Source organism: Sabethes cyaneus, chromosome 3 (assembly GCF_943734655.1).
Source record: "Sabethes cyaneus chromosome 3, idSabCyanKW18_F2, whole genome shotgun sequence".
Classification (NCBI taxonomy): Eukaryota; Metazoa; Arthropoda; class Insecta; order Diptera; family Culicidae; genus Sabethes; species Sabethes cyaneus.
Window position 1 is genome coordinate 194,854,758 of NC_071355.1, and position 131,436 is coordinate 194,986,193.

At 39.2% G+C, this 131,436-nt stretch overlaps 3 protein-coding genes across 3 annotated transcripts; 1 reads left to right on the top strand and 2 right to left on the bottom strand.

Moving 5' to 3' along the window:
* The first annotated feature begins 10,480 nt into the window (after positions 1-10,480).
* LOC128740553 (uncharacterized) lies at positions 10,481-98,098 on the top strand. The gene is made up of 7 exons (XM_053836101.1): positions 10,481-10,611; positions 14,307-14,497; positions 31,466-31,679; positions 56,247-57,424; positions 57,526-57,824; positions 57,931-58,029; positions 95,930-98,098. Exons 1-7 carry the CDS (start codon positions 10,481-10,483, stop codon positions 98,096-98,098), a joined length of 4,281 nt encoding a protein of 1,426 aa, XP_053692076.1.
* A 10,633-nt stretch (positions 98,099-108,731) lies between these two features.
* On the bottom strand, positions 108,732-121,022 carry LOC128741583 (uncharacterized). Its single transcript, XM_053837512.1, has 3 exons — positions 120,751-121,022; positions 114,779-115,565; positions 108,732-109,865 (listed from the first exon to the last, which is right to left on the bottom strand). Exons 1-3 carry the CDS (start codon positions 120,829-120,831, stop codon positions 109,762-109,764), a joined length of 972 nt encoding a protein of 323 aa, XP_053693487.1. The 5' UTR covers positions 120,832-121,022; the 3' UTR covers positions 108,732-109,761.
* A 7,260-nt stretch (positions 121,023-128,282) lies between these two features.
* LOC128740554 (transmembrane inner ear expressed protein) lies at positions 128,283-128,713 on the bottom strand. Its single transcript, XM_053836102.1, has 2 exons — positions 128,461-128,713; positions 128,283-128,398 (listed from the first exon to the last, which is right to left on the bottom strand). The coding sequence occupies exons 1-2, from the start codon at positions 128,711-128,713 to the stop codon at positions 128,283-128,285; spliced, it is 369 nt and encodes a 122-aa protein (XP_053692077.1).
* Positions 128,714-131,436: the final 2,723 nt, after the last annotated feature.

Genomic DNA, 131,436 nt, shown 5'->3' on the forward strand with positions numbered 1-131,436 from the left:
TATTTATTAATTTTAATTCGGATTTATGACCATAGAGCTTGCTTAAATTTAACAATCTAACAGTTAACTAAGCATTAATAATTCAAAACAAGAGTCTAAAAATAACCGTGGCCTCTACCTGTTTCTTGAAAAGCCATTAGTTAGGTCCCATCGAGACTGTAAGGCTTCCGGATGCGGCCAGTTTCACAATATGCTTAAATGCTTATCGCAGTCTAAAAAAACTGCAGTATTTGCTAAAATTAGCACATCAGCAGAAGTTGTGTATAGTATGCATGGCCACTCTACCATGGCTAATAAGATATGGCTGGTATGGAATAAATTTTGTTTTCCTCCAAAATAGAACATATCATGCCACTCGAAATAGTTCTGTGCACCTACTAACCTGTTGATTGCACGATTCTAAATATAAAACCCAACACTATCTAAGTGGTAAAATCAAATTCAATTTTATTATTAAGCCCGTCAAGATTAGATCTTTATTACCAAACAAAACAGTGGCAAAACTTATGCCCATCGATTACAACTTGCCCCAGAAAACCTGTTCACGTATTTTTAGAAATATGTGTGTTCGCGAAAACTTTTACATCTCGCCTCACCTTCAGACGTTCGCTATAGAGGTTAGGTCTGCATTGATCCGCAAAAATTCGCCCCAGACGAACGACTCGTCGATGGGTATCGGTTTTATGATTGTACAATCTCCCTATAAGTCTGTAGTCTGCGAAATAAAAATTTTTATTGTATGCTTTTTTTAGAGCTTTGATTAAAAATTCATCAGGGTTATATTTTGTGTTTCCCGTCTATTAGTTTTACTACCATTGCTAGTCCCAGGCAGAGGTCTACTTCGAGCCATATTTATGGCTTGTAGTTTTTGAAAACTCTATTATGTCTGATCTATTATCATAATCTGGAATGTCAATTCCATTTTGCCATGAATGGAATTTCGAAATGAACAAAAATATTTTTTTACTACTAGCAACTTGTTATTTCTGGAAAAAGATGTTTGAGTAAAACGTTCTATTAACTTTTTCAGGCCAAATTATGCTCAGAATTTAGTTTTTGCTTACAAATCACAATCTCAAAATTTTAAAATCTAAGTTAGACCGACCAAAGTATGTCACCTGTTTTGAGGCGATTTCTGTGGGAACTGTTCTACAGTGTTGTGTGGGAAAGACAACACCTACTCTTAGGTAGATTCTGTTGTTCTGCTAAAACAATGCTATTTGCACGTTTTTTGTTATTATCTTAGCTAATTCTGCTGCATGTTATTGAAGTGCAGCGTATTAGGAGCTAACTCTGTTCGAAGATATAATTACATCCGGGGTCACTCAAGTAACATACGTAAGACAGGTTTTAAAACTTGGCAAAATGGCAACGGTATCGTTTTTGCTGCCGGACGACTTTAGATGATGACTTCACTGGATTTTATTGTCTACATTCTTTCGGGTGAATTTATTAAAATGCAAGAATTTTTGCTGGATATTGCGCACAAACATCATTAACGGATGTACGAAGCCCAGACTAGCAATAAAAAACCCCTGCATTTCAAAAAGTTTGCATAAGGTGACCTTTAGAAGGTATGCTTTTTGTGCGAAGGCGAAACTTGTTCCGAATTTAACCACGGGCCTCATTAATTGCTGGTCTATTTTTGGACTAGACTGTCGACACGTTTGATCTGACGAAAACAATATCCGCTAAGCGGTGTTGTAAAACTTTTTTATCATCAATCGAATGTTGGAACAAACTAGTTTCATTTTATAACACTGGCGTGTGGCGTTTTTTTGCTTAATCCAAAATTTTGATCCAAGGTTGGGATTTAAGCCTCCAGTGAAAGTGTTTGAACTACCCTGAATGAAAAACATGTTGATTGTAGTGCTGGAAAACAAAAATCAAAACCAAAAATGGAAGCAAAGTGATTTGAAGGTGATTCTGTGATCATTAAAAATCCAGCGAGGTTTGGCTTAACCTGGTCTAACAAAAGTTCTACAATGCATCCAAGTTTCTTAAAAAAATAACCAATCTGGAGATAAACACCGAGACGATCTCCATTGCCGCTACACAACTGAAGCTCTCCTTCAGCCCCGGACCAGATGGAATTCCATCCGCTTTCCTGAAGAAGCACGTCTCTTGTTTTGTTAGACAGCTCGTATTTCAGAAGTCCATCTCCAGTGGCATTTTTCCGTCTTGCTGGAAATCTGCTTATATGTTTCCTGTGCACAAAAAAGACAACAAGCGAGATGTGGACCATTACCGAGGAATTATATCGTTGAGGGCCAATCACGTAATCGCAATCGCTAAACTCGAAAGGCTTGGGATAGGTGGAACTCCTGCGATAGTTCCGTTCTTCTCTAACAGATTACAGATCGTCAGCTAATGGTTGCCATCGGTGATTGTAGATCCAGCGTAGACCGCTCATATTCCTGCTCTATTTCAACGACGTGAACCTCGTGCTTGAAGGACCAATACGGGGACCTCAGCGGTCTCCAGAGGACGTTTGACAAAGTAGCATCCATATTCGATTTCCATCTATCGCGCCAAAGCCCTACGATTCAACCGTTCCAATTAATTTTTCTACCCGTTTTTATTTATATTTATGTTAATTTATTGCTATGTATACACTCGATCACTAGTTTTAAGAAGTTAAACCATTATTGGGACCATATAAGTCTGTTGATGTAATAAATAAATAAGAAATAACAAATAAATTTACTTTACTCTAAAATAAATTTTTAATTTACATTTGCCTTTGAAAACACTCAAAGGATCATTAAGACTGTCATAGTGCCCTTTTAACCCAATGCCCGCCTGGCATACAAGAAAAACCTCAAAGGAGTTGCTTTTTCAGACATCCTGTAAATTAAAAATTTCATTAATAAAGCTGAAGATTTCAATACAAAATCCATTTAAATCGTCAGTGGGGTTCTTTAGGGTTGCCACTTAGAGTCTGTTCTCTTTATTGTACATTTGAACCCTATACTTTTGCAACTGTAAAATGTAAAGGAACAAAGTGAGGGGTTTTTTCTCTATGCTAGACGAGCAGAAAATAACTCTTACACGGTTTGTCATCATTTTGCAGTTACGCCTTTTTGAAGAGTTGGTAACGACTTGTACCTTGCGAACAGTTTTAGATCACCTTTTAGCAGTGTTAAAAAGTATGTTTTAAGACCTCTAAAGCTGTAATTTATTTTGAGGTTTAATTAGAATTCTAGATATCATAATTGCACTCAAGTTGCTTTTCACGCGTAGGAGTCGTTCGTAGATTTCAACATTCTTGTAAGTTTCAAAGCCCGTGTCACAAATTACCTAAATTGCAAAATTCGACAAAAGAAACCTACGAGTTAAAATAAAGGTGTAGAGCACAACCGCGTAAAGTCCAAAAATTGCGAAAAAAAACCGAAAAATGCATGCAGTTCAGTTCAATGTAGGGTATGTTGCTGCTTCGTCGTAATTGCCTATTCCCGCCATATCCAACACAAATTATTAAAAATATTTAGCATTTTTATGACACACAATGCAAAACTAGTTATTCCCCTATATTTCAGTTTGTTGTCTATCATACGCGATCAATCAAAGTGAGCTGAGGTCTGTTTATATGGTTTTTATCATTAAAATGATCCTACCAGCCAAATTTCCTACGTTTTTTCGGGCGACGAAGAAGAAAATATTGACTAATCTTTGTAATTTCCGTCATTCATAAATGAAAATAACTCACGCAAGGCATTGTCGTTATTCTACAGCCAGGAAAACTTGCCTGACCTGCAGAAATTTGGCAGAATAACATTTGTCATGCCGTCTTACACAAATACATGCGCGTTAGTTTCGTAAACATTATCGTGATTTTTAGTTCAGACGATGAAAAATGTTGATGGACGGATTTTAAAACGATACGACGAATTTATCAGCACAAGAACTTAGGGAGTATTCATTGGATGGATTGATGGATTGGATGGATTTCCAACAAATGATGAAAATTAGAATGGCTTTATTTACTACGACGGGAATTAGAAATAAACCCTATTACAATTTTGTTCTCTTCTATCTGCCGATTGAGCATACCAACGCATAGGGTGCTGGATGGGTTCGTCTACGGCGGGTAGACAAGAAACCAGCATTATAACAAATTTGGATGCGAATTACATTCAAACTAACCTTGTATTGATATTTAGGGATTTTCTCTTCGCTATCGAGGCAAAGAATATGTTAGAAAATAACTATTTTTCACTATTTCTTCAAAAAATGGAAGTCCTCTTGGTTTTTCTACCAGTTTTGAGTATGACGAAGAAAATCTGCTGATCGCTCAGAGTAACTACTTGAAATTTTGAGCTGTGATTCAAACTATTTCCAAAAATTTATCGTGTGGAATACTCCATGAAAGAATGGATTGAGGGAACGAAACGGTGCAAAGCGTTTTCTGAGATGACTGAAGTTTTTGGAGCATCTTAGTAGAATACGAAACCTAAAATTAAATAAAAAAGAAGAAAACTTATCCAATTTAATTCTACTATGTATATTTTATTCACGTCAGATACGTGAGGAAGCAAGTGCAAGTCGAAGGCGAAATACGTATCTGTCGTGAATAAAATATACATAGTAGAATTAAATTGGATAAGTTAATTTTAGGTTTTCTTAGATGTTTTGCTGGCACTGACGTGCGGGAATATTTGCCAGTACGTTTCTTTATTCGGCAGAGACGTAGTGCTCACAACATTTCCCGATCTATAACGCTAGTCACTAGACTTATGGTTCTCAGTCTGTCGGTTGAGTCGGTTGAGTACGATTCCCATCGTACACCTGGCGAACGCTGGTAGACTAGGATGAGCCGCACATGTCATAAGAATGCCGGATGACAGTGCGACGGAAACGATTCTCTAAACAACCTCACCGGCACCAGGAACAGAGGGGCCCAACGTGCAACATGGCTCGATTAGGTCGAAAACGATTTCTACCCCTTCTGACTCGCTTGAGAAATTGGCAATGCCACAAGCATCAATATAGAAAAGGCACGCTCCTTCAAACGTCACAATATTTTCAATCCCTCGTCATCATGGAATTCACTTACTGAATAAGTTTTGTGGTGATGGTAATTCTGCTTAAATATACCAACGTTACCCGTTAAATAAAGGGTGTCTCACACTAAATTGCGTCACGGAAAAACGCTATAGAAAATTACCTGGTTTACCGATCGATCCTTTTCAAATTTTCAGAAAATAAATTCATATAACCCATTAGTAAGCTTTTGGCATATTTATTTCATTCAACTTCAATACCATAACCGTATGCTCGTAATTTCTAGCTGCAGCTTCTTACATATGGAAACCCACTTTTCTTCATGTCTTCCTCAGATTTAACCTCCTTGGGATGCTTCCGTAATGCCTGTTTCTTAATAGCCAAGTATTTTCGATGTGCTTTAGTTCCGTTGCGTTGGGAGGGGGGGCGGTCATGTCCTTGGGTACGAAAGTGACCCCGTTAGCTTCGTACCACTCCAAGACATCCTTTGAATAGTGAAACGAAGGTATTTGCGTCAGAAGATCGTAAAGCCCTTGTGTTGCTTCAACAGAGGAAGCAGACGCTCTTGGCATTTCTTGGCAAACTTTGAAAGTTTCTGCTTCCTCACTTTCTCCGGTACATCAAACTTGTGCTGGACTTGGACAGATTCAACTTTCTGACCACATCCCTGACCGAAGCATTGCGATTCCGCTGAAACGCTTTCATGATACGTCTGTGATCCTGATCGCTAATAGAACATCCATTTTGACCTCGTTTCTTCTTCCGTTCGATGCTCAGAGTTTCGTAGAAAGCGTTTAATCACACGACTCACCGTTGACGATTCCGAGTTGTTTTCCGATGTTCCGATGAGAGAGTTGAGTATTTTCCAGGTGCCAGTGCAAAATCAATTCGCAACGCTGCTTTTCGGGTGACGCCATTTTTTCCAATTTGCGGTATCAACAATTCACTACTTAACTACTTCTTCCCAAATTTTCAAGAGAAAATACCCAAAGGATAATTTTCTACAGCTTTTCTGATGATGCAATTTGATGTCGAACACCCTTTACAAACCAGATCACACACGGGAACGGTATAGGACTTTCTGTAGGGACAACTTTGCTTATCAGCGAACACGCGAGTCAAAACAAAACAAACACACTAATGATTCGCAATAAACTTCACCGTGCACACCGTGATCTAGTTCTCAGCAGCTATTTACGATTCTTCCGGCTTCGGTGGGAAAAATCCGTTCTGCTGGCGGGCGAGATGCTGGCAATAAATGTGCTGCTTCGTAATCCGGCCCGGCGATAAGAGCTCGAGTGTTTTGCAATAATTGACACATTGTAGAGAGTTGAGTAAACTTTCTGCACGGCGCATGTGGTGATTACGTTGATAGAAAGCAGAGATAGGATCGAATCAATTCAATACTTTGTTGCTACAATCATGACTCCCACGGAGTAAGGAAACTTATGCATATGACGCATACATATTCCTATAATATGATAGCTTCGAAGAAACAGTTACACTGAACGGTTTTGCTTGTTAGGAATAATGAATTTCATGTCGAGGGATACCATTCAATTAAGAAAACGATTCGGTACACCTATCAACACGTGCCTACATGTAGAAAAAAAGAAATAAATATTTCAGAAAGCTCGTCATGGACTGCGATGAATAATCCTTCTTCAGACTTTGGGAAGGCTATTAGACAGTCCGACCAATCACGGCAGCAAGCTTACTGCCTGCGTAGTCGTCTTGAACAATTACTGAACCAGAATGCGTGACTGGAAATGAAAATAGCCACGCATTACTTGAATATACGATTAGAAACGAATATAAAAAACCAATTAGTGGCTGATTTGGGTTTTTATGTTCTTAGCGACCAGCCAGCCAGCGGTGCGTATTTGCGTTGTTCACAAAACGTATGAACACGTTCTGCCTCATAACGGCACATTTCGACTCATTAATTGCATCTAATTGCATAAATCTACTGAAAAATTTTAAACTTGCTTAGTCAAACCGAATGTTTGATCCTGATTTATTGACCATTGTATTCGCCGTTGCTTGAAAAAATTCCTACCAACTGCATATTTTCAACTCAATCATTAGTTTTGATTAGGTTATAATGAAATACAAATCTGCGTTTCTGGCCTTCACAATCGCTTTAGTATTCTCAAAAACGACGTTAATGACGATAAGCTTCAGTTTAACGTAAAATTTGTGATCGTTACGGCTTCCGTACAGATTTCACATGAAGCCGTTTATTCTGTGGGCGACGTATTAAACACCTGGGCATTTCATTTTTGCCCAATTTTTAATGATTATTATTCTATCATAAATATCACTAGTGAATGTCGCATATTTTCGGTTGTTTTGAACGTCGTCATCGGACGTGACGCGCTTTAGACGTAAGCAGCTACGAAACTGACAACATCCAAACTTCTTGCACTGTTGATCAAATGTTTACTCATGATGACGATATGAAAATGTGTAACAACGATAAGGTTTTGTTAGGCTAGATGTAATTACATTTTCATTTGTACCTAAACAAACAGTGCAAAGAGTATTAAACGGTCTAGCTCAACTTCACTGTGATAACTTTAAGGCTAATCGAGGTAGAATTTCTTTTCGAAATGATAGGAGATTCCTCGAATCCTTGAAGTAGTTTCGAAATTTGAAAATGGCTTTATTAACACTTTATTGTACTATGGGAAAAACTAGCTCAAAAACGAACGAAAATCAGAAACCGCCTGCCAGCTGATAAAATATGTGATCTTATTGAAATTTTCCTGCAAATCGCGTGGTGCCCACCCCTTCCCTGTTTGTCATCGGGCAGTAAAAACCCAATCATTTTAAGTAAAAAAGTTCGTAGAATCGAAGAGGGTTTTTTTAAGTTTTATTTTCTCAAAAACTGTAGGTGTAGTTTAACAAGTGAAAAATAGAGGAAAACTGGCAAACCAGGATATTTTCCGATAGCAGAAATAGCGTGAACAATAGAATATTTTTACAGGACACAAGATAAATTATCAAAAGGTCTATCAGCAAACGAATATTTTTCCATCAAAAAGATAGTTTTCACATAAAGTACGTTGAAGTAGTTGGCTTCGCTAAGAATGCTTCTAAAGGTTGAGGTTACCTTTTCCGTGGATGCTGAGATATAATTCATGTGTTTTTATCCCACTGCGCATTATTTTTATTTTGCTGCGAAATAATTGGTTTCGTAGTCTGTCTGTTTGGCCTCGCAACCACTAGGTCTAATAATCACTATGCCTCATATACGTATGCCTAATGGAATGGCATTATTCAAAAGAAACCCTATTTTCACTCACTCTGATTTACTTAAATATTCAACATATATTTAAATTACGTTTTCCACAAAAACAACTATATTTCATATGACCTATAGCGTGCCGATTAAAAATTCATATGGAGTCGAAGCTCCATGAAACCCCGGGGCATTATTTAAGTGCATTATTTTAAATTGCAGGATTTCCATGCCTACAATGCCATCCGTTGCCCATAAAAAGCAATAACAAATCCAAAGAAAAAGAACCACAGTTGCATTCACACTCATTTGATGTATCTATTTCCTTCAGGCCCGTCGAAATAGAAAATCCTGACCCGGGGGTAGTGACGGCCAATAATGAAAACATCAACACCCAGCGCAGGCCCTTATAGAAGCAATTGGGTATCCATGTATTCAAATATCTCAACCTTACTTCCTCTCGGTGGGAATGATATCTTTATTATTTTGACACATTTTTGCTAATGAACTAATAAGGATGTACACTTTCACCAATTGAAAGTCGGAGCAAATTTATATGTCGGTGACTGGTTAAGTCGTAAATCAATGCGAATGTTACGCGATCAATCGTTTCCCGAGATTTAAAGTCTTGGGTAACTGATCAGTAGTAAATATATATATTATTAGTTATAGAAAAATTTACGAAAACGTGTTAGTACTTCGTACAAAGATTTAAATATTTGTAAGTCATCATTTGAAGCAAAAAAAAGCAAAGGCGGAGCTCCTTTCACCTGATGCAAAAGTAGTTACGCATTGGTGCGCATAAAATTAAGAAGATTAATAACCTTTATCAGCTACACAATGTTAAACTTACAACAAACTATAAATTTAGAATGATATATCACTACTGGATCGCTTTGGCGGCATCTTTATCTGACTTCGCAAGCTCTGCAGAATCAGTGAAAGGTGAGCTGATTTCCATGTACTGATATTAAAATATTATGCCCAATGAAAAACGGCATTGCTTAGTTTTTTTTGGTTCTTGTTTATGTTTTGCCGGCTTTGCCTAGTTAGTAGTTAATATTTTTTTCTGTCCAATTCAAAACGTTTAGTGTTTATTATGTGACCAAATATTTCTGTCACGGTGTATAATTCGCACTCTCAGCAGCAGCGCAACGTAGATGTGTAGATAATGTGCTTTCCAATTCTTACTCACATTAACTCTTATGTTTATAGTCTTGTGATGGGAGGTATTTAATAACTGTAGACGAATTACGCCGTATAAAAAGCGGCTTTTATGGCGAACGTGGAAGAGAACAGTCAAAAATTTATGAGCTAGCGTTGAGATGCTTGAGAACGTTACCTCCGATACCGACGTCGAATCGGGTTCGGTTTCCTGGAAGGTCTCGCTTGTGGTCCCCAGAGCGTAAGGTGCTCTTTTCACAAGGCTCGTGTTGACATGTGGATCTCGATGTCAGTCGTTGCACTTGTCGAGCTCGTTCGCCGCTTGTTAATGTCTAACTGTATTTAGTATGAAGATGTAAATGATGACATCAATTCCACCCATATAATTAAAATAAAACGATTATCCATATGATTAATGAGGGTAAATTAATTTGCTTCTTTGATGGAGGGGTTTTTTCCCTATCTATTCACTGGCCTGTAATATATCGCAAAACATGAAGTGAAAGTGTGGCGCCTGGTTAGAATTATAACACTGATTCACAAGCGTATTATTTGCAAGGCAAAATGAAATCCAGCCGGAAAATAAACTTATCAACAGCAAATAATAGTAGAAGGACGATGTTGAACGACAAAACAGAGCGCTACTGGCTGGCTGGTGATAGTCACTATTCGGATGCTACTCAAGATAAATGGTATGACGAATAGGTTAAAAGCAGGAGCTGCAACTCTGAAAGGATCAGCTTGGAGCCAGTTTCAATGTTTCTGTGCTCACGAAAAAAATGAAAGGCTTAACCTTGAGCTTGCTTATCGATATGTCATTTTTTCTCGGCGAAATCTCGAAACGTGTTGTAAAACAGAAGCAATTTAAACAAAAACAAAATCTGTATATTGCTTCAATAAAGCAGCTAGCAGTTCGAACTGTTTTGTTGACCTTTTCGAGGAAAGGCTGCAGCTATTCATGAGTCTACATTATTCCCCTAACCACTTGCTGTTGTTCCATCAGAGGACAATTATGTCAGAATACGAGTCTGTCAGTAAGGCATCCGCTCGATATTAATCTGCTTCATAATGGCCGTGCTGTTGACCCTGGCCAAATGCATGTTTTTTGCTCGCTTAGATAATCGGGTGTGGCTTGCAAATTATCACCCATTTACTTTGGAAATCGACGTGTTGTGGGAATTGGAGCAAACTTCAATAGGGTGAGTCGGGGAAAGCCGGAGTATTTAGCCGAGAATGACGCCAGATTTCGTTTCTGCTTTGAAGGTAATCTCGCATTTCTGTGTTTGGGTGGCTAAATTTAGCCGCCATATTAGATTTTACACGGAAAGAAATCCTATTCCGAAACCATGAATAAAATCATGAAATCATGGAGCATGAATTGCTGTCAAATCATGACTGAACTACCCTATAAGGCAGCACAAAACCATGAATAATAGTTCATGATCTTGCATTGTGGCGTACTGCAAGAAGTTAATGATATCATGATTATTATTCATGGTGTATTTTCATAAAACATATGCTAGAAATTTGAAATCATGAGTCATTTTGCTCGTTTGGGAGATCAAATTTCTATCCGTGTATAAAAAAAATCTCCTATTTCACCATGAGTTATAAGTTCCATGAGGTATAATGGAAGATAACTATAACGAACGTTAGTCCAAATTTACAAAACTTCGCTATCCTCCTTATAACGTATGCATTAAAATAATTGACTTTTTTTTCGGATGGTGATAAAATAAAACTACGACAGCGAGTTTGATAAATTTTCCATGGAAGGTAATTATATTCGCTTACTTGCCAAAAACTTCTACGCCCTTGCAAGTGGCCTTCCGGCCATGGCAAACGAAAACATGCATGTAGGCATGTTTTTGAGTTCTTTTTTCGTTTGATTTATCAATTCTTCTTCAGTTTTCGCGACAAAATGGTTGGAGGAGATCTTACGCTTCAGGTTTGCCCAGAAATTCTCAATGGGGTGCAGTTGGGGGACGTTGGGCGGGTTCGCCGACTTCGATATTCAGCCGCTCCATCTCCTCCAACGATCGCTTCGAGTAGTGGGCCGACGCCAGATACGGCCAGAACACCGCATCTTCACCCTTATGGTATTTCTTGACGAACGACGCAACTTCCGGCAGGCATTTCGTACTGTAAATTTCCCCGTTCACGACCAGTCCGGAGCGAAAGAAGACTGGCTTTGACATCCCCTTCTCACTGATTGTCAGCCACAGCAGCACCTTCTTCGGGAACTCGGGGCCCACTTCCTTCGTGAGGAAGTAAAATACGAAGTGCCCTGCCAGTCGTTGCCGTCCATGGTGAGATAGGTCTCGTCGTCCATCACTACCGCCACGTCGCGATTCGCCGAGAAAATCTTGACAATGTTATTTAGCCGCTGCCGTTGCGTCATTGCCTGCAGCTCCTAGACCAGTAGACGGGACTGCCGCTTCCTGACATGTATGTTCATGTTCGTCAGGTACTTTTACAATGTTTGGCCGGTTGCAATGACCTCCCGGCCAAGCGCACGCAGCGATGTAACCACTTTTCCCTCGATCTTCCTCTGCTGCATCCTTTGGAGCTTCTTGTCGCTCAGGTTAGTCGGCCGTCCGGAACCGTGCTTTCTTTTGATGCTCTGATTATTGTCCAATAGTGCCAAGATGTTGTAGATGCCGGAACGGGCGTATCCGGCGATTACAAAGTGCGTTATAATGTTTAAAACTAATCTAGCTTTTAAATGCTTATAGAGAGCGCTTAAGTTTAAGGTAAAATGAGTCGTCATTGATTTTGTTCATTTCAGAAGCAGTTTTTTGTTTGAAACACAAATTTTGTTCATTAAAATATATTCGTTGTGCTCAGATTGGCAAGAAGAAAGCAGTGAATACATTTTTAAATACAGAACCCTTGTTTTGTGCCCAAAAACTGCTTCTGAAATTGGGCTTTCCGACGAATAGTTAATGACTGCTAGTTTTCCGTTAACATCAGGTATCATTGCACCTTGAAATTTTTATTGAAATATAAAAATATAGTAAGCAGGTATACTTGCAGATGTCGCAGATAAACTTTGTATACAAAATCGTCAATAAAGGGCGTTTTCCTATAAATATCGAATGTTGCGCACTCTGTTGTTGAATATAGTTGAATATAGACTGATGCGCTGGGGTTTAACCAGCTTACTGACATCGGTAGATTGTTGTATAACAAATTTTAAACATTTTGGAACCCATGTTTTTGGACACTTAACAAATCCTGCCCTGGATGACAGAGTGCTCATGAGGTGCTCGCACCAGGTGTAGTTTGCGTGGCACATATATTAGTTTCAGTTTTGTACAAATCATGTAAGGAGCGAGCTTCTCTTCTTTAACACGAAAATATGGCGTGCTGTCAGGGGCCTGGCTTTGGTTACAGACAAGGCTCCTATATATTACTATTTTATCCGCTCTATTGCAAATTTTATTTGAGAAAAACTTATCGAAAAAGTTTGAAAAAATGCGATTTCGAATGAAGATTGTCATAAAATGAATTTTTAATTTTGTACGCAAAACAAGCATTCATCAAGATGCAAACTCTTACTTACCAGTTCCAAAATTCTGATAAAAAAAAACTTTTTGAACTCTTGACTTCGAAAATAGAAGTACCTATTTTGAAGTGAAATTCTGGTTCCGAGTAAAATTGCGCTTTGCGAGAATGTTAAACGACCTTTAAGGTTGTAACCGATGGTCGGTCGACAAAGTCTTATCCCGTTTTATTGTGAGCTAAGAAAGCAAATATGTTGGACCCAAATTGGGTGAATAAGTACCTGCCAAGACTGAGAGCACACAATTGAATACTAAAAAACCGGCACACGCCACACGCCGTCACAGGAGAGAGCGATCCTTTACGGTTAAATCCAGACTGTGGGCGCTTTCCCCGAAAATGTTTGACATCTTCCACGGAATATAAATGTGTGTGATGGATGATGAGACCTTTTTCACGGCAGATTGTAATGAATGGCAATCAAAACATTATATACCTGTGAGGTTTCTTGGTGAAATAAAGCGGGCATCAAATATAAAATTTATTCATAGCTCAAAGTTTCCCACTAAGGTTACGTTATTAATGGCTATTAGTTGCCATGAAATAAATGAAGCTGTGTTTTTCGAGAAGGACTTGGCGGTTAGTTGCGAAACTTGTGTATTTTCTAGCCCACCGCTAATAATTTCATGCTTGTGGCACTTTTGAAGATGCAGACTTTCCGCTAAATTAGGTGAGAAGAATTTCTCTTGCAAATTGGTAATATTATTAATACATTGATTTAAAAATGAAAATTAAAAGTCGCTATTAGTAATCTCCGGAAGGTCATCTTGTGATGAGCATAACATCCGTGGACTGGATAATCTGGAACAGAAATATAATTACCGAATTTTGTGTTGTAATAATTACAATTACACTCAAGTACTTTCTTACATGGTTTGCTTTTGCGATTATTAAGAACGGGACAACTTAGGGACCATTCATTTATTTACATTAGATACATACATTTGGGAAAGGTCCGATATTCGTTATGTAGTTTGTAAATGGTTCCCAAGTTGCACCATTCTTGAGTAATCGAAAAAAAACAAACCGTGTAAAAAAAGACTTGAGTGTACCAATAATCGTTGACACAGTGGTGACTTCTCAAAACAAACAAACAATAGTTCTGACTAAAATTCATATCTTAAAATCTATATAAAATGGTTTTATTTGCGTTTTTTAAAGAGCACTACCTACATTATTGTTGTCACATAAAACAAATCTAATAAAAAAATCATTCAATAATCGTTGTTTATATTTTCTTGTAAAAATTCGTATAACTAAATTCCTCACGAAGCGTTCGAAATAAATAGAATTTCCACTAAACAGCTTCTCTTTTAAATTCATTTTGCAGATTTTCCGTAATGGCTTTCCGAACCCGATCAACCAGATTAAAATCTAAATGTGCCCTAGCTGTCGCCTTCGGGCTACTACTTGTGATGCTATCGGGCAGCGTCACATCCTATATGCTGCCAACGGAAACACTCGGATCGGGACTCACCACCGAGCAGTATGAGTATGATTGTTTTCCGGCACAAACGAAAGGTAGGTGGTTTGGTTGTTGGGTTTTTGCAAATTCGTTTAAATTCGTGAACGTATTAGGTGGGGTAATTTATTTTGTGATGTCAAGATAGTGATGGCGATCCCAGCAGCTGATGGCGAGTGGTTCTGAAATGCTACTATCGTGCAGCCTGAGAGAGACGTCATGTTAAACATAAAATTACAATCGAGCATAATCAGCTCTGAAAAGTTAATCCTATCGAATAGTGTATCTGTCAACAAAAATTCTAGCAATCTTTTCAAGGGGAAATAAAAGGCGCCACGTTTAACTAATGTTTAGCATTTTTAGGGCAACGAGCATAGTTTTTAAAAACCTTTCGTCGAAGGTTAAGAAGATGTACCTCCTAAATTTTGTCCTAGGAATAGTTAGTTCAAAATTAAAGGCTTAAACTATAAAGAACGTGAAAATTTTTCACAAAGAGTTTTCCTCATCAATCCAAGAAGAGAATACTACTGTTTGTTAACAGATTCATAGTTTCTTACTTAAAACTAAAACTAAAACTAAACAATCCAACAGTGTACTTTCTATCAAATGCATTCTAGAATACATCTGAATTTGCATTTTTAACGGACAGCTAACCAGTTCCTAAAGCACTGAAAACTCACAGCTGTTATTCTAAGCAAGGTCTTCTTTCACATCGACAGTTGCTGACACAAAAGAAGCGGGTCAATCTTCGGTTGGCTTCCGGGGGTCACTGAGGAATTGAAAGTAATGAAAAAGCTCATTAACTGGTAAGACAAGGATCATCCACTAGCTTAATTGGTACTACCTACCGAACCTTGCGCTAGAGTTTGCGTGAAGTGAACCCCAAAACAGAACGGAACTTGAAGAGACTACTAGCTGGAGAGGAAAAGATGATCATAAAAGCTAACTGGAATGTCGTAAACGAACCCGCGCAGTCAAAGAGATTTATAGAACCTGACAGCGAAAAGAAAAGCCCGCCGGCGCTGCTAATGCTGCTAAACAAAACAGGCCTAAGCAAAATTACAGGATTACTCTCACTACCGATGGCGATGATGGCCGTTGTCTGAGCAAGCATCATCTCGGGAAATAAAAAACGGCTTATGTTCGCAAACGACGTTGTCACAAAGACGTGCGGAATATTTTTACTACGGGCCACAACAGGTTACGGAGCATTTCCTGGCCGACACTTGTTAATTGATTCCGAAAAGCGCAGCTTTCGATGTAAAGGAAACGATTCAACTTTAAATTCCACCAAAGCGGATTATTTCTTTCTAATATTTGGGTTAGGAATGTGATTCATTTTTGTCTGTGATTTTTACAAGTAATACCTACGCATTCTTCGCTAAGCCAGGGCGATAAATAATCGTAAAATTTAAAATACACAATTTTTTTTTCTGAAAAAATAATTGCATAGCAAAAAGTGCTCGTCTCGGATTTGCTTGCGATGTGGTGGCGCAAGTAAATTTAGACAGGCGTTTTATTTGCTGTTTTTGTGGGATGTCATTGCACACGATGATGATGATGATGATGATGATTTCGTTTAATTTATTTATTGGGCCACTTAAGCTTCTTTGTGGTAGACGCGCGAAATGCGCGGCTAGTCAAAGGAATAAAACAATCTCGAAGCTGATTCGGTTATTAACTTTTCCCAATTAGGGATGGCTTCTGCATGTCAGTTAACAGTACACTAAAATAAGGAAATTTGTTACAGCATATTGTAGAGAAATCAGAACAATTCTAGTTTTGTTAAGCAAAAGAATAATAATTCAACAGCTAAACCGATTTTATTAGTTCTGATTGCAAATGAAAGATACTTTAATTTAATTACAAAACGTTGAAAATAGTCATATTTTCGTATTTTCATGGTGTTGAGGATCAAATGGATACCAGTTTCATATAGTGGCTTTTATTTATTTATGACGTTTCAAAATGTTAAAATGAAGATTATTTTCTAAGAGGGGGGGGGGGGGGAGGTGGTGGCGAAAAAAACAAAGTTTTTTTCAATCGACAAAAAAAATACGTTTTAAGCATTTTTCCTTAAGTTTAAACGTGAAAACCAAATCTATTCTCGCTTTACATACATACGTTATTATGTTCCATGCAAAAACCTGATTTTCTCTTACCTTACCTCTTACCTTTGAAAGACATTTATAATAGGATGTGTTAACCACAGTTGTCAATAATTAACTAAAATTGTTTGCTACGTTGAGATTTTATTCGAAGGGTCCTAAAATTTTAAAGATTTTTGAACACGAGCATATAACATGGTCTCACAATTTTTTCCAGAAATCACCAATGAAATGCAAGTGAATGCATTTTTTCTTAAGTTTAAACGTGAAAACCAAATCTATTCTCGCTTTACATACATACGTTATTATGTTCCATGCAAAAACCTGATTTTTTCTTACCTTCGCTTTATACATAAAGCGACTTGCTTCATTTGTTGAGCAGAACATTTCAAGCAAGCTTCAATTGAAGTTGGTGGCAGTTTTAATTGACGACGACTGAATGCCAGGCACGATTTGTCGATATTGAACGGATTGATTATAATATGCGCTGCATTATATGAAATGTTGCTAAAATTCAATTCATTTGCATTCAAAATTGCTGGCTTGCTTCTGAATATTTGATAGAAAAGTACAAATGAAAAGTTTAAACCGATAGCCATGATGAAGAGAAACCCGTCCCACTGACGCTGACTGAAGCCAGTCTGAAAGCGAAGCGGTGCTGCTTCAGTTAAAACCGAAGCTTCACTGCTTCATTGTTGTGTGACGCTATGCAATTGAAGGCGACGTTGTCGGGCCCTGGTTAGTACCTACGGCGAATAGTCGATCAAAAACAAAACGAGAAATATTCGGACGCAATACTAACGCACTATATCGATCACAACGCGATAGTGTGCATCAGTTGTCCTGTCACGGTCGCCATGTATCAACTTGAATACATATCATCATAGGCCGTGTATCAATTCTTTTAGTTAAATTATCAATTTACATCAAAATTTTATCTATTTACATTGACATCTTCGATGCATTTTAGATCCATTTAAAAATTTCTGGTCACAATCCAATTTTCAAAGAATGATAGGAACAATGCTAAACTCTTGCATTAAATATTTGCTCAAAGAAGAATAGATTAAGTGATCTTAAATTTTCACGCTTCAAGCATTTTCTCAACAACTTGAAATTCTGCATTAAAAATCTGAGCGCGACTGTTCCGAGGGAGACAACTGATCTGATTTGTTATACTGTTCGTAGTTTAGCTGTCGAAAAAGACAATTTCGAAGTTACAGTCAAATTGTTCAGGCTCAGGATATTCGAAATGGACATGAATTTTTGGGAAGAAAGCTTTCTATTTCATTCGGGTTTGCACAAATCCTTGTAAAAATTAAAGCGCATTTTGGACGGTCAACTTACAATGTGAAACATTATAATCATAATGAATAAATCTATAAACTCTCAGCCGATACGAAAAGGAGGATCTATTCACGCATTCACCTGTGGACATTGAAGACTATGTTAGACGTAGAATCGAACGATAAAAAATCAATTTCGTTTTTTTATTTTTACGACGAATTTAAACTTCTAAAAGAAATACCTCCAGATGTCGATTATCGAGACATGCAAAATTTCCAAATTCCTTGCCAGACATCGTCGGCATTTTGGATCAGCTGAATTAATAGTTCTATGCAAAAATAGTTGCACGAGATGTTCGTTACTAATAGTTCTTTTCAAATGTTAATCCACTTGGTAGACACTATATAAATGATAATATCTGCGTCAAAAATATTCAAGTTCGCCGGTTTTTGCATTCTGCATTTTTTTTCTACAAATTCGATACTGTTGTAGAACTGGTTTCGTGCTTTCGTTCCAAACTATTTTATGAGTTCGTCTATTTTTTTTATAAGGTCGTAAATGGAAAATCTTAGTTTTATAATCAGTAGTGGCAGTTGATAGCTAGTATTCGTATACCATTTGAATTCTCAAAATAGAAAATACATAGTTGCGTGCAGACATATTATGTGGGTTTTAAATGCTCCTTGACTTGATATTGATAATGGTGGTCAATACCGATTATGATAGCAAAGAATTCCCACGTAAGTTTTTGTTGAAAAAGGTCAGTTTGTATTCTATAAATACAAACTATATGATATTTTTGTGGTAAACTTTCAGAAGGTCGGAGAAAAAATGTGTGTTTTTTTGACATTGCTGCGTAATAGCGCTCTACACCTGCATCGATGAACGAGGGCCAATAAATCTTTCATCCCTTCGGTATTCAAATTAAGATAGTTTTCCTAAGGCAAAGCTGGGCCCGAAAATTATTTCGTTATTCTGCGTAGACGAATTTTTCGATACTGGTTTCAGTGACGTTGGCTAATTTATGGTCTCATAGTGGCCCTCAGGGTAAATCACAGCTCGATCGTTTTTCTTTCGTGTCCGCCGCCGCGCTGCGCGGTGCCGCGGTGACTGACATCAACAGGTACTACCTAACCAAAATACGAAATGTTTGCTTGTTTAAATGCGACGTTCATTCCTTCTGGTCTGAGTTATTAATTTTGTCTCCGTTATTTTTTAATTTTAATCAATCAAGTTGTTCCGGATTGTTTCATTTTTTAATAAAATAAATTTTAGGTGCCTTTCACAGTAATCAAGAGACGGGTGGAAGTAAACCGGAGACAGGCATTTAGATTTAATGGTTTTACCTTTCTCCCCGAGGAACCGTTTTCCATTTGCAAACGTATTCCATTTTCTCACTAATGACTGAACTAATTTGAGTGGTGTAAACTGCAACTAAGTGAATTTTAGGTTGAGTATTGAGAAGATTAAATCGAAAATATTAGCTTGAATTTAGTGAAGTGAAAGAATATTATAAAATAAAACAATTCGATCCGTTTGCAAACTCTAACATTAGCTGTTACGTGTAACAAAATCATTACCACATTTCCGCTTTCTATTTTGCTGGAAAACGGTTGGGGCTTTACAGGTTAAATTGGTGGCCGAAGCGAAAAATTAACCGCGTCCGTATCGTCGTTGGTCGTAAGCGTGAAAAGCAGCAATGAGAAAGGACACATTGCTTGCGGACATTGATACGCGTTAGGTATATGCCTGCCTAGGTATCTGCAGTCCATCGCTTGTAATTAAACCAACCCGTTTTTCGATTTCGATGAGCCGTGTTGTTGTTCGATAGATTTAACGACTGCGTACACGCAACAAAAAACAACCTGAAGGCAAGCGAAGCCTGGTAGCTTTCGGCGTTCCGCCTTGAACTAGGCCTAACACGCCATAGGCCCGCTTAGGAGGTAATTCAGAAATAAATGGTACAAATCTTATGATTAACGGCGAAAAGTCCTTGAGTTAGGAGCACGCGATTTCTCAATACTTCTCCTATTTATTGTTAATCTGTAACAATTCTATCCCACCCAAAGTGAACACTTTATGTGTCGATTGTATTCAAACCTTCAAGCATGTAGAAATGTTTTCGTCATTTATCAGCCTATCCACCTTGGAAATGAAAATAATGCTACAAATGTTTGTCTTATAGAATTTTTCAAGTGTCAAAGATACATTGTATCAGGCTGTATGAACAAGATAAGATTGACCGGCAGGCAGAAGCACTTGAGCACATTATGGGAACACCATTTTAGGCCTCGACTATTGTAAATAATTTAGAAGATTACATCGAATAATATGTAGGTATGTTAGCAGACAATTAGTCATTCCAGTCCAGTGCCGTGGCGATAACGGAGCGCCAATAAATTGAATCTTTTGACTCAAGCGCTCCTAGTTGATGTCTATTTATCTTCCAGACGAAATAAACCGTAAGGCTAGTGAAACCATAATTCGCCCACTTTATAAACAACAGACATTTTAATGCTATTGAACGCAGAATAATCAGCATAATGTATTCAATTTAAAATCTTTGATAGTAATATTATTCAAATTTACGTAATGTTCAGAAAGTCAGACAGTCTGTAAACTTCGGTGCGTTTGTTATATATCCGTTTTATACTATAACAGAGGTATAAAAATCGGTCAAAAATGTGGAGTGCAAGGTCCAAACGGCTGGATTTCAAATACTATTCGACTTAGTTATAATTTGTCTGGCGTAAAATGTATATAGAAACATCAAATCACTGCGAACAACAGCTTTTCTAATTTAACAAAAACACTATAATTGTAAATAAAAACCAAAGATTTCAAACTTTTCCGTTAAGCGAGAGTGTTTATAAAGGACGACACCAATGGATGCAGGAATTTGCGTGGGGCGATCTATTTACTAGCGCCGGGCGGCGCGGCGTTGCATATCAGCAGTCGGTCTCAGACAGACAGAATCTCGTTTTGTTATTTGCTGCTGTGGTATATTGTTGTTTCAGCAGGCGGGGCTGTTGATTAGCTCGCGAAAGAAAAGGATGTAATAAATATCATTAATTACTTGAACCTTAGAGAGTTTTGCCCGTATACAAGGTGTCAAGACTGTTAATTGCCAATGAAGGCCCCCCGGTGGTAATAAGCGAACTTATTTAGGATTTTTCTCTTATATATTGGGCAGCATTTTTGACGTAGGACTACGTCTGCCAGCAAACTTTAACTAGATAGCACAGCAAAGCCTTGGGTCAAGTCTTTCTAAGACTTGACTCTTCTTCATCGACAGACTTCGCGGTCGGCTGTTAGAATACAGGACAGTTAGAGGGCTAGTGCTGAAATCCTACTAACTCTATGTAGCAGTACCGCCAACCCGAGATTCGAACATATGACGACTGACTTGTTAGACCAGCATCATACCTCGAAGCTAACTGAACGGTTTTTGAGTAGATAGGGTGTCGAGGTTTCGAGTGCTAATAACTTTGCGATTTTCTGAGCAACTTTTTATATTTTTGCACCAATCGATCGGAAAATCTTTTACGCGTCAACCCAAATATAGACAACTATTGGTTCTTAAGTGTGCGTTGTTGAAAAATGGAACATTTTGAAATATTGTCTACCTGGAAATTGTTGCTTTGCGATTGTGAAAAAAGCTTGCCAACTTGCGTTGTATGTACTTACTATACTTTATAGGTAACGGCCCGTTATAGATCCTGCGCCGAATGAATTATGGTCCTCCAGTACTGTCAGTCTTGGGCTGCCGTTCTCCAATCCCCTCGAACACCAGTTGAACGTGCAGCGTCCTTGACAACACACATCTAACGGGTGCGGGTCTGCCCCGAAGTATACGGCCTCTTCTTGGCAATCTGCTGAAAAAAAAATTTGCTTGCTCTTTCGTCGGCATTCTGGCCACGTTCCCAGCCTCTGCAACCTGCCACATTATACTACCTTCATCCTTCACTATATGAGCATATTGGTATACCTGATACAGCTCATGGTTCATGCGTCTGCGCCACACTCCATTTTTTTCTGCCACCTAGTATAGATCGCAGAGTTTATGCTCAAAAACCACAAGTACTCGTCGATCAGCTTCCTTAGGCGTCCATTATTCATGTGCGTAAAGGGCGTCCGGGAGGATTAGTGTTCTGTGAAACACCAGTTTTGCACGAATTTACAAATTACGGAACTTTAACTGGCTACGTAATCCGTAGAAAGCCCGATTCGTATCAGAAATTCGTCGTTTTACTTCGTGGCTTACATCATTGTCAAGTGTCACGAGCGTACCAAGGTATATGAATTCCTCCACTACTTTACATCGTTCTCCATCCAGCTTCACCTCGGCACCAACACCATTTGGTAAGTCCCAATCTCGTTGCTGCCCATTTGAAAGGCCTAAAAACCTCTTCCACTGCTCTACTGTTGATTCCGACGATATCGACATCATCCGCAAAACAAAGAAACATGTGAGATTTCGTGATGAAGTCCCGTTCCGTTTTACGTTTGTTCTTCGTATTGCACCTTTCAAGCCAATAGTGAATAGCAGGTTAGAGAGTATCACCCGCCATTTTGCCGCATGAGTTTGATCCTTCCCACGTCGTATGGATCAGCGTATCTAGTTTCGTCGGAAAACCATGTTCTTGCATTCTCTGCTACAGCTCAGCTCGTTTGATTGAATCTTACACCGTCTTAAAGGCCATAAACAGAACTGACGTAGGGAACATCTGATCCATCGTGGAGTGACCGTCACGGGAACCAGCGTGAAACGAAGACTTTCGCTAACGGTCTCAGTCTACAGAACAGGATACGCCTGATAAGCAGCATTGAGTAATGTAATTCTTCGCTTTACAAAAAAGGCCACAAATTCGAATGTAACAATTATCGGAGCATTGCTCTCCTCAATTCTGCATACAAGATACTCTCTCGCATGCTGTTTCATAGATTGAGGCCGTTGTAGAAAACCTTTGTTGGCGAATATCAGTGCGGTTTTCGAGAGGGATGCTCCACGACGGACGAAACATTCAGTTTGCGATAAATCCTCGATAAGTTCTTAGAATTCAACTTGCAGACTCACCATTTGTTAACATGCTTCAAGGCGACGTACAGTTCAGTTAAACAAAATTAGCGGTGGTTTCCAATAACACTGACTAAGTTGATACGTTCTACCCATGATAATTCAAGATCAAGCATCAGAGCATCGCGCAAGACATCGGACTCGTTTGTGACTTTAGATGGTTTTAAGCAAGGTAACGGGCTATCGAAAATGTCTATTCAACATTGCATTGGAAGATGTTATTCGAAGGACTGGTGTGCAGTACCGTCATCACGAAATGTCACTTTCTCCTAGGGTTTGAGGATGATATTGAAGAGCCGTAGAAGATGCGTACACGCATCGTAAGGAGGAAGCTGCGAGGATAGGGCTTGTCATAAACTCTGCCAAAACGAAGTATATGGTGGCTGGTAGATTTCGTGGTAGCTCTTCGGGTGTTAGAATTGCGGTGGGAATAGATGGTGCTACTTTGGAAGTGATCGACGAATTTGTTTGCATTCGGGTACGTTAGTGACATGTGACAACGATATAAGCCGTAACCTGCAACTCCGTACGAATCTCTCCGTATGAATCGCTAAGATAAGATGCTAATTCTTCTGGGGTACTCTACGGCCACGAAGCGTGCACGTTGAAAGAGGACGACCGACGAGCTCTTGATGTTTTTGAGCGTAAGATCCTGCGATCAATTCTTGGTGGCATATTGGAAGATGGAATGTAGCACAGGTGCATGAACCATCAAATTTACCAAATTTACAAAGATGCGGATATTGGGAAGCGAATGAAACACCGCAGGTTACGAGGCTGGCCACGTAGCAAAGATGCCGGATTAGAGACCAGTGAAAACAATATTCAGCAGAAAGCCCAGGCGTCGAGAGAGAGGATGCTAGAACAGCGAGTGTTAAGGGCAACTTCAGAGTGGCAGCCCAAGACCGAGAAGCGTATAAACGACCAGGGATGGTTCGATCACTTTGACAATTTTGATTCATTTAACAGTACTATCTCAGCCGAACAAAAATTCGACAAAGTTATGTATGGGGCATTTATAGAACTAATTATTATCTATAATTTTGCTGAATAAAGTTCTGCTGTATCTTTTATAGTTACGGTGCTACAATGCTAGTACGTTAAAATTAACTAAGTGAACGTTCATTTAGTTACTAATGAGGTACTAGCATTGTAGCATCGGAACTACAAAAGATACAGCAAAACTTTATTTAGCATTATTGTAGATAATAACTAGTTTTACAAATGTCCCATACATAATTTTGACAAATTTTGCTCGGTTGAAACGGTACTGTCAAATCAATCAAAATTGAGTCAAAGTGGTCGAGCCATCCCTGTAAACGACTCTTAAATTCGTCCCAGACTCGTTAAACGGATTTTCGACGAAAAAGTAAAGTATGTGGTGGGGATTTCAATGCTCAGGGCGGCCAGGAGGAGGAATACAAACTGGTGATTGGAGGGCTCAACGTACACCCGTTGACTAACGAAATGGTCCTAACACTTATCGATTTTGCCACCTCCAAGCTCCAAGAACATGATCAAAGTATTTTTTTTCCAGCATAGACTCCTACACAAGTGCACCTAGATGTCACCAAATCAAAGAGAATCACAGAAAGGCCACGTTTTGATCGATTGTCCGCACTTCTCAGGCATTATTGATGTCAAATCCTATTGAAGCACTAACGTTCACTCGGACCAGTATCAAATGATGGTTAAGATGCGTCCAAAACTCTCCATTGTAAACAATATTGGGTATCGACGTCAGCCTAGGTTATATCTCGCGCGGCTGAATCAACCAGACGTCGCCGTAAACTACGCGCAATCACTCGAAGCTACGCTGCCGGAAGAGGACGAGCTGGACGAAGTCCCTCTCGAGGAGTGATGGAACACCATAAAAACAGCCACTAGTAGTGCAGTGGAAGCTCCATCGGGTACGTGAGACGGAGTCAGCGGAACCACTGGATCGACCCTATAGGAGGGTGATGGAGAGGAACACTGCGTGGGTGGCCAAGATGTGCAGTGCCACACGTCATATCGTGGAATGACATAGAAAGAAGAAGATTCAGCGAATCCAAATCTTCCGGGAGAAGAGGCGGAATATGCGGAGTTGGAGCGGCTGTATTGATTTTAGTAAACGCGAAAGTTCTACCAGAAACTGAACGAATCCCGCATGCTGGCCGGCGGAACCGAGGCCGATCAACGCCGCTTAAGGTAGTTGACGAATTTGTCTACCTTAGATCACTGGTAATGACTTACAATGACACCATCCGTGACATTCGGAGCCATATTATTAGCGGAAGTTGTGCTTACTTTGGGCTTCACAAGGAGTTGAGGTCGAGCAGACTGAGCCCTCGTGCAAAGAGTACCCTATACAAGACGCTTATTAGACGCTCGGTTGTTCTCTACGGACATGGAACGTGGACAATGATCGAAAAGGACTTGCGACTGCTCAAGGTTTTCGAACGACGAGTGCTAAAAACGATCTTCTGCGGTGTACAGGAGGACGGATTATGGATGCGGAGGATGAACCATGAATTCGTATAGCTCTATGACGAACCCAGTACATATTCAAAAGCTGGACGGATACGATGGGTTGGGTAGAATGCCGAACAATTACCCTGCAAAATTATTTGGTATTTGCTTCAAATCCGGGAGCAACAAGACGACTAAGGGTAAGGTGAGTAATATAGAGGGAGATCTGTTGGAGAGTACACGATGTCCAGCGAATTGGAGACCGGTAGCACACATCCGAATTAATTGGAGAAATTGTGTTCATCTGGCAAAGTCTTTAGGCGGTAAGCCAATTGAGTAAGTATGGATCTAGTGCAATACAATAAATTGTAGATTTCTGTTACAAGCTTTTGAGCAATTGTAAAATATAAGGCATTGTTCAATCCAATAAATTTCTTTGGAGAGTTGGACTGAGTGGTTCCAGTTTAAAGTAGTCCTACATCAACCATGCGGTCGTGTCTTGTTTACAACATTCACATTATTCATATCAGTATTTTTTATTTGGTATGGCTTAAAGAAACACGTAACCAATTCTCTCGATTTAATCGCAATTCGTCAAATTGTTCTAAATAATAAAATATGAATAAATTGTTAAAATATTTAATTCGGTAATTATAGAATACCGAACAAAGAATAAAAAGACTGGCGGAGGGACGGACCGGTACGAGTTTTATGGTTATCGATAGACCACAATTAGCTTGCGTTGACCGTTGGCAAGAATTAATGATCCAAAAATAACATATATTACCCTCCGGCGATCACACTTGCTTGTGCTGCTTGCTTTGCACGTCTAATTGTTGATGACAAGAAAAACATAAACAACGACTCTAGTCTTGGGGCAGTTTTGGGACGCTGACCGGGGAAGCAAAACTTTTTATTGAGTTTCGTAGAAAATAACTTGTACAACAAAATAGCCTGTTCGGTCAGACCATATTGAGGTGAAGGGGGTTATAAACCTTCACAGAATCGACATTCCGCCGTTCACTGAGCGATTGCGCAGCAGTAGTAGCAGCAGCAGCTCAGTAGTGTGAAGTAACTTAGGGTGAGTAATTTATTGTGCATAGTTTACTAATTGATACTTATTCAAATATTTCTGTTTGCGAAATTTGAACGGAATAGAAATGAAGATATTATAAGCATTATATTACGTGTTACAATGGAGTTCGTTTCTGTTGAGCTCATGTACACATCATATGTGTACAAAATAACTTAGTAGAAATAATAAATTTAAAAGCAATAATTTAACATTTTTGCTACATCATACTGATCATGATAGCTACGCTATTTTAGAACCTTAAGCCATTAAACCTTAAGCCATTAAAAACAAGGAAAACATTTCATATGTTAATTACAAAATAATACCTATTTAGTTTTTAGTGTGCCATAATGGTGGGACACCATAATGAATGTCAAAACATCAATATTCACATGCTTTTGGCAACTCTGCTCACGTCAACATTCCAACGAAAATTATATGTAAATATTAACGCACGCGAAAGTTTTAATTTCAATCAATTTATCTGCTTAACTTCACAAACGTTGGCTTTTGCTCTAGGTATCGATTTTTTTCAACGCAATTCAAATTCCTCACTTCTTCCAGAACAAACCTAACCCCGTAGTTTATGACGGTACGCTTCACTCCTATAGCAGCCGTCGTATGATGCTGGTTGTATCAAATGAGATAATTGACGCATATCAGCACCCAGCTCCACTGCCCAGCTCCGCAGTGTTGTTGTAACACTGTATAGGGCGATTCCACTATCGATACGACCATCTCCGAAATATAATCCGAATCCGTGGCCCAAGCAAATCGCCCTGTATGATGTGCCCCGCTCTTGCTTCTCTGTTAGGGCCACCGCTTCTATATGTTATTCCGCAGCGATGCCGATAACCGGATGAGATAAATTTTGGCATTTACCTACTCTTTAGTCTGACCAGGCAGTCGAACAGTACTCTAGCGTAACCATTCAGGCGTCACAAACGCTCTGCTTACCGTTCTGGTGCAAACTCCGGACGCTGCAGATTTATTACTATTGATTTTGTCTTCCCCGTTGCAGGCGTAGGAGTGAACTAAAAAACTTAATTTCATTTTGCGCACTTAGGGATACTTCAAAAACCGTACCGAAAAACCGTTCCACCGTGATGCCGTTTACTCTACTTCCGCGCCCGGGTCCGGGTGTAGAAGAGTGTTGTTGATGTGGGGACTGATTTTTATGTGAGGGCATACCAAATTAGCGTAAGCAAGGTTGAGTCTGCGAGAGGCGTAATTCGTACCACATAACCAGTACAATAAATTTTGAGTGCGGTCGCAGCAGTGCTCGTAAACAGAAATATTTTTAAATACACCCTGTTTGTAATAAAACATCATCCGGTAAGCTTTGGCTCGCTCGATCAATCGAATATGTAGTGTAACGTCTTGTCACTGCAGGCACGCTGCGAAGATACAACTGTGATTAACGTTGCTTGGACAATTAATTCGAAGTCGGCTTTACGTGCTCAAAATTGCAAACTGTGAATATAGAGTTTAACAGTAGAATGTCAAAGCAAGAAATTGATAAACTGTATGAATATTTAAGAGCAGAATTAATTGACTTGCAAATTAAGTAAGTTAACGGACTCATAAATCGCCCACTTGACACAATCGATAAGCAAGTGAACCGGTGGACGTTTCGTTATAGATCCAGATAATTGCACAATGTTTATCACGTGATAAATAAAAACTTTTTTTAACAACCTAAAATTTGACCACTCAAAATATTGCTTTATCCCACATTTGAAATTGTTATATTTAATTTTGTGAAAGTGAGAAATACTTTCATGCTAAGACAGCAGCGGTACAGACGGATTTTTTGTGCGGTTTTCACCAGAACAAATCTGCCCTTACTAAATTAAGCCGTCTTACTCTTACATGATCGTTAAAAAAAATGCAAGTTTATTTCTGTTGAAATGGCAACTGTGCAACACACAACTACAATAAATACGGATTAAAGCCGTTAAGGACAGACCAAAAAATTGCATATAAAATTTATTTTATTTTTAATGATCTCTGTGACTTGACGGTTCAACTGAATCAGTACAGCCTGCTTTATCTCTGCCATCAAATCAAGGATTTCTCATGTATCTCAACAGAAAATTCCGAAGCCACGAGATCAAGATCTCAGGAAACCAATTTGTAGAGATATTCCATCGCAAAGAAAGCTTGTTCATGACAAAATCTGAACCTATAATAAACCAAACCTTAGATTGCGAGCTTTTGAGCTTACTCGTCCTTGGGTTTACGTCAGTTGACACAACATGGACTGCATTCATTTCATGCCATTCTAAATCATCCTTGACGTTCTACCTTCATTAACGTTAAATCACCATCGCAGTGTTTCATATTCATTAACTCAGTACCCGATCTTACTCGGGGCCGCTTTGTCTCCCATCCACTTGTGCATATATTGTCGTAACGGAAATTCCTATATCGCAAGAAACAAAATTCTTTTTCCTCATTTAGGCGTCGTCCCTTTCTTTACCACTCCCCCATCACTTGCCAGTCTCTTCCCTTCTTAATACCTACCCCTTTAGTCCCCCAGTCGCTTGTACATCTGTTTTCTTTCCAGAAATTTATATAAAGAAAAAGAAATTTTATCAATTTTTTATCAATCGCCACCACACCTCCGCTCTTTTCAGACCCCTCGCTTGTTTTCCATCATTTTAGTTTGTCACTAATTGCCATCATACTGATGTTCCACAAGGAAGCAACCTCGGGCCACTATTTTTTTTTGGTTCTAAAAGAGGTTTGTACTGATACTTCCACGAGCGAGGATCCACAATGCTGTATGCTGATGATATGACAATGTTTAAACTAGTCAAATCTTTTGAAGACTGCTGTAAACTGCAAAAGCCAATCAATCTCTTTGTGAACTGATATCGAAGGAATGAGTTTTCCATTGGCGTGCGCAAGTGTTCGATCATCTCCTTTAGTCGTAAGAAAGTCCTTTAGTCTTCAAAGAACTTAAAGATCCCTATATTGGTAACGTGTTCTGTACTTGTCTATTGTGCATTCTGTCCTAGAGTATGCTGTGGTAGTTTGGAGCCCTCCCAGAAAGATTTGGTCCTCCAGGTTAAAAGCAATTGCAGCCAAATTCTTACGATATGCTTTGAGATTCCTACCCTTGCCAAATCAAGACCACTGCAACCTATTCAATATTGAAACCTTCGACAATAGGAGAAAAACAGAGGTTTCTGTTTATCTAGAAAGTTTTAGTGGGCGAATTGGACTCTCCAAACATCCTGGCGCAAATCAATTTTTATACCAGTCCACGTGCCCTTCGAGGCGTTGAATTTTTTCGCCCTAACTTCCAATACTCAATTCGATTATGGTCAAAACGAACCAATTAGAGCTATATGTTGATTGTTCAATCGTGTGTACAGTCTCTTTAATTGTTATACTGATAGTTTGAGACACCGTTTTAAAGTTTTTCTTGAAGTTGTATAACGCACCCGGATACGAGAGGTCTATAAAACGTAATGAAAACAAGTGATTTGTGACGGAGGTCATCTTTACGCTCGAGACAAAGAAGTTTATAATACGAAAATACGAATAAATAATGTAGAAGAAAGTAACAAAAGTTAAAACTAATTATCTATTTAAAATACCTTGAGCCAAAATACAGAAGAACAGAATGTATATATAAAAAGAAATGAAAAAAGCAGTTCTGTAGGGGGGGAGATGTAGTGCCTTGACCCTTCTTCCTGATTTACCACGATATTGACTCAGATTCTTTTTCGGCCTGCATTGCATTGCCCTAGTTTGCCGTTTGACTAAAGTCAGAGAAAGCGCTCACGGTCGCCTCGCGTATTATAGCTTGGTTCGATCTGCGGATTCTGTTAAAGTGGAACGGTACACAACTGCTAAAGTGTTACTTCAATGACTCTCTTACCTAATTTCGGTTCTTTTCCCTTCACGTCTTGTCCCATTCTGTTTGGACACTATCAATACCTTTGTGTCATTACTTTCTTTTACTGTCCGCTCCGTCGATTGTTAAAACTACCGTTATAAAAAATCATTTTCTTATCAAGTGTGCACAACAGTGAGCAACAGATCCTTGATAAATTTTGAGAATTCAACTTGCAGACCCACCATCTGTTTATAGACTTTAAGGCGGCGTGTGATTTGGTTAGGCAATTTATGCTTAAACATGAATCTGATCAAGTTAATCCGTGTCATCCTCGCTAAATATGAACACATCCTAAATTCGGCACTGAATAGATAATCCGCAGTGTTGCCGAATAAGCAAATAAGAAAGATGATAAAGATTGCGTTTTACCAACGAGCCGACAAGAAAAGCACCTGCGTTCCACCAGGTTCCTAAAAAATTGTTAATAAAACAATCATAAACAAACAAAAAATGAAGTTTGACTTAGGATTTTACAGGATATAAGATCAAAATCTAAAATCAAAATCGCGGTCAAATTTTAATTTTTCAATAGTGTGTTTAAGTGTTTAATAATACTAGGCAATATTAGAAAAAAATAACTTTTAGATTTATAATTTCTCCAACTCAGGTTTCAATACAATACGACAAATGTAGGGTTTGTCGAAAAAAAACCTTCAACACCGTATATTTTTTCTAAAATTTTTATAATAAGAATCTAAAACATCGTTGTTACAACGAACGTGTTTTGTGTAAAGAAGCATTGACCCTGTAAACATGTTCTTGAGTTTGCTCTATTTCGCAGTATTAACGCCATTGTAAAATGTCTAGTTTATGCACACAATGCATTTATGACCGTCAACTTATCAAAAACTTCTAAATTTAAAAATCAACCGAGTTGTATTAAACGGAAGCGGCATACTGTAACTTTCCCCCTCGATGTCAATTATTTTCGTCTGCTGGTCAACAACTCACTTATTTTTATAGTCTTGCTTATTTCCCGCCAACGCACGCATAGTGGCGGCGGCGACGGCAACGCCGTCGGCGGCTTCTGTGACTGTGACGATGTTGTGTATAGTTCTCTCACAATTTTATTTTTTCTCCTCTCTCTCTTTGCTCTCCATGTACCCCAACAACACGCAGAAAACCTCCTGCCACGCTTCGCCTCCCGCAACCAGAATGATTCAATAGCGATCCAAGTGAGCAGACGATATACCCATCAAATCATTTCACGCATCTACAGCATCTTCCTGCGCGAGATACTCGGCTATCGGAATGTGAAGCTGGTGGACCTGTACGAGCGAACGCACGAGATCGAACGGGAGCGGCTATTTGTCACGCTGGAAAGTCTCGTATCGTGAGTATTGCTGTTTTGTATTTTCTGTTCTGTTTAAACGCTTAATGTTGTACTAATACAAGCGGTTGGACTAACGAATTAGTTCAATCCACTATTTCAATCCTGTTTAGTTTATTCAAAGTTTAATCAAAGGCCAATTTTTGATTCGATATGATTCTACAATCTGATTTGATTCCTGCTAAAACAGTAGCAGCCGATAATTTAGACAAAAAAAAACACTAATACAAGCTAACCTCCAAAACAAGTATGATAAAATCATTTCCTTCTAATGCTTGTAGCAGCTAGCCGGTCGCGTTCAGGTAGAGTAGAGTCAGCACAACCCGAATGATACGAATTTCGGCTCAATTTTCGCATCCGAATTAATTATGTGAAATCACGGTCTCTAAGTCTATACTTTTTCACGGCTTGCTAGCTGCTTGCACGTGCTTTCAAATTTATAATTAAAGAAAAAATTCCGCTACCTAGAGGTAAGTAGGAAGGTAGTGGAATGTGCGAAAGCTTATCTTAGCGGTTGTTTTACTGATGGAAGAGCGTCGGTTTCTGTATGTTTTCATTGGTGAGGTAATCACAAAAAAAATCGTTTTATGTTGATATTTGTTCGATATCGTTGCGTAATGCTAGTGAAACTATCCCGTACACTAGTTGCAATATGTCGGAACTCATACAATACAGAGCGACTCTTGTTGAAGATGAAGTTTTTCAAATGTAATGCATTTCAATCGTAAATTTGCTGGATAGACCTTTTCACAACTGAAGGTACATTTTCCGCAAAAAATGCTGACATAATAAGTAATGCCATTCGGTCATTAAAAAATAGATGTTAAAAATGACCTCCAATAGTATAGCCTTTTTTCTTTTCAAGCGGATTATTAATATATACAAAAAGTTAATCCGATGATAAATTGACTCAACATGGTAGTTGCGAAACTATTTATTTGTCCCTGTTGTGCTGTTGAGCAAAAATTGTAGCCTTCAAAATGCTGTGCAACGTATGTTTGATCTGTATACTTTGATTATTTCAAGATTTCTTGAAAGATTATTGCAAGTAAACAAGCAAAGTCTTGACTATTACATTCCGGAGGAATTTGGCCTTTTGTTTTTTTGTTCGATAGACTTCTCCGCCGACTGTTAGTGTATACTGGTTTGAGACAGAATAAAAGTCCAAATATAATCTAAAGTATGTTTTGAACTAAAATTAAATCCACGCTGAAACTAATCATTACAACCACTAGCATGCCCATCGGACCTTGCAAAAGAATGTTTTGGCCTGAAAAATAGAGTAATCGTAGGGTGGCGAATCTGTTATTACTTATATTATCACAAAAATACCGGCGAAAATGTGGTTAAAAATTCCGGACTTTTGGGTGCAATTGGATTTAAAATCATCTGAAATTGGACTAGAAATTAGACTCGAAACGGGACTATAAATTAGAAGTGTAATTTGACTACTTTGGGCTATTTTAGTTTAATTCACCGCTCATCCTCACCACCAAAAAGCTCTTGTAAGAGCCCCCTGGTAACGAGCACTAAGGCGATAGTGCGCTCAAGTCGCTTTTAACGCAAAAGATACGTCCCGCGAAAATTTCGCAATTCGCGTAAAAAAGACCGAGTAAATTCCGCAACTCGCGTAAAAAACGCGTAAATTCCAAAACTCGCGTAAAAAAACCAAAATTTCGCGTAAAACAACTTTGTGGATTTTAACACTACGCGAAAAAATAGACGCGCATCCGCGTAAATTCCGAAATTCGCGTAAAAATAGTCGCGTAAAAAGCGACTTCAGTGTAATCAAAAGCAAAAGGAAAATGAATTATGAAATATCTACATTATTCTATTACCAACACAAATTTTAAATATATTTAAGACAGTGAAACAAACTTGCTTTATTCCAAATTGAGCTGGAAATTGGAATTGAATGGGACTTGAAATTAGGCTTAAAATCGGACATGCAATTGAACTTGAATTTGATCTTGATATTGGACATTAAATTAGACTTAAATTTAAAAATGGACACAAAATTAAACACGAAGTTTTACTTGACATATTTCTTATGTTTTATTTCTTTTCTATTCCTTTTTCCTCTTTTCTCCCCTTTTTCCATTTTTTGTTCCGTTTTTAATTTTTCTGAACAGCTTTCTTGGTATTTGCTTTCACTTTTCTTCTTTTTCTTTCCTCCTTTTTCGTTTTTCCTATTTTTTCTCTTTTTCTGTCCCGTGTTTTTTGTTTCATTGCTCCGCTTTTCTTCGTCTCCTTACCCATTTTTTCCTGTTTACAGTCCTATTTTTCTTCTTGTTTATCACTAATTTTTTGAAATTTTCTTTCATGTTTGTCGTTTCCCTGTTTTCGTCTTTATCTAACCCTTTTTATTTCTTTTTTTCATTTATCGTCTTTGTCTGTTTAGCTTTCCTCTGCCCTGGGTACCCTGCATTTCTTTTTTCCTATCACGTTTATTCGGGTTTCAACTGCTTTTTTCCCTTCGCTCTTCGCTTTTCGTTTTTAATTTGCCTTTTTATTCTCACCCATTTACCTATTCCATTCCCATTTTGTCCCATCCAGGGCTTTGATTGATTCCGTTTTTCTAAAGCAGGCACAACACTGAGCATTTAGATTGACACCGTCCGTTTAGTGGTGGAATACGCTTTTCCTCATTTTGAGGTTCGTCTTCTTGTTTTATTGTTCTCGCCTGTCCGTTCTTGTTATTATTATCCCGTTTTCCTCCGTTTCTGTTCTGTTTTTCGTTTTATTCCATGTTCCATTCCGTCTTCCGTTTTCATTTTTTAGTTCATATTTCTCATTTTCTGTTCTTGTTTCTCAATTATTCTGCTCCTCGTTTTACTAGAGAGTAAATGTGTTTTTGTGGAGAACGAACATTGGAAGAACTAGAGAAAATTATATGCAAACTGTGAATAATAATTAACTGCCCACGTGGGGATTGAGAGTTGTGGGTTCATGTCCCACCTGGACAGCTTTATTATTTTTCACAGTTTGCATATTATTTTTCTCAGTTCTTCCAATGTTCGTTTTTTACAAAAACACATTTACTCCCTAGTAAAAAGTATAAATTAACTTGACTAGTATAAGTCAATATCAAAAACGATAAAAAAGTGTCCTCGTTTTATTGCATTTCTGTCCAGTTGTTCCTCATTTTCTTTCTCGTGTTCCTAGTTCTCTTTATCGTTTTTCATTCTTTTCTCTCATATAAATCCCGGTTTGTAGATGCGTAAATGTTAAGTGTGCCCAAGCTGAATTTGACCTTCAAAAACAACCGTCCTATAGGAAAAATGCAACGAGCGAGGCACGAAAGCAAATGATACCAAATTGCCATAAGAAACGACTCTCCATCTGTAAGTAATAGGTAAAATAATTATAAATTGATTTTAATTTGGACTTGAAACTGATTTTGAAAACGGACTTAAAGTTGAACTTGATAGAATTGAAATTAGACATGAAATCAGGCTTGAAATTGTGTTTGGAAATGGCCTGAAAGCATGTCCGGACTTGAAATCGGCGCTGAAATTGGAAATGAAATTAGTGTTGACCTCGGACTTGAAACTAGGCTTGAAACTAAAGTTTTATTTATAGCTGGACTTGTAATTGGACTCGAATCTGGAACTATTTTTACGCAATTCATTTACTTATAGCAAAACTAGTGGCAGATCAAACTAAAAACTGCGGGTTCTAGGTCCCAGAAATTATTTACATTAAATTTTATAGAAAAGGTGGGGTACCTAGCTCAGTCTGGGCACGCCAGCGATTACAACAGCTCTGTTCTCCCGACGACTTTGGTTCCCGCGGAAACGCTTCCATCAAAGTCTGGGCACGCCCGCAGGGAAACCCTTTAAATAGTCCACACAAAAGTAAATAAACTCGGGTAGCCTCAAACACTTTAAGCATCCTAAAAGGAACCATCATGTACGCCTTAAAGCAGCCTGATACTCGGAATAATAAGTGGCCCTTTCATTTCCCCTATCGAGGAAAAGAGCTATTTTAATTCGACTGTGTAGGGGGGAATGTAACGAAGGACACATTGGAATTGAATATTTATGCCGTGGAATCGAATACGTAGAACTGATGGCAACAGAGACTGCCTGATTATGTGATTTCTGTGTGTTTATAGGCAAAGAAATGAGTCAATATGCAAACTTCATTTTAGAAATTTCTATTTTCGTATATAAAGATAATAATCCAATTTTAAATTAATCATAAATTTTAATACAGTATTACAATGTAACACCCTTCAAAAAAAAATAAATAAATTGTAATTGAAATTGAGTCGAAGAAAATAACTAGGATTCATACACATCTGGATGTAACCAGTACTCAAATGATTTTTAGACTCCAAAGTGAATATTTTAGAACCAGCTTCTTGAAGTGGTGGAAATAGCTATAGGTACATAATTAGAGAATTATATTGGAAAAGAAAACATAGTATCGGGGAATGAAAAACCAATTCGACGATTTTCAAATGATGCTTCGAATTGTGAGGATTCATTTGAATCAATGTTTTTTCGCACGTCAATGTTTTTGCCAGTATGAATGTGCTGCAGCCTGCAATATGCTACAACCTATAAGCTGCTAGCTCATTGCCAGATCTGTCATATGCCGATCTTCCCACAGCATTAATGTGTTTCCTGGAATCACAACCACCGACTGTGGTCGCGCTTTACGAGATTCATCACCAGCGGATGTACTTTCGGGCGAGGCAAGTCTACTGAAACTGTCTCTCCTGTTGGTTGGTGACATTCCATTCCCGCTCGACAGTTTGAACGCGACGACGCGATTTGGTGAATTCTTGTTAAATTGGGCTTTTCCTAAAACCGTAAAAAATCATCCACCGCTGATTTCCATTTCTTCACACTAACTGTGATCAAATTACACAGTCTAGTTTCTAAGGTGCCGCAACCGCCGATTCCAGGGTGATAAAAGGCAAATTTTACGACTATCGTTATAACATATTTCAGTAGCACCATCGAATGGTCGTTTGTAAAACATAAAAAAGCAACCTCTTGTGTACCTTATAGTTTCTTTTTCTGTTTTCTTTCAAACACCGTAGGCTATTGTTTTGATCATTCATTCATGTATTCGTTCATCATCATAACGTAGGGATAATCCCTTTTTAACTGCTACAATCTGTTGAATTGTGCTGGGGAGGATTTTGATTTGAGCAGGTGATACACGTGCAAAATAATACAGGTAACTTCATTGCCGATTCTTTACATCTCACTGTGCCTCGGCCACACATTCTCGGCGAAAACCTGTTTGTGGAGGAGCGAATGTTCCCTAATAACGACAGGTCAAAGATTCCAAAATAACAACAGAAAAAACGACACCTGGTACAAAGGGATGGTTCCGGCAATGAGATGTTTCAAAACGAGAAGAAACAGATTTCTTGTTTGAGTTGTTGTTAAGTCTTGCCACACCTAAGGCTGTTGACGGAGCACAATTCATAAGAAAATAAAGTCAAAAAAACAAAGAAAAACTACAATTGGATAATATAGCCAGGTACAAAATTTTTAGGAAAATGTTCAATAATGTCATTGCCAGCTTTTATTTCAGTTTATCAAGTGTATAAATAACATTACATTTTGTCGATTTAGGACAGCAAATGTTCATCCGACCAGCACAAAATTCTCGACAAATCGTTCTTGCCTCACTCAATCAGCTAACGAGAGGCTAACAACATAAAAACAATTTCGCACGTCATCGTGGATCATATTTTTATGGATGTAGTAGGTTAAGAATCGAAGATGGTCTAAAATGGGTTTCGTGAACATCACATACACGTGTATGTATTCTGTTTTCGATGCTATCTTTTCCATCAGAGTTCTAATATGTGATGGAGTTTCGCGCGATTTTCCCTAGAGCAACAACGCGGGCTCGCTTCGTGCGATTACTAACTATGTATTTAGTAATTTATTTGTAAATATCAACGTATCTTTATTTGACGCTAAATTGTTGTTTATATTGGAAAATATATTAGGTACCTTGTTATAAGATATTTCGGTAGATGACTGTAAAACACCCTACGGATTTTCTATGAAAAGGATTTCAAATTTTGAACATTTAACCGGAGAATCACGATTTATAAGCATGGAAGAAAAAACTGCAAACGACATGAAAAAAATAATTTCAAAAGGAAAGATCCCGAAAGGCTTTTCACGAAAAATACAAAAAGCCAGCTTTCAGAGACATGATTCTAATTTGTTGAAAGATTTCACGTTTTCCTCTTAAGGAAGTACGATGTTTTTTCCTAGAAGGCACGATGAGAAGTTCTATTGTTTGCTTTCTAAAATCTGACATGTTTTTGTTGACAGCACTGGGCGTCAGCAGCGCAGCGGGTGTTCGAAAACACTTGCGACCTTCGGTTGGTTCGGTGACCATATTTATGTTTTTCGTCACTCATCGCACGTGCAAACTTAGCTATTGAATCGTAAAGCCCTTATGATCGAGTAATTCGGCCATCTGAGTAAATCAATGGCTTGTTTGCAAAGTGGTGTCTCTTCTGGCAGAAGCTCGTCTAGTTGAAAAAAGAAGATTCTCCTACTAAGAAGCTCAGATAACCAATGATTAGTTTGGTTTGTTATTGCTAAAAACTGCAAATTGCTGGATTTTGCCTTCCAGGGGTGGTCCAGAGGAAATCGTATGCACCGCCATAATTCCGGAACGGTTGGGCCGCTCTTTAACAAACTTGACTTATAGGTTCCATTATCAGTAGAGGATGGTGGACAAAAGGGAGTGGTTCCTAAAGGCCCAAATACAGTGCATACGGATTTTAATACGTTGCGGAAAATTAACAGAAAACCCATCGAAAAACTGTGAACCCTGACTTAATCTAGAAAATTCGTTGTAGCGATACAGAGATGAGATACAATTTTTGTTCCTTCAGCAAAGTTTCTGCAAAATAAATTATTTACAACTTTGTAGTAGAAAGTATTGCTCTATATCGCAAGACTAAAAAGTTAAAAAATTTATAACGAGTAAAAGTGAACCACCCTAATGACTAACTTTACCAAAAGATAGGTCATTTTTTCTAAACAAAATCTTCTGAATACATGAAATATGTAGAGCCAATGGTTTTCGAGATATTGATTTTTGTCTGGAATTTTTGCTTTTTCAACCATAGTGGCGTCCCTAGTAACGACAATCTCTGACTGGATGGAGGCTCGGCCTAACATGGATGTTCCGTATAGTGTAATTGATACTGATCGCACAGTATAGTGCAATGGAGGGTCTGTTCTTTCATCCGGTACCATCTGCTTCTTTACAGATGATCAAAAATTGCGACTTGCACAGGTTCCGGAGGCTATGGACCCGGAATAAAGCTCTTCCACTGAGCAAATGGCTCACCGGTTTTCAAGCGGAAGTATATGCAAATTACAGCTGCGCTAAGATATATCTAAAATGAAAGTATAGGCATGCGAAAATCGGAGTCTATACGGATAGCCAGGCTCTCAAGTCCATCAAATGCGCATCCAATTTAGTTTGGGAGTGCAGCACAACCCTAAGCGAGCTCTCTCGGCAGAACAATGTTTCATAATCCTGGGTGCCTGGACACTGCGGAATCGAGGCTGCTGATAACCTAGCGAGACAAGGATCTGCTCATCAGTTCATTGGTCCCGAACCGTTTTTGGGTACATCCGTATCCGCTGTCAAAAGCGAATTACTGACTTGGGAATAGCATCCAGTTGATATCAAGCGCAGGGCTGTACACAAGCTAAACAGTTTATCTACCCAGACCCTACAGTAGTTAAAAAACTACTTACCTTAACGCGTAGGAAACTGTGCACAATTACGGGACTCCTCGCCGGACATTGTCCCATTCTTTACCATTTAAAGAGAACTGGCGATTTAGAACTAGGAAGATCAGCGAACTTGCTCTGCTCCTGTGGAGCTCTTGCGTCTTCCAGGTACAGTTTCTCCGGAAGCTACCTATTAACTCCGGACTCTGTATGGAAACTTTATCCCAAGAAGGTTTTTGGTTTTATTAACCATGTAGTACCTAATTGGATCACAGACTTACAACCCAGCCCAATCAATGGGTATGAGCAATCCGTAAACTGTGACAGCAATCGGGGCCAGCTACAAAAGACAATCTTCGTGACTGACGCAGTAATATTTTTGAACCCAGTGACTTCTGGCATACAAAAAAATTTATCTATGATGCTACGATTTTCTTCCTATTGAACAGAATTATTTGCATGACCGTGTTATAGTAAAATCCGCAATGCTGTGGACAATTGAATTCAATGCTACAGCAATGAGGACACTTACTCTTAACATTTTTGTTTTCGTTTATTTTCCAACCGTAATTTTGGCTTTCAACGCTGTTAAAACTGTGCCACACGCTGACGTATAACAAATCTGCGCTTAGCTTTGCCGCTTTACGAGTGCAGCAGTACACAACCGTACTTTTACACACTGTGTCACTCACCGTATGTCGGAACGTCGGATTTGTCGGTAAATATGTCGGTAGCCATCGATTCATTCATGCTTTGTCCATTTTCCGTCTTTTTTTGCTCATCACAGTGAACGTTTCAATCAGTCCACGCAGTAAAATGTTGAATGATTTTTTTAAATTGTTTGTTTACTCACTGATCTACAGAAATATTTGCTGCACTACCTGTGTAGCCAATTCTAGTACGTAATATTTATTTTCTTTTATGCAAATGATTTGCCAGCAGCAACGAATCGCTGCAGGTGACGTTTTGTTTTTGTTGGTACATACAACATGCACAAATGGAATTTGAAAATATAAAACGAATTATTCCTCTTAGCGTCTCGGTAGAATCTCGAATATGAGTAAAGGAAAGACTCCTTTGCTCATTTCAAAATTTAAAACTTTCATTCTACCTCAGAAGTTGATGAAAGAGTTTTTTCATTGGATATTATCGAAATAAACTGTGCTAGTTGGGTCGCCCAATTGGCCTCAAGGTACGAGGCTGTAAGAATCAATAGGATCGTTGCGCTAGCCCAACAATTGTCCTGTACTTCTAACAGCTGGCTATAAAGTCTGTCATATAAAAAACAGAAAGACAAGTTGCGAAAATGAAATATAGGATAATTAGTTATAATTTGGGCCAACTTTTAGTCCTCTAGCGGGAAATTTTTTTTAGTTTACACGAATTTTTTAAAAATTTTAACTTAATAGATGCAATTAAGTAGTTGGGAACTAGATAGTGAAGGTTCAATTCCATTAAGTCCATACGCAATAATTTATTAAGAATTATTGCTTATGGACATCAATTTGAATATTTATACATTTCAAATTTTCTCTGTCTTTCATTTTCCAAATAGCCAATACTTTAATTAATCTATGTTACTTTCAATTAGTTGAAGCTCGTTTAGACTATCTAATTTGGCAAACTGTTTTCAACTGCATTCACAATGAATAAATCAGATAGTCTTAAAGTTTGAAAGTTCCTTTCACGCTAATCTGATTGTTAATTACGATAAACGAAGCAAGAAACCGACAAATCAGATAGTGTAAACGAGATAAATTAGCCACCGTCCAACGATGAGTTCTACTGCAAAAAAATCATCGTGTTAATTCGAATGGGAAGCAAAGGTGTAATCTAGCTGTCTGTAGCTGTCCGTTTTGTATTATCAGGCAGTTCATCGTTCTAAGGTAGGGTTTTACAAACTAAAGTAAACGTCTATTTAAAGTTGGATTTGCCGTTCGTGACAATTTCCTTCCTTTCCCTAATCAACGAACCGAGAAAAATGGGTGATGTTACAGACAGTTTGGTTGCTCCTTGAATATTATTCAGACTAACGTTGATTTCATTCAGTTATATGAAAATATAGATAAAAATTAGTCTCTAATTTCAATGAAAAATTCAATTTCGGCGGAAACGCAAATGGGTCCAACTTGCGAGGGGTACGCCTGAGAGTAGCGGCTATACAAGACGACGCATTGCGGAAACTGTGCTGTCAATGACCTAACGTTGTTGGTGGCATAAATTCAATTCGTAAAAAATCTCTGGGTCACGCCTTCTATCCGTACGAGGAAGTGAAGTCGGTTCAGTGCGGTGCCGGTCTGCTAGTCAACGAGTCGTCGTCGTTGTCGTCGGTAGTTGGGTTAGTATGGTCCTGGACTATGGATAGACTGGCCTCCCCGGGCGTCGGTAATTGGCACAATAGTGACGGACAGATGCCGACGGGAAATAAACAAGAATAAAAAAATAATAAAGTTTAACTGGCTGCACAGCTGAGGCACCAGTCGGTCCGTCGGTCGGACGCTTTCCATCCGATGCACCAGTTTTAGTACGATAGACTCAAGTGCGTTATTGTAACTAGAGTCTACGTCTAAGTGGAGTCCCGCTAAGAGAAATCAGTAACATAGTTTTTTTTGGGAATATTTTACTGCTATAATTGGTAATCAGACTGAATTTGGCTTATTCATCGTGACTTAGTGAAAATGGAAAGTACTCTGGGATCAATGGTATGATGATGAATGTTTGGCAAAATGCAATAAGCTTGGCTGAATTAATGAAAAGTAAAAGTTTGATCACATTACTTTCCTGTAGTTTTAATAATTGTTGTCAAGATTTCTTTGTTTTACTGGTTCTGGTAACATTCTTTCCCCTAATTAATATTTAATCATTGACTCTGATTGGAACAGGCTTCAGGAGACATACATTTTTGACATCACTAATTTGTGAAACTCTTCCACATTTATTTTTATATTATTGGTATTCACTAAATCCATAACAGTAATTCCTTCCAGAATATTCAATGGTAGGTAAAGTAATCTTCACTCTTTCACGCGATAGACCCGCTTCAATTCGATCAGCATGTGATAATGATTAATGAAGAGAAACCACTTACACATTACCTTTCGTTGCTACTTCACATTGTGGTTGAATGCCCTTGATTATCTGTTCGATACAAACTGTGATTATTATTGCATCATTAAAATTATTTAAAACAAAAACATAAATTACCTGTTAAGCAATCATTAGCGTGAATTCCTTTTCCCGCGATGAAACTTTTCCTCTGCTCCCGTCCTTGAGGCTCTTGAGATCACAATGATCGAGAAAGTACAATTTATTTAAGACATCAGTGGAACCGCTACGTAATGTAGCAACGTAATTATAACTTGTCCTGTTACCACCATTCTCGCTTTATTCACATTATTACAGGAGGGTACGTGACGTGCAAAGGATTACTGACTATGGCACAGGTTTTCGGCGCAAATGACTGTGCCTTTCAAAACCATGTATGAATTACCTGCTTAAATGTGCAATAATACACTTAGCGGTGCCATACGTTCTTGTCAGTGTTGAACCTTTTAACCCGTCGCGTCGCGTCGTGACGCGATTGGGAAGAATTTACGACAAAATTAAAACGGTTATCAGAAGTTGCATTCGATCTGAAGCATCGAACGCTTTTGAACAAAATTGCAACAAGATACCTTTATGGAAGGTAAACGTATGTGTGCTCAACAGTTAATCGATGTCTTCCTTATGACTGACAGCAGTCGGATTCGAAGTTTCCTTTATTATCTTTTAAAGGAAGACGATTGTTTTTACTTACGATACTTACATCTTTGCGATGACTCGTACCTTCACTTCCGTCGTTGAACTTTCGTCAAACTTTTCGCAGTGTAATAAAGGTTGAACACGAAAATATTCAGACGCGAAACTCTTCTTAGAATAAAATTATTATACGACAGGACAGGACAATTACGGAGCTAGTTCCTCAATCTGCCTTAGCCCCGGGGCATTGGATGGATTCCTTCCCGTGGGAACCACGGTGACGTCATTGTCGCTGTACCACTATTAAGTCGGATTTGAATAGTGACAGCTTGTTAAGTCGAACCAGAATCGGTGTGCCACTTCACTTGCGAGTGTGTATTTAGCTAACAGCCACGGTCGTCGCTCTCGCTCGCCGTTGCAGCCCAAGCAGCTGATACCGATTACTCGCGAGTGGTCGCACTCCCGTCCGCGTGAGAAGGTCAGATAAAGAAGAATGAAAAAAGTAATGTAAACTATGTATCCCACTGTGCCGCTAGGGCACGCCAGTGTGTTTTTTGCCTCGTGAGCGGGCTGTGCATATCAAAGCTACGAGGCTGTGCGTTCGCGAGTGTGTAGGTAGCAGAATGTCTGCAAACGGCAACGGCGGCTGTTAGTCGTACGCTTGCGTGAGTGGCGTAAGCGTTGGATGCTATGCTTCTCATACTCGCTACCGTGAAAGTAGGCATCATTTGCTTCTCGCTCGATTTGCAATATTAATTTTGAACGCTAATAAAATAGCAGTTGCATGATAGATTTTCAATATTTTTGCATCAATCGATAAGAAAATCTTCTACGCGTAGACCCAAATAAAGAAAATTGTTGATTCATTAGCGTGCATTATAAATAATTGAAAATAATGAAACATTGCCTAATTAGAAATCCTCGTTTGGTGATTGGTTAAAGAAGACGTCATCAAACTAAAAAATTGAAAATAATTAAGTATTAAGAAATTCTCGCTTCGTGGAAAACTTTTGCTAATTTGAGTTGTATGTGAGTATCAAAGTGGTAACATTTTTCATGCTTATAACTCATTCAATCCTCAATACACTTCAGAGATATTTGTATCGGACGATTACCAATTTTTCTATACACAAATCAACGAAAGTCGAAGAAATTTTTTTGTTTAATTCTACTATACCTATACCTATAGAAATGAATTTCTGTCTGTATTAGTGTGTGTTACTTATAAACTCGTAAACTACTGAGGCTGTTCGCGTTCTTTTTCGTTAAAATTTAACAGTTTGATAGTTATTTCTCCTCGAATGGTTAAAATCAGTTCAGAATGCGAGCCATTTCAAATTTTGACAGATTGATAGTTGTTTTGCTCAATGAGAGCATATAAGGTGAGGATAATGATATGTTTCTGTAATAGCGAATTTGTTTATTCAGTCCGGGTTGGAACTTGATGAATTTTTGATGTTCATTTGCTCCTATTTGATAGATAAAATTCATCTCATTTCAACCCGGGTTCAATAAACAAATTCGTTATACGATAAGCGTCCATGCATTGGTAAAAAATCCAAGGTAAAATCAGTGAAACACATCGAAGCTTCCTCACCTGTGCATATCTCATTGGCTATCAGAATAAGCGTCGAACTGTCAAAAATAACAATGCTTCGACAGAGGTGAAATAACTATCGAACTGTCAAATTTTAACGTAGAATTTAAAAATTTCGCGAAATGGTTCACAGCCTGAACCAATCGGCGTGAAAATTTGTATGCAGGGGTTTTTGGGGCCGGGGAAGGTTCTTATGATGGTTTAAGACACCTCTTCTCCTAAGAGTGGGGGCTCCCATACAAATAAAACACCAATTTCTGCATAACTCGAGAACTAATCAAGCAAATGGAACCAAATTTGACATGGGGGGGTTTTCGGAGGCAGTAATTTTTTCTACGATGTATAGAGACCTCTTCCTCTCTAAGAAGGGAGCTACCATATAGATGATATACAATTTTTCTTATAACTCGACCCGTTAATTAGAAACCCTTTCCCCTTTTATAAGGGAAACTTTCATACAAATGAAATACAAATTTCATCATAACTCGATCTTATCAAGCAAATGAAACAAAAATTGGCATGTGGGTTTTTTTGGAGGCAGTAATTTGTTTTATGGTATATATAAACCTCTCCTTCCTCTAAGAGGGGGGCTCGCATACAAATGAAATACAAATTTTCTCATAACTCGAGTCATAATCAAGCAAATGGAACCAAATTTGGCATGTGGGGGATTTTGGAAGCATGAATTTATTTTATGATGGTTTGAGACCCCTCACTCCTGTTGTAGGGGGGAAGACTCTCTTACAAATAATACGCAGGCCGCGAGTGTTGCCGACAATCAGAGCTGCCATAAATACAGATATTTGTGCATGCATAAATTTGGGACCCTACCGTTTTCTCCGGAGTATTTAATTTTCTCGATCTAATCTTTTAAATAACATAAATAGTTTATGTACTACTTTAAAATTCAGGAACATTAGTAGAGCCAGAAATTACAGCAACTGAAATAATTGATGGATCCCAAATTTATGCATGCACAAATATTTGTATTTGTGGCAGCTCTGCCGACAATCCGCCGTCGGAAGCGCCGACCACTGCGGGTGGGGGCAGCACCGCATAATTTCTGTCTAAGTTTACTTGTTTTCCTAGGTCTACCGACCTCTATTACTTTCCTTCAGTTGGGTCCGAACGAGCGGCAGCGAGTAAGGAGAGAATTACCCCTGTGAAATGGTACTTTCCGCGAAAAGGTTTTTCCTGAAATGGTACATTCCGCGTAAAGGTTTTCCGCGAAATGATCCGCTTTATTTTATTTGGCTGGCAATGGGGAAAGTTATTTTCTACTTTACTTCGGGGAAAAATTGAAAATTTGCATATTGAACTACCCATGCTTTCATAGCCACGTAACTGCCAAAATAAATCAACTAAGGTTGCACTCCTCAGAAAATTGCAAAATTCGAGATTGTGACAAATGTTATCCGAAATTCACGATTTATGTACAGTACAGTTTAATTTGTGGTAATACAAAATTTGTCGGGTCAGCTAGTAAATAAATAAATAAAATCAATTTTGTGCTGGTATGCCATATTGTATTGCTACGCCCCTCTTCTAACTTGGGCAGATTTCAGTATCTATATACATGAACTGCAAACGTCAAGGCATGAAAAATGATTTACAGTAGTAAGTCAGTGTATGCATGTGTTCGTGCTTGGGAAGTTGGGAAATCGTGGAAAAAATAAATCTAAAGAAGTGATCAAAAAGCTTCGGACTCGGGCTTGGGAAATATGAAACCTGACCATTTCTTCAGTCACACAACGACAATAGTTTTTGCGAGGAGAGCCACGACTATCCTGAAACACAACCGACTACGACTAATGTTCAACACTAATGTTGAAATTTATTGTTCTTGAAAATATTTAATCTTTAAAAATAGATTCAGCATACTTCAACTGCTAAAAATTGCAGAAATAAAGTAAGTTTATTTTTGCTTTAAAGTTTGAATCAGGGATGGTTCGATCACTTTGACTCAATTTTGATTCATTTGGCAGTACCATCTTAACGCGGACAAATATGACAAAGTTAAATATGGGACATTTGGAGAACAGGTTATTATCTATAATTTTGATGAATAAAGTTTTGCTGTATCTTTTGTAGTTACGGCGCTACAATGCTAGTATCTTATTAGTGACTAAATGAACGTTCATTTAGTCACTGATGAGTTACTAGCGTTGTAGGACCGTCACTGCAAAAGGTACAGCAAAACTTTGTTCTGAAAATTTGTAGATTAGAACTAGTTCTACAAATGTCCCATATATAACATTGTCATATTTGGCTCGCCTGAGACGGTACTGTCAAATGAATCAAAATTGAGTCAAACTGATCGAACCATCCCTGGTTTGAATATTGGTAACTTTAATTTGTCTATGATAGTTAAGTGTTTTGTAAACAATTTAATCAAGAATGCACAATTTTGATCCTAAAATATTCAGGGAACTTTCTTAATATAAGCTTCTTAACTGATTGTGATTCGAGCTTGAGAATTCACTTGAAAAATACATTCTTTATTGTGTCGTTCTACAATGTGCGAAATTTTTTAATTTTATTACGTGATGCGCAGCATTGAATGAGATGAATGATTTGAACGTAGTTCGTCAACCAGTTGGTTGACTCAATACATATCAGTAGATGCGTCATCAGTTTTCACAATCAATCTTACAAACAGAATTTCTCTCTTGAAATCATTGAAGCTGTTGCAAACAATTTGAACAATAGCACAAGTTTTTCGATTTACACAAAGTATTCAAAGGAGGTTAAAGCTCACAGGTTAAAGCTATGTATGTCCGATTCGGATGACTGCGAACATGACTGCGAATCCCATGAAAACATCAACAAAGGCAAGAAAAATGTGCTCGAAAATCGTCCTTCAACAACGGTAGCCACGGTAGCGTTCCTCCTGATGTTCTCCAGACTAACATTGCCACTCCGTGGACTCGCGTTTCGACACGACTGGGAATATAAACAAGATTTCGCTGAAGGCTATGTTGAAAATCACCTAGCAAAAGTGTTTTGAAGTTCGTAACAAACAACATTGTGGCAATTGTGTATTTCATCACAGCGAACATCAAAGGCATGAGAGTAACAAAATAAATATTGATGATTAATTGAACATTTTGTGTTATATTTACAATTTCCAGTTACTGTTTTGACAGAGTGTACATTTACACAATAAACGAAATTGCGACACATAAGTGTCGAAACGGCTTAAACCGACGACGGAACGGAATTTCGCTGAGGATGCAAACCTCATCAAAAACAAAATCGACATGAGGAGGTAAACGAACGATTATCTGGAATTTTGCTGCAAAAAAACGAGAGCATAATGTGACAACATAGCCGGGTGTTTCGAGAGGCGATGTTCAATTTGTGGCGTCAGGATTGTGTTGAAAATATGTACAAGCAGAAGAAATCAAAACCGGAACAAATTCGCAGGCAAACAGCATCGATCAATATAATGTTCTGCGTGCGTTATCATGAACATTGGCAACCCCAAATAATGTAAAATTCGATTACAGCATATTTCCGGGTATCGAATGTGTGATACACGTGTTTGCGAAGCTCGGAACGTAAACAATCGTTACAAGTTTCTGACCTTATCAGTTAGTAGTCTTTAATGTGCTAGACGTAGAATAAATGGTTGTTTATATGTTGATTCTCGAAAAATCATTACCTCCCGTTAATTTTCCATTATTGACAGATTTGACGTTGTAATAAATTTGGACTAAGTACATGCTAACTGTATTTTGGAGTTTTCCACTCTATCTCCACCACATTAACTGGTATTTAAACCAAGTGGCTAAAACTGAAGTTAACTGCCCAGAAAACCCACCTTACAGAATTTTAATTTCTCATTTCTCCAAAATGTCCCAGAACAAGCAGGTTCAACCGTTTACCGACATGCTAAGTACAGTCGTCTTCCATTAAGCATCCAACATTTCATTTTACTATTTCGCAAATGAATTTAATGCTACCATTAGACTAAATTGCAAGCATCTCGCTGCGCAGCGCTGCTGTGAAGCCGGTGCAATTCATCCTCGAAATAATGACTGCCGGCGAGCTGTTTTCGCTTTCCACTTTGTTGCTGCAAGTGAACAGCCTTGAAGTGGCCACGTTCACTTTCTTTGAGCTACAGTACTTTTCCCACGTATGAGTTGCATATAGGGGCGAGGAGCTGATCATTGACTGATTGTTGAAAAAGCTCCATGACTTGGGAAAAATCTGCGTGTAACGGAATCATTTTTTTATCCTGGTTATATCCTTCTACTTACCAGCTCGAAAAAACGTGTAATGGCTCATCGATGTTCGTTAAGAAGTGGACGAACAGGTTCGCCCCAAGGCAGCACTCGCAAGAGCGTATCGCTTCAGTACGATTGATTGTTATATTATACAACAGTGTCATACTCAATAATGGTACGGCTTTCGACAATAAAATAAATCGACCGTCAAAATACTTTGTGTTTCCTTATATGTATCTCAAAACGGCATAATCCTTGGCACTACAGTACCTAACTGCAGCTGGTTGTAAAACTTAATTTGCCGATTTGGAGAATGCCGAACCCAAATCGTTTACAGTTCAGTAGATTCAGGTAACTCTTGCAATTTTAGTTAAACTTATATAAGTGCCAAATAAGATGTCATTTCATTTTTGACAGCTATATTCAGCCAACCAAATGCTGCATTTAATTTTTCTAGGCGGTAATAACTTGATAGTTTCTTAATTAGGGTAAGGAACTAGTTAAGCAGTGTCATCTATTTTAATCAGTTGAAAATAAATGAGCCGAAAATGCACTTTTTTATTCATATTTTCAAAATCTTTTGATAGGATCATCTTCACAAATCACTTAACCATACATTTGATTCACACAAACACAATTTACTGGGTTTCCGACAAGAAATTTGATGAATTAAAAATTGTTGTCCAAAAACGTACATTTTTCAGCTGCTGAAGGCAATCGCCACCTCGCTACTAACGAATCCATCACATTTTTCAGCACTGATTACAACCACTCTAAACACTGACTCAGACACTCAGACACTGTTTCGGTTCTGGAAATAAGAATTATAGGTTTGAAATTAACTGAAACCTCCAATGGTGAAAACGTGGTTCGATACTTTCAAGAGAAATGTATGTTCATAATTAATTTTTCTTTATTAAAAACAACAGAAAAGACAGCTTTTTCAATAATTTTCGAAGATTTTCTCAGTGATTTAATGAAGCAACGATGTGTTTCAATGGTATTTTGCTTTGACAACACTGTTCTGAGGCGGAACGTGCGTACTGCTATGTTTACCTCTTTTGTTCTCCCACCATCCTTATGAACAGCGAGTGAGACGTCAAACTCGCAGTTTCCCATAAGAACACTAGAGAATAAAAGAGACGACGAATACCGTTTGCCGAAAGGGGGCGGTGAGTGTATGCCCCGATAAACAATTTAGACAGATGGCATTTCACGCATCTATGCCGATACGCTATGCCGATTACGCATCAGACGCCGATTAGTAGGTCGCGGATAGGAACGCGAACTTACTGAATAGGGGGAAAAGTTCGAGGGATTTTTACGGGGACGTAAAAAAATTCAGATTTCGGGATTACTTAAAAAAGCACCTTGAGGGTGAAAATATATTCGGTCTGATCAAAATTAGTTCCACCGCTCCAACTTTTAAAGCGGAAAATCAAAAGTTTAGCACAACAATAGTGTCTTCCAATGGTAACAGCTTGAAGAACTAAAGATAGCAAGAAGATTGGTATGCTGATATCCCCCACTTAGTCAACCCATCGCTTGTAATAAGGTAAAACAATCAGTGACCCGCTTAGACTGCTTAAAACCGGTTCTTTACCCTACTTTCATATTTTTTTACACTAATCGATCGGAAAATGAATAATACGAAAAGCATACCTTTATTCTTTATTAGAGAAAGAAACGCACAGCTTAGAGTCCTCTAATAAGAAGTGTATTAAAACGAAGCTACCACGCTGTCAATACGAACTTGCATATTTTCCTGGTTGGAGTATTTCGTGAATATTTTCGTTTTGATTTCTTTCCACATTTTGACAGTTCCTGATATGATATCTGTGGTGCGATAGAACTTCAAAATCTAGCGAATTAGGTCGTTTCTTGTAATCAAGTAGCTGGAATTCGTGTTCGGTTAGACATTTAAGGCTTCAGAAAACGATGAAGACGATTAGAATACATACATAGAAAAGACAACGAAGAGATGGCTGCAAGACAACGGAACGAACGAGTGATAAAAAGATCACTATTCCGTCAGTGATACCGTGCCGTATCGAAATCCGTACACCTAAGAGCTAGACAATTTTAAATGGTCAATATAAAATTATGATATTGTAATAAGCAATTCGTCATGTTTTCTTTTGACAGTATAATGCTCATTTTAACGTTATTTGGAATAACAGGAAGCTAAAATAATCCTAGTTATAAAAAAACGAGATCAAAATGTGCATCTCTTGATTCAAAATCCGTACACTTTTTTATGCCTGATTCAAAATCCGTACACCTGTGACTCAAAATCCGTACACCATGTTAAAAATCAATCAAGGTCCGCATAATTTTGAATCTAAATCCGTGTAAGCTTGATCGAAATGAATTTAAAGTTTGTGGCTAATTTGTTTTTCTTTATTTGACTGATTGCTTTAAAAAATATGCTTTTCTCGATAGTTGACGCATTGTATTTTAGTGCTGCTCATCTAAGAGTCGTTCACACGCACAGTAGGAACACTACAAGGAATCAATCTTTTTGTTTTTAAGCCATTTAAGTTCATTTTCGGTCGGAAAGTTGAAATATCAGGTTTGGTACTGATTAAATATTGCCTCTATCCATTAGAGATGGTCGGGTATGAAAATTTGAATACCCGAACCCGACCCGTACCCGATCTAGAAAAAAATTAAAAACCCGTACCCGACCCGAACCCGCGAGTTTATTATTTTTGATACCCGAACCCGACCGCAACCCGACGGGTACGGGACGGGCCCGGGTACCCGACCATCTTTAATGTAAATGTGGTCAATAGAGATACCCGACCCGACCCGTACCCGGTTTCAAAAACAAAAATTAAGAACCCGTACCCGACCCGAACCCGCAAATCATTTTTTTCAATACCCGAACCCGACCCGAACCAGGCGGGTACGGGTATGGGTGCGGGTTTCGGGCAAATTTTCCGCTACCCGACCATCTCTACTATCCATCCCACTTGTAACAAAACCTCGTTTGTGTTAAATGTTCTTACATTCTTTTCCTTATGCCTCAGGAAATATTAGGCTTAGAAACAAACTTTTTTGACATTTTAGAGTAAATTAACTTCACTTATAAACAATATATAACATTTTTCTTGATTTTTGTTGCAAATTATACGGAAAGCTGAAAAATTGCAGAAAAGACTCCGGTATTTCGAGAGTACCGATACAATATTGTAGCTCTTATCGTAGTGACTGGAACTTAAACTATCTCGATGCTTTTATTAAGGGATTATCCACCATGTATTATCGTAATTGCCATCTTCCAGTTTATCGACATATATTTAGTTTTAGTTATTTCCATTTTGTTTGGCAAAACATAGAATAGAGTTGGATCACTAAGGATACTGCACAGGTGTACGGATTTTGATTCAACTAGTAAAACTGAATCAAAATCCGTACAGTACTAATTATGATGAATAAATATTATTTCAATGCCATAATGAATGAAATTAAGCTGTAGAACGATAAACACCTTTAGTTCAAATTGATTTTCGGGATTTTAAATAGGAAATTCACTTCAAGTGCGCTTTACACTTCATTTTATTGGAAGTTATTTTCTTAGCAAATTGCTAACAACACAGCCAATTTAGAGGGAAATCTGATAGGCATTAACGTTTTAATTTTTATTACTTGTATTTGATGGCCTACTACCTATATTGTGACATTGACGTAATGCTAATAAACCACGGGTCTAGGCCTATTATTAATATTTTGCATTTAGACTTTTTAATACATATAATCAAACAAATTGTATTAGGTGTACGGATTTCGATACCGCATGGTATAAAAGGTAGCAAAAATACGATGAAAACGTGACAAAAAGACGACAAAAATCCTATGGAAATGACGTTAAAATACGACAAAAAAAGACAGAGGTGTTTAAAAAGCGTCAAACATACAATGAAACAGGCAAAAACGACGAAGAGCTGGCGACTACATGTCAGAAAGACGATGAAAGAATGTAGACAAAAAACAAAAAAAGGTAAAAGCCGCCGAAAACATGCAACAGATGCCAAAACTAGACGTTAGAACGAAAGTCTCAAAAAATATCTCACTAAGACTATGAAAATACAACAAAAATGCGACAGAAAGAGGACAAAGAGACGAAAGATACGAAGAAAAGGCAATGAGAGACACAAAGACCGCAAAAAGCCAACGATAATATGACAAACATGGTGAATGACCCTCTGGGTTAAAACCACTATAAATAAAAATAAAAAAAATATAACAAACAGAAAGCTATAAGGCGATGAAAGAACAACGAAAAGACAGCAAATCAACGACAGAAAGGCAAGGAAAACACAGTGAGAAGTTGACGGAAATATGACAAAGAAATGGACACAAGTAGGTGATAAGACGATGAAGGAAAGACGACAAAAATGCGGTGAAAAGACGCTGGAAAACACCAAAAATGCAACAACCAAAACAGTACAAAGCGACAAAATGACTATAACAATAGCGCAATTATTTTTCTTATAACACACCTTCAGAGCATATTGAGATCCATTAAAAACGTACATCTTCTTTGAAGGGATCAAGTCGTTAGCTCTTTCGTTTCCGAAGTTATAGGTATTTTTAAATATATGCTTTTTTCAAAAGCTAGTAAGGCCATTACAAATATTTTATAAAGTTGTTGTCCTTCCGATGTTGGGCCACAGAAGGGGAAGGGGGTGAGAAGAACCAAGAGATTTTTTTAATCGAGCAAAAAACTATGGGGCTTAAAAGTTTAAACATGAAAACAATCAATTCTTACTTTTAATATATACTAGCTGAGTGCCCGATCTTACTCGGGGAGCCTTTGTCTCACAGCCACTTCTACATCGGTTTTTGTAACCGAAATGCTTATAATGATTTTCGGATGTTCCTCCCCATTTGTCAGCTCCTCCTCTTTTGTCTACCCGGCCACCTGCACATCTGTTTTCTTTACGGAAATCCCTATAAAAGCCTATAAAGAAAAAAAGAAAGCCATTTTTCCTATTTGCACCTTCCGCTTTTAACAATGGCCACCCCACCCATAGGAAATGAATAGTTTTGTTATTGTACTTGTATGGGAACCTCCCTACATTTTTGTTGACCCCCCTGTGCTGATTCCCTTATGTCAAGGAACATGCGTGCCAAGTTTGATGAAGAACGGTCAAGGCGTTTCGGAGTTAAGGCCTCCCCCCTATTAGGGACCCTCTCCCACCTATTAGGGAACCTCCCCCCTTTTTGTTGACCCCACAGTGCTGATTCTCTTATGTCAAGGAACATGTGTGGCAAGTTTGATGAAAAACGGTCAAGTCGTTTCGGAGTTATGGCCTCCCCCTCTATAAGGAACCCTCCCCTACCTATTAACATTTCGGAGTTAAGCTCCCCCCCTGTTATGAACCGCCCCTCTTTAGTCAACCCCCCAGTGCTGATTCTCTCATATCAAGGAACCAAGTTTGGTGGAGATCGGTCAAGGCGTTTTGGAGTTATGGTGGAACATACAAACATACAAACATACTCACGCTCACTTTTATATATATAGATAGATAGATGTTATTATTTTCCATGCAAAAATCTACGAAAAAAGACAAAAGCGAAAGAAATTTTTTTTGAACGTTTTTCGGAAATCGCATTGTTTGAATAAATTCTCATTTCCGTTTCGTGCTAAAAACGTCTACTCAACTTGTACACTCATTTTTCGAGTTTTTCAGGCTGTAGAGCCCACAGACAATTGATTTTATAAAAAAAATTACCTCATATCCTACAAATTATTTTTTTTGCTTCCCGATTTTCAAGCCAATTTAAAAGAGCTCCCCCCCCCCCGCCCGGGGGTCAAAAACTTTAAAAATAATTTGCAATGGCCTAACGTAGAATGTTCAATTTGCGCAGATCAAGTTTTGTATGGAAGTTTATTAGCCACCGAAATTCGTGAAGATCACATCGATACAGGTCGGTTCTCTTTTGCTAGATTTATAGTTGAAGTAAAATTACGGTTTTACTTACCAACATCGTGATTTTCCGTTAATAGAATGGTCTCAATAAACGAAAATAAGTCTAAATGTTTGAACGAATCATATTTGACGGAAAAAAATCCTTCTACGCATATGGTCAAATCTTAATTGTTACAGAGTTATTGAACATTTTTACTCTATTTGCCTTAAATTAGCTGTGGTACAAAAACTATGCCAGCTAGCTCAATTTGGTTGCTTTCATTCGAAAGCTGAAAACTGAAAATTTTGTTCTGAAACTTGGTCTTAAACCTCCTGCTTGATGAGATTTAGTAATTTTTTAGAGGCAAAAAGCTATGAAGTAAGGGTTTCTCACGGCGTTTTTATCGAATTTCTCCTAGAAATGTGTGAAAAAACTGATAGCTGTTATTTATCAATTTAAAGCTTACCGTGCTTCAATTCGTTCTTTGACGTAAAATGCCTATCTATTTTAGTTTCGTTGCAATTTCATACAGTCTTTGTCTGTAACCAAAACCAGGCCCATGATAAGGCGCCACATTTTTATGGTAAGAATCGCCCATATTAAGCAATGACTCAAACCAATTATATCAGATTGCATTCAAGACAAGCAAAATTAACGTAGTTGATGCATTACATGCATGAGATGCATTACAGATAGTGCATAAAGAGACAATTCACGTGTCTTGCAAACAGGAATAGTTTGCTAAAAATTTTCTTTACACAACTTGTTATCAACTACCTTCTCACTACAATGGCTAATCCGTAGTGGAGTATGGAAATCTGATAATAAAAACAAATCTTGTTAATTTTTACTGCCGGCTAGCTCACAATCGGCTTTGCGTCGCCTTTCATTGGGTTTCATTAGTCTAATTAACACATTCAAACCAAAACAAAACAATCAATACCGACCAGAAGAACAGCAGAAAGAACAGTGACGACGGTAAGGTGTGCGGAGTTTCTACTAGTGTTTGGGGTGCCGGAGTTAACGCGACCTACGATACGACGCGCCGCGTTTATTGCCGTCGCGTCGTAGTTAAATGCGCACACAGTCCTACGTCGCGTGCCATAAAGCTGCGCCGCATTAAACTATGCATAACTAGTAGCAATAAAAGTTGCCCCGTCCGTCGTATCGTAGGTCGCGTTTGCTTACCAGCTTTAATGTTTTAATATGCGTCGTCTACTGTTAATCATAAATTAGCTTAGTAAATTTCGAATTCAGTCCAGTTGTGAGCTCGTAATGGCTTTTCTATTCTATATGTTTTTCCATTTCCGGTATTTTCATGTTATTCTATGTTTTCATCTCACCACAGGGACGGCACCAGCTGGCCGGAGCCGACGATCGATTTGGAAGTGTGGATGCTGTCCGACTATCATATCATACCACCGGAAATCGAAGAAGCAGGTGCCATAACACATCCCGGTCGATTCGGTTTGTTCATCCCCAAGCCGCTGATCCGGAAGGAAGACGCTTTTCCGATGCTCTATCCATACACGATGTTCCAGGAGAATGTAAAGGACCCTGATTATTATGAGCTGATAAAGAAGTTCGAGGTGGTGGAGAACGTTTTGGTCGAGCTGAAAAAGTGGGCCGAGAAGCGGTGCTCGATTGACTGCGATCGATCGGGAATGTTTATTCCGGAGCAATGTTTGCAGGGGAAAAAATGTGCGCTAGTATTGGCGCCACATTACGAGGATACCAAGTTCATAGTGAAGCATATTAACGAAATGAAATTTCAACTGAAGGTGATTTGGCTGGGAGGAAAAATTAAACAAGGTATCAAATACCTAATGAGTCAGTATGGGAATGATCGAAAAATGTCGAAGAAATTTCTGGTTCTGCACTGGACCCCATCGGAAGTAATCGACAGCAAAACGATAGAGTACGTGGCTGTTACCATGCCACGTTGTGAGGATATGATTGTTAGCAACAACACCGGCTGCAAATACGAACTAACCCCTTTGCTTAAGTATCACGCTCACGAGTTCGAAACTTCACAGCATGCTCTCCAGTCGCTGATGAGAGTGTATTTCGATAAATCAGACATCCAAGCGCTTATCGATTTGTATGACAAATACGAGGCGCAGATCCTGCCGGCTCGCGACGAAACAAATCTCGAGTATGACGAGCACGCTGTCGCGAAATATTACAACCAAATAGCATGTGAATGGATGACGGCTAACGAGGCTCGTTGGAATAAGTGGAAACCAAAAGGTGAGGCCAAGGAAGACATTTACATTGGTGGCATTTTTCCTCTCTCCGGTCTGGGAAAGGCCTATCTGGGTATCATGCCCGCGGCCGTTATGGCTCAGCAGGCGGTTAATCTCAATGGCACCATTTTGCCCAATCATCGTCTGATTATACTGAAGAGTGATGGCCAGTGTCGTGCGGATACCGTAATGAAAACATTCATCAATTACTACATCAGACAAGAGCGTATGATTGGCGTTCTGGGACCGGCCTGTAGCGATACCGTTGAACCGATAGCAGGTGCGTAAAAAATCAACCCCATCATTCAAAAGCTACTGTTTTAAGTTGAGTGTGTGCTGCTTTATTTGAAACTTAATTTTTTCCACCCCATTTCATACTAGGTGTTTCGAAGCACTTTCGGATGGCGGTTATCTCATATTCTGCGGAAGGAGCCTTCCTCTCGGACCGTGACACGTACCCGTATTTTTTTCGCACCATTGGCGAAAATCGACAGTACGAGCATGTTTATGCAAGACTGTTGAAACAGTTGAACTGGAACCGAGTTGCCGCCCTCACAGAAGACGGCCAAAAATCAACCGAATATATTTCACACATGGAAACATTACTGAAAGAAAATGACATTGAGCTGATTTCGAATAAAAAATTTCCTCGCGATCATGGCGAAACTGCAATGAATCGGGTAGGTATCGATTTTTGCTGATGCTCTAGTTTAGACCCCTCAAATAGATTTTTGATTTGTCAAGAAACCGAATAAACTGTTACAAAAAAAATTTCATTCATTCCAGTACATGGTGGATTTAAAAACGAAAAACGCCCGGATCATCATAGCAGATGTCGACGACAAGGTGGCCCATGTGATAATGTGCGAGGCATACAAGCTCGAGGTAAGTATCGTTGTGGGAATTCGCCACTCTTTGGCAACGTTTTCATCGCCGTCCCCGCTAAGGCCATTTGAATACAAATCGTTTAATTCATACGGGTAGGCTTTCATTGTATGTACCATCCGGCAATCCGGGTTCAATAGTTTGAAATAGCTTTACAGAAAAAGGCATTGGATGCGCCGCCGCATCGCTAGTATTGAGGGATCAATTTCCCCCATATTTATCCGAATATATTATTATTACCGTAGTGTAATCGCTGTGTTATGAATCGAATCGAAAATTTAAGCCATTATGATAAAATCTCAACCCTCCTTAGTATTTGTGGCGGAGATGAAACCAAAAATAAAATTTTCAGCAAAATATCAAAACTTTGACTGGACGTGCTTCCGTTTTATTTTAATCGGAAAGCTCGAAAAGCTAGTATTGGTCGATACCGCAGGCGGATGTTTCAAGGCACACGGCATTAAATAGTTGGTAGCAGTGTGAAGTTTTACGGTTGGATGAAAAACGACACTAATAGCCACACTCTATATTCATAACGCAATTAGTGACCCAAACCCCGGGAACCAAAGGTTTCCGGTTAGAATGGTTACCATTTAGAGTACTTAATTGGCTTATTTCAAGTTATTCCCATATTTACTCTATCATCTATTCATTTATTATACCGTAATGGTTTAGAATGGGCGGGCAATTATTACAACATTTATTTAATGAGGTTCCATCATAGTGACATGATTTGTTGAATAAACCTAAGATATCTCGAAGACATAGGCCTCTGGCCTTAAAGCTTAATAAACTTTGGTGTTGTTTGCGTGGAAGTTTTTTCATGGGAGATTAATTTAACGTAACAAAGTTCTAAACTACATTGTCAGTGAGTAAAAAATGTCTTGTAGACTGTTTTTTTTATGCTAAACTTAGTTTTTTCTTAAAATTCTAGTTTGAAAACGAAACAAATATAATCACCAAAATGAACTCGAAACGGGAACATTTTATGATCTGCACGGATCATATTTTTAGAGAATGTTGCTTTTCGAAGCGCAACGAAATAACATAATTTACGATGTTGCTCGAATTGCTGTTTTAATTTATGATAATGAATGACTGAATGAATGTCAGGAATCAGAGCTTTCTGTGCAATCTCGGATACACTCAGCCCGTCGTAGAGGAAGCTATCGGCTAGCTGAAAGAATTTGATGCCAATAAAAAACCACCGCGAAACTGGCGCTGGCTGCTTGCCCTTTAATTTACTTACGACTTTTTTGTTTTGCTATCTCGAAGTGCTATTTTGGTTCTACCGGAAATGGTTATTATTTTTAGACAACCCATTCAGCTACCGCCAGCAACAACCCCTCATGGCACAACCAGTTTTTATGGTAGTGGATCATAAAATTCTAAAAATAGTAATGAAAACCGTCGATTTAATCCACCTAATGGCGAAAGGAACCTCTGATGTGTACATGCATGCTCCAGTTGCTCAACAAACAAGATACTGATAAGAAAATGCTCGTTTTTGTTTCCTTAATTGAGATCCAGTTTTTAATGTAGGAGTGTATCATGATACGAATTATACGGCTTGTGCTATAAACGACGAATTAAAAAAAATCAGTTCACCTACCCTGAAGGGTTCACGCAGAGACAAAGAATAGACACAAGATGTTGTGTTCCTAATTTTTAGATGTCTTGACTTTTGGAACCCGAAGTGCTTCGGTTATGATAAGTCTCACTAAGGTACGTTTCCTAAAAACTTGATTTAATGTTATCCAGCTTTTTACGAGCCATAATGGCGGACGGCGTCCGAATATTTGGACAGTATTTTTGACATTCCCTAAATACATCGCACGTTTACTTTCCGCACGTTTCTTTAGTTCTACCATGAACGTGCAGAAAGAAAACGTGCGATGTGTTTAGGAAATGTCAAAAATGCTGTAGTGTTATAAGTTTACGAGTTGATTGCAGATCTTACTCGGGGCCCCTTTGGCTTTCAGCCACTTGTACATCTGTTTTTGTAACGAAAATTCTCATAATGTAAGAAATAAAACCCATTTTCTTCATTTCAATGTTTTAACCATTTGTCAGCTCCCCCTCCTGTTGTCCCCCAGTCACTTGAAAATCTTTCTTTTTTCGGTAATTCTTAAAAAAGAGACAAGGTCTCTTCTTGTTTTGGAACATCCCCCTTGTCAATGGCTACGCTATTTCCGTCTTTCAGTAATCCTCCTACAACTGCTATCGTTTCAAATGAAAGAACTTCCTCCTCCCTTCTAAGAGATCGCCTCTCTTTTTGTCAACTTCCTTGCGCTGATTCTTTTATGTCAAAAAAACATATGTGTCAAGTTCGATGAAGAATCGTCCAGGCGTTCCGGAGTTATGGCGGAACATACATTCTTACGCACGTTCCTCCCCGCCTGTTGGCACCTTTCCAGTCAGCTCCCCCTTTTGTCACGTAGCCAATTTCGCATCTGTTTGCTTTCTGAAAATCCCTATTATGGAAGAGAAACGATGCCATTTTCATATATCTCTCCCCGGGACCTCCCTTCCTAATCCCCCTATAGCCACCAGTCTTCTTGCCTCCCAGCCACTTACGTAACTACAACTACGGTCTAAACGCAAGAGAAACGCAACCCCTTTTACATATTTGGGTCTTTCCCCCTTGATAGTGACAAACATCCCTTTTGTCAACCCTCCAGTTCCGATTCACTTACCTCAAGGAACTTGTTTACCAAGTTTGGTCGAAAATGTTAAAGTCGTTCTGGAGTTATGACGGAACATACAAATATACAAACATACTCACGTTCACTTTTATATATACTAGCTGAGTGCCCGATCTTACTCGGGACTCCTTTGTCTTTCAGCCACTTGTACATCTGTTATTGTTCGAAAATTGATTGTGTCTACTCCTATTGTCAGCTCTCCCTGTTGACCCCGACACTTGTCAATCTGCCTTCTTTTCGGTAATCCCTATAAAGCGAGACAAAGCCCCTTACAAAATAATTTAATATTAGAACGGAAATAAGCAGTTAAAGTAGAAGCTGACTAATCATTGTTTTCAACCCATGATTGTCGAAGAACTGTATAATCACATATATTTAGCGATGATTAACTTGACCACAACGCTTTTTGAGCGACTCGAATGGTAAACACATATGACTGGGCTCCGCGGGCGGCGTCTCGCACTGATTTGCCATTTTTAGACCGAATTTTATACCTTTGCTAATGGTTAACGAAGGTGGAACTTGTTCTGAAAACACATTCACTTTTCGACACGCAAAATATCAAACAACAACCTGCTGAGCCTTGTTGTTACTACTTTCGCAGCCCCAACCATCGCGAAACCAGTCTCCAATCAGGAAAAAAACCTTTTTAACTATATGATATCTCAATCTCAACTTAAAATATAGCGACTGAACGCGCATGAACGAAGCCGCTAAAAGTTTCCTTCTAGTATTATCTTAATTTAGCCCGAATTTTGGCACTTTCGAAGCAGTTCACTCTTATTTGGGCTTCAAGGTGCTTTTTTTTGATTTGGATATAAAAATAGCTCTTAATGTTTCGCAGTTCTTTTAATAGCAGAAAAAGTTCCAGTTGACCTTTAATTTACTGATGGTCTTTTGTTCGAAAGATATTTTCGATTCTACCGATAACAGTTGCTAATTTCGGCAAGCGTTTAATAGGTATGTTTGCAACTGTGATGAATTTGAATCAATAATTAAAAGAAACTTGCTTAGAAGACATTCACTTGATTGTATAACATTTCGCCGAATACCATTTCGCGGAAAACCAATTCGCGGATGACCATAACGCGGAATACACTGTTTCGCGGAAAACCATTTCGCGGAAAACATTTTCGCGGAAAGTACCATTTCGCAGAAAACATTTTTGCGGAAAGTACTGTTTCGCGGAAAAAATTTTCGCCGAAAGTACTATTTGGCAGAGAACCACCGCTCATTCAGTTTGGAAGCCGCAAAACGCGGCTTCGCCGCTTTGTATTCAACGAAAGTTAAATTGATGCGAGGACTAGGGAAAACTAACTAGAGGTCAGTAGACCTAGGAAAACGAATAGACCTAAACAGATGTGATCTCTGCAGGGGGGCTGCCCCCCCGCAGTGGCCGGCGCTTCCGACGGCGGGTCACCGGCGAACACTCGCCGTTGCCTGCGGCCGGCTCGCCCTGAATCATCTAGGAAACGTTTGCTACTAACATGGTTTTCCGCGAAACAATATTTTCCGCCAAATGGTTTTCCGCGAAATGTTTCTTTCCGCCAAACGGTTTTCCGCGGAATAGTCCTTTCCGCGAAAGGGTTTTCGGCGTTTTGGTACATTCCGCGAAATAGTACTTTCCGCGAAAATGTTTTCCGCGAAATGGTATTCCGCGAAACGGTACTCCGCGATATGGTCTTCGGCGAAATGTTATACAACCCATTCACTTGTCTGTTTGTTTGTCACAAAATAATTTGAATCATTACTTCTTATGTTTTTGCCTTATCGTTGTTTTTGCGGCTAAACTATTTGAAACAGACACACAAAAAAACATTCTTCACTACAAAAAATAAGAATTGAACAAAATAGCGTTTAAGTTGTACACCAAAAATTTACATTTGTCAACATTTTGTGGCGCTTCGCTGCTGATTTAGCTTGTTAGGCACACCTGTTTGTATGACTCAACTCGGAAAAAGATTGGTCAGATATCAAACCATCAAATAGTTGATGTGTAAGAGTACCCAACAAAAAACTGGAACTAGGCTTGATAAACTAGTTCTGGAACATTCCCAACACTTGGTGCAAGATTTGAGTCACCTTCCCAGATATGCTGGTGTTCTGTTATTTGTGCAGCCAAACTTAGAACTGTGAAAAAACAAAGCTAGAAACAAGAAATGCTTACTGTAACAAGGCCAGTTAGTTGCAAAAAGTTGATTTTAAGTTATTCCGTACCGACCTATTTAGTATATTTAACGCGCTGAAAAACATACGTGCATTAAGTTTGCCATTTTAGGACCTTTCCCAGTAAGTACCCATAATTATTTTTAAGCTATTAGGAAATTTATCTTGATTTTGTACTTACCCTAAATCGACCGAAAATTTAAATGAATGAGGTAAGAAAAAAACCCCGTTTATGGATACTCGTATTTCGATTGCTTCCTACAATTTATGTCATTCAGTCCATATAAACACCGAAGAAGATTGCAAGCAGTAATCGAAATGCGCGTATCCGTAAAAGGATCAGCCAAACAGCGTTTATGGTTACAGCAGATAGCGTAGCGCGAAGAATGAAGCTCCGGAAGAACCGGTTGTTGAGGATATTAATTGAGCAGAGTAAACAAACATGATAACGATTCTTAAAACTGCTTTAATCGGTAGTGTAATGGAGCGCTTAATTTGTTTCAATTAGTTTTTGCTTTTATTTCAGTTTTATTTATTTTATTAAGCTGAACTTATCGGTGTGCAACATCACCGTTTGAACATGGAACGGTTTTCAGATGGTAAGGCGACACAAATCCAGCCTGATTGTCAATAATCGCAGTGGAAAATCACCGAAAACCTTGTTGTCAATTTATCACTTTTTTGTCTCAATTGATTTTAAGACACCGAACGTTTACTGTAGCGATAGTTTAACCTTTAATTCGCTGATTCTATGTTTTATGTTCGAATGATATTTAGGTTATATGAGAAACAGCTGTCACTATTAAGCTCAGCTAATTCCTAACACAGTTCCTAGGTAGAACGAATCTAATAGAAGCGGATCGAAAACTCAAAAAAATAGCTAAGAAAGAAGAACTTGTTCTAAACATATTTTTTATTGAAATGCGATCTATCTTATTGCGTATTTTTGCGTAACTTACGCAGCAAAACCAGTCGAAACCAGTCATCGTAAAATAATCTTTGCAATACGATACCGAAAACTGATACAGTAGTGATTATAACACAACTGACCTAATCAGTAAATGAATTATTTCTCAATTAGCGTACCAAGCACAGCTATTTTTATGATTGTTTCCTATTGAGACTGTAGAGGAAACTGAATATTTTCACATATAAAATAAATAAATGACCGCATTTTTCCAGTCTCCGGTTTTTTTCGTGTCAAACTTTTAGTAACATTATCGGAGCCACAATCAGAATCCGATTCATCATCAAATTATTTAAGTTTGAATTCCTACGTTATACTTGGATTTGACGATTGTTTTCTTTAAAATTGGGCTCAGAATTGAACTGAAAATTGGACTTCAAAACTAAACTTGATATTAGACTTGAAATTGGAAATCAAATAGACTTGAAATAGGAGTTTAAGTCGGACATAAATTGCAATTAAATGAAACTAAAAATTAGACCTAAAATTAAACATGAAATTGATATTGAATTGAACTTAAAATTTTGAAATTGATGCAGTGACATGGATCTGAAAGCAGCGTTTGATCAGGTGGATCATGGTATTCTTGCAACGCTTGAGTAGCTGGGATTTTTCGTTCCGTTCTGCAAGTGGCTACACTTGTACCTTACACATCGTAGACTGAGTGTGAAGATCGCATCCGAGTTTTCCGACTCGTTCTGCAACATCTTTGGCGTACCACAAAGGAGTCACCTTGTACCACTTGAAAAGATTCAACCCAAACAACAATTTGGATTTATTACATTCGAAAGCCTTCATAAGCTTTTATGACCAAACTTGGTGATTAAAACCGCAATAAGAGCACAATAAAACTCACTTTTATTACCTGGAAAAATTTGATTTGAAATCAAAGCTGAAATTAAATTTAAATTAGATATGAAATTGGATTTTAAATGGGACATAAAATTGAACTTAAAATTTTATTTGAAATCGAACCTTAAATTGAAATGAAATTGGGCATAAATTTGGATCAATATACTTTATTTGGCTTTATGAAATTGGTCATTATTAGAACAACAAAGAGACTCCAAAAGCCAGTTTTACCTGACGAGCTAGGCAATGCCGCCCACTAAAATACAAATAGAGCCTCAAGCGTGTCCTCAACCACGCACCGGCCATCAATTTTTAAACACAAAAAAAACACAGATTAATCAATAGGAGGACAAATTTTGGATTATCAATGGTTATCAGCTTATCAGAACCCATGGAACAAATTTCATCTTCCATCCCCATGGCATTTATGCACTGTGCCTAGATAGGTCTACAAAGTAAATTGAGCCCAGCAAGTTGGGCGTTCGCGGTAGTCGACAGAAGCTTTAAACCATAGAGTCGCCTACCAACCCTGAAGACTAAACAGCTAGTGCGCAGTATTTGTAACGAGAATCCGTTGCCAAACCCCAGGGGGCTCTGTAGCCGCAAGGTTATCGAGTCTGCTTTGACAAGCGAGTGGTCGTGGGTTCGAATCTTAGTAGAATCAAGCCATTCGATTTCAAGTGACTTTATCATGAGTGTATTCTCTGGCCCCCACATTTATCCTTCCTTCACGCTGAATTCTATACTTACTCTCTGAAGCCTCTTGACAGTGCAAGTGTCCCTCCTATAGTTAAGTGTACTGGGCAGAGGTATGAATGAGTCCTCGCCAGGAACGGCTATAATATGGCTCATTCAATAACGATTATAGCAAAAAGAAATGCAGTGCAGGTCATACAGCAAACACCCGGCGGTATCACAATAGATCAATTATACTGGTCGCAGTGATAAGTCCATACATGGAAAAACAAAAACCATCCCAAAAACCCACCGCTATCAAGCGCCCACTTTCCCCGCGGCCTGCATAGATATATTTTTTCAACTGCGTAATACGGTCGAATGACCAATCATGCCAACGTTAAGACATAGAAACGTGTTCCTCTCCCTTTTAAATTTATAAAATCTAAAAATTTAAATTTATATATCTTTCTTCAGCTGTTCACTTTACATCTTCTCGCCCTCTCCCTGATTAGCTTTACCTGAATTTCCTTCCTTATCGAGATGACTTTATACATTCTAGAACACTTCCATCATTATTGGCAGAAATCCTACTTGATCTAAGTAGGTACATCAATAGAAACAATTGTGTAAAATATGGAATTAATATTGCGAAAATTCCACCGATTTAGACTCCCATGCGAAAATTATTAGCGTGGTTTTTTTCTGCGTGTCCCACACATGTTTGCCGTTTAGCAATTTGAATCATCAGTTTCTCATTATTGCGTTCCCACCGCACCCCTCCCTGCTTGACAAGCATATTTTCAATGTAATTAATAAGAACAGGATAATTGTTATTAAAATTTGAATTTGCGTAGAACTCGCAAAATTGCTGCAAGGCACAATATCAACATGCATTTTTGCATCCCCTAATATAAAGAATTTTTAGGAAATTTTTATGAGAATCAGGTATATTCAAGAATCCGATTATTATTTTAGAACCATTAGTTATTATCAGAGATCCCTATTCTGGCCTTATTCTTATTCAAAATGAAGGCACTTTCTGTACAACGCAACAATCACATTTGGTAACTTTTACGCCAAATGCCACTTGAATTCACAAAAGTACTCTAATACCGTGGACCCCCGTTCATTTGACCGTTTTTAATCTGATTACTTTTTCATTTGAACCGCACTGGTTTGCACGACGTGCAAATTAAAAATTGTTCGAAGGTGAAATTCGAATTAAATTACACAGAACGAAAAAATGAATCTCACATTCGACGTAAACTGAAATGCATGTAAACTAATGAACACCTAACAAAAATCACATATATATTTTCATTGAATAAAACGCGAATAGCTTAAACCGTTTTTAAAGACATATTGTTACATCAAGCCAAATGTAATAAATAAGCCTACATGTATGCAACACACGCTACGATTTATTTTATTGTGAAATAAACTTGTAATTTTATATGATTTGCGACGTTCCATTCATGTCCATGTCAAAAGACGTAAATTTACAGGAGTTTTTCGAAGTGTGTAGACTTGAAATTGAACTTAAAATGGGACATTAAATTCATGGAATTGGACTTGAAATGTAATAAAATTAGACTTGAAATTTGATTTGAAATTTGGCTTGAAATAGAATCGGAATCAAATTAAATATGAAACTGAACTTAAAATACTTGCTTCATTTGGCTTTACTTGCAATCGAATTAGAAATTAGATTTGAAATTGTACTTGTGGTTGGATGCAAATGGAGTTTAACTTCAAATACATTGAAGTAGTCTTTTACTATTTTTACAAGAATTTCAAAATCCAGGTACTCGGTTTTTTATGCGTATTCTGGAATTTACACAGTTTTTTACGCTATTTGTGGACTTTATCGATTGTGCTCTACGCATCTATTGACGCATCAGACTTGAAATAAATGCTAGAATTGGCCTTAAGACTAGAGCTATTTTTCCGTAATTAATTTACTTATCGAAATTCGTTTTGCTTTTAATTTTTTATACACGGGTGCACGCCAGTCATTTTTACTTTTCTGGGAGGTTAATATGATATGTTAGACAGTAATATTTCAATCGGACTTCGGACTTTCATTCTTGGTCGTTTTATTCGATTTAATATCTATTCTATTTTTTTTATCGAATCAACACGCCCAATTTAACACCGTTTCGACGGCATAAATAAGAGGCATTCTGCAAAAATTCGCGAATCGATCCAGAACAACTCTGTTTGAATTCGCAGAAAATTTACATATTCATTCACTGTGACCAAATATATTGTTTCACGCTGTCAGATGGTTATTTCGGAATAGTGACCTATTTTATTGAACACAGAACCAGGAACCAGGAATCCGGTAGAAGGTTCAGATGTATTAAATTGCACTATTTTGAGGATAATTTGAAAATTTAATAAATTAAAAATGAATAGCTTTGAAAATTATCGATTAAACCGAAAGGTCCTACCGCAAAATTAAACCCCCTGAAGCGGAAACACAGTAAAGATATATCACAGTTGTTATGCAATATACCCGACAATGGATGTCCTCCGTATTATTGAGTCTTTTCAATAACCTTCATTAGAGGTTCTTCCGAACGAAAGTGAATGCTTCTTCTGCTCAAGCATTATATGTAGCAGGTATTGTGACCAGAAAGGTTGCTAATGTCACGAGTGATCATAAACCACTTTCATCGGGTGCCATTCTCATGTTATTTGTAGGTTGTTATCACATAAAACGGAAGGGTAAACCACTTTTGTCGATTCGATGTCGTTTAGCGGTAACGAATAGCGCCCAAGAAGGGTAAATGCGCGATATTATCTCGAAATCCACTTCTTCGACTTTTGTGGATGTGTAGTATAATTTAAAGCAATTTATAACTCGCGTGAAAAGTGAATGGTAGGTTAGTAGCCAAAACAGCAAAACAATACAAAAAGTGTGAACCGGTCCGAGCTGCTGCAGTCAGCAGTGCGGTTATTCAGGTTTGATATCTCTGTTCATCCCGTAAGCTTCGACACGAGTCGAACGGTTTTTGTCTATAGCGGCGAGGTCATGCAGACGTCTTGGAATGACACAAAATAAATGTAGAGCCGAATCAAACAAAAAAAAATTAAACCGTGGATTAGCAGAAACCGGGCAGTCCGTAAATGGAAATACTAAATACACCTGTAAAAGGTCTACATTAATAATGGAAGTTTTTTATTTAATTGTCGTAAACGTTTAGCTTACTGAAAGGTTTCATAATTTGACGAATTTCTGTTGGTAGCTGAGCTCACAGAAATTTACGAAAAAAAGTCGGAAACTTTTTTTAATATCTTTTATGATTGATTTTAGACAACTCAAAATTCATCAATAAATTTCAAATGTTTTCATTTGAAAACATTTGAAATTTGAAATGGAAGAATTATAATTTTTTGTTCATAACTTCTTTTTGCGGCCTAGGATACATAACAGGATAATAAAATAAATTCTACAATGTTCGTAGTTCGTGTTGTTGGCAAATAAAACATGCACTTCCCGCTATAATGGCCATCGTGAGACAGTATAATTGCTACCTGGCGCCCGAAAACCGACTGGCTCACACAGGTTTATCGCCTCCTAACTGCCAAACCCATGCATACAATTCAACACGGAGACAAACAGGATAAAACATGACATTTAATGCAAAAGACGAAGATTTAACTATACGCAACATTTTAATCAAAAATATTTATATTAAATAGATAGTAGGCAACAGAAAGTGAATTACTCTGCTTTCGAAAACGAGTCAATAGGTTAAACAACTAATTTGAACGTAAAACGGTTTAACAACGGCTGTTGACAATCGAAAAAATGAATGTATGAGAAAATTTGGAACGAACGACCAAATTTTCGTAATAGAAAAGAAAGGACACCGACTCGATTGTGACAAATATCGAAGCAAAATCCAGTAGGTAAAGTGTACCTCACTGTTTTTTTTTTGCTTGCTCACGCGATTTTGTCAACGTGATTTCAGATATGACCTTTTAAACGCTGTGGTGGTTTTGATCTTCTCACACGATTCTCCAAATTACTGCATTTAAATGCATTTTTAAAGCGCATAAAAGTCTAGCGTACATTCATCAACTCAACTGAGAGCTGCGCTCTTTTGCATTTGCATTGTCGTAACTTATATTTTTTGGAACTGGTTTGGTGCATCGTAAGATGGATCCAAATCATGTGTCAGACAGAATATCTGGTGAAACATCAACCACGGGTCTCGACCGACCGTAAGACAGACTGCAGAGGCGTGGGACAGGAGTGGGATGATAACCACAAAGTTGCACATGTCTGGTTGAACTGGATTTTGCAGTTGGAAGACAGGCCGAGCTGTATAGGACGAACTGTGCAGCCCGTTCGATGCAAGCTAATAAAATAGGAACGTATTCTACGTAAATTTGCAAATCTATCCGGGGTGACCACAACCGAATCCGATGAAAATTTGCATACTTTTTCACTATAACCAAATATGTCGCTGTCACGCCTGTCGTCTGTCAGTTTGCCAATTTCAGTTTGGCAGTTTGTCTTGTTAGATGAAACGGTGGGGTAAGCGAATGTGAATTTTAAAAAACCTGTACTTTCAAATATGCATGTCTCGGGAATAGTTTGTTTTTTGGATGGTTGTGAACAATAGTTGTGTTTACCCGTGTTGTGTGATTTTGTATAAATGTATGAGCATTTCAATTCAATGCAATGCATGCTAATACTTGTGCATAACTTATGCACCTGATCGTCTTCTGAGGTAGTCCCAAAAGTTCCATCATTTCTGCATTGCGCTTAAACCTTTGAAAAAAAAACCTTTCCCCGGGCGAGAAGGTACGAATTTACAAGACTTGAGACACCGAGCAATACCGAATGAAGTGGAAATGACTGTCGATGACGAAGAGATTTTGTTGAAGAATAATCTGTAGATATCCGAAGAAAGGGTTATAATATCGTTTCAAAATCAAGAAAGCAGCAAAATATTTTAGTTTATATGAAAGTTTACTCGACCTTTATACTTCGTTGAAAGGTGTATTAGTGTTAAGTGTTTGTTAGTTTTGCTGAAAAGTGTAAATCAATCGGAATTGACTTGAGTTTACTGCTTTCTAATATACTAGATTTTCGTTTTACACGGATGAACTCTGCTTCATTCCGCCTAAACGCGTGACGCCTTTTTGTTGTCATTCGTAATCTTTTCCAACATTCCTTGTCACTATTTAACCGATTTCCTATTATCTCTTCATCTCTTTTTTGGCTTCTATTTACAGTCTTTTCGTTGTTTTTTCTTGTTTTTCTTTTTGTTCGTTCTTTCTGTTTTTGATTATTTCGCTTCTTTGGCGTTTTTCGGCGTCTTTTAATCATATTTTTGTCGCCTTTCGTTTGTTTTTTCGCCGTACATGTTATTGTTATTGTTATTGTAATAACATGTTGATGTTATTTCCTTCGTATTTTTGTCCGTCTTTCATCACTTGTTCACCATCTTTTCAGAACTGTTGCGTCACCCTTGGATCGCATTTTCGTCGTCTTTACGTCGTTTTTTCGCCATCTTTTTGTTGTTTTTACTTCGTATTTTAGTCTTCTTTTCGTTTTCCTGAAAGGGCGCTTTTTTATGCATGTTAATCCAACTTTTGACTCGAGCTTTTGGACGTAGCTTTGTGAAACGTCGACCTTCTTGGCAAAACCACATGTTGAAATACACTACTGTGTTATCTGACTCATAACGAATATACGTTATATACGGGGGATGGTCTCGTAACTCACTAACTTTGTGGTTTTTCGTTTAATTGATCATAAATTCGAATAGAGCATACAAATATCAACTTTATAACATAAGAAATTACATGTTTACTCCAATAATAAAAGCATGAGAGATTTTAGAATTTCGGAAATAGGGGTGCGTTATGAGTTAGGTAACACAGTAGAATCTCTTTTAACGTCCATTCATTTTAGATGATTTCGTTTTACGTCACCTTTTTTACGTCCGATATTTGAATTAACGTCCTATTTTTTTACGACCGATTTATTTTTACGTCCCCCTCAATAGTGGACGTAAAACGAAATTTGAGTGTATTGGCCTTTCGGATGAAATTAGTCTAGACCTTTCCCTCTGTCTTCCTACAAGCCACTCCTGGTTTCGCATCAGCTATCCAATGTCAATCGATCCTTAAACCTTTTCGACACTCTTGAGATGTTTCTTTGTTTTCTTTTTATATTACTTTATCATGGCCATAACGTAAACTTTTCTTTTCTGAGAAGAGAGTAAATGTATGATGCGAAAAATGATTAATTGAATTGCCAATTTTCGCTATATAAACCAAAAATATTTAGTTAGGACCGGGGGACTTGAACTGATAATTCTTTATTGCCGGTCAAGTGTGATTCCATTACACCACCGTGCCACTCTGCTAAAACCATACTCTCGCTGAGCTCTGAGGGTGTGGAGAATGGTAAAACTGGTAAAAGAGCGTAACAAAACTAAACATATTTTCGTGATTAGGCCATTGCAAATTATTCTTAAAGTTTTTGTCACACCGAGCAAATCAAATCAAATAATGATTGCTAATCGAGAAAATCGACAGATAGAATCACCAAAACTGCGGACAAATAGGGTAACGGCACCAGTTTTCGCCACTTTAGCGGTCTACAAATGTTTTGTTGATATTTAGGGCATAACATGTTCAATAATTTAAACACAGTTAGATACTGAATCAATATAATACGACTCCAAATCCAAACTCGTAATGGTTATGTAACACAAATTGGCATTATGTTTAGTTGGTGTCGTCAAATTGAGATGGTATGAGCGTGATCTACTTTTCGCCATTGGCGAATTTCAATGAACCGTTCCTGAGCACCACGGGAACCAGTGATGCGGTTGTTTATCAACGGTAATCCATTCTGTTTTCACTCTTCAACTGAAAACAGACTCTATTATTTGGAAAAAATATAAATATAAATGAATTTTTATACTAGAACATGATGCAAACGATGATTCTGGGGGTGGCGAAAACTGGAGTACATGAATGGCGAAAACTGGCTTTTGGGGGTCGAAAACTGGTGCCTCGACATGCATCACAAATTTTACGTTTACAACGACTTTATCAGATATTTGGTCTGTAGGCCAAACATTGTTCATCGATATAAAGCTATATGATAATGAATCTCAATTTTCTTGTTTGCTGTCTGAAAAAGTGGCGATATCTGGTGCCGTTACCCTATGACCATTATTTATACCAATTTTATTGATATTCCAAATGATCATGTTTGTAGCATCGGGATCAGCAGATATTTATATGTTGGGACAGACAAACGTGGTTCAGCTGAAATCAGCTGCGCGGGACAATTTCCTGAAAATGCAACGTTTGTCATTCTACCTGCAAATGCACGTCATAAAGCCATGCCACCATGCCATGCCAATGGTTGCAAAATAGATGCAACCCAACCCAAAACCACGCTTCAGGTGTCAAATCGGGAAACAACAAAACCGCTGAGCCAAGTAGTATTAAAAAGCTATCTCCGACGGGAATCAAATTATGTCGCCAGCTACATGATACCCAGATTTACATACGACTGGAAATTCCCTCTAATATGATCGTCTCCTATGAACTCTTCCCTGAGACTTTAGGTATCCTTACTTCTACATGTTTGGAAATATTATCGGCTGAATGTAAACCATCATCTGAAGCCAATTTCCGCTTTGAGTGCAGTAACTCTAACAAGCCTTTTTCGATTCGTTTGCACTAGCAGACATTTTACGAGCGCCTCCACCAGAAGGAGTCGGAGCCGGTGGTAGGTCGTTGGATTTGTTCCAGCGTATTGCTTAACTCAACACATTACCCCGGTCGGTAGTCAGGTATATGTGTAGTGTGTGCACACGGGAAGGCTGCTTGGTAAACATCGGAAATATGCTTCGAAACGTACAACGTGTCGCCGCAATGTCGCGCGAAATGTACGGTGTAAGCTTGTTTGGGTTTTTTGAGAAGTCTCCGTCGCTGATTGTTGCGAAAATCACCGACCGAGGGTTAGGTGTGCTTTATAAAGCGAAAACACAAACCGTACTTAGTTTGCTGGAGTACTGAGCGTGGATGGTTATTTTCACATTCATTTGCATTCTATGCTTTCCTCTGTAAATCGCGTCGACCTTACTGTTGCATCGTATAATCTGACAAGGTAGCCAAGGTAGCTCATAGCATATGTTACGAAACATCGAAAAAAAGAACAAGTATATCCTATTTAACCCATTTAATGGTGAAAGTGTCAGACGAATCAACCCAATTTTTGGCAGTGGAATAGCAACTGAATTCATGCATTTTAATTTTAGAATTTAGCATAGGAGTTTATCATGTTTGAAATGTATAACTAGCTTCAATTACAAATTGTGTGTGTTTTTTCTGTTGACGATTTTTTTTTGCTCGAAATTCACCTATTATAAGTACATAACCTTGGCAGCTCTATGCAAACATTCCGTCAAGTGTTGTTCACATCTTCAAGTTCGATTATGCTTCCATAATTCCAACCATTCTGTTATTGCAATGCCAGCAAAATTTGCATTCGCAAACGTTCAATTCAGTAGCCCTGCTACCGGGCCACTAACGATTTAATACCACATTGCTATTCACATTTTTACTGCTCGCGGTGTGTGAAAATATGCAAATGTTATCAAAAACATTGAAATGAGCTCTTGCGTGGTACAGATGTAAACACCGGCATGTGCTGCTGTTCTGTGGCTGCTTTTGATAGAAGGTTTGATTTTGCAAACCTCGAAGCTAAGAATTGACTACATTAGACATCTACTGGATATGACATTTGATCTAATAAATTCATCATCTGCAGTGTTCTACTAGTTTAAATTAAATTCTGTGATTACACCAACGCTTTGATAGGATATTCCCAGCCTAACAGAAACGTCTTACGAATGTCGAATCAGTAGACTCAATAGCATGAATCATCACAGTGAACTGTTCGCTGTGCGTGTAAGAATGCAAATTCTGTCAAAACATTTATTGAAACAATTATTGTGAACATCCTAAATTGTTTCAATTGATTACATCAGTAAAAATTTATCGAATCTATACAAGTAACCATCATCTACCTGTGAATTCCCTTATACTACCAGTTTTCTTCCCTCACTTTTTCGACAGTTGCTTTGCTTCCACTTATCAAATATCTATTCACCGTTCCTGTAGGTATCAGTTGTTTGTTGTTGATAACCCATTATTGTTGGTGATGCTACTTGAATTCTGATAATTGGCTAATTATCGTGATAGAGATTTTCACCCAATTGTCGCTGGCTGACAATGCGGTAATTACCATCAACATGGTGGTGGTTGCTGCTGGTTCATCTCGTTCCTGGTTTCCTCGTAACGAACGATTATAAATTCAAAATAGAAACTTACACAGATGGGGGTTACAACGGCAAATCCACCACTGCTCTGCTGGTGGAGGATTTGAAAAAAAAAACAAAGTAATTAAGGAAGCAGAATTCGGAGCATCTTGGTGGAGACCACAGCAGGCAGCACGATAGCAACGCGCGGTTAGAGAGGCTACGATTTACGATTAGCATTCTTCGTTGGGCCGGAAACATCGCTTTGAACCAGGCGATAACTTGAACTTATGTAAAGTGCGAAGCAAGGGTTTAGCGGAATGTCCAAAGGAATCTAGAATTTTAGGTTGTATTGAGTTAATTATTGAATTGAATTGTGTGCTTTTTATCGGAATAAATATATTTTTTTGGCTCCTGAATATTTATTCTTCTATTTTCGTAGTATTTTCAAGATCCATAAACTAGAGTGAACTAGTTAAAATTTGAGATAACCAACTAATAGAAACATTATAATAATTTTTTTAAATGTTTTACGTTTTTTCATACATAATTGAGGCACCCACTAATAGTAGCACACGAAGCTCTTTTAACTCTTAGGTAGATTCGAAAATTTTTGGACTACCAACTCGTGAGTCCGTATTTGTCGACTTTGATCGCTTCCGCCAAATGTGGTTAATGATATTTCCGACTTGGTCTGGTTTATCGCAAATCATTTCCCCTAATTAAAACGTTCTATCTCGGAAAAGCGAAATTAAAGCAAGAAAACATGCGAGAGACACCTGTGGAGCTGATATTATTGCTGCATAATATACCTACTCTTAATTATTGTGTTATAAAACCGCAAACCTTTTTCCAGCTAAGCGCGTAGCTTTTGTTTTAGCAAATATGGTGGAAGTATGCTGTTTCGGTTGCCAAATATTTTGTTGCTGATTACCGGAAATCATGTAATTGCCAGATCGACTTCCTGCCTCGGGACCACTGGCGTGACTGGGATGGGGCACGTTAGGATTTTTAAAATTATTGTACAGTTTACGGAAATTTGTATTTTTTTAAAAGTTAATGAAAAACTTTGTAACCACTTAATGGATTAGCACCATTTAGTTTGCTGCATGAGTACCAGCGGGTGTAGAAGCTCAATCAATAGCAGCTCAGTCAGCAGAGAGTTGGTTTTGGGTCAATCATATCGGCGCGCGAACGATAGGTTTAGTCTGCAATCAGTAGCCGAAGAGACCGCAATAATCACTAAAGTGTAAAACGTCACTCTCATCCAATAAATTCACTAAAGTAAACGCCACAATCCGTTTGATTCCGCTACGTGAAGATACGCACGGCCGTGTCCTGCTTTACACGCTCATCAGTGGCTCTACTCGTGATTTCGGTTTCGCTGTAGCTATGTTCACGATCGATCACAACACCACTTGTTTTATTTCAGATTTCGATTCTACAGACGTTTCCGCTTATTAGGATACTAATTTTGTAACGAGCCGACCGCGAAAAGTAAATGAAAAACGATCATTCATCTGCGGTAATAGTGTTATGCAAAATAAATTATTCATTTTGCTGATCAAGTACCCGGTAGTGGGGCAAAAGTGCGAAAACCGCGGGGCAAAAGTGCGAGGCTTGAATCCATGAAATTAGCACAGCAGTAGCTAACAAAATCATAATATCTTCAATGTGCAATGAGTTTCAGAAAGGAATATCCTAAATTTGCCCCTTTTTGATTTCCCGCTGGTGTACTGCCAGCTGTAGCCAGGTCGAAACTTTACCAAACGTTTATTTTTTGTTTCACTGAGATGTTGTTTCCTTGGGATGTTTCCGTATTGCCTGCTTCATAATAGCGCAATATTTTTCTTGGGTACGAAAGTAACCCCGTAGGCTTCGTACCATTTCAGGACATCCTTTGAATAGTGGTAAGAAGCTAGATCCGGCCAGAACGTCGCAGGGCCCTCGTGTTGCTTCAATAGAGGAAGCAGACGCTTCTATAGACACACCTTGAGGTAGATCTGCCCGTTTACAGTACCGGTAGTCACGAACGGCGCACTCCGTTTGCCACATGTTGTATTTCTTGGCCAAATCATGTATTTCTTGGCAAACTATGAAAATTTCTGCATCCTCTGGAACATCAAAATTGTGCTGGGTGGTGAAGTACAGTAGCCCCGGAAGCTGTCAGAAGTCCGCCTTGATGTAAGTCTCATCATCCATGATGAGAGAGTTGAGGATTTTCCAGGTGCTTCCGCAAAATAAATTCGCGACGTTGGTTTTCGGGTGACGCCATTTTTTCCAATTTGCGAAAAACTGACCGCGATAAAAATACAGTTTAAACAATACATTCTAACTACTTCTTCTATCCAAATTTTCAAGAGAAAATACCCAGTGGGTAATTTTCTACAGCGTTTCTTTCGTGATGCAATTTGATATGGGACACCCTTTATAGATTTTATACAAAAATGATTCTTAAATCACAAAAGTATTCCCAAATTGATATAAATAGGATGCAAAAAAGTAAGGATGCAAAAGTGACAAATCGGATGATAGAGTGATACAAAAATGAACAAAATCGACACGGAAAATATGTGAAAAAGACACAAATAGGGATAGAAATATTATTCGAAGATGACAAATATGAAAGAAATATGATACAAAAACGACACAAAAATTGTAGGAAATGATACAAAATTAACTCCAAAATTCATTTACATTCATGTAGACTATTAGTCGGATGAATTTTACATTATAAAAATAAATAAATAAATAAATGAAATGAGCAGAATTGATATGTATGCAAATGATACAAATAATGACAGAAAAATAATTCGAACATGACTCAAAAATAATGTAAATATGATACAAAAATAATGCAAAAACTATAAACATGATGAAAAAATTTGGTTCAGATTCAAAAATATATCAAAAATAGCACAGAAATGATTCAAAAAACATTATAAAATAACACAAAAATGCTTAAAAATAATAAAGGTAATGAAATAGTATAAAAACAATACACATACACAAAAATAGCATAAAAATCATCCTACTAATGAAAAAACACCACAAGAAAACACGCAAAGATTGAAGTTTTTGGAGCGTCTTAGTAGAATACGAAACTTGGAAATTAAATAATAAGAAAACTTATCCAATTTAATTCTACTATGTATATTTATTCTTGACAGATACGTATTTCGCCTACGACTTGCAGGCTTCCTCAGTGTCTGTTTTCGAACTAAATTAGCCAAAGCAATTTTACAGTTTTTATCGGAGCTTAAGGTTACGTGATCTATGTGTGGGTGTACAAAAATGCAGAAATAATCACGGCAAACGGATCACCCACGAAAAAGATTGCCAAGTGGTTGGTAACCGAGTTCCAAAGAATTCCAATAAAATTCCCGAGCCATTCTGTCAGCAGCACACGAGAATTTGTGGAGCATCTAAAAACATCCGGAGAACTAGCAGAAGACGACATAATGGGCTCTTTCGATGTTACGGCCTTATTCTCAAGCGTCCCCGTGAAAAAATCGATAAGCCTCTTGGAAGACTGGCTATTGAAACAACCTGAGGACAATGCATGGAGAAAAAAGGTGGGAGGTTATTTAAAGCTGACACGTTTGTGTATGGAGGAGAACTACTTAACTATCAGAAACAACTATTACAAACAGTTGAAAGGTGCACCGAACCCATTATCACCGTTCCTGTGTGAGCTGTTCATGGCTAACATTGAAAGCAAGCTGGAACAAAACCAGGTACTCTCAAAAAGATGGTGGCGATACGTCGACGTTTTCAGCATAATCAAAAAGGGAGAACTGGAAACCATTCTAGCAGCCCTGAATGGCACACACAGGAACATACACTTCACATATGAAATAGAAAAGGACGGAAAACTTCCTTTCTTGGATATCGTTGTAATCAGACAAATTGAAGGCATAGAAACCGAAATTGAAATTGAAATTTACAGGAAACCAACGAACACCAAACGAGTTGTACCTAGCTCATCTAACCACTCCCACCAACTCAAAATGGCCGCTTTCCATCACATTATACATAGGATGGAAACATTACCGTTAAGTGAGCTAGGGAAACAAAAAGAATTGACACACATTTTGGAAATTGCAAAACTGAACGGATACAAAGAAAGGACAATCCAGAACATTATTACCAAGAAAAGAAGAGAAGCATACAAAAAATCACTCACAACACTACTGCTGGGCATATTTTCAACGACAACCATCCGCTGACCATTGACAACGCAAAAGTGGTAAACAACTGCTCTGCGTGGAAGATGGATATACCGGAAAGTTTACAAGAGATTTACAAGAGGTGATCCTCCACTTTACTAAACAAAGACCCACGGTTACTCCTGGCTTTTTAAATATGTGCGAAACCACAGACATACAGAGACACACACAGTCGAAACAACTTCTGGTTAAAAAACTTTGCTCTCTCTCCCTTCTCGGATCCCGGTTTCACATTATTCGCATAAGGCCTTTTCTGGTTTTCCTTAATTTAATTAATTTTTTAGATTTCAGATTCTTGCAACAGAATTAGTTCACCAATACAATTTAGTTTACAATAGTATTAGTTTACCTACACCAACTATGTAGTTCCATATCGATTCAAATTATTTAGCCTACATTAAACAGAAACATTTTAGCTACGATTTCAGCATAAAACTTAAGCCTTCAAATATTTGAAGAAGTCGTTGTCAATGTAAAATTTGTGATGCATGTTAAGGCACCAGTTTTCGACCCCCAAGACCCAGTTTTCGCCATTTCTATGCTCCAGTTTTCGCCGCTCCCAGAAGTATTTTGTTCTAGTCTGAAAGTTCATTTATATTTGTATTTTTTCCGAAAAACAGAATTAATTTTCAGTTCAGTTTCATTAATAGTGAAAACAGAATGGATTGCCGTTGAGAAACAACTTCATCACTGGTTCCCACGATGTGCTCAGGAACGGTCCATTGAAATTCGCCAATGGCAAAAAGAGGATCACGTCTAAATCATTTCAATATGACGACACCAACTAAAAATAATACCAATTTGAGTTACTATATATAACCACTAGCTGTAACCCCGCGCGTCGTCTCGCGGCTACTTGAGAGCAAATTGGTGGTACGCTATGTAACGCTAACGCTATGTAACTCTATAAGGTGCAACTACGTTACTTTTGCTCGTCTTGAGTGTAATCTGGTATGATTGGTTTGCGTCTTTGCTTAATGTGAGCGATTATTACCACGAAAATACATATGGCGCCCCTCGTTTTGGCGACAGACATAAGCCTGTTATATTTATGATGATTATATTTATGATGATGATTATATTTATGATGATGATTATATTTATGATTATGATTAAGGGTTTGGAGTAATATTATATTGGTTCAGTACATAGCTATGTTTAAATTATTGAATATGTTATGCTAATTATGGTATTCCGAATATATATTAGTAAAACACATGTGAACTCCTCCAATCTCAATTTTCAACTCAATTTTACAGCTTTATTTTTAAATTAAAATAAAAGCGACAGAACTCGAACAAGATTGAGTAAAATTCAAGCCAACTTAAGACAAAATTAAAATAATAAACAAGGCGATTTTTGGCAAAATTGGCATTGGTAAATGTTATCCAATATGATGTAATAAAGGTAAATAAATTGTTTGCAGAAATGCTTCGACACTTTACTCTTGGTTTTAAATGAAAATTCTAGTCCATCAGAAAGTATTTGTTTTAAATTTTGAGATTGCGCCGATAATAATATTAAATCATTGGTGGCATGCGAACCTTCCCTTGCTAGAAGGATATTTTCTTGGAGACCTTTATCAAGATGCTGGAAATTTCCGTTGAAAATTCCGAAATGTAGGCGTGCCCATCAGTATTTAATATTCTGATATACCTGACTGACAGTCTTGCTTGCTGGGTCGAAGACACAATTTATTCACCATCAAGCACCGCTGATATAAATATTAGAGCTAATTTTTGGTCGGAAATTGCTCCCGCCGGGGTTGTTTTGATTGCGCTTTAATGATTTGTCGACATTTGGGCCTAGCGTTTTTTGCATGCTAGGAATCACGCCAGAAACAGTGGGTGGCGGTCAGCGGGAATATTTCTAAATTCCAACAGGCAACACTTTCTGTCTGGCTTGTATAGAAAAAGAAAAAGAAGAACAAGAATGGCCTCCGGCATGTTTACCACACTTTGAAGTTTTTGGAATGGTATTTTCAGCAACAGCAGCGGTTGCAATTATCGCGGTCGAGGCAAGGAGTCAATGCCAAGCGTGCCTAAATCGTTGTTGAGAATAACAGCCTCAACATCTTCTAGCGGAGGGAGTTATTAGGTGATAGAAAACTTTTAAACAAAATAAAACATCAAACATTATGAGCATTGTTGGGGTATTAGCTTTGTTGAGTAGAAATTTTCCGTCATTTGTATTTAAATGTGCTTACTGACATATGGGCACCACGGGTGGGTCCAAAGCCGAGCCCAATTCCAATCAAAGGCCACTTTAGGAGTGTGGTCGCCTATCAGCGACCATTACGAGGCTGCTGATGGCTTTCAAGTGGTTTAAAGTTTGTGGTTTATCAGCTTGTGTGCTAGCTAGACTTATTTCCACAGAAAATAATCTTACTGTGTGATTTCAACTGTATTGGATTAATTATGACGCACGTTGTATGGTATTTATCCTCTATTTGTCCTTCAACTAATTGTTATAAAATTCAAAAAATCCGAACGTAATTCGGACGATTTTAAGTATACTTAAAAATCAGCTTTAATTAAATTAGGTGGAATATTAAATGTTAATTTACTACCGTTTCGCTACCGATAGCAGCATAATTAGCTCAGTAATTAGCGAGTGCTCTGTATAAGAAATTCGGGGAAGACATTCTACGGAGGAGAACTCGGGTACGAATATGTAGATTTAATTCATTGAGAAGCTTAAAGCAGCGTTAATGTTTTTTTATTCCACAATTAGCCTAGCACGTGACAGGTCTCGCCGTATTTTCAGTAAATTGGGCCTACCTGCGAAGCTCATAACTTTCGGCAACAGTTCATCAATTGGTGCGAAGGGAGAAGCGAATAAATTTGCGTTATGCCGTTTCATCTCGATGAACACCGTTGAGATAATGAGATGTTCTACGCTTACAGAACCAGATTGGAGAGTTTTACCGGTAAGCAGGAGCACCTTTAAGTCATGATAAATTCTAAGTAACGACAGGCAAGATATTTTAACAAAAATGATTATTAAATTCTGTTTGAAAGTTACAGCGAATTGGGGTTTTAACCTAAGTTCGTTACCTCGATCTCAAAATAGAATATTTGAAGTATGATAAATCGACCCATAAACCGTAATGCTAAACGGTGGGAACCTGCGTTTCAAAATAATGCCTTCCTTGATGACAGAAACAAAAAAGCTTGAGTTTTTAATCAAAATAAAAATTATAAATCGAAAGGTCTGTAACTATTAAACCATTACGTGTTATCTTCACATTTGCATAAATATATTCAAAACCGATAAAGCCAATGTGAATTAGGTCCAAGCCACTATTATGCAAGAAACAACTTGTATTCGTTAATTCCTTCAATTTATTGGTATTTCTCTGCTTTGTCCCTTTGTCCTTACGACAGTACCATTAATACAGTTGTAGATCAGGCTTTCCTAAAATATTTTAATAGCTGACGATGTCAAAAACGTGACAATCGAGTGTAAGATCAAGGGACAAGAAGGCACGGGAGAGAGAGAGATCGTGACTCTGCTATTCTCGTTAACTACGGATTTAAGCTTACGCATTAGATTGGGTCTCTAGTAACTGGCTCCAGCAGCAGCCCAGTAAGCTGTTGTGATGCCAGCATGAAATAAATGACAGTTCAGGATCAACATGTAGTGTAGGCCATTCATTCCCGGGAGGGAGCACCACTTTAGATCGAAAAAAGTTGTAATCACCGACAACCGTGATTTCATCGCTGGGAAGGGCCATTAACGCTAAACAAAAAAACATAAACAAAAAAAATCAGTAATTATGGATCTGCAGCGCTCTCCATTGACCGTAAATATGGGCCAATGACTCCGTGAGCCTGTTGGTAGGCGCGCAAACCGAGCAGTGATTTTTTGGTGTGGACGCAGTAACGGTGACTCAATAATGACTTCTGGATTTTCTTCACTCCAGTGGTGCGAAAACGATTTATGGTTTTTCGAATGGATGGTCGACCGTAGAAAAAGTCGTGGACGCGCAGCGCTCGGTAAGTTTCGCGAACTGAACCATGATTTCGGCCACAAAAATTTGCACAATTTGCAAACATTATTCCAGCTCCTAACTCTAGTCTCTAGGTGCAGCCGATGAAATGGCAAAACTTACACCGAAAATAAATCGGCACGCTCCATTCGAGCGTTTCCTGCCGGATTCTAAAACACTGGGCGTACAACCGCAGGTGATAAGTCTTTTGTCATTTGCTGTTTTCACACGTCTCTTTCGATTTAAAATGATTGTCACACTGTTTCACTCGAATGATTTTCATGTGCGAAAGAGTTTTTGTTCGTATTTTATTTTGACAATAAGAAAAATGGTGAAAAAAGTGAATAAATCAGTTTTTATTTTGTTTTTCACCCAATCCTCGCATATTGCTTTTTGTATTTTAATTTATTGTAAATTTTGAAACTTCTGAAATTTTATACAAACTTATTTAAGGCGCAGGCCGATTTTCGGTTTAATTTATGCGAGATTGGTGCGTTTAGTGAGATGGTCTGGCAGCACGGCCATTCGTTAGTGCGTGTTTAATTTTCTACGGTAATCGTTAGTTCTAATGAGTTTCTTCACCAGCGTATCTTTTTCTTCTTGGGTATAGACTCTCTTAGGTCCATAAAAACAATGGAGTAATAACGGATGATCTACCGTTTGAAGTACCTAAATCGTTGCTTTAGGCGCCATATATTTTCGTTCCATCTGCCTTTATCACGCAGCTTTATTCGTTCGACAGATTGTGATAATATCCGGTAAAGTTTTGTTGTATTCGCATCCGGGTTATAGCGTGTGGCCACGCTGCTGGGGTGTGGTAATATTAAACTGACAACGAACCGTCCAATGTTTCGCAGTGTTTTGAGCGATTTTCCAGAATAAAACTTAACAAATGCAATTTATCCGCCTGCCACTTCTTCAGTGAACCACGGGGGGTGCATTGCAGTGCAATAAATTCCACTTGTGCAGTGGCTGCAGCAGCCGCAAGGTTAGCTAACTAATCTTTTCCGGCAACAACAAAAGCCAATTAATGGCCAGCGGGAGGGAATGCAGTAACAGCCACAGCGTCAACAGGAAATGAGGCGCAGCATTATGTCATCAAATCAGACACATACGTATCACCTAATCTGAAGGTGATTCTGAGCTCACTCACTATAACAATATCGTAGAAATTCGATACGATGTGGAGAATTACGTTACGTTTACGGGATGATGGTACCGTGACCGCACCTAATCCCGATCAGTCTTTATCTAGGTGCCACAGGAAAGGAGCAAGCTGTCGAAATTAAACCGATCTTTAAATTGGAATGTATTTTCAATGACCATGCCTCTTAATTTTTTATAAATACCTCTGCATTTTAAAATTTCAAAAAGTTTTTTTTATAAAAATAATACAGTGTCAGTTATTGAATACTGCTGAGAAAATGAAATGCATGCTAATTGTTTTCTTGCTTTAAATTATTTTGTATTGAAAGTTTGAACAAACTAACTCGTCTTCATGGTGTAACAATCTTAATAGAGCACCTCCAGTGCTAAGTTTTTTTGTCCAAATTTAAAAGCATTTATCATCCGTTAGTAGAGAGAAAAACTCATACTAATCGAAATTGCATGCACTCACGGTACGAACGCTGCGATGCAACCGACTTATTCGAAAAATATGCTAATAGTCTTGACGAGGATGCTGAGCCGAGGTCCGCTTACTCATGCAACAGCCAGATGTGTCGTAGTACGAGCATTGGTTACGCACGTTTACGTTATTCCCCAAGTCATCGAAAAGTTCAATTTGTTTGTGGAAATTGCGCTTTCAACTTAAGTAAACACATTGCGTTGTACTTCTGAGTCTGTTATCAGCCGAAGATATCGCTGACTGGCTGTTTATTGGAACAAAACCATTGTGGATTATGTGACGTCTGCGTGTCACGCAACAATAAGTCACGCAATGAGTTTAAGCACTGAGTCAACTGAGGACCGGTTTAATTTTTTTTTGTAACGCAACCCGAGCACACCTGTGCCAATGGTCATTGAACTTGTTGCATGAAACACACCAAGATCAAGAATCCAGTAGGGTAAATGCAACGTCAATAAGGAAGCATTTATAAATTCGTCTAGGAAGTTTAATAGTGCGAATGATAAAAAAAGGAAACCAACAAAGGATAGCACAAAAACTGGTCCAGAAATAGCTTCGTTATAGTTATTTGGAGCAAACAGCATGATGCAAAAAAACTGCACCGTTAAAAATAAAAAGTGTACCTGGGACACCGCACAACCGCTGGGAGAATTCTGTTGGAGTGCGATTAAATCAACACAAAATCACTGCACACAACCATGTAGCAGCAGTAAATGTCGTGGCTTTTAGTGTCAGTGAACGTTGAAAATACCTGTCGGTAGGAATAAGTGGGTCACGAATCAAACTGGATACGAGTTTTGGTTGGCAGTATGTCCATCAAGAGTGCAAGGAACTGACGAGGATAAGATTCCAGAGATTTAATGAGGGTGGTCTTATATGAAGTGTCGGTTGAAATCAATCGAATCCCGTCAGAATCGGACGAATCGGATTCCGTCAAAGTTCCGATAATTGTGATACACTGATAAGGACGCATTAAAAACTGGCTTTTCGAAAGTATTCATCGTAGTAATTAATAAATAAAAACGTTGGTCAGTCTCATGCGGAAAGCCAGCAATATTTCAATCGAAACGTCAGGTTTCACTAGCCGTGCAGTTGATGTATCAACCAATCATCCAATTTATAGACATCCCACTACATTAACTTGACACGTCAAAAGCGAAAATCTTCTGTAGCAAAGTTATTTTACCAGCATACCTGAGCATGCAATTTCATGATTGCAATTCACTGCTGCAAAAATTCATGTTCACAATATTCGATTTTATCGATTATCAGCACCTACTTACTGATCCATGTCCACGTCCATGTCCACCGATCCGGTAGAACAAAAGGATGAAATCAGAGATCTCCACTGCCGACGGTTACCCATCATAGCTTTCACCTGTCGCCAGGACAGGTTCTCGTTAACATCCCGGATGTCACCAGGCACGAATTATATCGCAGGCAGCGATTTTTTTTCTTTGTTGGGTACATTTAGTGATGTCCGATTACTTCTCGATTAATCGAACTAATCGATTATCCGCTAGAATAATCGATTAATTTTTAATCGATTGCTTTATGCTTCGATTACTAGATAATCGATTAGCTGGCCGATTGATTATGCCGGATTATTTAAAATTTTATTGTTTGACAATTTGTAATTTAATTTATAACAGTGGCAGGCGTTTAGCTACTAAATTAACCACACGCGATCAGTCAATTAGTTGCTTTCGCTAAGTTGGTTTCGAGGTATGATGCTGATCTAACAAACCAGTCGTCATAGGGGAACTGGGGGGAAAATGAACACCCTTAGCAATTTCGCCATTTGCTTCCCCAGGAACCAACCAAATGCTGAACGCACTACATTAATTGAAAGCTGGATTCATATTCTACGTAGCAAAATATAAAGATGTTTGAAAAAGGACGATTTGTCATGAAAAATTCCTTATTTTCGAAAGCGTCATATTCGAGCCTGATTTTTTTCGTGTGGGTAAAATGAACATGCAGTGAGGGCAAAATGAACATGTCATAGAAAACTAAAGATAACATGCAGTTTGGATAAATTAAACATTATTTTACCTTATCATTGATCTACATAAGCTGTAGATATTCAACAAGGCTGCTGAAATTAAAATAGGACTCCACAAAGTTAACATAATGTATCTTCGCCCCGTTGATACAATGCTTGACTTTAAACTCGCTTCATTGGTCATTTTCCGTCATTTTTCGAGAGACTCGATCATTTTTATTGATTGAATTGTAATTAGGTCCTGGCTGTTGATAAATGGAAATTAAAACATCATTATACACATTGTTCATTTTGCCCCCATAGTGAAGTGTTCATTTTGCCCCCAAAACACCATTTGTTTTCTAGTGTTTATTATAAACAAACATTTGATAAAAATATTTGGAATTTTCGACAGATCCGCAGGACAGTGATAAGCAAACAACACGAAATGATACCAATAGTCGAAATTTAATTTGTTTTGCCAAAAAAGCTTATATACTGTTAGTAGAAATTACCATCGGCGTCAGATTTCAACAACTATTTCTTACTTTTTCAATTTTTTTTCACATTAGAAAGCTTATGATCACCACATATTGTCTCAAACAGCTTGAAATACTTCTAGGAGAAGATACCTATTGATCTGGAACAGATTTTAATCGGATTACTGGGAATTTGGCTACCTGTTCATTTTACCCCCCTGTTCATTTTGCCCACAGTTCCCCTATGTGCAAATTTCGACTAAGCGATGCTGCTAGATAGAGTCAGTAGGATTGTTGCACTAGCTCCGTAACTGTGCTGTACTCTAATAGCCGGCTGTGAAGTCTGGCGATATAGAGGGGTCAAGTCGTTTAAGCCCAAGGCTTTGCTTTTGATCAGCCAGTTTGCCCGTAGTAGGCCGGTTTAAATACCACGCTGAAGTCTGAAAACCAAACTAAACTTCATCTAGATACTAACCGTGCCACCGTCAAAAGATAATTTGAAATTTGTCAGCCTGTCAGACTCGGAACTTTGTAAGGAATTTTTAGAAAATTGGGTAATTCCCTTCCTCTTTTTCTATACAAAAAACCAAAAAACGCAGAGTTGAATTTCATGAACTTTTAATGTTCGCCTGCTGAAAAAAGTGCTGAATTTATTCATACGATATTTGCTCCATGCGCTATTGAAATATGTAGTGACGCGTTCATTTTACAAAGAGGTGTTAATACACTTGTTAATTTACGACTAGAGCAAACTTAAACCTAGTCCAAAAATGAATTTACTGTGGAAACTTTTGGATTAACTTACTCAGCTTAACCGACTACGCCTCGTATCTACCATATTTTATGCCCCATTTACACGTTCCTAGAAAAAAAAATCAGAGGGGTTGTGTACAAGACACGACCGCATATATAGGTGACGCAGGACTACGTAAGTCTCTTTGTAGTGATAGTAGCATGTATTCATGCTTGTAATCATTCGATTCTTCATGTATACATGCTATATGCGTTGTATGTATGTGATTTGAAAACAATTTAACAAAATCAAGAACACAAACTATTACTTTCCTGCAACCTTACTGAAATTGTTTTGTTTTGTTTTTATTATCCATGGTTTCCCACGTTGAAAGGATTTTACCAATTCAATCCTATTTTATCAACAGCACATCTTTTCACTACACTTTTAATGAAACGGCAAACATGCGTATTCATACAGAGCCGTATCATAACCGAACACTACAGCTGTAGCACATTTTTCCAACACAGATATCAAATTCCCCGAGGTTTAATCACGCAGTAAAGAATTTGCGATCTGTTAGGACAACGAGCTTGTGTCATTTTTTCTGGCACGCTTCCCTAACACAGACATCAGATTGGACTAAGTTTAAGCGCGTTCGTAAGAAATCTGTTGGCACGAGGGGGATTTGTCACTCTCTCTGGCGTACTTCCCAAGCAAGGACATCAAAATGGTCTAGGTTGAACCGCGGTATTAAGAAATCTTGTTGAAATGAGGAAACTTTGTCACTTATTTTGGCCTACTTCCCAAGCACAGATATCAAATTGGTATAGGTTGAGATCATCGTAAAGAATCTTCTAACGAATCACGAAGCGAGAATTCTGGTAAAACATAGGTTCATTATTTTCAATTTTTCAATAGTTTAACATCAAAAATCCATACTTTTCTTCATTTGGGTCAATTCTTAGAAGATTTTCCGATCGATTGGTATAAGAATATTGAAAATCGATCGGCAAACCGCTGAGCTATTAGCGCTCAAAACCTTTCATTTTTCGTGACGCTCGCATTTTTTGATTTTTTTGGAATGACACCCTATCTCAAAACTTGCCGTAAGACGTAGTCCTACGTCAAAATTGAAAATTACCAGTTTGGACCCCGATGGGACCGATAACGGAGTATTCAGATTGGGTCAAAATACGTTCAAATAACCATCCAACATCGTCTTAAAAATGCTGTGATTGTATTACAGGGACTGTAGGTTACAGAGGCGAAGAGGCACTCAAAATCCACTAAATTTTGAATCAAAACGGAGAGTTACCTTGATTTGTAATGATACTCTCTGTTTTATAGAAATCGATTGAACAACAATAGAGATAGAGCCGAAGGTGTAATTGCAAGTACCCTTATTTTTGGTGTCGAAGACGTAAAGGTTGTAACCAATCGATTATTTCGATTAATCGATTATGTAGCGCCGATTAATCGATGTCGATTTTTGGCCGCACAAAAAGTAATCGATTATTAACTAATCGATTAACTGGAAAAATCGGACATCACTAGGTACATTCTTCACTGCGACCAGTTATTTGATCTATTGTGGCGGGCCCCTATTTACTGTAGCCACGTCACAGTATCACTATTAGTATGAGTGATTCCCACTTGTCGACACTTGTCAGTCAGCAGTGATTAATAAATACCTGCAGTTTTTGCGTTATTTCCGCTAAGCCGCACGACGTTTTGCATGCGCACAGCAATACAATGAGATGAAAATTTGGATTTTGGTATGTAGAGTGATCTGGTTTGCGCGCCAAATGTTTCGCAGATCTGCAAAAGCACCCTTTGCCTTTCAGTTCCGTGTGGTTATATCACTCTTGGTACCACCATCGGTCGTAGGCTGGCTACCAAGATATTGAAAGGCTTCCACCTGTTACTGTAAAGGGAGTGGGATTGTCAGCGTTCATTTCCATAGACTTAGTTTTTGCTACCTTGGGTGTGAGACCTATTGCCTGGAAGTTTTCGGAGAGGTCATCCAACTTGCTGTGCATATCTATTCGGCATTATGCGAGCAAGACAATGTTGTCAGCTAGGTCGACATCATTTAGCTGGTCCACCGTTAGAGGATTCCAAGGCAATCCTCGATATCCTGTCAATAGCTCCAACTAATATTTCATCCATAACAATGCTGTGATAAGATGCAGCCCTGTCTCACACTAGCAATTACCCTTATAAGGTCGGACAAGACGCCATTGTGCAACAGCTTGCATGAAAACACCTCGTACTGAGCCGATGAGATGAAGTAGCTTATCTACATCTACTCGTCTACATCTAAGTACACCGCAGATGTTGATGAGGTCAAACGGCTTTTTAAAGTTAACAAACACCAGCAAAAGAGAGTGCTACAATTCATTGATCTTGTCCATTATAATATGGAGCGTTGTGATAAGATCTACACATAAATGGTCAGCACGGAATCCAGTTTACTGCCACCGGAAAGCGCATTCAGTTAGGTCTCCTGTTTTAGGGACTTTGATCAACATGTCCTGCATCCAGTCCACCGGAAAACTTACGGTTTAATTTCATTCAGTGATGGCGCCTCAGAGTTGACGCGATTGATGCGAACAATTGAGAACTATTGGCGTCATGCGCTGCTGGTTTTGTTGGTCACTCAAAAGAGTTGTTTAAAATGTACGGTCAGTCATCTTAATATTCGTCCTGATCATACAACACACGGATACCACCATTGGCGGCGGCGGCGGTTTCTGTTATTCGGCTAGGGCTCCCTTGTCATGCACAAGCTCGTTTAACAGCCCTCTCCAGTTCGGCGTATCGTCGACGGACAGCTGTCTTAGCCGCACTGCCACGCGTTCGCTCAATGCCGCCTCACTCCGCTCGTCGATCTTCCTCTAAATTTCATCCGAAATCTACTCGCTCCACCCGCTGCACACTTTGCCGAGGGTTTCGTCACTGTCCATGATGAAGGCGTTCTTGATGCCGGGCCATTACTTTCCGACAATTCTACCAGGTTCCATCAGACAAAGGCCCTTTCACCTCAGGATTGTCCAACCGGCGGACGTCGTACTACACCCTACTTTCTTTTCTCGTAGTTTGTCACGTGCGACGCGCAAGTGATAACAAGGTGATAGACGGATGCAATAACGACGTTGCGCTTGTTGCGTACATCAAGAAGGCTCCTTCACCATTTTCGGCTGATGCAGATGTGGATAATTTGGTTTTATGTTCGGCCATCGCGGAAAACCCACGTGACCTTACGTGCTGGTCTAAGCGAAAATAGCGAGTGAACAGCTCCCCGTTTTCGCTGTTCTAAATCTGACCACGTTTATTATTTCGTTTATTATTGGCGCCATGTGCCCCTGGATTCAGTAGGAATCCAACTCCTGTCTCTCGACTCGAGTAGCATTTTCACCTCGTATGCCGAAGTAGATCAAGACTTGCTCGGACGATATCTTGTATTCGCTCAGCTCCAGGATTTCAAGCTTCAAGGGGCTAGCTTTCCTTGCAATTTGGGCCAGCTTATGCTTCTGGACAAATCTATTTATATAAGAGTCTGTACTGAAAACCAGGTCTCTGACAGGACGTCATAAGAGGCCTATCGGCAACTAAAAGCAGGTTCCTGACAGAACGTCATGCTTTCGTAACAATGGGTTGTATTCTCAGTCACCTCACTGGTCGACTGCTGGACTGCTCGATTGCTCAACTGGTTGACTAGACTGCTTGACTGGACTGGTCGATTAGACTGCTCGATTTGATTGCTCGATTGGACTGCTTAACTGAACTGCTCGACTGAACTGTTCGATTCGACTGCTCGACTCAACTGCTTGTGTGGACAGATCGACTTAACTGCTGGACTGAACAGCTCGATGTAACTGCTCGAGTGGACTACTCGACTTAACTACTCGATTCGACTGCTTGACACATTTGCTTGACTTGCTACTCGACCCGACTGCTCGACTTAACTGCACGATTGAACTGCTCGACTGGACTGTTCGATTCGACTGCTTGACTGGACAGTATGATTTATCTGCTCGGTTAGACTGCTCGACTCAACTGTTCGATACGACGCTCGAGTCAACTGCTCGATTCAACTGCTTGATTCCACTGCTCGACTGGATTACTCGACTCAACTGCTAGAATGAACTGCTTTACTCAACTACTCGATTGGACTATTCCAATCGGCTGCTCGACTCAACTGTTCAACCCGATTGCTCGATTCAACTGCTTGACTTAACTGTTTGATTCGACAGCTCGACTTAACTGCTCGATTCAACTGCTCGACTCGACTGCTCGATTCAAGTGACTTAACTGCTCGATTTGATTGTTCGACTCAACTGACAGCTTGATTCAACAACTCGACTAGACTGCTCGACTTAGCCACTCAACCCGACTGCTTGACTCAACTGCTTGACTTAACTGTTTGATTCCACAATTCGACTTAACTGCTCGATTCAACTGCTCGAGTCAAGTGCTCGACTAGACTACGTGATTCAACTGCTCGACTGGACTACTCGACTTAACTGCTCGACTCGACCACTCGATTCAACTGCTCGACTCAACTGCTCGACCGGACTGTTTGACTGCACAGCTTGATTTAACTGCTCGACTAGACTGCTCGACTTGACTGTTCGACTCGACTGCTCGACTGCTTGACTCGATTACTTGATTCGACTGCTCGTCTCGCCTGTTCAACTCGATTGCTTGTCGCGATATCATATGGTCGGTGTTAAATCAGACCGGACCAAGTCGCAAAATTTTAAAAAATGAGTTAATGATAGCAAACGATCAAGAATTTTCTAAGCAACATTTTACTCTAATCAGACTACATAAATGTTGCAAACAGCCAGAAGTTTCTATTCAGTTTAATAAAATCCAATATGACCATAAAAACTATTTCCTTCAGTTTCCGGCTGTCTTTTTTATGTACAACATCTTAGACCTATAGAGTAGGGCGGGGCATAAGTGCGATGTTTGAAGTTATCATCAATTTTCGTGAGATATAAAGATGAACAACAACATAATATACAGTAGACTCTCGGAAAAGTTAACTCTCTGAAAAGTTAATTGTTCAGAAAATCAGCGAATATCAGCTCTCATGCAACACTCTAAAAAGTTAATTTTTGCCTTAACTTTTCTGAGAGTTTGAATTTATTGGTTGTCCAAGTGTTCGTCCACACACGTGAGTTTACCTTTTATCATTATTTCTCATTTTTCAGTTTATTGTCGCCTTTCAACAGTTTCATAAACAGCCGCATCATAACTGGGATTAAATTAAACTTTTGTACCGGACAGTCGCAACAATAGTTCAAAACGAGCACATAGTTACTTCAGGATTATTGATAACATACTGGAAAAGCGCAAACTCAGATGAATTTTAAATGCCAAAGAAGGAACAGTAAGGAACTAAAAATAAGCGCGAACATTATCAAAACGTAGTCGCAGAAAAAACAAAAGTAAACTTGTGTAACCGATTATTTTGAACTTACTGAAAGGAACCAAGTATTGTTTCATAAAGATCTTGCTACATATTTCTTTCCATTACAATTTCCAAATACATAAAAATGTGTATCCTATTCAGCTTTTTACGAGCCATAATGGCGTAATATTCGAACAGCGTTTTTGACATTTTCCTAATACATCACACGTTTTCTTTCCGCAAGTTCACTGTAAAACTAAAGGAATGTACGGAAAGAAAACGTGCGATGTATTAGGGAAATGTCAAAAATACAGTTCAAATATTACGAACACGTCCGCCATTATGGCTCGTAAAAAGCTGGATATCCCAGAATGCATTTTTCACTTTTGTATTTATCATTCACCGCCTACTTAGCTTCGAGGTACGATGCTGGTCTAACAAGCCTGTCGCATGTTCGAATCTCGGCTAGACGGTGCTTGCTTGATAGAGTCAGTAGGATCGTTACACTGGCCCCGTAATTTTCCTGTACTCTAAACAGCCGGCTGCGAAGTCTGTCGATAAAGAAGGGTAATGTCTAATGACGGTTTAAGCCCACGACTTTTATTTATCATTTTCAGTGATTTTTAGGACTAATCGGAAAAGTTAATAGTTCGGAAAAGTTAATCGACCCATTCCCCAATCGATTAACTTTTCCGAGAGTCCACTGTATTTTATAGAACTCTGGTGTGTTTGGACTTTTTGGCGTTACCATGTTATTGGTGACATACTACACTCTTGAATGTATTTACCTATAAATTGGTTGCATTTAATTGCAACTTGATTAAAACTACTCAGAATGCACTTAAAGTATACCAACTCAAAATTTGTATTAGAAAATTTATCTAAATTCGGGTAATTGCTACCAATAATTGAATACCTCCTGCCAATTTATTTTAGTTTTAGTTAAATTCAACCTATTTACAGGTAAATACATTTAAAAGTGTACTCTATAGCCTTATGTTTCGTCTATGAAGGAATGCCAAATTGAACCAAAACATCAGGATAAAATCGTTTTGCTTCCGAAAACACAGCAGGCGTTTTTTCTAGACGCAATTTTTGTCAACGTAATTTTTCTGGTTGTAATGAAAATGTTGGTTTTTAAGCCATAGGTACAGATAACCTGCCAAACCTGATATTTCTTATCAAAATTGGACATTTTCACATGCTTGAAAATGTCTACCGTCTATGCTCTTCCGGTTTCGTATCAAACTTCGTCAACATCGTCATGTACAACATTCCATTCTTATTTATAGTATTCGACAAGGTCTTACACTCAACATAATCCACAAGTCTTTTCCACATGAAAAATTCTCGCGTAACTTTTCAAAAGGACCTAAGTAACATTGAGAGACTCTCTTTGGTCTCCCTCTCTTTCGATTATTATGACGACATTAATGCATTTCAACAAAAGTTTTCTTGACGATTAATTAGCTAGTGACACCGGCTACCGATTTATGCAAGGGCGATGTTTTAAAGTGCATTTGCATCGCCGCGGCAACAAAAAGAGAAGAAGCACAAAGAGAAACTCTCATTGTTACTTAGGTCCTTTTGAAAAGTTACGCGAGAATTACGTAAATTTCTCTGCAGGGAGTTACGTGATTTTCAGCTGATTGTTATTGGAAAAAATATTAACATTTACCTGATTTCCACGTTAACGCATTAGTTAGTATGCGTACGAACTACCTTAAATTCACGTAAATAGTACAGGAAAAGCTAGATGGAAAATATTCACAAAACTTTTCCTGTAATTTCGACGTAAAAATTATTTTGAGTGTAGTTTTTGCATTAAACCTTTCAAAACTTATCTGCTCAGATGTTTGACTAAGCCTTTTTCTAGTTATTTTCTATAAGACAATAAGCTAAAAGATAAGTACCCGCACTTGGAAAAGTAAACATTCATTGCTTTTGAACCATGATCCATGAATATGAAGTTTTTATGAAAATTGTACTAGGCGACGGCCTTACTCTCCTCACTTCCCACAGAGAATGGGTTTGATTATTTTTTATCTCCAGGTGGCAAGCAAGGAGAAGCAATTTTCCTCGTTTAGCAAATTTATTTAATTACCAGCTGTACCCGGCCACGCGTTAAATGGCTAAATGGAAAGGCCTGAAATGAGAAACCGCACGTTTCTAAAACATATTTAATTCAACAATGCTTGCGGCCATACATTGTGGCATTGTTTGTTGTACCATTTTCTTCTGTGTGTAGCTACCAATCCTAACAGTCTACCAGAGATGATTGTCTGGTTTGCTGACTCTCTAGAACAGCCAGCCAACATAGAGGTATGTTGTAAATACTATAATTGTTCGTGTGAGTCAAGCCAATCCTCCTCCGTGTGCAGATCTAAACCGCCCCGGAGATTGACTCTGAGCTTTGTCGGTTGGTGGTGATTGCTAATTGCGAATCCAGTAAGAAATTGAACGTCGCTTATTAATTTTCTTTCTTTTCCAAGTCACGTGCCGTGGAAAAGTTGGTTGGCTGGTTGATAGATATTTCCCGGCATGGTAATTGGCTTGTCTAGTCAATCCCATCCGAGCAGATTGTGCGGAGTTGAAAATTCCGTTGGATAATTCATAGCATTATTTGAAGTCGATGGATTTGTGCGTGACTGCTTCGGGTTGAATGTTAGGTGTTGAATTCAAATTTAAAATATTTAACAAACCAAATTTTGCATTTTGATTTACATAAATTTTGCATTTTTCTCTCTTTCTTCCAGATGACGGCCGAGAATGGTTACGTATGGTTTCTGCCGGTGTGGCTATCGAACCAGTGGAACCAAACGCAGAATGATTCAAGCCGATTGACAGCCAAGTGCACTAGGCGGGAAATGCTGAAGGCCATCAATGGGCACTTTTCGCTTTCGCATGCACCTTTTGCCAACGATCAGAATGCATTGGACATTAGCAATATGACCGTCGGCGAGTGGAAAGTGCAGTATCGTAACGTTCTGCAGCAGCACCAGCTGGTGCAGTCGGATTACGCTGGATATGCGTACGATGCGGTTTGGGTGTATGCGCTCGCCCTGGATAAGCTCATCAAGGAGGATCCTTCTTATCTGAGTGATCTGCATTCGGTTAAAACAACTAAACGACTGATGGAGGTTATACGAGCAACCGACTTTCAGGGTGTATCCGGACGGATTCGGTTCGGGGATGAAGGATCACGGTATGCCATTATTAATGTGTTGCAGTGGATCAACGGGACGCCGATCATTGTGGGACAGTTTACGCCGAATATTTCCGAGAGTAATTACCAACTGGTTGGTGGGACGCTGACGCTGAACAAATCTGCGATTGTTTGGTTCACCCGGGACGGAAAGGCGCCGGATGATGGGGCACTTGACTGTAATCTGGGAGGTTTGGCGAAAGTTTTCGGAACCGATTGCGATAGGGCGGTCCTGATCTTCACGGGATTCATGTGTGTGCTGGTGATCGCTTTGATTTCGTTGGCGTCGTTCTGCTTTTTCCAGATTCGGTACGATCAAAAAATGAAAAGTTCGGCGAAGTATTTGCAAAAGTTTGGAATTGATTTGCTTTCGCCGACGTCGATTCCACTGAATACGCTGGATAAATGGGAAATTCCGAAGGATCGCGTTGTCATCAATCGACGGTTAGGCGAAGGTGCCTTCGGTACTGTCTACGGCGGTGAGGCTCAGATTGATGGGGACGCTTGGACTGCCGTTGCAGTGAAAACGTTGAAGATCGGTTCAACTACTGAGGATAAGGTGGACTTTTTGTCAGAGGCGGAAGCCATGAAACGTTTCGATCACAGTAATATTGTTAAACTACTAGGCGTCTGCCTACAGAGCGAGCCAGTGTACACTATTATGGAATTTATGCTGTACGGTGATCTGAAAACGTTCCTCCTAGCCCGTCGTCATTTGGTGAATCAAAAACATTCGGAAGATTCGGATGTTTCCTCAAAACGACTCACAATGATGGCTTTGGATGTCTCCCGTGCTCTCTCTTATCTAGCAGAACAGAAATATGTCCATAGAGATATAGCCTGTCGAAACTGTATGGTGAACGCCCAGCGGATGGTCAAACTCGGTGACTTCGGAATGGCTCGTCCAACTTTCGAGAATGACTACTATCGGTTCAACCGAAAGGGAATGCTTCCGGTTCGCTGGATGGCTCCAGAATCGCTTGCTTTAGGCGTTTTCACACCAGCCTCCGATGTTTGGTCCTACGCTGTTTTGCTTTACGAAATCATCACGTTTGGATCTTTCCCCTTCCAAGGAATGACTAATAATCAAGTGCTGGAACACTTGAAAAAAGGAAACTGTTTGACCACCCCTGCTGGCGTCAAACCCCAGCTGGAGGGACTGATGAAAGCTTGCTGGAACACAGACTACAAGAAGCGGCCGAGTGCATCCGAAGTGGCTGAATTTATTTCGAACTATCCCAGACTACTGAACCCTTGTTTGGACGTGCCGCTGGCTTCAGTTCAAATGAATGAAACTGACAGTGACCAATTTGAGCTGCTTCCGGGTCTGAGAAAACGAAAAGAGGAACCATCTGCCGATCTGCTGGTCGGAACCACGCCAATGAATGACCTGAATCAAGCTACAAGCGGCTACATCGGAATGAACATGCACCCAGGAATTAACCTGAACGACCTTAACGTCGCAACCGAATTTCGAGTGTGTGAAAATCCCGCTCAGCCCGTTGCCGATTGCGGGGCCAATGGCCCGGTCGGTCAAAATGTATACAACCCGGTCGAACCGCTGCTGCGACGTGATTCGGAAATATCGAAAAGCAATAATAGCCTATTACGATATGTGCCCATGTTCGGCTTCGGCAAAAACCGTGCCCCAGTACTGATAACCCACGCCAACGGATCGGTTACGATTGGCAACCGCAGTACTAGCACTAGTGTATTATAGCATGAAACAACCGAAACCCAAGCAGTAAAAAACGCTACTAAACCAAAGTCGATCAGGAAAAAGTACGAACGGAAGAACTCTTGCTAGAAGCTTGAAAAGACTACAAATGCTTCCGTTACTTTGTATTACATACTTCAGAATTTTGTACTAGAGAGAGAGAGAAAGGTAAAACAAATATTTTATCGATTGAATCGAAACAGTGGATATTATGTTAAATCTATGCTTAGTGAAAGAAAAAAACACTAACTGAGTAACGTTAATGGAAACTTGCATATAAACTACAGTAGTACAAATATTATACCGTCCAAGAGAATTGGAGAATCATAACATATATTTTCCTCTCGATGCTATTACCGCTGCTTCATTCACTACGAATAGCTAAATTGCAAATTTAAAGTTATTCGCTGCCGGCAGTCCCACAGACCCAGCGCTATCCTCCAAAAAATGTAATGTTTCTCCAGTTCTGTATGCCACAATAGAGCATAGCAAAGTTAGCGCAGTTTATCTATAAACAATAATTAATTGCTGGTAAATATGCATTCGAAAAAAAAGTTTTCCTCTAAACAGAAAATTACAATTCTTCTTCTATTATTATTAGACTATATACCGATTTTCATTTCTAACTTTAGGCTGCTCTTCTGCCTTTGTCTAAAACGGCAGTCTCTGCTAAAAATTTAACAATAATATATATTTAAATAAAATTAATTAATTCGACGAAATCTATTCGCATGTAAAGAGATTCAATAAGCTAGTCGGTCACCGGCAGTGTGGCAAAAGATAGCTCTCAACTAAGATTTATTTGTTTTTCTTTCGTTCAAATAAGAGTTTGCGTGTACGTGTGTCCGTGTAGCCGTGTATGTGTGAACGTGCCCCACGTTAGATAAAGTAATTCGATCTGCCGAACTGCTGTAAAAACTACCTCATGTCGCAAGAGAAAAAAAACTGAAGTCAAAACATTTATGTAGCTATCGAGCGAACCAAGCGAGGCGAGCGAGCGAACGAACAGTTCGGGAAGCAGCGCAGATGAACCACAGCAACAAAGATACCAATAAATAGTAGTATGTAATAGCTTTAAACACCTCTCAGAATAAGACTGATTAGCATCATAAGCGAGCAGATTCCTCGAATAGACCAGAACGGATAAGATACATGATCAAAAAAAGGAAGGAAGGAAGGTTGCAAGGGTTAGATTTATCGGTTGAACGAACGGTTGAACAAACGCGCGAAGTAACGAAGCGAGAGTTTAGAACAATTGCTCTGTGTGACACGTGACTAATTTCTAATCACTTGACAGAATAGTTTAATCGTCGATGAGGTCGATCTACTACAGTTACCAGGATGAATCTGAATAAAACATAACTTTTAGGGACAATTATATCAACGAGAAACTACTGTTGCAATCAATTCTATTCACAAATAAAGTTTGTTGAAGTCTTACATAAAGTCATGTTGCCGAACCGGATACAGTCGTATGTAGCTGCCCTGAATTATATCAACTTATTTCCATTGTAGAAGGAATGACACATATAGAAACATTTTGGTCATACGATATCATATTTTGTCTCAAATATCGATAATTCTAGTGCGAGAAAGTTTTTCAGCTCTGAAATTCTTTGATACAATTGAACCCAACCTTACTGGAACCTACTTAATATAATTTTCCGATAGATAAACCTCCTCAACTATGTTGAATTGTGGTAAATTACAGTCGAAATCAACCGCCCAATCAATTTCGAAGTACGTTGCTGGTCTAACAAGCCAGTACTAGCCATCGTATGTTCGAATCTCGGCTAAGCGGTGCTACAAGATAGAGTCAGTAGGATTGTAGACACTAGCCCCGCAACTGTCCTGTACTCTAATAGCCGGCTGTGAAGTCTGTCGGCAAAGTAGGGTCAAATCTTAGAAAGACGTTTAAGCCCAAGGCTTTACTTTTTTATTGTCTCTAAAAAAATCACTATTTATAGAGAGAGCACGGAAAATTTAATTAGGTTGTCAGCAGCACAGGGCCAAGGTAGCTCGTGCTGTTTCAAGCAGCCGTCCCAAGTGTCACTTTCGACCGCGTCGAGCCACCCTTCTTCCTCTGCATTGTTTGCTGCGATCACCAACGGTTCCAAATACACGAAATTATCTACCACTTTATCTTCTTTGAGCTTCTATCTTTCATGTATTTGGTATTCAAGCCATTTACTTTTAGCCCAATGCCGTTTTTAGTCTGGTGAGGATTGCATTGGCTGTCGCAAAGCTCTTCACTATGATATCAAATCCAAGGAGTTGATTAGCTTTGGTGAAAATTTCAGGCCCTATTTTGTAAGCCCACTTAGTCACTGTCACTGGAAGAACAACATAGCATAGCAGCTCAATGCACCACCAAAATAAAATAAGCTCACGTGTCACTTCTTGACGGTTCAGTCACTAACTTTTTAGCGGTCGACTCGATCGAGTTACGCTACAAAATCGTGTCGCATGTGATCTACATAATACCAGAAGTAGACCAGTCGAGCTAAATGATTCTCGACGTAACTTACGGAAAAGGGCCCTATGCCTCTCGGTTCGATGTCCACTCATCGGGTCATGCTGCATGCAGGATAATGTGTCGCCTTGTCTCAACTCTCGCCGCGTCGCAAAGGGGCTCGAGATGCGCACGAAACACATCACTCAATCCAAGTAGCTCTGATCAGTCGCGTCAGTTTGTCCAGAAGCCCGTGTTTGTGCATTTTCTGTCATAGCTGTTCTTGATTGACTGTATCATATGCTACTTTAAAGTCAATAGTTCCCCTTTGCATCAGTATACATTGATACTTGTGCGGCACATTATCAAGATGACACATACACTAGCGCATTCGTATAAACCCGGCTTTTCGGTTTTCTGGCAAGGTCCATCGGCCTCTTCTCTTCGTGTCCTCTTCGTGGGCAGTCCAACAAGGAAGACGTGATGGCAGTCTCCGACGTCTTCGAGTGGATTTAGTGGGTGCTGCTTACAGATTCCACACATGAGTTGCGTTGTACTCCCGACATTTCTGCAAGATCTGTCGGATGGTAAAAATTTGGTCCGTAGGTGCGTGAGCCTTCATGAAGTCCGCCTGATAATTCACTACAAAACCTTGTTCTATCGACGATAGTAGACGTAACACGTATTTTCATATATTTCATATATTTCATTAAGACCTTGAGTCGGATGGAATTATTAAAAATAAACAAATAAACAAACAAATAAACAGCATCTGAGAAGATGGACAGTACTTTGAATAAGGAGTTGTACCCTGCAGCGCGACGTTTACCAGCGTTATGACACGACAGTTGCAACAGTCAAACCGATCACCCTTTTTATAGCTTCTTTTGTAGCTGTAGCTACATCTTGTCCTTATCTAAATTGTTGTAAATAACCCAGTGTAGAGCTATTCCCAACGTTTTTCGGTAATGTTTATAAAACTTCGCTGGGAAACGGTTTTTACCGGTGGCTTTGTTGGTCTTCAGCAATCCGATTTATCGATTGACTTCTTGCAGAGCAGGTGCTGGGACATTACTATCTTCTGCTTCCAACTATAGACCACCACATTACTATGAAAACTGCTTCCAACTATAGACCATCTCGCGCTCGTTTGTGATCAAATTCCTTCCTTCGTCCCTACACATGCCAGATTTCGGTGCGCAGCCCTTACCAGCCCTTATGATAACCCGTAATCACTCGAGAACAACGCGCGAATCCTGGATGAGGTACTTCCTTCTTCCGAAAAGTTAGGTGCTTTAACCTTCGAAAATGGCTTTGGAAATGAGCATTGTCACTAAGGAGAACTCGGCCAAATACCGACAATTAACCATGATTCTGAGGAGTAAAAAGTGCCAGATGGACAGAAATGGGAAAGAACTAGAACAACAACTACTCCGAACGAACTCTGAACTGCCACGTGCAAGTGGAAGGTGAAGTATTCGGCAAAGTTCTCCTTAGTGACAATGATTATATATTTTTTCCAAGCCATGGCGTTCCTTGGGAGAAGGAAGTACTTACTTACTTTAGCAGCCGAGAGCCGGGGTCGTGGCTCTTGCCGTATCAAGAATTCCTCTCCATTGTACTCGGTCCTGGGCTATTCGTCGTTAATTCGTTGCGCGTCTGGACACACGCAAGTCGACTTCAACCTGGTCGAGCCATCTAGCACGTTGTGCCCCTCTATTCCTGGTGGGGTTCTTTGAAGCGAACGGATTTCACGGCACAGTCGATTTTCAGCTTGAATGCGTCGTTGGATTTCCTTACTCGTATTATTGTCGGCGGTGACCAGAGATCTCAAATATACGAACTCATCAACCACTTCCAGTTTATCGCCGTCAATAGTTACTGTCCGTGGGAGGCAAACGTTGCTTTCTCTGGAGTCTCTTCCTACCATATAATTGGCATTCGACGCATTGATTTGTAACCCTATCCTCCTAGCCTCCGTTTTTAGTCTGGCGTAAATTGCCTCCGCCGTCCCAAGGTTTCTAGTAATGATGTCAAGGTCGTTGGCGAAGGCTACGAGTTGGCTACTCTTGCTGAAGATCGTTCCTCTCGTTTCGATGCCCGTTCGCCGGGTCACACCTTCAATAGAAATATTGAATAAGGTATCAGGACAGTCCATACACTTGCCGTAACCCTCTGCGTGATTCGAAAAGACTCGAGAGTGTCCCCGAAACGCGCACGTAGCACATCACTCGCTCCAGAGTAGCTTTGATCAGCTGCGTCAGTTTGTGCGGAAAACCGTACTCATGCATAATCTGACATAGCTGTTCTCGTTCAATTATATCGTATGCTGTCCTGAAAACTACGAAAATATGATGCGTGGGCACGTTGTACTCTCGATATTTCTGGAGGATAGTCGGAGAGTAAAAATTTTATCCGTAGTAGCACGGGCCCCCATAAAGCTCGCCTAATATTGCCCTACGAATTCTCTTGCTATTGGGGATAGACGACGCAACAAAATCTGGGAAAGCACCTTGTAGGTGGCGTTGACTAACGTGATGCTTCGGTAATTACAGCAATCTAGCCGGTCGTCCTTTTTGTAGATGGGACAGACTATACCTTCCATCCACTCCTCCGGTAGTTTCTCCTCAAATCCTAGAAATTATCCAATGAAGTGCTGTTGCTAGTGGTTCTTGACCATTTTTGTAGAGCTCTGCCGCGAGTCGGTCCTTTCTGGCGGCTTTATTATTCTTCAGCTGATGAATTTCTCACCGGATCTCTTCGAGATCGGAAGCCGGCACGGTGTTGTCGTTTGTAGGCACTCCGAGGATAACTTTCATTGCGTTTCCTGCTGATATATCACCGTTGAGGTGCTCATCGAAATACTGCTGCTTCCACCTGTCGACCACCTAGCGAGAGAAGGAGGTGCCTCATCCACTATTCGAGCATTGTTCTCGAAAGATTCTATCTAGCTATCTATATATCTATTTAGGGTTATCTAGTTGCGTAATGTTCAGCTGACAACAACAGCTTTGATGTGTCTGGCAAACGGTTGAGCGCCATGTACTGTTATTAGGTAATGATCACAGTCAATATCCACACCCTGTATGGAACGTATATACGTAATGTTAGAGAAGAACTATCTAGCGCTGAGAACATGATTAATCTTATTCATTGTACGTTGGTCAGGTGATCTCCAGTTGGATTTGTGGGAAAAGTTTATACTTCGTTGGCCGTTACCGTTCGTGACGGTGTGCATGTTATGGGGGACTCCATCACCAGTCTATACATTTCTTCCCTACAGACCTGGGCGTTTATATCCCCGATGACGATCCTGATGTCCCGTGGCGAGCAGCTGTCATACATTGCATCCAGCCTCACGTAGAACACGTTCTTCCAATCGTCGGGTTAGGGGGCCCCTGTTGCTCGTGGGTTCGAATCTTAGTAGAATCAGACCATTCACTGTTAAGTGACTTTAGCATGGGTTTATTCTCTGGCCCCCCCACATCCTTCCTACTAAATTCTGCATTTACTAACAATGAAGCCTCTTGCCAGGCAGTGATGGTTCGATCACTTTGACTCAATTTTGATTCATTTGACAGTACCGTCTTAACGGGGCCAAAAAGTTATTTATGGGACATTTGTAGAACAGGTTGTTATCTATAATTTTGCTGAATAGAATGTTTTGCTGTATCTTTTACAGTAACGGCGCTATAACGGTAGTATCTTATTAGTGACTAAATTAACGTTCATTTAGTCACTGATGAGTTACTAGCATTGTAGCACAGTAACTACAAAGGGTACAGCAAAACTTTGTTCAGAAAAATTGTAGATTAGAACTAGTTCAAATGTCCTATACATAACATTGTCATATTTGGCTCGGCTGAGACGGTACTGTCAAATGAATCAATTCGAAAAATAAAACGCACCTATCAAGCCAAAACGGGCTGGAGCAGCAGTGATCGCGGCTGGCGAAAGCTCAACTGGCGGCAAGAAGTGGGGTAACAAATGAACTGCCCCGTTTCTCAGGAAACCACCCAAGGAATATTGTATATCAGCTTATCAAGCGCTTGTTCCACTGGTTTAAGCTATACAATACTTTCAAAACCTACTCTTAAACAAAAATGTTTGTTGAGTGGAGAAATGGCCGCCATTTTACAGTTCTTTCCAAGCCTCCAACGAAGCGTGTGGATGCAGCGACGTTGAAAACCTGGTTCGACTTCAAGAGTGCTTGAAGGCTCCGGCCTTGGCAATGATGCGTGGACAATTACTTCCGCCAAAGTCCGTTCCGAAGGTCGTTGAGAAGTTACGCACTTTGTACGGTCGTTCGGAACAACTTTTCCAATGCCATCGGTAGAAAACTAGCAAGCTACGTTCTGTTCAGAACTGCAGTAGAGCAGCTTTGCGAGCACCTGAGAGCAACCGAACTGAAGCAGCATCTTGTGAATCCGCTACTAATGCAGGACCTAGCGGACAAACTCCCCTACAACGACAAACGTGAGTAGATGCATTACACATGCGGCAAAAAGCGAGTGATACTAGGAACCTCCACCGCTTTGTTCTCGGTGATTGTAAACTGCCGACCGCAACACTGCGAAATACCTTCACCGCGGCGAACGGATGAAAGGCTGTTACTGAAAACCATCCGTACGGTTGGGAAACTAATGCTGCTCCGACAAAAACTTAACACTGAAGAGCTGTCGAACCAGTACACCCACATGCGCGGGCTACCAATCTCGTCGTACAGCGGTCGGCCGGAAATGCTTATCGGGTTGAACAACATCCACACCCTCTTTATCGCCCAACATGCTAGATGGCTCGACTAGGTTGAAACCGACTTGCGTATGTGGAGACGCTCAAGCATTGGCGATGAGTAACCCACGACCGAATGAAGAGGAATTCTTGATAGCCCAGCTCTATGCTGCTAGCGTGCTATAAGTAAGTTCATATTAGTGAAAATGTATTGATCTGCATCTACAGAGGTAAGTAGTGCGATCTTTACCACAGCGCTGTAGCGTGCGGTTGGTCAGACTGGCTCCCGCTAAGGGCGCTAGCACGTGGAAGCGCAAAAAAGGGCCTGCGTTTCAGTAAAGCATTAGCAGTAACATATGCATTAAAAAACTGGACTGAGCGAGTTTTCATGCCGCGTTACCAGTTGATTTGCATTCAACAGCCATGGCGAAAAGTCAAACAATTACGCTCGATGCTTTGTTCGTACTGCCAGCTCCAACCCGTAATGAAAAAGTTGGACATGGTGGAGCACTTCGTATCCGCTAAATAAATCCAATCTGGCAATTACAACATCCTCCCCCGCGAAAAAGGTGAACAAGGTGGTCTCATCGTTCCGTGCCTTGGCCGGGAGGTCGGAGCAACCGGCCAAATGGTGAAGTACTGAGCCAAAATGGACATTTTTTGCGGAAGCGTCAGTCAATGCTGACTGTGTCGGAGTAGCATACAATCGCCCAGCGAACGGCTGAAGATGCTGGTGAAATCATCTTTTCGGCGAAACACGATGTTGCGTTCATAATGAGCGACGAAAGCTACTTGACACTGGGCGGCAACGACTGGTAGGGGACCGAGTACTTTAAGTCCCCCACCAAGAACATAAGCGATGACGTCAAGAAAATCTTTTCTAAGAAGATCCTTCTGTGGCTGACGATCAGCGAAAAGAGTCACTGTTGTTTTGTTCGGGGTTTACGATGCATAGGGAGATACGAAGATACAGTACGAAGTATTTACCGGAAGTTGCCCCTTTCATCATTAAGGATCGCGCAAAGAACGCGCAAGTTTTTTGGTTGACCCTGGCCTTAGCCCATCATGCCAATAGATCACTTGGGGTGATAAACCGGCTGAAGATAAACGTTGTACCGATGATCGCCAACTCTCCCAACGTTCCAAAACTGCTACCAATCAAAACTTTTTAGGTAAAGCTCAAACGGAACATTTACTCTAATTAGTTTGTGGCCAAAACCGAAAAGGAGCTGATCGCCAAGGCCACGAAAAAGTTGAATAATATTCCGACGTCTTTTTTTTTATTGGCCATCGCGAAGGTTCCATTGAACCACTGTAAAGACACCAGGCAGGGTATCAAAGCATTTTTATAAAAGGCTTAATAAACGTAGAATTCGGGAATAAATTGTTTCATTGCATTGCATTTGTATTTTTTTCATCGCTATTCGAAATTATTCAGTTTTTTAATACCGTGCAAGCACCATATTCAAAACAGTTCCTAATTCCGAACAGTTGCAAATTTTTCATGAATATTGACAAAATTCTAGCTATTTAAACAATTTAATCACTACATTTGATGATTTCATATTAAAATTGCTTAAATAGCTAGAGTTCTGTCAATATTCAAGAAATATTTGCAACTGTTCAGAATTAGGCACTGTTTTGAATATGGTGCTTGCACGGTATATACATTAAGTGCAACGAGCGAAGTACAGCAATGATTCGCTAGTTGAGGATTCGTTAATTAATTTCGTAAATAAAAAATAATCGTTCATTAATTGGATGTTTGTTAATTGGCTCGTGTGACAACTTGAATGTCAAAATTCTATAGAAATTTTTATTTAGAAATTTCCAACAACTCAACGAATCAGCTGGAATGCAGTCATGACGCAATTAACGAATTCATGAGGGGTCAATCCCGGCGTAGTGGTTAGCATTCACGCCTCTCACGCCGAGGACCCGGGCTCAAATCCCAACCCCGCAGAAGTCACGACTGACCTAAGCTGTTAAAATGACTATAATCAAACAAAAAAAACGAAATCAGGCTGTATTGGATATAAATCGAAAATGAAAAAATTAAAGCCTGGAGGAACATTGATTTAGGGAACAAGGGGCGCCAGAGTCACGCTACGGCTCTGCATACGATCTATACGTAAAAGGTAAAAGGGAATCCAGTTTTGCAACACTTTTTCGAGTATTTGGTATGTCTCCAAAGAGCCGCGTAACATTATCCTCCAAGGCTTCAATCGTCGCTGGTTTATCCCTATACTGCCCATGGATGCATAGTCGACGTAACGACCAACACCATGATTGTTGAGAAAACGCATTTTTATCGTGAAAAACGTTTAAAGCCATATAATCTTTGCTATAAACTTTTTCAATCGAATAATCTGTCAATTTAGTAGAGTTTATTAATCAAAACAGGACTGATGGGGTTTTATGATTCATTACTCATTTATTGTGTTTAAAAAATGCGAACGCCAGTTTATGCGAATAAACAGACTGTTTTTTTGAACGATTATTCCCATAACTTGGCGTAAAACTACAAAAACAAACAGGTTACTGTGCTGATTGATTATGCGGGGAATTACGTCAACCATTAGCATTACGTGAAACCATTAGCAGAATAGCTCAATTTTCCTAAATTTCTCGAATATTTTCGAACAAACATATGTTGTTTGAGTATTGGGCATGTGAACAACATAGTTAGGAGTGCGTAGGACCGAAAAAGTACATTTTGGTCATTTTGGTTTTTACGTCAACTATGCATTCATGTGCAGTATAGATAAGTGACTTTACGTAGCTCCGCACAAAAAAAGTTTGGAGATTTACACCCATATTCTGTATTTCGAACGAGTTGAAATATTTCGATCGACTTGGCAAATATTTCGTTCGAGTTGTTTTTTTATATGAAGATCTTTCGTTCGAACCGATGTTTTTTCGAACGAAATGTCAGTTTCGATCGAAACATAAACTCGTTCGAAATACAGAATAGGGGTGTTAATCACACTTTCTAGGTGGCTATTTAAGAATTCTAAAACGTATCCACCAAACTCAACTAACCATTGGTTCATTTTTTGCGTGTTATGTCGCATGTAGCGCCGTCTTTTTGATATCAACCAGATTCAATGTTGTGGCGAGCGGCGTCGGATTGATAATAGAGGCTACGGTAGCTATATATTCTTCTGTACGTACTCTGGCAGCTCGCTGATTTGATGATCAAGAGAGTAAAATTTGCCCATGTGGTATTCTTATTCTTGTTTTATTCGAGTCATATTCGTTCAAAAGTATGCCAATTTACATTCTCACTTCCGTTCAGTTCGAATCCATTCGAACATTTTTTTGCTTGATTCATTCGAATTGTATTATTCGTACAAAGGTCGGATACTTCACCTGGCGCAACATGTGGAGTCGTAGAGATTACCGTTTCCGGTCACGTTTGCCTGGCTCAAATCAAAATTCACACTGTTTAGTTTATAGTAAATCTTTATTTCAATATTCCAATGTAAACTGCAATTCAATTTATTGTGATGGTACTACATTGATTTGTTTTCTCCAAAATGTACAGGGATTATTACATTCACTTTCGTGCTTTTGAACAATTATAGATTCTTGTTTTTTTTTTTTCGTAAAGTGAAATCAGAAAGCTAGAACGAAGGTCCGTCCCATTCACAATGCAACCACAACTGGTGTGGGGGTACACAAATCCGTTTACCACCGACCGATACGTTTACGATAAATTAACATATTTATATCTTATTGATCAAATTACAAAATTCTGAAATAACACACTCCTTTAGTTATTTTCTGTAGAACTTTTCGGTAACGGTTTGTTTACTTATTTAGTAAGTTCGTTAAAACTTAGTAGCAGATAGGCTTTAGTAGCATTAATCGTTCTGTTTTTTTTTGCAATTCAAAAATATAGGTAAACTTTTCTGAAAAAATAATGGTTGGTATCACATGATTGACTGCTGAATTATTGAAGTGAACAGAATTGCTTCACGAAAACTACATTCAGAGATTGACAAATTTGTTGGTTATAAATATGGTTAATATTTGAAATGTTTTTTTTCTTCATATAAAACTATCGCAAGCTAATATTTCTATTTGCATGTTCAATATCTGACTCTTAATGGTGTTTTGTTAAAACAATTGCCTGCTTCAAAATATATAGGTTTTACTTCCTCTATGATTTAAAGTTTGCGATCTACACAGTACTTCTAGCTTGTCTTTTTCAATCATAACATGATAGATTTTAGCGGATTGGTTTTCTACGTAACTTAAACGCACCAGTGTTTTGTAGTTATTCTCAAGGAAATCAATTCTTTGTTTCGGGCTGTCGTAACATGAAATCCAGTAATGTCTGTACACGGACAAAGATTCCCCCGCAGGAATTTCGTATTGAATCAGCTATTTTTTCCATGTTTCTTCTAGTACTACTTCAAAATTTACTTACTCATCCCTCCGAATAAGCTTATAGCTATAGCTTCCTTGTTCAGCTCTATTAAACAATGTCCTCCATGTTTTGAATGTCGATCACAGAGATGTAGTTGCCACCGAATTCTGCGAATTTGGCGTGCTCGTGAAGATCGGCCGACCGTTTGAAAACTGCAAAGAAACAACGAAATCATTTTTTCGGTGGGTGATAGAATATTTTATAATCGGAATGATAGATAGACAGTTAATTAGAAACGAGCTGTCGCGGCGCTATGGTCTGGGACGAAGACGTGCGTTTCTGAGGTCAAAAACGAAGGAATTTTTATTTGCAAAAAGTCTACGTAATGGTCTGCCAATTTGTCGTTCGCGTGCCCTCGATACCAAATATATGGTAGGAAGAGGCTCCAGAGAGAGCAACGTTAAACTCCCACGGACAGAGACTATTGACGGGGACGAACTGCAAGTGGTGCAAGTGGAGGGCAAGCCATTTTTTTATTAGAGAAGTTTTAAACCTAAGAGGTTCACTCGCCTCTCGAGGGAGGACAAGTTATTATGCAGAAAACCATTTGTTTAAGCAATATATTTAATGCTTATGTTACAGAATTTTCTTTCGAATTAATTAATTAATTAATTTTGTTAAGAATTCATGTAAAACAAGTAACTTTCTAATGGTTTTCAAAAGTTTGAGAACAATATGATTTCTGCTAACTAGTTTGCTGTTGAGAAGAATGTTTTACAGGATTTTTAAAGACTGCATGGCCCTCTCGCATCGAGCCTACTTTTCCCTCCGAAGACGCTTCGATCAAGGAGCATACGCCGCACAATGTCCTGTTTTATTCTTCAGCTGACGAATTTCTCGCCGGATGTCTTTAACATTGGGAGCCGGCACGCAGTGGTCGTTTGTGGGCACTCCGAGGGTAACTTCCGTTGTGTCTTCTATTGCTATATCGCCGTTGAGGTGCTTATCGAAATACTGCTTCCACCTATCGACCATCTCGAACTTGTTTGTGATTAGATCCCCTCCCTCGTCCCTACAAATGTCAAGTTTCGGTATGTACCCCTTATGAGTTTGATTCACTTTCTCGTAAAACTTGCGCGTGTCATTAGCCCGGAACAGTTGTTCCAGCTCCTCACGATCTCTGTCCTCCTTCTGGCACTTTTTGCTCCTCAGGATCATGGTCAACTCATTTCGCACTCGTCGATCTTTGGCCACATTCTCTCTCGTGGATATGCTTAGACAGTTTTTCCAAGTTCTGTTTTTCCTCTCTATCGCTTGTTGGCATTCCCGTTAAACCAATCATTTCGTGCACTCGAGGTTTCCACTCCTAGCACCGAGGTTGCGGCCTCGTTGACGGCCGAGCGTATCCTACTCTATCCGTTTTCGAGGTTCGAAGCATCTAGCTCCACAGAGGAAGGCAGAGCTTCATCCAGTACGCGCGCGTAGTTTTCGGCAGTTCGTGGGTTGTCTAGTTGCCGAATGTTTAGCCGAGGAGGGCGACTTTGTCGCGAGGTATAAACCGTCGATAGTTTTGAGCGCACATGTACTGCTACTAGGTAATGGTCCGAGTCGATATCCGTATCCCGTAGGGAGTGTACGTTGGTGATTTTTGAGAAAAACCGGCCCGCGATGAGAATATGGTCGACTTGATTCGAAGTTCTTTGGTCAGATGATCTCCAGGTGGTTTTGTGGATATCTTTGTGGGGACAGAAAGTGCTTCTGATCACCAAATCTCGGGAAGCTGCAAAGTTGATGCATCGCAGGCCGTTGTCGTTCGTGTCGGTGTGCAGGTTATGGGGTCCGATCACCGGTCTATGCATTGCTTTCCTGCCGACCTGGGCGTTCATATCCCCGATGACGATCTTGATGTCCCGTGGTGAGCAGTTGTCGTACGTTGCCTTCAACTGCGCATAGAACGCTCCCTTCCCGTCGTCGGGGCTACCTTCGTGTGGGCAATGTACGTTTATGATGGTGTAGTTGAAGAAACGGCCTTTTATCCTCAACACGCACATCCTCTCGTTGATCGCTTTCCAGTCCATTACGCGATAGTGCATTTTGCCCAACACTACGAAGCACGTTCCCAGCTCGTTGGTCGCTGCATCGCTCTGGAAAAATTGGACTTTACCGCCACGGATTCCCCACACCTTCTCGCCTTTGCTACAGATCTCCTCACGATGCCAAACTTTCGGGGCTCTAACTGATGGAGCAGCTTGTCACTACCAACGAAATCGAGCGATCAGCAGTTTCAGGTACCAAGACTCCATACCATGTCCTTAATTCGTCGCCTTTGTCCATGCCGAATGTTCCGAGTAACAGAGAGCTACATGGTTGAGAATCTTCACAGACTGTGAGAGATAGAAAACGATGTCGGTTATATTGTTCTTCAAAGGCGCACTCATCCAAAATATACTTGTGCTACTGTTTTAGCTTGGTGTATTGTTATTTTGCAATGATTTATTTTTAAATGTAAGCCAAAATGTTTCGGGGGAAGGGGGGCAAGGCAAGGCAAGGCAAGGGGCGTTTGTGGAGTCCCTACTTCCGCTGATAATACGCCATTTGATATCACGGCTGGTATTGTTGTCTTCTGTTGCCAGTAAGCCAAGGTATACGAACTCGTCGACTACCTCAAACTCATCCCCGTCGATTACCGCGTTACTGTCCAAGCGGACCCTGTCGCGCTCGGTCCCGTCCGCCAGCATATATTTCGTTTTAGACGTATTTATCCTCAACCCAAACTTCTCTGCTTCGCGTTTAAGTCTAATGTACTGATCTTCCATCGCTTCAAATGTTCTGCCGACATTGACAGCATTTATTAAAAATCGTGCCCCGCGTTTCGTTCGTCGCTCGTCTTATAACACCTTCGAGCGGAATGTAGAATAGCAGACAGGAAAGATCATCTCCTTGTCGAAGTCCCCTGCGAGATTCGAGTGGGTCCGACAATCCACCCGAGATTCTTACACAGCACTGGATTTCGTCCATCGTAACCATAAGTCTGGTAGGCCTACCCAGAAAGCCATTTTCGTCTAAAATTTTCCATAGCTCTTGTCGATTTACAGTATCATATGTGACTTCAAAATTGGTGAATCGCGGCACTTCTGGAGGATCTGCACAGGGTAAAGATTTGGTCCGTTGTAGACCGACCCTCCATGAAGCCGGCCTGATAACTTCCCACAAATCTATTGGCTATTGACGACAGTCGATGGAAGATGACTAGGGTGGGACAGCACTTTGACTTTGTATGCGGCATTCAGGATAGTGATCGCTCGGTAGTTCTCACAATCCAGCTTATCGCCTTTCTTGTAGATAGGGCAGATAATCCCGTCTTTTTACTCCTCACGTAATCGTTCTGTATCCCAAATCTTGCCAATCAGTTGGCGCAGACAGCCGGCCAACTTGTCCGGGCCCAATTTAACAAAGTTAGCGGTTGCAAAAATTTGACTTTAGATGTATATCTCTAGGAAGGAATATTCAATGTACAGTCCTCCATTCGACAACGTAACTCAGTGACATAATTGCCAGACACTGAAAATGCCCTCTCGGAATCTATCTTCGCATGACAAATTGTACTTAGTGCAGCGAAAACTATAGGCGAATTAAATAATTGCTCTTCAATCCTTGAGCTTCAATACAATCTTCTATTTCACAAAATTTTCGGAATACAAGCCTATTCGAATTCCTTAAAACTGGAACTGCCTTGAGTTTCTGAAGAGCTTTCAAATTTTTTAACCAGCTTGTTATCTTCACTCTCATAATCAACGCTTGGTGGTGCTCCATCAATGCCCCCAATTTCCTGATGAACTTGATGATATTTGGGCACAGTAGGTTATTAGTCTACGCCATTTTCCGAGTGAATGAGTTTCCCCTCTAGTATCTTGAAAATTCGTTGTTGCTCAGAGACAGATGGTGAGGTTCTACTCTTGTTTGTTGTAAATCGACAGAACTACTGTTTAGTATAGACTGCACTAAAAATAGCGAAACATTTGACGTGTATCAACTTCTATGGAAAAATCAACGGTGACTCCTGTAACATGAATGACACAAATTGAGGGCTGAGCTGAAGCAGTTTGTTTAGGGCTGAGTGGGGAGCGAAAAGTGGAGAAAAGGCATTGCGGCTGTTTGGCGTTTGAAATAATCACAGCATTATTCCTACTGCCAACTGCTAACAGTTGCCAAGTGATAGTATAACTGAAAAAAAGGTGGAAGTAATAGCAATTATGGTTTATGGATGTCAACACGTCATTTAAAACTGCGAGGATTTTTTCGCAACAAACATCACTTCGCTTGTTATTAAGTTAATCTATTGATTTGAAATATTTCTGACGACAAGAATTTAACGTAGGCGAAGAGTTGAACCGCGTTCTGATAAATAATCAACCGCTTATTTTTTCAAAAAAAAATGAACTCGCTGTGACTAAAAGCTAAGAGCCATAACACAATTCGATTACAAATTCTAAAACCTCATAAGCAACCTTCTTTTACGGTCAAAGTGGTGAGGGTATTTTGTCGCGTACAATGACCGGGTGATACCTTTCATAAACTTTAGTTTTCGCTTTACGTATCCAAGGTCAAATTGCTTGTCACGTGAACATGTTTAGCAGCAAAAGAGCAAAAGCGATCTAAAAGACATCCAAAACAACATTTTGCGTAGAGACGAATTTGTTTCGTCTTCCAACCCCTGAACAACTAGCTTTCTTCAATTCAATGAATATTTTAAGATGTTGACCAAAAATACGAAATAGCCATTTTTCTATTGGACAAAACAACACATGCATATTGCTCAACAAATCATCCAAAGTTTTCAAGATTTTGCTGCCAATCGTTCATTTTTGATGACGGTTTGGAATTTTTCAAGCACAGACAGTCATATTCGAGCAAAATTTATAAGATAAACTCCCCAGGCTTCGGTCTATTCAAAAACAATTAAACCAAATCTCCAATTGTGCAATTTCCTACCAACATCAAATCAGTAAATCAGTTGGCGGGCCACAAAAAACGCCATCGAAGGGCCTCGCGGCTTGCGATTTGGCCATCAGTGTAATGATTAGAACTATCGACCACCGTAATAATCCATCATCATGGAACTTACCTCCAGAAATAAGTTTCTCCAACCGATAGATCTTCATATCTTCGCACTCCTTGGTGATTCTGGGTGAAACGTCATCCAAATCTTTCAGCTCCGGGGTAATAACGCGCATGTTCTTGCGGACGGTGTTGGTGTTGATGTTGTAGTATCCGTTCCACATCTTTTCGATCAGATCGTGAAGCGATCTGGGCGGCAGCACCGTTTCGCGATCCAGTGGCATCAGGAAGCATCGGCCGCTGTCCTTGTCGATGATACCGGACTGATTGAACCGGAAGTCGTGCAGGAAACGACCCTGTCGTTGACCACGGAACACCGGAACGTCGATTTTCGAGTAGTTTTCATCATCGGACAGACCCAATTCGAACTCTTCCTTGAAGAACTGATCGTTAACTTCCTTCTCGGTTTCCTGCATTCGTGACTCAATTTCATTCATTTCACGCTGAATTGGTTTGAAGAAATCCTCGATGTCGCCAATTCGATGCAGTGGCGAGTTTAGTCCTATCATGCCTTCATCCTTGCTGCCGTCGCGTAGCATGGAGTTCATATAAATCATGTTGTCGTCGTTGATGCTAGATGAATCATACGGGATCTGGCAGAAACCATGGAACCGCATGTGATTCCGCGAATGCGCATACTGACGATAATAAAACACACCGGCAATGATTCCAAGGGATGTTACCAGCAGCGCAATCAGAAACAGGATGTAGGTATACGTGGCGGATGTAATGCGACGAGCCCGACGGATCAGAATGATGCTAGATGTGCCTGATTCGGCATCGTGCGGGACCTCCTAGAACATAAACAAACAAAAAAAACTTGTAAACGAGCGCCGTGAACGGTTCATATTCGGTAACTATCATATTAGGCAAAGTAAAAATCATTGAACGGTAACCGATTGTAGGAAGTGGAAACCGTTTCTCCGCGAGTGGTGTGTTTTGACCTTCTTTGCTGCATTCGTTAAATTACCCTTTTTAATTAGCTAATTTCGTACCGAAATCGTCGCTAATTGTTACGCATTATTATTGGCAACTGAATCTATATTTTCGAAAAAAAAAAACTATAAATCATTGCTGGTTTGTAAATGAAAAGCACGTTTGGTAATTGATAAAATACTGACAGAAAACGTGGAATGAAAACGGCCGCTATCTATACATGCTACATTACCAAATAAGCACGAAGTCTAGCGATAGGAAAACGCTATAAAGCTCACGATTCAGTTATTATTACTAATCATCATATAAATAGTAAACAACCGTTTCTTTCACGGCTAGCAGTATTCTGAACTGATATCGTTTTACACACAGATTGAGATCTACAAGTATTAGGGCAGCAGCAGCTCGAGCCCTAGAGAAATGTAAAAAGCAAACAAATAAATATTTACCTACTGCTGATTTCTAGGTATTTGGAACGTCTAGAATAGAGTGTGCATTATTTACTACGGGTAAATTCGTATACAATCGGATTGCCGGTTTTTTGCGTGATATACTAACTCTTCCTCTTATATATCGCAGCTGTTGTATCATTTTATCTCTTCTTAACCGGATTTGTTTCATTAAAAATGTCGAAATGAAATGGAAGTTGACCGACCATTCAATTCGCTTGTGTACAAAGTAAAGCAACGCCTAGGTGCTAATTCCGTTTTCGAAACTTGAACTTCTGTATTTTGTTCAACAGACTTCGCAGCCAGCTGTTAGAGTACAGGATGATTGCAATCAGGGCTAGTCAGTGCTACCACCCATTTGACTCTAGCAGCCTCTCCCCGCTGAGATTCGAACATACGACAATTGGTTTGTAGATCAGCTTAGCTTGAAGCCAACTAAGAGGCTCGGTAATACCGATAATCCGAAGGTTTACTTAGTTTAGAAACCTTCAACTTAGCTAACAAGCGAACGTTTCTAGCTTTATTGGATACCTTTCTATTTTCGTTTTTGCTCCCCAGACCAACGAAGCATAGGTAATTCTAGGTCTCACAAAGAGCCGAATAGATCCTATGGATCTTCGGTTTCAGTCCTATTGCCTACCAAAAGTTTTTTTTACATATCCATAGAGCAGCTCATAGCTGTTTTCTGTCAAGAAATACTACAAGGTCAGTCTGAAAGTTTCAAGTGTTCTTTTCAATGTTATGTTATTTAGTGTATGTTTTTCCTTCGAGTAAATGGTATGATGGTAGTTTTATTAGCATTAATGTTGAGAACCTGCAATGATGAAATCAAATTTCAAGCAATTTGCATCCGGTCAGCGAAGCCAATTCTTTCGAAACAAGATTATCAACTATTAAGGACCGCAGTAGAGGTGATATTACGCCTCCTTGTGGGTATCCCTTCACTGCACTGCTCAGAGGCCAAACGATGAGCTTCCGCGGTATACAAATATCTCTCTTTTAGATCTAATCTAATTTCTCATTTCGCTAATCCAGTGGATAATGAATACATCAAAACCACGTCATAATAGCCGTAATTATTGATTTATAACATTAATTAACGAATGCGCCTTCTATGTCAAAAAAGGCACCTAGTGCAATATCTTTCGCTACAAGACTTTTTTGGTTCTCTTATTGCTTTTCTATTTCATGAATGTCTATCCCGGTTTTAAGAGCTACAATTCTCAATGCCGGTAAACTTTGGTCTTCGCATGAGTTAATGATTGAACAGGGAAAATGTTTTTTCATCATCAACTCTATTGTTTCTCTAGTAGAGTTAGTGAAAGAGTCGTCTCCTTTTTTCAAAGTACCTAACCCATTAGAAAGGCCTTTAGGGAGGATTTTCTGCAATCTGCAACTTCTGGCGGAGATACTTCTCCTACGTCTCCTGGAAAATATGCTGACGTTATGCAATTTTCAGTCGTGGGTCGTTGGAAACTCCATTATTATTGCTGCGAGATCTTTGTAATCAATTCTGTAATTGGATTTTGTTTTGTATATTCGCTTATCAAAATGGCAGCTCTTGACGAGAGCTGACCTTCGGCATAGATAGTTTACATGATTTTGTAGGAGTTTCTTGTATCCTACCTTTGTAGGTTCATAGTTCCTGGATTAGTGCCATATTCAGTTTACTTTCTGTGAATCTTCTCCCCAAGTACAACAGTTGCTTTCTTTACATGATGAAGATTCACTTGAATAAATTTATCTACTTGGTTTGTGGTACGGCCAAGCTATTTTGGTTTAGTCTGCAGCGTTGACATCAGATCTTGGACTTGAAAACTGCACGAAGGTACACGGGTACCAGCGAGCCACACACCCTGGCAGGTGTTGTGGGTTCAAATCCGGTTATAATCTCTGATTATAGCTTGGTTCGACCCATGCACCTTCCAGCATTGGACAAAAGATAGGAGTCACAACGACAACTTGTTAAGCATAGATACCTATTACCCCCCCCCCCCCCCTCTTCCTTTCCACTCTTTCCCCTTCATTCCCTAAAAAATCGTTCTTCATTACTTTCCCTTACCGTCCTTTCATCAATTGTAGAATCATCGTTTCAAAAAAAAAAATTAATATATGCCTGACCGCATTTCAAGGTCATGACTAAAATCACGAGTTTGGTCAATTGTTTATTTGTACATCAACAGGGGCCCAAATGATAACCTAACCTTAAAACTACGTGCTGTTGATAATAAACGGTTTTTCAACACGTTACGGTTGACGTCAAATTCGAAGTTGGAGTAAAAACGGTTCAAGTGGCGTTGTAGACCGCTAATCGTGCTGAAGCTGCTGTATTTAGTCCGTCGATTCGGCACATGTAGAAAGTGGCTATTGCGCGATGTACGATTCTGGACGTGAATATCAAGGTTTTCCAATATATACGGGCAATCCACTCGTGAGGTCAATAAATCGGAGACAATTATTGCTCTATTCACGTCACGACGAATATGAAGGGGGTCAAGGTCGATGAGCCTACAGCTTTGTTCGTAGCTTGGCAGCTAGAAAAGGTTATTCCACGAAAGTCTACGAAGAGCAAAACAAATGAATCTCCGCTGCACTGACTCGATTCGGCTACCTCCATTTTGATAGTAGGGACGCCAAACTGAAGCACAGTATTCAAGATTGGAGTGGACTAGTGCACAATAGAGAGCTTGCAAGCAGTAAATATCGTTGAAGTTCTTGCCGATGCGCATAATGAACCCAAGGTTCCTGCAGACTTTGTCCACGATGAATGCGATATGCTGTTTGAAAGTAAGTTTAGAGTCGAGCAGTATTCCCAGATCCTTGACGCAATTTTCACGACGTAATGGCGTATTTGACAGCCTGTAGTCAAAAGCGAACGGGCTCAACTTTCTAGAACATGTGATGACTTCACAGTCGTTGTGACTCCTACCTTTTGTCCAATGCTGGAAGGTGCATGGGTCGAACCAAGCTATAATCAGAGATTATAACCGGATACCTACAACACCCGCCAGGGCATGTGACTCGCTGGTACTTGTACCTTTGACCCATAGAGGCGCTGGACTCCAGTGCTCCAATGTTGCTCACTGAGCAAATTTTTTCAAAATTAATTATTTTCTATGGCGCGGCAGAAGTCCGGCTTGCAGATCCAGAATAATCCATCACAAGTTTGTTATGGAGCCATCCAGGGCTGCACGCCGAGCGGTTAATTTTAAAACTCCTTCACTTTTGTGGCTTGTCGACAGACGACTCGGGTCCCGCTCCAAATTCCCCATTGATACTTGTTCCCATCAAATGGTTCGCTTAAATTTTTGATAACAAGGTGGATTTTTACCAAATTTCAAGCTTTTCTACAAAACTGAAATTCGATAGGTAAGCGGCGTTCTCACGCGGCGACTGTTGTTTGAGTCTTGGCTTAAGCGAAAATTTGAAAGAATCGTTTTTATTGACGATGGAATCAGGCTTCAGTGTTACGTCTGTTAGTCTGTGGTTGAACTATAAAAATCGAAAAACTTTACTTTTTAAACAATTTTGACTGGTTAGCAATTGCATAAACAACGGTTATGTTGTATTCATACGCCAAAATTATTGGTTTATTCCGTGGAGAAATTTTACTAAAAAATGTCTGGCATTTAAATGGCCCTAAATTACATCAAGGGTACGTAAGTGTACAGCTGCAATGCACGTCACGAGTACAAATCATCACTATCTACCTATTGCATATCGAAACATCGCGCATTTCGTTGTCGTACCAGTTTCGACAAATCCGGTACACCTGCTTCTACCTTCCAAATGAATCCCCCATACAACGTGCCACATCTTAGTTGTTTCAAAACATCCACTTCTAAAGTATTGATTTCCCAAACGATACCCCATGCAGGGCAAGTGGAAAACAACACAAAGATAAATCGAACTGTACATACACAGCACAGCATACAGGTAACTGGCTACATACGTATAGTAAGGACTGCTTCGCTAGCAAATGTATCGCGTATAACATGCACACAATAGCTAACAGCAGAGAATCAAATGAAAATTAACATTAACGAAATCAGCGAAAAGCCTGCCATTGGATACAAATCGATAAAATGTGTATTTTTTCTGCTTTCGACAATTCGCTTTTAGTCAGTAAATTTTTCATCATTACGATGTAATTTGTCCGCAAATTTAGTATCTTCTACATTGTTTGCTTTTCACGACATACCAAAGCACGACAAACGAAACTAAAATGGAGGCATTCATTGTATCCGCCCTTCCAGTCGATTTGCCCGATGAGTGCACAAGCTAAGCTATGATTCACACACTTCCACCGGACAAAAGTTGTGACTTTCTTTTTATCATCCGTGGTGTACAAGAAAAAAAAAACATTGAAATCATCCATTACTGGCATGATGATTTTCATTGATAATTAAATTTTCGTCGGAGTGCACCTCGTATGTCGGAAACACAAAATCGTGACCAATGATATGCGCAATTTTCCATTGATCGCTCCCACTAGACACGACTGCAATTATCATAGATAGGCGAAATCAAGAAAATAATAACAAATAGTATGATATAACGCAAATAAACAGCGAAAAAACTGAAACCATATTACCTCCGGTGCACTGGGAACGGCCCCCACAAGGGGTTTTTCTGGCTTCTTCACATCCCCGAAGGGTTTCGTCAGAATGGTCATCCTAAGGCTATTAAGCTTCGATTAATCCAATAATTTGTCGAAACGATAGAATTTGGTAGAAAAATTTCCAAAGATAGCCACTAAGCGAATTTTTCTTCCTATCAAAAATCACTGCACAAAAATTTCGACGATACGCGACACTGTCGAAGTAGACAACTCGAATGTTTATGTTGTTCTCTCGTGCTCGTCACTGTGGTGTGGCACTGGCTGCGCTGCATTCGAGTCGAATAAGCTTGTAAAACCGCACACACCAGCAGCAAGCAGGCGAAAGGTCTGGAAACAGAGCGATAAAGTTTAGGGGTGTCAAAGCAAAAAAAACCATTCCCACTATGTTATTATTGCATGTAAAATGTAAAAAATTAACGCCGCTGCCCAAAAAACATCTAGTTTCTATGAAGTAATTTATTGCTATTCAAGCAGAACGAGAAAATAGTTTAGGTATAAAATTGTGATTTGAGCACCACTATTTGAGTCGTTCATGTACGAGCAAAAGATAAAATCGTGCCTGTTTTTGTATCAGAAGCGTTCTCAACATAAAAGTGTATCTCACTCGTACATACTCACCAAAATGATGGCTAAAGAAAGACGTAAAATGTTATGAATGAATAAACTGTCACGCCGAACACACAGTTGGCGCTAGAGTAGTTGAAAAGAAAACTGACATAGGCGGGATAATTATAAAAATGTTCAATCTGATTTTTGTTTTCGTTCGAATTAGGTACGTCTAAAATACTTGAAATTGAATAAAAAAAGAAAACCTTTCCAATTAAATTCTATTCTATTAGAATTATACTATTTATCTATAATTCTGTAATTTATAATCTGTGGGGGGTTGACAAGCTGGACGCTGATGAGCGCATTACTTCTACACTAGGCCCGAGGGGTGATCTTATACCGGGGCCTCCAAGAGTTATTTCTGCCTGCCGAGACAGCTTACGACAGCCAATAAAACGCAGTAGCGAATTGACTCTGAAGGTTCTAAGATTAGACAACGTCAAGTTTTCGTCATATACAGCACTCGTGCGCTAATTGCGCGTCCTCTAACTGCACCGTCTTTTAATTGCACGTTCGCTAGTTGCACGATCGTGCAACTAAAAAACAGTTATCTGTCAAACTACACGTGGTTTTCCAGGTGGTTGCTATAAACAAAAATGCAGCGATGCCGAATGCAAACTCTCTATCTCTGCATTACGTAGATACATTACAAACAAATTCATGCAAATTTGGCTAAACTTTGACTAATTGAACACATATTCATTTAGCTTTTAGTTCGTTTGTAAAAATTTAGATGTTCTTCCCAAAGTTTAGCGTACGTGTGAATGCATGTGAAGAGTTCTTTACAGTGATAACGCATCACGTTTTACAATAAATATTGGCAACTATCGTGCAATTAAAAAACGAAACTCGCTAATCGCATCGCCTCATTCGTGCAATTAGCGAACGAGTGCTGTACACCTTTATTCTTGTTTACGGCTGTATCCTGCATTCGTACGAATACAGCACTCGCCAAATTTGCATGAATTTGTTTGTAATGTATCTACGTAATGGAGAGATAGAGAGTTTGCATTCGGCATCGCTGCATTTTTGTTTATAGCAACCACCTGGAAAACCACGTGTAGTTTGACAGATAACTGTTTTTTAGTTGCACGATCGTGCAACTAGCGAACGTGCAATTAAAAGACGGTGCAGTTAGAGGACGTGCAATTAGCGCACGAGTGCTGTAGTTTGTTTCGAACGACTCGGGAAGCACTATTCTCATATTCGAATGAACAAAAGGAAGCGGAGTTCGAACGTTCGAATTGATTCGAACAAAAACAAAAATACGGATCGGCTTAACTTTCGAACGAATATCATTCGAACGTAAACAAGAATAAGGGTGATAGTCATGTATCAGTCTAGTTATCAATCTATACCTATAAAGAAGGATTTCTGTCTGTCTGTCTGTCTGCCTGTCCGTATGTTCCTTATAGAATCGAAAACTACTGAACCAATCGGCATGAAAGTATGCATGTAGAGGTTTTTTGAGGCCAGGAAAGGTTTTAGTGATGGTTAGAAACCCCTCCCCCCACTAAGAGGGGGGGCTCCCATACAAATGAAACACAAATTTCTGCATAACTCGACAACTAATCAAGCAAATAGAACAAAATTTGGCATGTGGGTGTTTTCGGTGACAAGAATTTATTCTATGGTAAATTGAGACCCCTCCCCTCTTTATAAGGGGAATTATAATTCCTCTCCTCTTTAAAAGGGGGGGCTGCCATACAAATTTCCTCATAACTCGAGAACTAATCAAGCAAATGGAACCAAATTTGGCATGTGAAGGTTTTCGAGGGCAAGAATATTTTCTATAGTAAATTAGGACCCCTCCCCACTTTAAGAGGGGAGGCTCCTGTACCACAGAAACACAATTTTCCTCATAACTCGAGAAGTAATTAAGCAAATGGAACCAAATTTGGCATGTGGGTGTTTTTGGAGACAAAATTTTTTTCTATGATGAATTGGGACCCCTCCCCGTTTTAGGAGGGGGGATCCTATACACGTGAAATACAAATTTCCTCATAACTGAAGAACTAATCAAGCAAATGGAACAAAATTTGGCATGTGAAAGTTTTCGAGGGTAAGAATATTTTCTATGGTGAATAAGGACCCCTCCCCACTTTAAGAGGGGGGGCTCCTATACAAACGAAATACAAATTTCCTCATAACTCGAGAACTAATCAAGCAAATGGAACAAAATTTGGCATGTGGGTGTTTTTGGAGACAAAATTTTTTTCTATGATGAATTGAGACCCCTCCCCACTTTAGGAAGGGGGGCTCCTATACAAATGAAATGCAAATTTCCTCATAACTCGAGAATTAATCAATCAAATGGAACAAAATTTGGCATGTGGGAGTTTTAGATGGCAGAAATTTTTTCTATGGTGAATTACGACCCCTTCCTCTTTTAAGAGGGGAGCTCCCATACAAATGAAATTCAAATTTCCTTATAACTTGAGAACTAATCAAGCAAATGGAACCAAATTTGGCATGTGGGAGATTTTGGAGTCTTGAATTTATTTTACGATAGTTAGAGACCTCTCACCCCTGTGGTAGGGGGATATGGACTCTCATACAAATAAAACAGAAATTTTTGCGAAACTCAAAAACTAATCGAACTCGAGAAATTCGAGACTCTTCCATAAAACATTAGTCAATACAAGACCACAAAAACTATCTATAGTAACACTAGATCATTCAGGACGAGACGGTCGCGAGTGTTGCCGGTGACCCGCCGTCGGAAGCGCCGCCCATTGGGGGGCTTGCAAAACTCGAGATTGAGACAAAGATCATCCGAGATTCATGATTTATGTACAACACAGGTTAATTTGTGGCAATACGAAGTTTGTCGGGTCAGCTAGTGTTATATAAAATGGTAGACGTTTGAAGCTAAGAGATAAAGATCTACGTTTTTCATACCTGTTGGTCGGGTGTTCATACTCCGTTTCTCTTACCCTTTTATGATGAATTTTACCTAAATTCAACAGGAGTTCCCATTTCCATTAGAACCGTCTTTACCTAGTCTCCATCCAGTGTACCCATCTTTGCCTTGCTTTAGTGGTGGTTTCCCGAGCGAAGTCAGATCCTCTAGTAACAGTGTAGGTAGTATCCTGAGCCATTCAACTGCAGCTATCATTGTTTGGGTGGTGGTCCTAGTTTCTCTCTCTGGCGTGCAAGGAATTGGATGGCGTGTGTGTTTCGTGTATCCTCACGTTATTTCTATTTTTGGGAGCTCATCTTCATCCGAAATTCTATCCTCTGTAATGACCTGTAATACCATCGTTGCCTCTCACACACATTAATGCATTGTGGAAGACGAGATTGAGAAGAGAAAATAAGAAGAAATGGGATTTTTAGTCAGTGGTAAGAAAAAGGTGGTCTGGTTGGCATGCCAGACAGAGTTCTCCAAAACTAGAACCCAAGATTCACTAAAATCATGTTGGGTGGATATAGAATCGTTAAAACTCCGCCCACATAAGAGACTATATAAGTTTCAGGGTGACTCTGACTCTTTTCAGTTCCCACTCCCAACCGCGAACCGGGAGTACGCCTCCAAAGGCTGACCACCAACCCGAGCAAGGATTGACAACAAAAGTATATCAAAATTATTACATATTCTGCTGTTGATATCAACTAGAAAACATGTTTTGTTACCAACTCAAAATGGCACTTATGATGTATCATTTTGCTTTCATTTTTATTGAAAGAAAATGTGTTGGCAGATTCTATATATGATGTAAATAAACCTTCAATATTTAAATTAATCTATTTTCACTTAAATTTTTTTTCTAGTAAAATGGTTGGTTCAAATTATATGATGATAGCAAAATGATGATGATATGATAGTAAAATGATAACTAATTCTGCTTTCCTATTGATATTGTGTGACAGCAAGATTAGTATTCCGTTTGATATTTTTGATAGCAAATGTAGTATTCAATTTAATTTCACGGCGTGGAATTTTTGCAATCAATTTTGATATTTTAACCGCTAAGTCGACCAAAATGAAATCACACCGAGTATTCAAAATCCGTTACATTAAGATATCAAATTTTGCTTTCAATTTGCTCTAAAACCCTGCTCGGGAAGCCCAGGGTATTCCATCACTTCCATTTTAGATTTTAATGGTATTTTTAAGTTGCTCACTGGTTCCTCTTGACCTTAACTAAGGATAGCTTGTTTAATTATTAATTATTAATTTATAAATAGACTAATCTCTAGTTTTTAGTCTTGACCTTGAAATGAGGTCATACATATATATTAATATTTTTTTGAAACGATGGTTCTACAATTGATGAAGGGACGGTAGGGGAAAGAAATGAAAATTTTTTGGTGAAGGACGGGAAGAGCGGCAAGGAAGGGGGGGGAGGTATTGGTAGCTATGCTTGATAAGTAGTCATTTTGACTCCTACCTTTTGTCCAATGCTGGAAGGTGCATGAGTCGAACCAAGCTGTAATCTGAGATTATAACTGGATTCGAACCCACAACACCCGCCGTAATAGATCTACTATGCTGGTCGCAGTAATGAGTCTACACATGAAAAAAAGACGCTCCAAAAACTTCAGTCAAATTAAACTTACCAGACATCCCGGATTATACGGAATAGTCAAGATTAGATAATGGATTCCCATCTTGAACAATCTCAAAAAACGAACGATGTAGAACGCTAATGGCTCAAGCAATTGACAATTGACAAACGAATATTGACGGTTTGCATATCAATCGATTCATAGAAGATGGGCTTGATTATTAATAACGTGGTTTTCCTAGCAATTGAAATGCTTGCTTAAATTAATGAAAAGTTTCAAGGTCAAATTTTCCCAAACAACTTGCTGCATAGACACGAATGACACACGCTTTCTGTGTACCGTTATTTCGAAGGGCTATTCATTTTATGAAGTGGACACCTAAATTTGAGTAGGAAAGTGTATATTTTCAAACAAATTTATAAGTTTGGGTTGTATATATGAAAATGATTGTACATTATGATAGAATCAAGTAAAATGCAAGATTTGCTGCTTATTTCTGAAGAATGCTTTAACTTTTTTGAAGATGCCCTTCATGAGGGTTTGCACAACGACTCCACAACGACTCAATTCCTATACTCTAATCACTTGAGGACTAGGTGATGTTTGGGTATAACACTAGTTTAGTCAAAGTTGGAACTTTGCCTGAAAGTCATTATTGCTCACCACGCCCGTCTTTGCCGTAGCTCAGGAAAATGAAAAGGAAGTGATGAATGATGGTTTTGGGCATTGGATAAGGAAGCTATTTTAAGCAGTCTAGTCGTATCATTGATTCTTTTACTTTATTATAAGCGATGGGTTGACTAAGTGGGGGATACCAACATACCAATCTTCTTGTTAACACTAATTGTTTAGGCTGTTACCACTGAAACTTCTGATGTTTTACATTGAAAATTGAGGCACTGGAACGAATTTTAATCAACTCGAACGCATTTAATCACCAGTTGGTCAAGTGCTTACGGAGGACATACGTGTACTAGCGGTATTTGAACGAAAGGTGTTGCGGACTATTTTTGGCGGAGTACAAACGAAAAGCGGAGGCGTATGAATCACGAGCTACAGACACTGCTTGGAGAGATTCCCATCGTACACCTGGCGAAAGTTGGGAGATTACGGTGGGTCGGCCACGTCGCAAGGATGCCAAACCTGTGCAGTGAAATCCGTTTTCTTCAAGATTCCCACCGGCACCAGGAATACAGGGGCCCAACGTGCTAGATGGCTCGACTAGGTTGAAGCCGACTTGCGTGTGTTGAGACGCGCAACGAATTGGCGACGAGTAGCCCAGGAACGAGTACAATGGACGGCTGGTAAAGAAAGAAATGTGATGAATGATGGCTTTGGGCATTAAAATACAGTCCCAAAGTAAAGCATAACATTTTAAAATGGGTTATAAGGTAAAGAAGCTATTTTAAGTAGTCTAGTCGTATCATTGATTGTTTTACCTTATTATAAATGATGGGTTGACAAAGGGGGGGATATCAGCATACCAATCTTTTTGTTACCATTAATTCTTCAGGCTGTTACCACTGAAAGTCACTGTTATTAAGCAAAACTTCTGATATTGTACATTAAAAACTAAGGCACTGGAACTAATTTTAATTAACCCGAACGCATTTTAATCACCAAGGTGCTTTCTTAAGCAGTTAGTTGTGTATGGTTAAGTGATTCAAGATTCAAGTGATTCATGCGATTTTCTACGTGGGCGTATTTAATGGTCTTATGAACGAAGAAAACAAATACTTTAAAAAATTGGGGCCTCCTGATTTCCCACAAAACTTCAACGGAAATTTTCCGATTTTCTCAGAAATCTTTTTTTTAAGTCACAATCATTAGGATATTGTTTTCATCATAAGTTTATTAACAAAATTTAATGGAATTTTGGAACCCATCGGCATCTAATTCTAATTTTATCACATATAAAATAGAGCTGGGTGAACAAACCGTGAATACCTATATGAATAATTGATCAGTCACAGTCTCATTCAGTAAATTCTTTATGCAATTCTTTTTATCGATTGTTACTAATCAGTCCTGGAATAGACATTTGATGAGTGCAGTTAGTCTATGTTAAATTGTTAGCTTTTTTCAGTTGAATCGCGAAAATATTGTTTTCAAACGATTCGCAGAGATTTGTGGGAAAAATATCTCAAAATTGAACCAAAACATTTTTTTGCCTAATTTATTTGTTGTTATGAGAAATCTCAATAGTTGTTTATAAATTCTCCAATAATTGATTATCAACAAGCAACATTTGTCAATTAAGTATCAGCCATCAGCAACATTTCACAGTACAATAGCAATCTCAACAACAATATGACATGAAAATACCAGCACATTACAGAGAATTTTGCAGTTTTACTAAGTAACATTACAGTTTTTCCAAAAATTCAAGCACACTGATACACTTCATTGATCGAATTGTTGTCTTCCTTTCCTTCAATTTCAGTGCACTTTGCCGTCCGCTGCCTTTCGGCCAGGAACTCTTCACGCACTCTTTCCAGAGCTAAAACAAGTGGACGATAATGTTAGAAACGACCTTTATTCAAGCATCGTTGTGAAACAAACCCTTCATTAAATCCATCTCGTCGATCTCGGTATTGTTCAAACAATCCAACCGTTCACGAAATTTTCTGGTTAACTTTTTCCTCCGATAATCCGCCTCGATTTCCTGTTTGGTGCGCGGGATTCGGAATCGTATGCAGCAGCAAAACATAATGATCACGCCCAGCACGGCACCGAGGCACAGAAATAGCAGCTGCCACACTCGCAATCCCAAATTGGTTTCCTGCTCGAAGATGGCTTCGGCTTCCTGGTTCATCGTGAAGGCTGCAAACTGTTTTTGCACCTTGCTTCGGCTTGCGCTTTCAGATTTGACGCAATACAGTGTGGTTGATTGGAGATTCTTATCGTCACTGCGGGATCATCCGCTGCTATAGCCTTGTGAAGTTGCTGTATGCAGAATAGATCATTTTTTATTCGCCAGTCAACTTCCTTTTACAGAGCTGGACTGACGCGGCAACCTGGTTGTTCGTAAATATCGTTGCTGAGACTCAACCGACTCTGCTCGAGTGAAATTCCATACCTTAGTGAATTGGAGAAATGGAAATAATAAAGGATATGCTATAGGTTTATCACACTAAAAGGAGTGGTATCCTACTCCCTTGCAATGGCACTGCGTCTGCATCGTTTTTATTCACAGTTTGACTTGTGGGTACGATATTGAGGAGTGCCACCCGCTGTGGCAGCTTGCACGCTCTTCGATTACAGCAAGTGGCCAAACGATAATCTAACGTTATCTAAGCTGGACGGATGTTTCAGTTAGTTTACTGTTGCTTGCTTTATCAGACTTAAAGCGCTTTTTAGACATGCAGGGTGCTATTTTATATAAGCTGCCTCCTGTATAGCCGCCTAGCCAATCGATACCAGCAGTGGAACATGAGCCAAATTCAAGCAATCCTAAATATAGCTCAGAGAGCATTGTGCCACACGGATTAACCTTCATTTTGATAGTGGTGCATTTGGAATGTAACCAGAAACCATGATTTATCTCATCCACCAAAACTTTATGCGTTTGATGTTCAAACACGCGTTATTGATTTTTGGGATTTCATAAGCGGTTTTACGAAAATATATTCATTGTGCTCTGGTACACGGATAGAATTAATTCAGAACAATTTCATGAACATAACTATAATATTTTGTACATAAAAACCGTTTTTGAAATCCCAGAAATCAATGATGCGCGTTTGAACAACAAATGCAACATGTTATATTTTTCCAAACCCAAACCCCTAATCATGTTATATTTATTCTTAAGACAAGAATTTAAATAAACATAATGAATTTAAAAAATAGGGAAAAATCAGTTTTTTTTTCGAAGAAAGATGGGATGCGGGTACGAACCTGTGCGTTTAGGACACACCATTAGCGAATTTAGATTCAATCGGGATTCTTACTTTCTTATCCTGATATAATATCCGTGAGGATTGCACCTCTTTTCGCAAAGTCAAACGGCAGACCGGGGATACCATCGCCTTGTGAATGTTCCTTGCGTGTTTCAAATGAGCTTTATAACCCGATACCTGACACAGTACTATATACCGTCCAAGATTATCTTAATCAGTCTTGTTAGGTTCCAGGAAAAGCCGTTCTCGTTCATTATTTTGCATAGCTCTTCACGGTTGATGGTATCATAAGCGGCCTTAAAGTCAATGAATAGGTAGAGTTGGCATTCCTGACTTGTAAGATCCCGTCCGGTCCACAAAATCAGCTTGATAACTTCCTACAAATCTACTTGCTAGTGACGATAGATGGCGATCTTGGGAAGTTCGTTATAATATATGTTGAGAATAGTGATCGCTAGTGAGAGTTACTCTCATATTCCATCTTTAGTATACTATAATTTTCATCCACTCCCTCAGTAGTTATTCTACTGCCCAGACGCACTATGTCTTAAACAACTAACTTTGCCAGGTGCCTTGCTCTTAGCAGCTTGATAGCATCGTTAACTTTGCCTATTCTGAGAGTCGGCATATCTCCTTCATCCATCGTACTGTTGTAGTCGCCTCTAGGCAATTCAAGCGTTCACTGTAGTGCTGCTTCTTCGATCACAATCTTACATATATTCGTCAAGCTCTGCACTATCTTTATCACGACATGTATCGACTCAAGATACAAAACGTTTATGAATTTTAGTGTTTTCTGGCAACGATACAGTCGCTCCATTTACTCGTATATCATTTCTTCCGGGAAGCGCTTCTTCTTAGGGCGAGTACGAATCTGGTTTTCATGAAGTTCACTCTACGACGGGGCAGATGTTTATCTTACGTCAGTTATTAAGCAAGTTCGGGAGTACAACTCGCCGATTCATCATTTGTTTGCGGACTTTAAAGTGACGTAAGATTCAGTCGAACGAAATGAGCTGTGGCGGAGGCAGCGAAGTTGGGACTTATCATCCAAAACAAAGTACATGGTTGATGGCAGAGATCGAGGGAGTTCAAATGGTGTTGATGCCGAGATGGAACTTGATAGGGAACAATATAAAGTAGTAGAGGAATTAAAACGCGAATTGCAGCAGTGAATCGGGATTTCTGTGGATTACGTAGCCAATGGAAAACAGGCACTCTACAGAAAAATAATCTTTCCGGTGGACCTTTATGGACATGAATCATGAAAGCTAAAGGCAGTTGATCGACGAGTACTTCGGTAACTTGGGGAATTTAAGTGTGAAATTCTGCGATTTATAAGAAGATGGCAAGATAGAAAAATGAATGTGACACAGATGTATCAACTACAAGCTGTGTTAAGTATACAAATATGCTGATATAGTGAAGATAGTACAATGTGGCAGGCTGCTGGTGAGCTGGGCACGAGGCCAAAATGCCCGATGAAAGAGTAGGTGATGTCCAAAATTTTCAATTATTCGATTACCGATTAATCGGCGAGCGTTGTCTGCACTAATCGATTAATTCAACTATTCGTGCTAGTGGTATTCGATTAGAAATATTCGAATATTTTTTTCATTAATTCGATTAATCGAAC

Coding starts and splice junctions, on each gene's coding strand:
- LOC128741583 (XM_053837512.1), bottom strand. CDS start 120,831: ATGACCATTCTGACGAAACCCTTCGGGGATGTGAAGAAGCCAGAAAAA. Junction 115,566..120,750: donor CCGTTCCCAGTGCACCGGAG/GTAATATGGTTT, acceptor TTTATGTTCTAG/GAGGTCCCGCACGATGCCGA. Junction 109,866..114,778: donor GGAGAAACTTATTTCTGGAG/GTAAGTTCCATG, acceptor GTTTCTTTGCAG/TTTTCAAACGGTCGGCCGAT.
- LOC128740553 (XM_053836101.1), top strand. CDS start 10,481: ATGGCCGTGCTGTTGACCCTGGCCAAATGCATGTTTTTTGCTCGCTTA. Junction 10,612..14,306: donor TTGGAGCAAACTTCAATAGG/GTGAGTCGGGGA, acceptor TTCATTTTGCAG/ATTTTCCGTAATGGCTTTCC. Junction 57,825..57,930: donor GCGAAACTGCAATGAATCGG/GTAGGTATCGAT, acceptor CATTCATTCCAG/TACATGGTGGATTTAAAAAC.
- LOC128740554 (XM_053836102.1), bottom strand. CDS start 128,713: ATGAACCAGGAAGCCGAAGCCATCTTCGAGCAGGAAACCAATTTGGGA. Junction 128,399..128,460: donor CGAGATGGATTTAATGAAGG/GTTTGTTTCACA, acceptor CACTTGTTTTAG/CTCTGGAAAGAGTGCGTGAA.